We start from the raw sequence: 138,094 nt of genomic DNA on the forward strand, positions 1-138,094 counted from the left end.
ACATCTGAGGTCCAGTGTGGAATCACTTCCCGTGCCCATCTCTGGGAATGGAGTAGGCTGGCCTCTGGGCTCACTCAAATAGAGCCCACCTCTGGGGCTGGGGCTACCTGGACCGTCACCTGCGTCCCCCTCTGCACACCCACCCTGGGCTAGCACAGAGGACTTGCTGCCTCCTGGTGGCCGTGTTCTGACCCTACAGGCCCCCAGAGAGCACAGACTTTGGCTAGGTCCTCAGTCAGGGTGGCTGGGCAAGCCCAGAACAGCTACGACCCACTCTGATCCCCAGGCCCTGTCCGGGACCCCAGCCCCAGAGAATGCAAGAAGCACAAATAATTCCCGGGGCCACCACCTCGAGGCCATGGGTCAAGGAGGAGCCTCTCACAGTCAAGTTGAAAAGACCAAGGGTGTATGCGGAGCTCTGGCAACATTTCCTGAGCGCTTACTCTAGCTCCTACACTTGTCACCCCCCAAGCTAACTCTGGTGACCTCTATCTATCTCACACAAGAGGGGACGGAGGCTCAGAGAAGTTCAGCAACTAGGCTTAGGGGCCGCCGAGCCACCATGTGGCGGTGGGAACATGAACTCAGGTGTGTTCTCCGCTCCCCCGTCTGGAGCAGTTCACTTGTCCTGGCCTCCTGCAACCTTCCCTGGGAGAACAGGCACGCAGGCAAGAAGCTCGGGCTTTAGAGAAGAAGGGGATGTGGGTCAGACAGAGCATTCAGGGAGAAGTACTGCTGTCGGTAGTGGGGAGGGGTTGGGGGGATGGGGAATATCACACTAGAGGGTGTTGGGGAGGAGAGTAGATCTGCCACTATGACGACACAGCCTGGCTTCCCAGAAGCTTCCGGTAGCCTGTGACTTACTTCAGGGAATTTATTAGGGAAAGATTCCTTCTGGTTTATTATTAGTGTGTCCCGCTGAGTACACAGACCAGGAACCTAAACTCAGGATCCCCTGTTCCCCAATCTAAGCGTCTGAGGGCACTTCCCTAGCTCTGGAAGGGAGATGTTACAGGTCTAAGGCAGTCCACACTCTAGGTAGGGCGGGTCTGGGGGCCCACCGCTCTGGGGCGCGTACTACCCCCCCATCCAGCGTCTCATCATCCATTCTTATAGATATAGAAAACTTTCACCTTGTCCCAAGTTTGCCAGAATTTTCAGTGGCTTTTACAGTACTAGAGATTCCTTGCCCACTGGGGATCTTATCTGTCTGAAATAGCTTCCTATGTAGGGACCCAGTGTAGAGTCATGGGAAGAAAAGTCAAGCAGAAAAGTGGCATTTGAATCTCGGCTGCCGTGAGATCTCAGAAGCGTCACTTAGGTTATAAACACTCTTTGTCTCAGGCAGGAAGCAGCACTCCTTTCTGGGAACTGTTGTAGCTTGGGAGCTCATCAGACTTGCTCTCAAGGAATGATGGAGCTTCCAGGTCCACAGGGCAAAATCAAACAGAGTTCTCAGATCCTCTGTCTCGACAGCTGGGCGGGGCTAATTCCCTCCTTTCTCTCTCCTGCTCCAAGATTCTCACACACAACACACATGCACACACACGCACACACACACAAGCATGCAGGCACACACGCCAACAACTCTCAGACTAAGACACCAAGAACGTGGGATGCCTGGGTGGCTCAGTCAGTCAAGCTGCTGCCTTTGGCTCAGGTCATGATCCCAGGATCCTGGGATCGAGTCCCGCATTGGGCTCCTTGCTCAGTGGGGAGCCTGCTTCTCTCTCTGCCTCTGCCTGCCACTCTGCCTGCTTGTGCTTGCGCTCTCTCCCTCTCTCTCTCTGACAAATAAATAAATAAATAAATAAAATATTTAAAAAAAAAAAAAAAGGAAACCAAGAACAGAGAATGCCTATTTCTGGAAAGTCAATTTCGAAATCGTTAGAGGAGGTTCAGGGACAACAAAGTTCACAATCATAGGAGGTGGGGCCCCTCAGAGATTGGGGGGGTCAAAGGTGACCCTTCTGAGTCTTCTTGGTATTGTGGGGGCTCCCGATCCCTGCACCCTGGGAGTGCGTACGTGACAATCACCCAGTGTGCTTAGAAAATACAGGTGTCCCCGCCTCTAAGTAGAGAAGAGTTCATGGGAGAGTCCAACACAGGTGGACTACACCTTCTGGAAAGGCAGATGCAGCCCCAAGGAGGCTGGAGTCAAGAAGAGTTTATTGAAAGCTAGCTTTTTGGGTAGTGGGTTCTTTTACCAACGTCTCCTTATCATCAGATAATGCTCCTCCTGAAAAACATTGCACTTGGGAACAGGGGAGCTCTTGGGGGCCCGGAGCCCCATCACACTGAGGCTCTGTCTTGCTGGGCCGGGCTGGGGAGGTGGTAGAGTCCATGGGAAGGGCAGGCAGGCAGCCAAGGGATGGTGGATCTGGACGAGGGGAGCCAGGCGTGAAGGTCAGGGCAGCCGGGAGGGGTTTCCGCTGGGCTGGAGAATTCCATCTCTGCCAACCCGGATGAGGCAGGTGCCAGACCCAGTTCTTGCTCTCTCTGCAGCTCTGGAGTGGGGGTGGAGCGGTTGGTGTCTCTGTGTCAGCCGGGAGCAGAAATCAATGCATGGACATCTCTGGGACACAGAGAGCGTGGGAGGGCAGGCTCCATCCCGTCAAGGACCCCGCCTGCCTCCGGGGAAACTGAGCTGGATCTCTCGGTCCATTGGTACATCCATCGAGCTTAAAGGAGTCTGTCCCAGGAAGAGCTGGGCCAGGCCCCACTTGCTCCCCCAAAAGGTGAGGCCTCAACAGAGCACACGGACCCACCCACTCCCCCTAGACCCCGCCCTCCTCTCTCTATTCCTTTGGATTTAGAAGAGCACTCCTCCGCACGGACCTAACCAAGACCGTGACCTAGCTGTCTGCCTCGATTTCTCCCACGGTTGGGGTGGGATGCCAGCTCTGCTGTGCGTCTCCCTGAGACTCTGGGAAGGGAAACATTACATCTGGAAGTTAGAAGCTGGTAAAAGAAGCCTTCTGAGAGGTGTGCCTAGAGACGGAGGCCCTCGGAAAAGCGAGTTGAAGAAAGTGACAGGGAAGCCAGGCGCCCACCTCAGCATCTTTAGTCCCCGAGCCCAGATTTGTGCTGTCTGCTGAGGGCCGGCCTCTTGCAAGGGGGCCAGCCCTGCTCTGGGCAGAGGGCCTCACATGCAAAGGGGCATGGCGCAGTGGATCCCTGCTCTGGGCTCAGCCCTGCCATCTTGGTTCACCTTGATCCTGAGGGATGACGGTCACAGTCCCCAGGGGACCACTCTAAAGGCCCATCACCCTCCCGAGCAGGCTAGGAACAGGCTTTGACAAGGAACACAAAAGTGACGCGGTGATCTCATGAGCCCCTATTCAAGACCCTCGCCCTGCTCTCTGCAGAGCTAACCCAGCCCAAAAATGCAAGAAGGGGAGGGATGGGGGCCCGAGCCGCTGTTTCCCTCTCCTCTTCCAGGCCCTTCCTCTGCAGCCTGCTCGCCATGGCGCTTTAACCAAGATGCTGCCAAGAAAACTTTGTGCCAGGATGGAGACCGGGCCTGGGGGTTGGGGAGGGGACTGGGGACCCTCTGGGCTAGCTGCTGCCAGAGGTCCTGGAGCCCCCAGCCTGTCCTGTGGAGAGCCTAAAGCCTCCCAGGAGAGAAATGACTAGCTCTGCTGGGTGGTGGAAGACGTGGGGGAGGGTGCCGGATCTGTCCCCCTTGGGGGCCCATGGCAGCACAATAGCCCCAGGCTGCTGCTCTCTGGCTTAAGTGGTTGCCTGGGCAACAGCTGGGGCCAGTTTCCACCAATCCTCAGCAGAGACTGGGTGGGGGGAGGGAAGTTGGTCAGGAAGGGGGGTGCCATCCCCTTGTGCTGAACCCTATATAAGGAGGAGGGATGTGAGCACCAGTGGTCTGGGCTTCACTGTCTTTCCAGGGAGCTCAGGGGCGGGGCACAAAGATGCTTCGCCTGGGCTCTGCCAAGCCTGGGTCCTGGGCCAGCTTCTGGGCCATCCTGACCTTGGTAGGTCTGGCCACTCGAGCAGGTGAGTGGGCAGTGGGTGGGGTGGGGGGGTGGAGAGGGCCGGGAAGAGAGGCAGGCCCCTTCGGCCCTAGCTGCACCAGGCCGGGAGGGGGCGGTGTCCAGCTCCACGCTTGCCTCCGAGGGAAGAAGGGCTGGGAGGCAGGCCTGGCTCTTGTAGACAAGAAGACCTTTCTAGCGTCCATTGTCCGGGACAGCGGACAGCGGGGCCCAGGCGGCCAGGAGGAATGCGGTCAAGTGACAGCTGGGGGAGGCGGAGCTGGGAAATTAGCAGCCCACCCACCTCCGACCTTCCCCGTCTCCCTCCGTCTCCCTGTCTCTTACACACGGATGCTCTGCTCTTCCACATGGGCGTGTGTGCATGCACGCGCGTGTGTGTTGGGACAGGTGCTCACGGGCTGCTGTCAGACACCTACCTTATCTCCCTCGGAGGCTCCTCACACTGTTCTCTAGGGAAGCTGCTGGCAGCCTTTTCTCTCCCCAAGTTTTCTGTAACGGAGCGCATGTCCCCATCTGACCCTCACGGCGTCCCTGGAAACACAACAGAAGGGCCCAGTCTCAACACACAGGGGCCCTGGGAGGCCCCCTCCAGCACCAGCTCACCCTCGGTGTTTTCTCTGCCCCCCGCCCCAGCCTTCTCAGTGACCCAGCACCGTCAACTCATCCTTTTCAAGGGCCTGTACAGGGCTGGCTCTTGTCCTCTGGCTGGCTCCTTCCTGTCACTTTCTCAGGGAGCCATCCCTGATTTCTGCCCCTCAAGTAGCCCTGTCCTATCACATCCCTTATTCATCATGATCCCAAACTAGGGTGCTTATCTGTGCGCTTGATGCCCATCAAAGGAGCTGGTGGGTGCTTGTCTCGGGAGATGAGAGGAATGGGGGCCACAGTCCTCGCCTGGTGCTCCGGCGTCATGGACACCGGTTCTGGGCATTCTGTCCCACACTGCTTCACGATCTCTTCTCGCCAGGAAGCTACTCCCCGTGCAAGAGCATCCTCTCGGGGGGGCTGCTTAGGGTCAGGCTGACAAGCTTCCCCACGTAGGAAGAGCTTTTGCACACATGCACGCCTCCCCGGGCCCCACGGGCACAGACAGGCAGGCACGCAGCCTCCCCGGGCCCGCGCCCGAGTATGCGCATCTCTTGCTGGTCCCTCCGCACCCCTGGCTGGCACCCCCAATCCAGGGCCTTCCTCAGCCGGGCCGTGTCCCTTCCCGCCGCAGCTCAGAGAGCCGACGGGGGCGGCGAGTCCACGGGCACCTCCATCAACCACTCCCAGACGCTCCTCCAGCGCCTGCAGGAGCTGCTGCGGCAGGGCAACGCCAGCGACGTGGTCCTGCGGGTGCAGGCGGCGGGCACCGATGAGGTCCGGGTCTTCCACACGCACCGCCTGCTGCTGGGCCTGCACAGCGAGCTGTTCCGGGAGCTGCTGAGCAACCAGAGTGAGCTGGTGCTCCAGGAGCCCCGGGACTGTGCCGCCGTCTTCGACAAGTTCATCAGGTGAGCAGGGGTGCAGGGGAGTCTTCCTCCCTTTCTGAGGCCCTGGTTTCTCCGCTCACATCATGTCCATCCCCCCGACTGCATCAGGATGACGGACCCACGACCTTATAACCATCCCTCCTCCCGCTGCCTTCTCCTGAGACACAGCGGGACTCCCTGCCCTCGCCTGCGAGCCCTGGGGCCTCTGATGCTCTCAGAGCTGTTTCCAAACCTGGGCTTAAGCGCTTTTCAAAAATGCAGATTCCCGGACCCCGTTCTGCATCGTTGGCATCAGGTCTGGGGTTGGGCCCGGCAGTGACTTGGTTTTTTAATTAGTTAATGATTAATTTTTTATTTTAATGCTTCCATGTGGCTTTCGTGTCTGGCCAGGTTTCTGAACCTCAGGGCCGGCTGGGGGTAAGGCAGCTCTCTCTCATCCCCTGTTCCCAGCTGGTGGGGGATGTGCCACAGGGGGCACATTCACACTATCGTCAGAGAAAGGAGCCCTGTTTTGATGGTTTATTCATTTATTAAATATTTTTATGTATTTATTTGAGAGAGAGGGAGCAGAGCAGGAGGGAGGGGCAGAGAGAGAAGCAGGATGCCCTCTGAGCAGGGAGCCGGGCATGGGCTCCATCCCCAGACCCTGGGATTGTGACCTGAACCCCAGGCAGATGAGCCACCCAGGTGCCCATGTTTCAATGGTATAGACGAGATGGCTTCAGAATACCAGGCAGTAGGAAGAGGGTTAACACAGAAGGGCACAGGGTCTTCTCTCCACTAGTCAGATCTATGGAAGCAGCCTTCCTTCCACCCCACGGGGTGCCTCTGCTGACATCAGATTGGTTAGAATTTAGTCACATGGCCATGCCCACTCTAAGAGAGGCTGAGAACCATCTCTTATTGCCAGAGGCAAATAGTGGGGCTAAAATGCTGGGGAAAGGGGAGACGTGGGTGTTGGTGCCGCTATGGGCCGCTCTTGGCACACCCCCAGGGAGCGTGTGCCTGTGGGGGCCTGGCAGGAAGCGTGAGTGCCGGGGTGGGGGCAGATGGGGACGGGCAGTGAGTGAGCAAAACCCACACGGACAAGATCCAGTGAGAAAGATGAGCTGGCGCGGGAAGAGGAGGACGTGGAGGGAATTCCCCTGTGTCGATGGCCTGCTTCGGGTCGGGATCAGTTCATTCTCCCCCACCTGTCACAGTGACCCTGTTACCCCCTTTCCCAGATGATTAGCATAAGCTTTGGTGAAGTTAAACAACTTGCCCACTTGCAAGTAGGCTACGGATCTGAGCCGGAGTTGTAAAGCCCACGAGGGCAGGAGCCTCCTTTGTCTGGCAGCCCAAAGCTCGGATCCTAGTAGATGCTCAGTAACATGCTGTTTCCAGTCCCTACGAGAAACGGTCCCTGAGATGAAGACAGGAAGCCTCAGGGCCCACTGCTCCGCATGCATCCCTGACCACAGTGCTCTCCACCCAAGGCCTGGTCCCCTCTGGGTTGTGTGTGTGTGTTGGGGTGGGGGGATGGCACAGCTGACCCTGCCCCATCTCTGCGCGCCCCTCCCGCAGGTACCTCTACTGCGGAGAGCTGACGGTGCTGCTGGCCCAGGCCATTCCCCTGCACAGGCTGGCCACCAAGTACGGCGTGGCCTCCCTGCAGCGCGGCGTGGCCGACTACATGCGCGCGCACCTAGCGGGCGGCGCGGGCCCAGCGGTGGGCTGGTACCACTATGCGGTGAGCACCGGGGATGAAGCCCTGCGCCAGAGCTGCCTGCAGTTCCTGGCTTGGAACCTGTCAGCGGTGGCCGCGAGCGCCGAGTGGGGCGCAGTGAGTCCCGAGCTCCTGGCGCAGCTCCTGCCGCGCTCGGACCTGGTGCTGCAGGACGAGCTGGAGCTGTTCCACGCGCTCGAGGCGTGGCTGGGGCGCACCCGGCCGTCCTCCGCCGTGGCCGAGCGCGCGCTGCGGGCCATCCGCTACCCCATGATCCCCCCGGCGCAGCTGTTCCAGCTCCAGGCGCGCTCCGCCGCCCTGGCGCGCCACGGCGAGGCGGTGGCCGACCTGCTGCTGCAGGCCTACCAGTTCCACGCCGCCTCGCCGCTGCACTTCGCCAAGTTCTTCGACGTCAACGGCAGCGCCTTCCTTCCCCGCAACTACCTCGCGCCCGCCTGGGGCGCCCCGTGGATCATCAACAACCCGGCCCGCGACGACCGCAGCACCAGCTTCCAGACGCAGCTGGGCCCCAGTGGCCACGACGCGGGTCGTCGGGTCACGTGGAACGTGCTCTTCTCCCCGCGCTGGCTGCCCGTCAGCCTGCGGCCTGTCTACGCGGACACGGCCGGCACCGCGCTGCCCGCCGCGCGCCCGGAAGACGGACGGCCGCGCCTGGTGGTCACGCCGGCCAGCAGCGGTGGGGACGCGGCTGGCGTGAGCTTCCAGAAGACGGTGCTGGTAGGGGCGCGGCAGCACGGCCGCCTGCTGGTCCGCCACGCCTACAGCTTCCACCAGAGCAGCGAGGAGGCGGGCGACTTTCTGGCGCAGGCGGACCTGCAGCGGCGCAACTCCGAGTACCTGGTGGAGAACGCCCTGCACCTGCACCTCATCGTCAAGCCCGTCTACCACACCCTCATCCGGACCCCCAAGTAGCCAAGCGGGCGGGGCGGGGACCCTGCCGGAGTGGGAAACAGAGACCTGGCATTGGTGCCTCTGCCCCGGGGTCTGGGGTGTGTGTGTATGTGTGAGATGAATGGACATTCGACCCTGGCCCCCCCTGGGTGGCCAGATGCCGGTGGTCTTGGAGCTGGGGTGGAGGCCAGGGGAGGGGTGGTCGAGCAGGTGCCTGGTTTCAGGAGCTGGTTTCGCAGCTGTCTTGAAGGCAGCGCTCTTGGAATAAAGCGATGCTCAGAGAGCGGAGGGGATGATTGAACCACCCAGCTCCCAGATTAAAACAGCCCCAGGAGGGTCCCACAGGTGTGGAGGTACCTTATCTTTCATTAGCTTTTCCCGAGGGTCCCCCACCCCCACATGGAACTGGGCAGGTAAGAGCAACCTATGGGAAAACTGGAGGACCCCAGGACCCCTTGCCAGAGTTTTCCTACCTTGAAGCCAAGAGGCTTACTTAGCTGGGCAGTTTCTGAGCCCTGACTTCCAGAGGGGACCACCGTCCCACCCCCATTCGGGTAATTAGGCTTTCTATGGTTTGAGCCTCCCGAGGTCTCTGAGCTCTCATGGGAGGGAGCCGAGGCAGGTGTGAAGGCTGGTGGGACAGGGCATGAACGGACCTTGTCGGGCCCACCTTTCCTGGGCACCGTGTAGAGAAGAGCCCCTTTCCCCCAGGTGTTCAGGCATCTGTGTAACCAGCCAGAAGGAGATGGGGTGCCTCTTAATCAGTCTTGGCCGCTCCACATTCCATACAAGGTCTCATTTCCAACAGAACCGTCAAGACCCACATGGGATTTTATTGTTACACTGCCAGGTAACAAAACCAGATTCCCTCCTCTGCCACGGTATGCGCCAAGTGACGGTCCGCTCCTTCCCCAGCCATCCAGGATGGCTTCCTTGCTCCAGCTCTGGGCCCAGGGGCCCCTCCCACAAGCAGCTCCCTTACCCCTCCCCATCTCCAAGGCTGAGTCCGGCCACAGGTCTCTACGGGGTTTTGGCAACAGGGTTCTATCCAGAGCTGGGAGGCCAGGAAGTCCTGTCATTCTGGCCATGCCTCCTGAGTTCGCCTCCCGTCCCCAGTGGCACTGAAAGCATGGAGGTGCTGGGCAGACACCCTCATAATTCCTGGGTCTCAGGATCCCCAGCCTTCTGGGTTCCTGAGCTCCTGCTCGCAGGGGACCCCATCTGCCCAGCCGCCATCTCCCATTTTCGGCTCCACTCCATCCAGGCTTGGGGGCAGGAGGGCTGTTCCATACCCCTCAGGTGTGCCGGAAGCATCCGTCTTTGCCATGGGTGCTTGTGCCGTGAGCCAGGCGTGGCCCCCGGGCAGCCCGTCGGGAAATACCAGCTGCGTTGGAGGGAACAGTGAGGAGTGAGGAGTCCCCAGGACCTGTGACAGGGGAAGGGCAGGGGCAGGGGTTTAGAAATTCCTCATTCCCTCTCTGGTCACCCAGTGGCCTTGAACTCCCTAGGGGCATGACCCCAAGATGCCAGTCCCACAAATATTCTGTGAGAACCTGGTTTCCAGCAATGAGTGGCCCTCGGTGCAGGGAGCTCAGCATGCCTTCTCCCTGGGCTGGCCAAGGCCACCGCCTTTCCCATTCCCTCCCTTGCTGGTACTGACCTGCGCTCTGGCTTGCAGGGAGTTTGACCTTGGCCAAAGGCAGCATGACCTTCCCCAGATGCCGGATACCAGGTGCTGGGTGTCCGCACACTGGCACCTTATGGTCCGAGATGCTCTCCATGGGACGGGGCCCCAGGAGGTGTGTCTTGGGGCGGGAGAGCTGTGTTGGTTGGAGAACAGGGAGGTGAGTCAGAGCTGTATGGTATTGCTACAAGGGTCCGCCCTATATGCCAGCCCCCTTGACCCCCTATGCCAGCCTGGGAGACAGAGGCATGGAGGGGCCCCCAGGCCCCCATCCACAACGAAGGGATGCAGACACCCCATCCCTTGTCTTTTGTCTCACCCCTTGCCCCGTGACCTCAAAGGACCGGGACCGCCGCTTCCTCCTCTTGGCCTCTAGTGACTCCTCCCGTTTCTTGCCCGGGCTTTTCTTCTGGCCACGCATCCAGGGCCCGGCGCCATCGCCACTGTGCCCGACTGACTGGGATGGGGCCTCGCCTGTGCTGCTTGACAGGTTGTCCTCACTGGCAGCGTGCTGCAGCGTGGGGCTGGGTGGCCTCTTGCAGGCCAGAGGGCCGGGCGGCTGTGCATCCTCAGCCTCGCTGGGAGAGTGCGGGGACAGGCTCCTGCGCTCCCCAGCAGGTGCCAGCAGGTGGCGCCCCTCCGGGACCAAAGCCCGAGAGCGCCGCCGAGCAGCCTTCACAGAGATGTACTTCGTACTGGTCAGGATCTCCTTCCTCTCTGGAGCGGGACAGAAGGAGCACCTAACCTGAGCTCCAGACCACATATAATCTCCCCCCTCCCACACCCCTTCTCCAGCCAAGGCAGATCAGAGGGCCTGGGTCCTAATTCCAGCACACCCACTTGCTTGCTATTCAAGAAACTTGGGGCACGTTTTGGACCCTTACCTTCATCTGTGAATGAATGTGGGGTGGCGAAACTAACCCCACAGGGTTGCTGTGAGGATTAATCGAGAAAATGGGCTTAGGGGGTAGGGATCCTGTCTGTATTTGCTCTTAGAATTATTGCTGGGTGGGAAGAGGGGGGGGGCAGGATCCTAACTGTCACGTACGCCCCACTCTGACTTCTGATTGTGCCCTCAGTGCTCCGTGTGTCCTTGAGCAGGAGGTTAATCCCCTCTGGGCACAGGAGCCTCTTTCCAGACTGGGTGGCACCCAAGGCGTGGGTGCAGTCAGCAGGGCAGGAGGGCTGGGTGAGCCGAACGGTTTAGATGATGCTGGGCTCATGCTGACAGGGCTGGCAGGGGGCACACCTTTGCAGGACAAGGGGATCTCTGACAGATTCTCACTGCTGTCGGGGGAAGAGTTGATCCGGCTGCTCGGGCTGACCAGGCTGTCCTGAGTAGGGGCCTACGGGGGAGGTGGTTGAGAAGAGAAAGGCCTTAGACCCAGCAGGGACCCCTCGTGTTCTTCAGCAGAGACAGCGGGACCTCAGGAGTGAGGGTCATTTTGAGACCCTCCATCCCAACCCTTGGGTGTGTACCTTGTGTCCCCGCCACAACCCCACCCCCCAAGTTGTGGAACCCCGGGGTCAGGAGTGCTCAGTACTCACCTCCTGGGTCACCAGACCACCGGTCTGGATGGGGGGCGGGGTGGGCACAGAGGAGCTCTTCACCTGCCAGGCCCGGGGACTGGCTTTGAACACGCGGTTGGCTTCACTGAGGTTGGCAGAGGAGGGTGGGTGGCTATTGACCTGGCTGGTCCCACTGAGGTCCCGGCTCCACCCCAGGGGAGAGCTATTTGTGTGAAGGGAGAACCCAGGCGTCCTGGCTCCAGACTTGTGCCACTACCTCCCTTTCTCGTTCCTGCCCCATCTTCCCCAGGGAACCCGAGTCTGGGTTGGCATCCCTGGGATACAGCCCAGCAAGTGGCGGCTCAAGCTGGCAGGACTGGCCGGAGGTGGTCTCTGGCCTCACCTGTCCATGCCGAGCGGGGGGAGGATGCTGGTCTGCAGGCGCTGAACCTCAGAACTCAGAGTCTTCACACTCTCTGGGTCAGACTCTGGTGTCAGCGCGGTTCCTGCTGGGGTAATTTTGGGCAAGGAGCTGTCCTGGGGAGGGAAGGGGGCGGGGGGGAGGGCAGTTAGAAGACTTGGTCCTGGACCGGACCAGGGCACACAGCACAGGGTGACAGGCACACCAGGTGACCAGGGCTGTAACGGGGCTTAGGAATTTGGAGAGAGCAGTGGGCTTGCGCTCCGGATCACAAGAGATACACTGTGGTCTGCTAGGCATTCCCAGTGGCACTGCTGGATTGTCTGGTCTCCTGGGAGGGCATCTGGGACCATTTAGGATAGCTCAGATAGCCAACCCTGACCTTCAGACTCTGGGTAATGACCAGTGCCAGAGAAGAATGCCCTGGGACGGGCACCTTACTCAGGCAAGGCAAAGCTTTGAGTGGGATAAGAAGGAAGGGGAGCTAACTCCTTGGGGTGCCCAGCCTGGTTCCATCCCCACCCCAGCTACCCGCAGGTTTTGCCTGGGGCATCCATCCCTCCATCAGTACAGGTGCTCCTGCCCAGGCCCAGGCTTGCCTGCACTCCCACCTGCAGGGCCCTGGAGGCCACCCGGTCCATGATGGTGGCCCGCTCCAGGCTGCCCTCCTCCAGCTCCCGCAGGTACACCTCGTACAGCTCCTCCAGGTGCTGCGGGACGGCCAGGTTGTAGTCTGCCGGGGCAGGGGCAGGACTCAGGGCGTGCCCTGGGAGGCTCCGCGGGTGGAGGGGGGCCCTGGGGTCTGGGACGCACGGGGCCTACCTTCGATGATCTGCCGCTGGCCTTGGATGATCTCGTCGCAGAGGCTGCGGTGCTGCTCCAGGCGGCGCACGGCCTCGCGACGGTGGCGGAGGGCGCCGTCCCGAAGCAGCGCGTGCGACTGCATCTCCGTATTCTCCACCTCGAGCTCGTGCACGCGGCACAGCAGGCTGAGCACCTCGCGCTGCTCCTCCGAGCCGATGCGCCGCGGCAGCGTCTCCTCCAGGCGCCGGCCGCGCGCGCGCAGCTCTCGGCAGCGCTGCTCCAGCGCCAGCTGAGGGCGGCTGGGGGTCAGCACCAGGCGAGGGGCGGGTCCTGCACCCCCAAACCCATCCTCCTAGCTGTCCGCGCCCTTCCAGCCCCCGAGCTCCCTCTGGGCTGAAGCCCCGTTCTGGGGCTAACCCTCGAAGCTGTGTCTTGGGCCTTGAAACCAAGTGACCCTTGAAACCAAGGGCTCCTAAGTGACCCCTCTGTGCCCACCTTCTGTGCCACCCTGGCCACAGCCTGCCCCTGCAATCAGCTCTGTGGGTATCTGCCCCACTCCAGCCCACCTGATGTCCTCAGGGCTCATCACCATGCCCTGAAGCCCTGGTCTGGGTGTAGCCTCCAGAGCAGAAGGACAAGATCCCTGGAAAGCCCTAATTAAAATACTGACCACCATTATTTGAATCCTTGGTATGCAAAAGGCTTTGATTTAATCCCCAACATCCCCACGAAGGACCACACCACGACTACTCCCATTTCAGAGATGAGTAAGCAAAGCACAAAGAGGGAATTGAGCGAGGTCACAGAAGGCCTGAGGCCTGAGCTCCCAGGGCTGAGCCCTCCCGCACCGCACCCCCAGCCCCTTCTGAAACCACCCCCCTGCCCCCAGCCCCAGGCACCTTCTGCTTCCGCAGCTTCTTCTGCTCCCCGACCAGGGCGGCAATGCTCTCCCGGGCTGAGGCCACCTCTGGGGGCTCCAGGGTGTCCGGCTGGTCATCGCCCGTGTCGGAGTCCTTCTCGCTGTCGTCCTTGGTGTAGGATTCCTTGCGCTGCTCCTCCCGCCATTTGAGCGCCCTGCGGGACTTCTCGTGCTCCCAGCTGCCGTGAGCCCACCCCAGGGAGACAAGGGAGTCAGACCACAGGGGCACAGTGTGCAGCTACAGCTCCCAAACCCTCTGTCCAGGTCCGGGGTGGGACCTGGATGGCCCTGGGGCAGAGTCTGCTTACCCGGCAATGGTGAGCAGGTGGCGGGATGTGTCGATCTGGACCTCCATGGCGTGGTTCTCCAGCTCCAGCAGGCGTCTCCGCACATCCATCTGCTCCTGGAAAGCGCTGATAAGCTGCTCCCGCAGCTGTCCCATCTCGGCCTGCTCGCTCTGCCCGCTGTGCAGTTGGACCTCGGCTGCCCAGAGGATGGGGGCAGAGGCAATCAGCGGAGGAGGGAGGGTCAGGCCAGGCAAATCTGGGCCTACATGGGGCTCTCCCTTATCTCTGTCTTCCTAAACCACCCAAAAGATCTCCTAGATTACTACTTCCTCCTACACCTTACTTCCACACTGAGTCTTCTGGGTGTGGTCCACGGGTGATCCCCAGGTCCCTTGTATGACCTGGGCATCCACTAGCCCTTACAGAACCTTTATGCCAACTATAAAAGGTGGCCTTTGGACACTTTACTGCCATCTGTGGGAAAACCATCCATAGCAAATACACAAATCTACAAGAGAATGGTACCCGTTCCAGTGATGCTGGGCACAGCCTCACGGCCCTGAGAGTGCCGCCCCCCTCCCCCCCCAGCTAAGCGCTCACATGTCTCTCACTCATGTGATCTCACCGACTCTTAGTCAATGTTAAGTCTCTGAAACAGAGACCACTGTTGTATACAACGCTTGAGAAATAGAAGGTTCAGGGCGGGTGAATGATTAGCCCAAGGCTACCGGCCCAGAAAAAGCCCGAGTCTGGATTTGAACCCGGCACCACCTGACCCCTGAGCAATGTGAGACAGGCTGGGAGGGCTGCCCGAGACGGGCCCCCAGGAGCACGGATCTATGCACACACCTTGGATGTGGCGGATGTCACCCCGCTCCGGCCGGCCCTGGGCCTGGCCCCGCCCACCCTGCTCATCGATCTTGCACTTGAGCCTCTGGATCTCGCCCCGCAGGTCTGCGATGATGCTGGTGTACTGGGCGATGTGGTAGGAGACGTTGAGCAGGTTCTGCTTCACCTGTGGGGAGCACACCGTGGGGGCAGAGCAGGTAGAGTCACCCCAGAGGCTGGGGCCAGCCTGCAGGGTCTTCTTTCTCTTTCTGCTCCTAGTCTTCCTAGATGACAGTCACAGTGCCCCTGGCTTCCAACCCCTAAACCTATCGCACTCCATGCCTCTGCCGGACCCACACTTCTGCTGCTGCTTCTGCTCTTCAACCTTCAGTGGCTCCCTACTGCTCGGGAGAAATGTTCTAATTCCTTTGCCTGGGCCCACCACTATCTCAAATTTCATTTTTTAAAAAAGATTTTATGTATTTTAGAGATAGAGAGAGAGTGCGTGATCGAGGAGAGGAACCCAGGGAGAGGGAGAGAGACTCTTAAGTAGACTCCACGCTGAGCGGGGAGCCCAGGGCGGGGCTCGATCCCACAACCCATGAGATCAGGACCTGAGTTGAAATCAAGAGTCGGATGCTTAACTGACTGAGCCACCCAGGCGCCTCTCTCAATTTTCCTTTCGTCACTGCTCCACCAGGAACATTCCGCTCTGGTTGAGGAGCTGTGCTGTCGTCTCCAGCTGTATCAGATGCCATCTCCTTCCTGCTCTTGAAACCTCTACGCTTATTGCTACCCCCTCCTTCTAGAGTGTCCTTCCCATCTCTCAGAGTCCCACTGTCACACAGCCACACCGACAGTCCCCAAAGAGCTCCACCAGGTCCCACCAGCCCTCCCCCACTTCCCCATTTCCTCGCTGCCTCAGCACCTACTGCTGGCTTCACTTGCCAGAATATTAACAATATTCTGAACTGTCACTATTCAAGGACATGTCTCCTGCTCCCATGAAGTCCTTGGAGGGCTGGAATAACACACAAAGCCCCGGGGACAGTGGCTGGCAAAGGGGGCAGTGTTGCGGGAGGGTTCCTAAGTTCTATCTGGCAAGTGTCTGTTCCCACCCTTGCACGGGTCAAGAGAAGCTTCCTACATCAGGTGAGTAACGCCTTTGCCCAAAGGCATTACATGGGTTTGGAAGCCAGCCGGGGCCACTTCTGGTCTCCGTGCCCATCTGGAAAGTCACTTCACTTCCTTCAGTCTCGCTTTCCTAAACCGCGAGATGGGAGCGTGGGGAGTCTGGCCTCGCTTGAAGAGTGAAGGAGTTGAGAAGGGCCTGGGGCCACAGTGGCCGGCTCCAGAGAGAGTGGAGTGTGGGATGGCAGACTTCAGTCTCAGCCGGGAAAGGACCTCACCCTGGTCTTGATGTTCTTGGCCCGGCCGGCATAGGTCAGGGTATTCCGGGACTCCTCAAAGGCGCTGCTGGCGGGACTGATGTGGGCGATCATCACGGTGCGGCTGTTCCCGCCCAGGGAGTCCTGACGGCGGGGAGGGCGGGCTGCAGTCAGCCAGCGACCACCTCCCCGGGACCCTGCCGCCCCTCCCAGGCTGTGCTCTCTCGCGCGCTCTGTCACATGCACCCTCACAGACGCATTCCCTCTGGTGCTGGTGTCGAGCATCACACGGACTCCCCTGGGTCCAGATATCCCCCCCTCCTTCTGTTCCTTCTTCCCACTTGTGGTTTCTTTTCCAAATTCCCATTTGAATATTTCAAGTATCTGATCCCGGTCAGGGCCTCCGGGCTTTCCCTTTCCCACCTTTCATACCAGAGAACGAGGAAAGGCGGCCGCCGTGACGGCTGGGGACCAGCGTGGGAAGGTGCCCTATGGGCTCCCCCCGTCCCATCCCCTCTGGCATCTCAAGTAACCCCCCGACTCCCCATTTCTGACAGCTGATGGCACTGCTGTTACGGCTGCAGTGAGGGATGGGGGAACGGGGAGCACTGTAGGACGGGTGAATGTGGCCTGCTCCCTGTGAACAGCCCTGGATGCAGGAGAGGCGAGTGGGGAGAAAGCCTCGGCTCCCACGATTAGCAACAGAGCGACTTGAATTCCTTGCTTTTAAAAGTGGCAGCATTTGTGCCACCATCCCCGCCTCCCAGCTTATGGGCACACGGATGGCGGCCCGCTGAGGGTGGGCTCCGGTGACACTGGACCGTAGACTGTCTTCCAGCACTTACTACCATGGGCCCTTGGGAAGCTCAAAAATGGAAACAGTATTTCCCCCATGCCTGGGGTTGCTTCGGGAAGAAAGGAGCGAGTTGGGTGAAGCCCAACCAGGGGTGGACCCCAAATGGCAGACCCTGTGAGCCCTGAGGCTGATGTCCACCGGAACCCCAAATCCAGGTGGCTCATAGTTCCCTCAGCCCTGCAGCCCTGGTGCGAGGGTGGTCAGGTGCAACGCCTTTCCCTCCCTATTGCCCACTCTGGCTGGGTTCACCAGGTAAAATACAGGTTACTCAGTTAAATCTGAATGTCAGATAAACAATGAATGATTTTTTTTTTTTTTTAGTATAAGTATGTCCCAAATGTTGCATGGGATATACTTACACTGAAACAAATTTTGTTGTTTATCTGAAATTCTCATGTAGCTGGGTGGTCTGTACGTGTTTTTAAAGATTTTATTTATTTATTTGAGAGAGAGGGAAGGAGGGAGAGAGCATGAGCGGCGCTGGTGGGGGAGGGACCGAGGGAGAGGGGGAAGCAGGCCCCCCACCCAGCAGGGAGCCCCATGCGGGGCTCGATCCCAGGACCCCGAGGTCATGGCCTGAACCGACTGAGCCACCCGGGCGCCCCTGGTGGCCTGTCTTTTGATCTGCCCCATCTGGCAGGCCCCCCCCCCCCCCTGGTGAGGGCGGCGCGGGGCTACCTTCAGCAGCCGGGTGAGCTTGCTGTCGCGGTAGTTGATGTACTTGTTGCTGCTCTTGTCGCTCAGCGCGTTGATGCAGTTGCCCAGGGCCAGCAGGGAGCGGTTGATGTGGGCGCCCTCCTTCATGCGCTGCCCGCGGTTCTGCGTCTGGGGAGGGGAGCGGAGGCAGAAGCGGCCTTGTGGGGCAGGGGACAGGCTTCACCACCGCCCGGGGCCGCGAGCCCTTCCCCCTCCCTCCGGGCTCTGCAACGTGGGGGTGACCCAGGGCCGAGGCTCGTCCTCCTCCTGGGGTCATCCAGGGCGTTGGAGAAGGCGAGAGAACCGGAAGGCCTCTGAAGAGAGTGGCGGACTGCTTCTGAGGAGGGCTGAGAGCCTGGCCCTTGTCTCCCCCAGGGGCTGGCCCCGCGGTGCCAAGAATGACGTGGAAGAAGGTTGAGGCCTCCCTGGCAGCTGAGAGCTGGCGTGGGCACGGGCATGCGGCTCCACAGCGTGCCCTGGGCTTCAGGGGAAGGAGGGAAGTGCGTGTGTGTGTGTGTGTGTGTGTGTGTCTGTGTGTGTGAGAATATGTGGGAAGTGTTCGGGATGCGGGGGAAGAGAGAAAGAATGTGAGGGAAAGAATATGAGGAAAGTGTGTGTGTGAGAGAGAGAGAGAGAGAATGTGAGGCAATGAGTGTGGTGCGTGTGTGGAAGAAAGAATGTGTGCGTGTGTGAGTGTGTAGGTGTAGGGGGAAGGGTGTGGGAGCGCACTAGCGTGCACGTGTGAGTGTGCTGGGCTCCTCTCCTTCCCTTGGGCCTGCGGGGACACTGGCAAGGGTGAGGAGGCTCTGCTCAGAGCTGCCTGGGCCTGGGCCTCCAAAGCTGGGGCCTCAGGGACAGCCCTCTCCCTGGCTGCTCCGCTGTGTCCCTCTAAGAAGCCTCAGGCCCTCCCCGGGGAGAGGGGGTGCTTCGTGAACACCCCCTGCCCCATTGAATCCCAGTCTCACAGGCTGGAACATGAAACCCTGTTAATTCTCTCTGGCCACTGGCCTGTCCCCTGGATTTGTTAGCAGTGACATCACCCGGCCTCATCCCTTGGGGGACCGTGAAACCTCCCAATTTGCCTAAAGGAGGGGGACCTGGGCCTACACATTGGGGCTGAGGCCAGAGAGCCAGGGGAGCAGGGCTTAGTGTCAGGGACAAATGCTTTGAGAGATGGTGATGGGCCTTCCTCTCTCCTCGACGGGGTAGGCAGGGCGCCCCCCAGAGTCAGGGGCATCTGTGTCCCCCATCCCAGCTCCTCATCTGGGCCCAGTCACTCTCACCTGCCTGGCCTTCCTCCAGGGCAGCCCGTCTCCTTCCCCGAGAAACACTCCTCACCCCACGCCCTTCCCAGAGAGCTGCGATACCCACCCCCTCTTCCCGTCATGCTCCTCTGGGACACTCCTCAGTCCCTGACCCAGGGGGGCCCCCTCACCCCCACCCTGCCGAGGATGGCCTCCCCCGTGATCTCCTGCGGACGCGGGGAGGTCAGCATCCCTGCGCTCTCCCCGCCCCCCAGAAACCCTTCTCCCCAGTGCTGGGGGAGCTGACCTCACCTGGGAGGCGCGCTCAGAGCCAGCCAGGTCGATCATGAACAGGCGGCCCTGCCGCACCTCCTGCAGGATGTTCTTGACCCGGCTGCGCTGGCGCACGGCCACCTGGAGCACGGCGTGGGAGCGGGAGGACGTCCGGTTGGCAGCCGTGGGCTCCTGGGTCCTCTGCCGGTTGCCCTTCATCAGCAGCTGCATGATCTGGGTGGGGGGGGTGGGTGGGAAGGACGCCTCTCTTGGGGATCCATGGGGTTGACCCCACATCCCGCATCTTGGAGGTTGGGAAGGGGCCCGGGTGGGGTGAGGGGCAGTCTGGAGGCCGGTTGCCTCATTCGTCCCCCCAAGATGAGCGCAGCCAGGGGCACGGAGGCAGGTGAGAGCCCCCTGCTTGGATACGGGACTCTCTGTGTCTGCCCCAGCTCCAGCCCCAGGCGAGCAGGCAGCGGCTCCCTGCCTGCTGTCCTCTGTCCTCTCCTGCCCCACAGGAGTGAACGGCCCTCCCCACCGCCCCGCTGGCTGTGCAAGACTTGCCTCTTTGGCGTTGATGGTGGAGACCTCGGTGATTCCAGCCACCTGGATCACCCCTTTGGAGTCCTCCCTCAGCTCTAGGTACCCCAGGGCGGGGTTCAGCAGGTCCCGGATCATCTCATTGTAGATCTGATGGTGCCAGTGGGGGAGGGGCGGGGGACAGGTGTGACGGGGAGACTAAGGGCAGGAGGTCCAGACAGGGACCAGATTCCCCATCCCTCCCAAGCAAGACGGGGACAGGAGCTCCCACATCCTGAGCCCCAGTCTGGGAGCTCCAGACTCCTCTTAGGGACACTCTGGTTAAGGAGAAAGACCCCCTCCTTTCTATTGGGCGGGGGTAACAGGGCTTCAGCATCCACAGGGAAACACTGGGCTGCCAGAACTTGGGATACAGAAAGCTTCAGAACCAAGTGGATTCCCTTTGCAGGAGGGCTGGGCACTGGGCAGAAGATAGGGACCTGACGGATGGCCAGCCCTGCTTGTTGCTAGGCAACCCTTACGCTACACCGCCCCCGACAAGGGCATCTTGCTGGCTGAGTCAATGCCGTGCTGGCTGCAGCAGTGTGGCTAGCAGCAACGCCTCACTGCCCTTCCTGAGCTGTCACCCAGGAGATTATCAGCTCCCGGACGGAGCGGGGGCAGCCAGGAGCCAGGTGGCACGGAGCCCACTGGCTCTTCTGCCTCTTCCGGCCTCTGCACACTCCTACCGCTGATGCCTCCTTGCTGCCTGGCAGGAGCGCTCCCACGGGGTGGGCGCTGGGGGCCAAGGCTGGGGATCAAAGGCTGGCAGGTTCAGGCCTGTGCACGCATGCAGGACTCACCTGTACCCATGCCCACAGCGTGCCTGGAGGTGGCGGGGCAGGGCAGACACAGCTTTCAGGAAGGGGCCTTTGAGGATAGCTAGGCGCTGAGCCATTTGGGAGGGTGGCCGAGGTCTTTGCTCAGGGTCAAGGGTACTTTGAAGTATGGCAAAATAGGCAGAGCTTGGCTTTCAAGGTCTGGGGTCCTGAGTTTGAATCCCTGCCCCTCACTTACTGTGTGATGTTGGCCTAGTGTAACCTCTCTGAGCCTCAGATTTTTGCAGAGTGGGACCAACAACGTGTGTGCGGCTGTCCCAGGGGCTTCTTGCCTACGCTGCGGTCAGGGGAGGCTCACCTCCAGGTAGGACATGGACACCTCATACTCCATGTCGTTGCTGGTCTCCTCAATGGCACGGAAGAGGTCATTGAGGGTCCGAACGTAGATGCCAGGCTCGTGGTCTGTGCCCAGCATGGTGTAGGTTTTCCCACAGCCTGGGGCAGAACACGGTGGGGGGTGAGCAGGGTGGGGGCGAGAATCCCGGCTTTGCTGGACAGGAGCTCCGGGCACACCTAGGTCTAGCCTCAAGGCTGGGTACCTCCCAAATGGCCAAGGAGGGAGGGGGCAGGGAGGATGGCGTTCTTGGCTGGTGATGGGGCCGCTGGGGCCAGAGGACCCTGCGGGCGTTGGGATCAGATACACGCTTGATTCTGGCCTCAGCTGGGGCCAGAGCAGTTCTCTCTGATGGAGGGTCAGGGGCCTGTTGCTCCAGGAGGACAAATGGGGCATACTGTCCCATCCCATGGTCTTGGCCCCTCCGTCACCTGTGGGGCCATAAGCGAAGACAGTGGCATTGTAGCCAGAGATGACGCCATCGATGAGGCTCTTGGTAGTGGCCTGATAGACCGTCTCCTGCCGGGAAAAGTAGACCCATCAGGGGCCTCAGGTACACGTGGGGCAGAGCACACATGCCCACCGGCCGTCCTGGCCCCCAGCATAAGCAGCTTCTGTTTCTGGGACTCTCAGCCCAAGGAGTAGGGGCAAGGAATGGGGGCTGGGAGGTCTCTGCTTTCGCCCCATGGGGGACACCAGCCTAAAAAGAGCTCAGGACACCTGAGACACTTGCCCCCACAACTGGCTCCCAGCCCCCCCCCCGAGGACGCATCACATCTGCTCCTAGGAGCACCCCCCAGATGGGGAAGACAGGGGTCCCTGGGAGGGTGTCAGCTTCCCCGAGACTCCTCCCCACACCAGATGGGCTTCGCGTGCCCTCCTCCAGCTCCCATGGGGGCCAGCCTGGGGGTGTTCCACACGGATAGCATCTGCCCACTGACTCGGGTGTGCCCGTGCAAGAGGCTGGGTGTAAGCCATATAGGCACATTTGCATGCATGAGGATGTGGTAGAGGGGAAAGCCAGCGAGCTCGCGGTGGAGGGAGGGCTGAGAGTCAGTGGCAGGGTCCCCTGAGGGCTGTCTCCTCAGGGTGGGGTTCAAAGGTTGGAGAGGGGCTCCTGCATGTCCCTAGGGCCAGGCCCTCCCCCACCTGGGTGGCAGTGAAGTCAAAGGCCACGTCAAACAGGTAGGACTTCTCCCGGGAACGGTGTGCCCGCAGGACGTCGTCGGGGTCCTCCATCGGGTCCATGAGAACCACCATCTGCAAAAGTCCCCGAGCGGGGGGGCGTCTGGCAGTCACCACGGGGCCAGAGGCCCACACCGATGTCAACTCTGGCCTCAGCTCTCCTCACCCAGGACATGGGGCAAGCTAAGCAGCCGCAGGCCCCAGAGCCTCAGGCCCAGCCCTACCCCGTCAGCTCCGCAGGGGTGTCTGATCTGGGGGCTTGGCTCTGGACACCCCACAGGGAAGCCTCCCTATCGACTGACAATGCCCTACAGGAGCCAAGAGTGCCAGGGACCCCAGGCCACAGACCTGGGGGGGGGGGGTCCCAGACCTGGGGGGGGGCCCTCCCTCTAAAGGCAACACCATGCCCTGTGCACCTCTACCAGAGGGGCAGGAACAGTACCAATGACTTGCATTTATGACGCATTTACTGTGTGTCAGGACCTGCTGTAAGCACTTTCGACACATGGACTCACTTAACCCCCACTCCAAGGCCAGGTGGTAAGGCCCATAATTGTTCCCACTTGACAGGTGAAGAGATCGAGGCCCAAAGAAGTCACTTGTTCGAGCTCACATACCAGCAAGCAGGGGGACTGGGACTGAAAACCTGGGACCTGGGTTCAAAGTCTGTAGCCCCTGGTCTCCCTCACCCCCGCACCCCAGCCTCCGCCAGTGGGTAGACCCAGGGGTGGAGCAGAGAGCCACTGACTGAGGGCTGGCAGGGGCGAGGAAAGTGGGCTGCGCTCGGGGCGACTTATCAAGGCCCCTGCAGCCTTGAGCCTGAGCTGTGGATGGAAGGAGGGGCCAGGGGTCGGAAGGTAGGATGACGGAACAGGTTGGCCATCCTGGATTCCCCTCCCTGCGGGGTGGGGGCCTCTGGCTCCGTGTGCTTGTGTGTGGGGCTGGAAGGAGACGCAGAGCACTTCCCCAGGCTCCTCCTGTGCTCCGAGGATGATCGAGGGACCCATTTTCCAGAACAAACTCGAAGCCTGCTCCACGTCCAGCTCCATTCTGCCCCTCCCTTGGCCTCAGGGGTCCTGGGTGTGCTGAGCCTGGTCCCGGACTGAGGGAAGGTACAGAGGAAGGAGGCTGGGCCTTGGCCCGAGGTTCTTGGCCTGGGGAAGTTGTGGGGAGAGACAGTGCCCAGATGGATGAAAAGGCCAGAAGGTGTTCAAAGATGCGCGGGAGGGCTAGAGTCGGGGGGATTTAGGACAAGGTGGGAGAGCTAAGTCAGGGCAAGGCACGCCTGACCCATTGTACTCTTGTTAGCAGAGTGGCCTTGTATGACCCCTTTAGCCTGCCTGGGCCTGGGTCTCCTCCTTCGCAGGATGGGACAGGAGTATTGTCTGCCCGCGGGCTATGAAGAGCCCGTGAGATAACGTGTGTGGTGTGTGTGGGCACAACACCGGGCATATATTAAATGCCCAAGGGTCTTCATTCACAGGGAAGTGAGGAGGGACAGCGGCAGTGATGCGGGTGACAGGCCACCCCACCCCCTGGAGGGAGCCACCAGGATGCCACAGGCTCTGTGCCTGCCCAAGTCCCCTCGGGAGCTGAGCCTCCAGGTCGGGTCCCTGTTCTCCGCCCCAGCCATCCCATCAGGATGCCCGCCGAGAGGCAGCTCTGTGTTGGGGAGCACCTGGGCTCATGCTGGACAGCGAGGGCAAATCAAATCTCAGCTGTGCTCCAGGGCCGGACGGTGGTCGCAGCCATCGTGATGGCCTCATGGTGCCCTCCACTCCCAGAGGGAGCGCAGGGGGTAAGGACAGAGGGAGTGGGTGTCTTCACACCCAGACCCTCCTCCAGATACGTGATAATGATAGCTCATCTTCACAGGAATTCATTATCCCCAGTTGGGGACACCGAGGCCTGAAGTCACATAGCTAAGAAACAGTGGGGCCGGGAGTCCAGGCGGTCTGGGTCCTGGGCTCTCTGTGCACCACTGTGAACCTGCTGTCACTCATACCCTCTGCTCTCTCTGCTCCCTCTGGGGCCGTGCGTGGTGGGTGTGGCAGTAGGAGGGTGTGCCCCCACCCAGGTGTGGCGTCAGCACCCACTGTGTGCATTGTCCCTACCTAATCTGACTCTGGAGATGAGATGCTGACCCAAGAGGCAAACTGAGTCCTAGAAGAGGGCCAGGCATTGAGGAGGATGTGCTGTCCCAGCGTCACCCCAGGTGGCACAGACAGCGACTGAGGAGCAGGGGCCAGGGACAGCCCTGTAAAGGGCTTGAGTACAGACAAGGCATGGGGGCAGTCACCCTGAGGGACAGAGGGGACTGACGGACGGCGAGGCAGCAGGAGGCCAGGCTGGAGCCCAGCCCGGCTCTGTGGGGTGGGAGATCCACAGTGGATCCCTCTGATGCACCCCTTTCAAGCAAGAGGTACACCCCTTGGACAGGGTCCCAGTCTGGGACTCCCACCGACTCCTCTCGGCGCTTGGTGTGTGCCGATGTCTAGCCCCCTCCTTCATGACTTGCATATGTGCAGTAGGTGCACACTCGTGCTCGCTGCATGTAGAGGGGTCTAAGAGCCTCGGGGGTCCCAGCAGAGCCCACTCCAGGGATTCTCATAGAAAAGGGAAGAGAGAAGGGGTAAGGCCTCGCCCCAGGAGGCCTGGCCCCAGGAGTTTCACCCGGAAGTCTCGTCCAACCTGGTAATTTAGGTAAACCGGTTAGGGGGCACAGCTCCAGATGGCTGGGTAGGGGCTTTGTGCAGGGAAAGAATAAGGCCACCCACTGGGCCCCCTCACTGCTTGCCAGAGGCTGGGTGGCCGTGGTGAGCTGAGTGCAGGGCATCTAGGCCTGCCGCTGTCAGCTGGCATGCCCACCTATCCCCGCCACTGCCTCAGGGCTGCAGCCCCAGTGCCCTATCAGCCTCCTCCAGGATCCAGTTCCTGTCTCTGGCCCTAAAGCCAGCAGCATAAGCCCTGATTAAGTTTCAGACCCCAACGAAGATAACGCTGCCTCTGAGTCCCCTGGCACGGGTCCCGGTGGGATGCAACAGGAGCCCGACCAGCCGATCCAGCTCTCACCCCTCGGGCGCCAGCGCTCCTGCTGACGCGGGCAGGGCTGGCAGCTGGGGGGGCCCTCTGGGGACCTTGGGTGCAGGGGAGGGTGAGCAGCCACACCAATGCTCATCACCCCGGATCACCTTCAAACAACCTCCATGCCCTGCCAAGTTCATGGCACCCTGGACATTGGGCTCCTTTGATATCCGGGCTCCTGAATCAGTACACTGTCCGCACAGCTGCCGTGACCCCTCTTAAAGAGGTCTTTGTCTGGGTCTCCATCTGCCTGGGTCCCCAGCCCACGCCCCACCTCCCGAGCATCACCCCCATCCCTGTCCACCCTACCATACAATGAGGGCCTTGTGCCCCTCGGCCAGGTGAACTGGAGCTGAGCCAGGGAGGGTTGGGTGGAGGGGGCTCTGGGCTGCCACCCCAGAGAGCAGCAGAGGGCGTGCAGGGCAGGGGAAGCTTCTAGGTACGAGCCAGTAAGCGAGGCCCAGGGAGAGAGAAAGTGAGATGAAGTTTCCCCACATCTGACTCTGCAGGAAGCACTATAGGAAGGTTTTCTGGAGGAGGCGGTGCCAGCACCAAGTCTTAAAGGATCATATCAGCAGGGGTTGGCAGACAGATGTGAGGTGAGGGGAACATTCTAGAGAAAAGTGTGAGCAAGGCCGGGGGTGAGAGGCAGGTGGTGGGCAGCAGTTCTCAGCTCAGAATCTCCGGGGAGGGGGCGGATCTTGTGAAAATGCAGGGTTGGGAGGAGAGCTCAGGGACTTTCCCTCCTGTTCTCACCCCCGGAATCTCCAGAGCACGGGCCCAAGACGGCCATAGGGGTGAGCTGTCTGGGCCCCCTCTGGGAGCACATGCTGTCCCCGGCCCCTGTGTAGCCTCCAATGCACCCCCTAAATGTCATCCTGGCCGGCGCCCCGCGTGCGCCCGGGGAATGTTTCCGAATAAAGCGGCCTTTGGGGGAGCTCTGTGTGTACCAGGCGCCTTGCTAAGTGCTTTGCACACATTTCCCCCAGACACTCCAAGATCCCTCCACTGTAATGAGAATCGCACCATTAATGCCCCAAAACTGCACAGCCAAGCAGAGAGCGGGCCAGACTGAGAGCTGTCTGCTCCCAGAACCCAGGCTCCCATCACCCAGGCGGCCACCCCTGCCTCCCGAGCAGATGAGCGAACCAAAAGCAGCCTGGCTGGGCCAATGTGCACCTGGTATGGGGTGAACCGTGTCCTCCCCAAATTCAAATGTTGAGGTCCTAACCCCCCAGAACCTCAAAGTATGACTTTATTTGGAAGCAGGGTCATTGCTGAGATACCGAAGGTAAGACGAGGTCACACTGGAGTGGCGTCGGCCCTAAATGTGGAATGACCCCGGTGTCCTTCTGGAAAGGTGATGCGTGGATACAGACACGCATCAAGGGAAGAGGACCTGAAGAGCCATAGGGCCCAGAGAACCAACTGCAAGCCAAGGAGAGATCCTGGATGGACCCTTCCCTCAGGACCCTCGGAAGGAGCTGACCCTCCAGACTTCTGGCCTCCAGGATGGTCGAAAAATCTATGTCTGTGGTTAAAGTCGCCAAGTCTGTGGTATTTGGTTATGTCAGCCTCGCAAACCCTACAATACCCAAGGCAGGAGCACCTGCTGGGGGAGGGGCTTGTCGGCACCCGAGGGGGCGGGGCCTCGAGAGGCCACTCCCCCAGCCCCCAGGTGGTGGACTCAGCACGGGGGTGGGGGGGGCTCTCTTTCACAGTCCCAGCATCATAAATGTTCACGCCCCCGCATGCTGGCCACCTGCCCCTGGGAGGCTTCAGCAGGGACTGGGGGAGGGGATCCAGTGGGGACTGGATCGCACCCTATACACAGGGGCCTCCCCAGGCTGGCCGGCGGGCAGGGGGCAGGGCCAGGACCAGGGAAGGTGGGCTCTGCCCCCAAGGGCCAGGCCTCCTGACTCAGCAGAGCGCCCCCCCCCCCCCACCGCCTCCCTCTCAGACCGGTTCTTCATTCAGTGCAGATTTTGATGTTTCCATAGTTCCAGACTTTAAGCCCGGAAACCCGAGATCTGAGATCTGAGATCCAGAGGGATGTAGGGTGCCTCAGGGGGGGAGGGCATCTGTAAACTCTATGCCCCTGACGGACAGGCTCCTCCCCAGCATCTCCTAGGTGAGAAATACCCCGAACAAAGCCTAACCGTTCTTCCTGCTACATGCCACAGCCGTGTAAGCTGCTGGCGCTCTGATCAGCTTTGCACTTTCCACTGGCTTCTTCCTGGCTTGCAAAGGTCGAGACCTTTGAGGCCAGGGTGGCTCAGTCTTGGCACTACTGGCACTCCGGGCTGGATCACTGTGAGGGGACCTGTCCTGTGCACGGCAGGCGGCTTAGCAGTGTCACCGGCCATCAGAGGCCAGTGACATGCCTCGCTCCCCGGTATGGCATTGCCAGATGCCCTCTGGAGGACAAAATCGCCCCCAGTTGACACCCTCCAACCCAGATCATTCCTCCTGGAGCCTCCAGGGATGGCAGGGAAGATCTCCAAGGAAAGGGGTGCCCCAAGTTGGGTTTAGGGTCAACAATGCTGTGTGACCTTGAGGAAACTGCATCTCTTCTCTGGGTCCCACGTTCTTCCCAGTTGGAAGTCAGGGAGGGTCAACAGGGCCATTGCCTTGAAAAAAGAAATCACACCAACCCTGCCAGCCTACTCAGGAAGCGCCAGTGGAGAATGAGTATCTGGAAAGGCCCAGGTCTCAGAAATTCCATCTCCGGTCCAGGGAGCCTGCAGGAGCCCCTTTATCCTCAGGGTGGAAATGAGGCAGAGCCCGATGAAAGCCTAACTCCAGGTGGGGGTCACCCCTGTGAGGCTGCTTCCGGGGTTTTGTTTGCTTTTTCTTTAAGAAGGAGAATTTGTTGCCGGTCATATCTCTAACTGTAAATGTGCTCGCCCACGAGTGCTCAAGAATTGGAGACTCTGATCCCAAGAAAGGTGTCCCCTTCAGGCTCACTGGAAAGGACCAGATGGGAGCCTGCTGAGCTCATAAAGCCACCAAGGCCCAGCAGACTGCTTAGCACAGAGCTGTACCTGGCCAGGCCCCTACAGGCCTCCAGGACTCCGAGGGCTCTGAGGCCCAGCAGGAGGGGAGGCATGGCCTCGAGGTTGCAGATGGGGCTGTGTCTCTGCAGACACCTTCATCGGAGACCCCCAAGGAGTGTGGGAGAGGCCGACTCCCAGCACCACGCAGATTCACCAAATGAGCATCTCTGGGGGAATTGGGGCCACACAGATCTGCCTTTTGAACTAGAACCTGCCTCGCACCCACCCAATCACGAGGTTTGGGGATCCTTACGTTATGACAGCCATATTCACAGTAGCCAAGAAGTAGGGACCCCCACCCCATTGAAAACATGCTGCTCAGTGACTGGAGTCAAACATGAAGGACCATGGAGTGCGAAATTCCATTTATAGGAAGTATCCAGAATGGGAGAAAGTGGATAAGTGGTGGGCCGGGGCAGGGAAGGGTGCGGGGGTGCTAGGGAAGGGCTGGGCAGGGGGCAGCCCACGGCAGGGAGCCCTTGGATCCCTTCCCTGTCACTTCCTGCCAGGCTCAGCTTTTCGGGGGCGATGGGCTGGCCAAGAAGCCTCCAGAGGGTGGGTGCGTGGGGAAGCGGGGTGAAGGTGAGTTGCCCCCCACCATCCCCCCCGGGGTACTCATGTCTGACGCTCGGCACCTGTCACCCCACCCTATGCTTTCTTTCTCTTTCATGGGAGCTGTGTGTGTGGCTGGGTTTCTCCCTCTCACTAGCTCCAGAAAGCCTCCCAACAGCCCTTGGGCAGAGTTCTTCTTACCCTGTCTTCTGTTGAGAACAAAGAGGCTGGAGGTCTGCCAGGGCCTGGGGACCCCAGGCACAGCTCCTCAGACAGGACCCCAGGAGCCCAGGGGCGACAGTGGGACTTGGAGCAGACAATGTCTAACTATGGGATTATGCATGTTGTCAGGTGACTTAAATCCTGTAGGTAAACAGCCTGGAAAGCTGGGAGGAGGGTCAGCAGGCAGTGGGCCGGGTTGGGGGCGGGGCGTGGGAGGGAGGAATGGAGCTGCTTCTACTCGGGAACTTCTAGACACCCTCCCCTCCCCCCCCCCCCCCCGCAGCCTCTGGGCCTGCACCTGCCCTCCCTTTGTGGTCATGGATGGCGTCCCCGAGGGGTCTGATGTCAGGTGCAGTCCCACCTCAGGCGCTGGCCACAGGCTTCCCAGAACACACGGGTGGGGAGGTGACCATTTCACCCCCTGACTCAGGAGAGAGGAAGCAGGAGGTGGGCCGAGTGTCACTCACCTCTAGGCTCGAAGCCATCCTGTACCTCAGTCCTTAAATAAACTAACATCTATTAAGCCCCTACTATATGCCAGGCACTTGGAAGCACTGAGCCTACATTAGCCTCCAAAAACTGCCAAAAAAAGATCGTCTGATTTTGGTCCTGGATTGAGAGGGGGGCTTCAGACCACAAGTCCACCAAGGCACCCAGACCACCCCCTTTACAAACGTGTGCCCTCCAACTTCCCCAGAATCCAGGCACATCGGCCTCTGTTTCTGGGGGACACTTGGCCTTTCTCACTCCCAGGCCTGCGACGATGCCAGCAGGGGAAAAGTAACCCACCCAACCGAGACAAGAGGCAGAGCCCAGAGCTGGAGGCCAGAAGAAACTGGGTTGGGAGGCTTTCTGTGGCACTGAGCCACCCGGGCCACGACGGCCACGAGGAAGGGGGCGAAGGAAAGAAGTGCGGACAGAGCAACTCTTGGTTCCAACCCCGTCTGCTTTAGAAGATGCTGATCGCTGTGAGGCCACTTGGACCCTCCTGTGTCTGTCCCAGGAAGAGACTCCAAGGCCGTGGTGTCCTGGGATACTCTTTAAGTCACCGCGCTGGCCCTCCAGGCTCCAGACCTCAGGAGGAAGGAGCAGCGCTAACCCACCAGCTGGCCCGTCAGCGAGGCTAACAGCCTGTATCCTCCACCTCCATCAGGGCCGGGGGTGCATGCCAGGAGGGCCAGGTTTGCAGACAAACCACGGGGGGTTGCTGGTGAAGGACAGAGGTCTAGGGGTGGCAGACAGGTCAGAATGGGATTCGAGGGAAGTAGGCTGTCCGTTCTGCTTCTTGGGCTCCTGTGTCTCACCTCCTACTGGCGAGGGCCTTCTCTGTCAGCTGACAGATGGGGGTGTTAGGAGGTTCCCAGCCTGCCAACTGCTGTGGCTGCTCCAAAAATGTGGGCCAGAACAGCCATCTTTGAACCCACTGGGGACAGAAGGCACTCGAGGCCACAAGCCCAGCACTGTCCCACAGGCTATGCTGGTAGCCCTGAGCCCACGCCGCTCAGACAACCCGCCCTGCCACTCTCAACGGACAAAGAAGCAGCCCTGTTAGGACTGCCCAGTCCAGAACCTTCTCAGAGACACAGCTGGGCCAGATCAGCCCAGACCCTCCCTCTCCACTTGTAGGGACAGAAAGGAGCCACTGTTTGGCATGTGTGGGCTCCCAGTGGGCTGTACCCCAGACCAGAGCATTTCTATCAACATCAGTTAATACCTCTCAGCCCCCGCGACGGCCGGGAGCCAGGAGCAGCGGAGGAAGAGAGCCATCATTGTCCCCGCCCTGAGGACCTGATATTCTTGGGGACAAACTGGACAGATGGGGAGTGGTCCTTGCCTGGAAGGCTTCTGGCTCATCAGGCTGGCCCCTCTTGTCGGCCAACGCAGCAGCTCTGGGGAGCTTTCAGTCACTAGCTGATGATGTCCACTTACAACTATTAAACTCCTACCGTGTGCCGGGCACTGGGAAAGCGCTGAGCACACATGAGCCCGCAAAGACGCTCTTGAGAGGGCATTACGGTTGCCACCCCCACTTATGGGCAAGGCGGCTGAGGCTCCAAGAAACAACCCGTCCAAGGCCACCCAGTTAGCAGCACAACCCACCCTGTGTGATGTCAGGTGTGTTTGCCCCTACTCCTGCCCAGCCTACCCGGACAGCTAGGGTCCTCACAGTCACCCCTGGCTTTCTCCGAGGTCTCTGAGGAAGGCTCCCCCTTCCTGAGAGTGAGTGGAGGGGGGCGCCCGGACGGCTCAGTCGGTTACAAGTCCGACTCTTGGTTTAGCTCGGATCATGATCTCGGGGTCCTGGGATTGAGCCTCACGTGGGCTCCCTGCTCAGCGCAGGGTCTGCTTGTCCCTCTCCCTCTCTTTCTCTCTCTCTCTTTTTCTCAAATAAAAGAATCTTAAAAAATAAAAAAAAAAAAAAAAGAGAGAGAAAGTGGAAGGCTGACACCAGTAGGCTCTGTGGTGCCCAGGAGAGCTGAGGGAAGAGGCTGGAGGAGGCACCTGTCCCTCAGGGAGCCCAGGGGCAGGTGGGCGGGCTGCCTCCAGCTCACTTCTCACCGCCCCTGGGCTTCCTGAGTCCAGCCCTCGAGCCCCAGACCTGGGCCCAGCAGGTGCTCCTGCGTGCCCTTCACTGCATGGGGCACTGCCCCTGGACTTCTCGGACTCACTGGCATACCTTGCCATCTTGATGAGCCCCGACACTCAGGAGAAGCCAACAGCAGCAGCCACCGAGCTGTCCCTGCCACTGTGCCCACCTGCACCCCAGCACCTGCGTCCTCACTGCTGACCCTGACAGTCATCCTGGCCATGGTCCAAGCGTGTGCAGTCTGGCCCCTGCCATGTCCCCCGCCTCACCTCACACCTCTCGGCCCTCTCCCTCCTGCTGGATCCACCCAGGCCTCTTGCACCTGCCAGGCCCTTTGGTTGAAGGGTCTCCCTCCGTGAGCCCCCAAAGTACCCATCTCCTCTCTTGCTTTACCTCAAGCGCCACCTCCTAAGGCAACCCTCCCTGACCTGTGCTGACTCAACCCCTCTCAGCGCCACACTGCAGCCCTTGCTGGGGTTAATGCTTTGATTAGTGCTTTGTCTCCTGTGCGATCAGGAAGGTACCAGAGGCGAGGGTGGGGTCTCTTCTGCTCACTGTGGTCTCCAGATCCATGTGCTGGGGACACTTGGTACGTATTTGCCCCCTGCACAGATGGGGGCGAGACTCGCCCTGCCCACCACATCACGGTGACTCTAGGACCAACAGAGCAAACGGACACCCTGAGACTTTACAAAACACCAGCAGTCTTTGCAAAATCTGAACCGGAGTTAGGCTCTAGCTCTAGACCTCGGAGATATGCGCTCCGTGGGCAGCAGACATGCTCCATGTGTAGCTGACCTGCTAAGTGGGGGCACATCCTGTCACAGGTACATGGAAGGTATGTGGCACTTTAAGGGCTGGACTGGAGAGCTCAGGGCCCACCCATGCAAGGGAAGCTTTCGGCTCTCCTTGGATCAATCTGGGAAGGCTTCTGGGAAGAAGAACCCTGGCTTCCTTGACAATGTCATCAGCGACACAACAGAGCTCGGTGGATGGAGGGAAGGTGATGCTGCAAGCCACGGGGACCCTTCCTGCCCCCACCCCCTAAGCAGATGCCCACCCTGCCACGTGTGAGCACAGCTCTGTGCCCCCTGTGGCTCCCGGCCACAGCCCCATGTACCTGCTCGTCCACTTTATGGGCTATGAGGGTGGCTCCTTCCTCCAGCTCTGCCACGCTGATGGGCCGGACCCGGAGTGCCACCTGGAAGGGAAGGCCACACACTGAGATTAGAAGACAAGGGCCAGGATGGTCAGACAGAAGCATGAGAGGACCCCAGCATTCTCCTGGGCAAGGCTCCTGGGTTCTCCCCTGTGTGACCATCCCAGGCATCCTTGGTCTTAAGGAAAACTCAGCAGTTCAAGGCCACCACCCAGGTGGAGGGGAGCAGGTCCACGGCATACGGGCTCCCTCTGAGTGTATGAATTTCCCCAAGGAGCTGGGCCTCTGGGAGAGTCTCAGGGGAGAGAGTGGTCTGCTTCTCCAGCCTGCATCAGTCACACGTCCAAATTAAGCACTTGCAGCTCCCCAGGGCTTTGAACTTGGAGACTTGGCCCTGGAACAGCTTGTGTGTGCATCTGTGAGTGATGCACGGCTCCTGAAGCTGCAGGCCTGGCTGGAGGCAGGACGGGGCTGCACCTTGACTTCCTAACAACCCTTGACTGCATTCCTACCTGGCACAGGTAGAGGAGAGGTGCTCCCGCCTCTCTCCATTCTCCAGCTGGTAAGAGCTGGTGGGTCTTCATCCTGGGCATAGGTCTCCCCAAAGAACAAGGGAGTGCATTTCTTTTGCAGACCAAGGGGAAATGCCTGCTGGAAGTATGGGCATCACTGATGGACCCTCATACCAGGTAAGAACATCGCTCTCTGAGGGACCTCTGCGGACTGTCAGATCATCTTTACCGGCCTCCTGGGCCCAACCCCACAGGTGGGAGAGAGAGGACCTGCCATCCCTGTCCTGTGCTGGGACAAGCATGGAGCCCAGTGTGGGGCTTGAACTCACGACTGTGAGATCAAGACAAAGGGCTGAGATCGAGAGTCAGATCCTTCACTGATTGAGCCACCCAGGCGTCCCCAGGGGGTCTGTCTTCAGTCTCTACTTGCCCCAGAGAACCCCACTCACACCCCTTCATCTGTCCCAGCCCCCAGAGCTCAGGGAGGGGCTGCACCTTGGTTGTTTCCAACACTTCTCTGGAATAACGGGCAGCATCTGTGTTGAAACCCAGTAACCAGCTGTTCTCAACCCCATGCCAGCAACTCTGGCTCCCTGGGCTCCTGTCTGCCCATCTGTGATTCCCAATCCCTTTAAACTCTCAACCCCACAGCGCCAGGGTAGCTCTGGCTCTCCCTGCCACCCTGGCTTTTCTAGATCAGAGAGCAGTCTCACCCCAGAGACCCATCTACACAGCTTTAGGGATGGGAGGGGGTCCCCTGGTGGGAAGGTTTAAGGGGGGGAGTGAGGTTGAAGCTAGGCTGACTTTTCAGCACGATGGCCAGGATACCTTCCTTCTTGACATCCAGAACTGGGGGAAAGTTGCTCTGGACAGTCCCATCCCTGACCTTAGTCGGGGTGAGGAGACAGGACTGCTGTGACCGTGGCCAACTCAGAGGCTGGGTTTCTGGGGTGGGGGGTTGCTATGAATGGGGGCGGGGAGGAGGTTGTCGGGGTCTCACCATGAGCTGCTGGTCCTTGGAGTCCCCGCTGTCCTTCATGCTTGCGGCGGATGGAGGGGCTCAGGTCGCGACAGCGGGCATGGCCGAGCCGCACCCCCACGGCCGCCGTGGGGTCCCTCGCAGCCTTCCTGCGCCGCCGCCGCCGCCGCGCTGCCTGACAACCCGAAACCAACAACGCGCCCCGGCCAAGGGCGCTGACCCGGAGGCGGGGCAAGGGGAGGGCCCCGACGGCGCCTCCCGCCTCTGCGCCCCCGCCCCTCCCGCGCTGTAGGCGAGAGTCGGCGGCCTCTGCCCGGGAGGCGCCCGAGCTTTCCCGGGCGGCTGCCCGCCTGTGCGTCCCTTCGGCCCTTGGCGTGACCCTGCGTCCGCCCGGAGCCGCCGCGTCCGTTTGGGAGCTTCTGGGCGCCTCCCCGCGCCCCCCACCACCCCCGCGGCTCGCGCCCAGCGCCCCTCTCCCATTGACCTCCAGGGGGCGCCCGGCCGGCTGCGCGGGCCGTGCTCCGGGTCCTGGCCGCTTGCACCTGCCGCTCGCCTGCCCGCCTGCCCGTCTGTCTGGGCGCCTCCGGGCAGCGACTGGCTGCCCGGTGTTTCCAAGGGCACAACGTGCATCGTGGCTGTGGCTGTGGCCGGGGTGTCTGGCGCCGTGTCTTCAGCCACTGTCCAAGGGCAGAGGGGTATCGAGGTGTCTCTGCCCAGTCTGCCCACTGGAGAGTTGCCGGGGAGCACCTGCGTATGGCACGGGGTGTTTCACAAAGAGCCCGCCTCAGTGGACACCACTAGTTCGAATTTACATGCAACTTGCTGAACCACGGAGAGCTGGTGTTTCCGGTCCCTGCTCCGGGGCTTGGTTTCCCCGTGGTGGTGGAGGAGCTCCTCCTGGTCCTGAGGGTCCGTCTTCTTCATCTTCTCCTGCACCCCACCCCCACACCAGGGAAGCTGAGCGAGGCAGCCCCCCTGCAAAGACTGTGTGAGGGAAGCACACGGGGGATCTTCTTCCCGTGGAAGGAGCTGGGTAAGGAAGAGCCGTTCGTTCATTCCCCCAGGGCTGTCTCAGACAGCCTGGCACACATCCAGGGGCAGAGCACAGTGCCAGGCGGCTCCCTGGGACTGGCTTCCCCGGCTGCCCCTGAGGAGCTAGTGTTAGGTGTACTTACTAATAAACAGTGGCAGGAAGCTACCCGTGCCCTTCAATTGGATACATAGATAAACCAAGGGAGGCTTGGTGGAAACCAGATACTCCTGTGTTGGGCTGGTGGGTGGGTGGTTCCCTTAAAGTTTTGTCCTGTTCTCTGGCCCAGGTTGCCCCCGAGGCTGCACACCCAGGCTGCCTGGTTTGCAAATGGGGATGCTGCTGGGAGAATCAGGTCAAGTCTGAAGAAGCGTGATGTGGCTGGCTGGAAACCACCCTCCAGGCTTGCATACCAGACCCTGAATCGCATACCACACCCTGATCAGCCACAGGAGACCCCTGGTCATTCGGCCTCTCCTTTTTTCTTTCTTTTCTGTTCCCCCACGTGCATGAATCCCACCCAGGATGGCTCACGGAGGTGAACACCAGAGAAGATTCTGAGCTTCTGGACACAGCCCATCTTTACTTAAGAGACTTGTCACAACGTTGTCTCTGTTCTCAAACTGAGTCTTCCGCTTGCCTTCTGTGTTTCTGTCGACGACACCGCTGAGCCACCATTCGCGACCCCTCCCCCCCTTCCCCTCTGCCCAGATCCTGGGGGCTTTGCTTCTGCAGGTGTTTCTCTTCTCCATCCACATGCCCGGCGCCTGCTTCTACTTCTCCTCCCCTGAGCAGCACGCGGCCGCTTGCTCTGCCCCTGCCCGCTGTCTTCCCCGCCCTAACGGATGAGCAGACCCAACTACCTCGCTCTCCACGCCTCCTCGCGCCTCCTCCCGGTCTCATCGCCCTGATCTGCTCCGCACACGCAGGCTCCCGCCATCATCGTTCTAAAAGACAGTTTGGCGCCATTACCTCCCTTGAGATCCCACCGTGGCTCCCCGAGGCCTTTCACGCGGACCGTGCCCCTTAGCCTGGAGTCCTGGCCTTCTCCGGCTCATCTTTGGCCCCTGCCCTCGTCCTGCCCCTGTTCTGGCCGCGCTCTATCATGGGCAGCCTTCTGGGTGGGCTGCTCCCTTCCGTCACGCCTGGCTTTTGGCTTTGTTCTTGTGTGTCTGTCCTGGAGGTCTGTCCTTCACTTACTCGTGTGGCGGGCAGCACAGATAAATGGCTTCTTCAAAACTCCTCTTACATGTCTTTCCCCCCTTTTCTGACTTCTTGAGATCTTTAGTCACATACCTGAAGCTTCTAGTGGGCAAAAGCTCCCCTCTGAGGCGGCCACGGCTCCTCTCTCAAATGTCATCATCCATGACCACTATTGTCACAAAGCAATGGTATTTTCAATCAGGGATCTGTGACGTTCTCCTCCTCCTCCCTCCATAGTCACCTGCAGCTAGAACCAATGCTTTCGATGAGCCCTGAGTGCTTTTCAAGCCCTGTGACCTTCTGGGGCCTCAGGGACCTAAATCCGCCCCTGCTTTTGAGGGGCTGTGGCTACTTCTAGCTCAGGAGTGGAAATGAAAGGCCCCTGGGACACAAGACATCCACCGAGGACTTTCCCTTCCTGCTGTCATCCCTCTGAGCACCCTGGACTTCCCAGAAGATGTCTCTCTGTGCAACCGTGTTTCTCTATTTCCCTGTGGATTTGTCCGCTCTTGTCTCTCCCGTGGATGTCCAGGCTCCCGGAGGGCAGAGTCGGCGTCTGCTTGCTCATCACTCTGGGGTCGGTACCCGGCTCAGGGCTGGGTGCAGACCTCAGAGCTCAGCCCTTTCTGCCTGTCAGTGAGCTCCCTAGAGACCTGCCCTGTCCACCATGATGTTTCCATCCCGTAGGCCCTTAGCATGTGGAGGTGCCGGCTCCTGGGTCTCTGGTTCTGGAAGTCAGGGAAGAGCCATGGGGGGTGCTGGTCTGACCCTGGGGGGTGACCTGTAGTCAAGTTTGCCTCACCCGACGGTCCTGCTGAGAGTACCCCCTACCACTTAGGTCAGTCCAAAATGTGCCCAGACATTGCCAAACGTCCTGTCGGGGACAAAATCGCCCCCAGTTGAAACCACAGCTCTCCGGGCATCTCTGGGGCCCGTGTCCTCACACACTGAGGCGCCTGTCACAAGAGACAATACAGAGTGAGACACCTGGGGTGTCGGCGCCCTCTGCTCAGATGGCAAGGCCAGGCAGGGGGCAGAAACTCAGCCGGCCCACTCCTCTTCCTGGGACTCAGGCATTGCCCCCTCTCTCTGTGCCTCACGTGGCGCATCGGTGACTTGGGGACTGAAGATGGGGCCGCTGCAAAGGTCAGGCACTGGATAAATAGGTCCCACGATGAGTATTTTTTTTAAATAGAGATTTTATTTATTTGACACAGAGAGTGAGCGAGTGAGAGAGAGAGAACACAAGCAGGGGTAGTGGGAGAGGGAGAAAGAAACAGGCTTGCTGAGCAGGGAGCCAATGTGCGGCTCGATCCCAGGATGCTGGGACCATGACCTGAGCCGGAGGCAGATTAACCAACTGAGCCACCAAGGCCCCTCCCCCCCCACGTATTAAAGTCTGGCCACAGTGGCAACTTCATATTGTTTTTCATTTGGTCACAAAGGGTGGCTGACCCTGGGTCCCTCTCCAGTAAGATTCTAAACTCAGGCAAGGTTTTAAAGGGTATTTTGGGTCCCCGTTAGGACTATTTGACACCCACAGAATGGATGGTGGTTGGGGGACTTTGGGTGCACAGCTGGCTCTGAGGAGACCTCTTGGCTTTGGACGTTTCTGATAATGGTCACTGAGTGCTCTGCTGTACCACGGTCCCTGCTGTCACTACGGGCCCTGCATGTGCCTGCCAGGGGCGGTGGAGACTGCGTGTCTGAGCTCCTGTCTCTACTCTGCCCTGCGCTAGCTCTGTGACCCAGGCCAGTCTCCCCACTTCTCCTGGAATCTGATTGTTCCTCTGGAGAGTAGGGGCAATCAAAGACCAAGCCTTCCAGGGATTCTGCACAAAGAATTAGATGAGAGAACACAGAAAGCTCTCGGCACAGGACGTACAATGAGCACTCGCTGGTAGCACTGTTATTAATTTAATTTTGTAAGAATTAAGAGAGTGGAAAGCTTGCAGGCAAACAGCTATAATCGAACTCGCTCGTGCATCTCCTCCCCGAGGTAAACATGCCAGGGCAGGGGGGTTGGTGGGGGGGGGGTTTGCCCAGAAACATTTTAGAAGCGGACGGACCATGTTTCTGAGTTTTTCTGAGTTGTAGGAGAGGGGAGGTTCAGAAAGGGAGAAGGAGAAGCCCCTCTCCCCGCTCACGGGTCTTTCTGAGGCTTCGCCAGGGCTGAGGCAAGCCCACTTGGAAAAGGTCTGCAGGCTTCACAGGAAAATGATTGCCCGAAAAGCCCTGCGGGGAGCTGAACTGGAGGGAACAGGCAGGGCCTGGCTGAAAGGCAGGGTGTGCTCCACTGGCTGAGAAGGGGTCCCCAGCTCCGCCAGGAGCCCTGCCCTTTCCCGCCCTCCAACAGGTCCCGTGGGACTGGGCTCAGCGGGTCAACGGGGTCCTATCCTTTGTGGGACTTCGGGTCGTGTCAGGGCCCCCTGCTCCCCCAGCCCGCCCTCTGTTGATGCTTTAAGGGAGGCGCTCAGTGCCCACTTGGGAAGCCAGCGCTGTGCCAGGAAACGAAGGTGCAGAGCGAGTGGGGCTGCGGGCAAGGCTGGCCTGACCCTTCTAGGCCAGAGTCCCGGCACGCTTGTCTTCTTCCTCCCCTTGGTCCTCTCCTTCCATCTCCTCATCTGCCTCCAGATCCCGATGGGTCTGCAGAAACAGTGCAGAATCACTGAGGCCAAAACAGCTGCTGGGTGCTCAGGAGACTGCTACCAGCTCCGTGGCCTCGAGGGCCTAGTGGGTGCTCCAAGCTGGCGGGTGCAGAGGGCGGGCAAGGTCTAGGGCACCTGACAGACTCGGGTACAAGTCCTATGTCTGTTGCTGTGCTTCCTGGGTGACCTCGGGAAGTCTCTTTGGTCCCCTGACCTGTAAAATGGACATGATTCCTCGCAGGGCTGTGACCCGGAATAGAAACAACAGGAGTAAGGACCCCGCATCTCTTTCTCAGCCCTGACCCCAGCATTTCTGGCCAACCACAGAAAACTTAAGAGAAAGGCAGGCCGAAGTGGGGTTGTCCTGCGCCCCGCACTCCCTGCGGAGGCCCAGCTTCTCCAAGAGGGGGTGTTCGAGCAGCGGGATGAGCCCCATTTGGGACCCCCAGCACCAAGCCCGCTGTCTGCTGGGTACATTGCTCCGTGGAGGGTGGCCACTGTCAGCGCTGCCTGCTGGAGGGCAGGATGGGCCGGAATCTGGGACTCCAGTCCCACCTCTGCAGTAAGCGGCGGGAGGGCTGTGCCCCGCCTTGCCACGCAGTGTGAGGATAAGGCCTCTCGTAGCCAAATGCTTCCAGACGCAAAAGGAGCGGCAGACATCAGAGCCGGGCCCAGCCCCAGCGCAGGGAGACAGAGTGGGAAGAGCTCGTGACATGGGACCAGTTTGTCCTCTCCAAGCATTTACCTGTCTTCTGCCACCTGCCTGCTCCAGCGACACCCAGGAGGCCACCACCCATCTCTCGAAAGCGGGGCAGTCCACCTGGAGACTTAAGACTTCTCAGGAGGAAGAGAGTCACTCCCCCATTTCCCGGATGGACAGGTTAAGGTCCACTTGCTGAGGCCACTTGCCTGAGGTCACCCAGGAGGTCAGCCAGTAGGAGGAACCCAGGCCTGGGGCTCCCCCCCAAACCCCTCCCACCCAGTGCCCCTGCTTGGGGTCCTACAGGCTTTGGCTTCTTCTTGATGGCTTCCACCTCCTTCTTCTTCAGCTCCGTGAAGATGATGTCGAAGAACTCCTCCTCGGCCTTGGTGACCAGTTCCTCCAGGTTGAGGGTGGTCTCCTCCTCTCTCTGGTCATCGTCCTTGCCCTCCGCCTTGCCCTTCTCCTTCAGCCGCATCTCCCGGTGCCTGGCCTCCAGAATCTTCTCCCGCCGGGTCTCCCGCTCAAATATCTGGGGCACATAGGGACAGGGAGGCCCTTGGGAGGAGGGCAGCAGCCAGCAGCCAGCTCTCAGCATGGGGTCAAGCTGAGTTCTCTTGGCTCAGTGCAGCCCCAAAGGCGTCTGTTCTCAGCTCTAAGGGCAAGAGAGGAGGGCTGGACATTGAGGTCGGGAGGCAGGAGCAGAGCTGCCAAGTCGCCCAGTTCCAAGGGGTTTCCAGAATAAAGATGGCAGCGTGAAGAACGCCCTTACAGCTGTGCACTGTGGGGCCCTGGGCCCAAGGAAGCACCTGCTTGGGGGCGGGCCCACGGTTCCAGCAGAGCCTGGGGGCTGGCCCCAGGCCTGAGCACCAAGCCTCCAGTTCCCCGGTGTGCCCATGGTGCTGGGGAGATGCCGCCGGGGTCCCTCAGGGGGCGCGGGGGGTGCAGTGACAGATCTCAGCCTCCCAACCCCTTTCCCCAGGATCCTCGCCTTCCCTGTGTCTTCTCTAAGGGCATCTCTGACCCTTTGACAGGGTCTGTTGCAAAGAGATGTCATCTGTGAAGCCAGACAAACTGACCTATCAAACCACTTTGACAGCGACAAGCCCAGAGGGGTGAGGTCACTCACCCCGGGCTGATGTGTGGGCAGGTCACGGTGAGTTCAGACATCCTGACCCCACTTACCTGCTCATGTGGGGGACACCACGCCGCCTCCCCAAAGGTCCATGCATTTCCCGGAAGGTGGGGGGGGGGGGCTGATGTTTGACTCTGGCTAGCCTGCTCTGCCGCGGGCTGGGTCTGTGCAGGATACTTACGGAAGAAGCTATGTTCTTCTCATTCCTCTGCAGAGTGCACAGCCCACTGGAGACCTCCAGCAGCGTGGTGGTCCCTAGCTGAGAACCGCAGGCGATGAAGCACCCGTTGTCCTGCACCCGGAGGCAGAACAGGGCCTCGTCACACACCTGTTGGAAGGTCCCAGCAGACCCGGTTGGGAAGGAGAGATTCAATGACGTCTGACGCCCAGGGATGGGGGCGCTTCACCAAGCTCTGTGTTCAAACACCTTTGGTGACTCCCCTGACTCGCAAAATGAAGGTCACGCTCTGAGATGGGTTGTCAGAACCCTTTGCCCCCTTCGCTCACTGTCCACCCCAGCCCCCACCCTCCACCCTCCACCCTCCACCCCTTCCGTCCAGCCCCACGGCCATCCTGCCGTGTCCCAAACCCCGTGCCCTTCCATGGTCTAAGCCAGCAGGGCTCGGCTCCAGCTATGCAAATATAACATCAGCTTGGGTTGGAAGGGTCTCCTGCCAGGAGCCCATGCCCGGGCTGCCTGAGGTGTACATCTGACGGGAGACCAGGCCTTCTACTCTCTTCTTTCTAAATTTCCCCCAGGTGATTCTACTGAGCCACCAGACCCCAAAGGCCTCCATGCATGGGGAGTGGGATATACATGACCTTCAGGCTGAGGGCAGGGTCACAATGCTTGAACACAAAGTCCCAGATGTCCAGGGTCCCATCCATTTTGGTGGTGAAGAAGACTGCTGGCCTCACTGGGCTCCAGGCACCGTCGGTGAGGTAAGACATGTGGTACCTGGGGGGACCCGGGGGTGTCACTGGTCAAGGACTACTGTGGTTGGGGGGCACAGAGAGGCTGCTGAGCAATGGCTCTGCTCATCCAGGCTCCCTGGACTCCAGGGACTCATCGCTGGGCAGGAAGTTCTTTCTTCTGTCTGACGTCTAGCCATGCCAACCTGCTCACCAGCAGTTCACAGTCTGCATTTTAAAGGTTACGGTCCTGGGGGGCCTGGGGCGCTCAGCTGGTTAAGCATCTGATTCTTGATTCAGCTCAGGTCATGATCTCAGGGTTCTGGTGTCAAACCCCATGTTGGACTCTGTGTTTAGCAGGGAGTCTGCTTGTCTCCTCTCCCTCCACCCCTCCCATGATTGCATGCTCTTTCTCTTTCCAATCAATCAATTAATCAATCAATCTTGAAAAAAAGTCTCCAGTCCTGCCAAGGGGCTGGCCACTGGTATTTCCCCACTGGAACAGGTGCATGCCGCTGGATCTAGGCCCAGTCTTCCAGCCATGGGACTCACAGAAAGGAGTCAGAGGAAGAGTGTGTGCAGAGAAGTTCCTAATATTGACATAGGATGAGTGCTATACTTCCTACTATACTATACTTCCTTTCTGCTATGAGGAAGAAATACAAAATGTCAACTCAAAATGAGTTAAAGACTTAAACACAAGACCCGAATCCATAAAATTCCTGCAAGGAAACATGGGAAAATCTCCTTGATATTGGCTTTGACAACCATTTCTTGGATATAAATCCAGAAGCACAAGCAACAAGAGCAAAAATAGACAAGTGGGATACATCGATGTAAAAGCTTCTATACAACAAAGTTGAAAAATGAAAAAATAACTTAGGAATGGGAGAAAACATTTGCAAATCACATATGTGATAAAGAGTTAATATCCAAAATATATAAGGAACTCATACCAAAAAATTTCATAGGGAGTAACTCGATTAAAAAATGGGCAATGGGCTTGAACAGGTACTTCTCCAAAGAAGAGATCGAGATGACCAATAGGTTCATGAAAAGGTGCTCACCATCACTCATCATCAGGGAAGCACAAATCAAAAGCACAAAGAGATTAAAAAAAAGAAAAACCAAACCACACACATGAGGAGATAGCTCCCCATGCCTGTTTGAATGGCCGTCATCAAAAAGACAAGAAACAGTGTTGGTGAGGACGCAGAGAAAAGTCTATCTTCGTGCACGGTTGGTGGGAATGCAAACGGATGCAACCACTGTGGAAAACAGCATAGAGGGGCCTCAAAAAATTAAAAATAGTACTAGCCAACAATCCAGCACCCCCACTTCTGGGTATTTATCCAAAGAAATTAAAATCAGCATCTCAAAGAGATACCCACACCCTCATGTTCATTGCACCATTATTCACAACAGCCAAGAGATGGAAACAACCTAAGTGTCCACCAGATGGTGGATGAATAAAGGGAATGTGGTCTATAGATTCAACGGGATGTTATTCAGCCCGAAAAAAGGAGATCCTGCCATTTGCAGCAACGTGGAAGGACCCAGAGAACATTATCCTAAGAGAGATGAGCCAGACCAGAAAGACAAATACTTTATGATCTCACTTCTATGTGGAATCATGAAAGTCAAACTCAGCAGCAAGAGAGTAGAGCTCTGGTTGCCAGGGGCTGGGGTGTGGGGGGAGGAGGAAAACAGGAAGGTGATGGTCAAAGGGTACAAACTTTCATTTATGTGGGATACATAAGTCCTGGAGATCTAGTGTGTGATCTAGTAATGCCTCTAGCTAACCACACTGTAGCAAATAGTAACATTTGCTAACAGGGTAGAACCCATGTTAACTGTTCTTACCACCCCCCCCATAAGAATAATTATAATAAAGGGGGCAGGAGAGAGGTGATGGGTATGGTTATGGCTCTGATGGTGGTCATGGTTGCACTTGTGTAACTTATCCCGATTCATGGAGCCTGTGTGCATTCAGTACAACCTTTTCCATGTCGATGACACCTCCATAGAATGGTTGAATATATATGTATATATATATTCAACAATTATATATGTTTTATATACATATTAGATATATATATATATATATATATATATATATATATATATGATGAAAAAGTCAGAACCTGGGTAGGTGGTGTTGAGCTCTAACTCCCCATGGGACCTGGAACAAAGTGTTACCCTCTGCACCCTCTGGAGAATAGAGAGATTGGCCCAGACGTCTGCTCCAAAAGCAGAGGTAGCCAGAATCATAAAGCCCCTGAGGAAATCCTTATCATGCCCATTCCTTGGTCAAATGCAAGATCCCATAAAACAGCCTTGGAGTCCAGAGTTAATAATAATAATAATAACAACTCCTCCCAGGAGATCCTGATGCCCCCAGATTTGGAAACCCCTGGAAGAGAAGATGCCCATCCAGGTCCACAGTGGCACCAACACTGCAGGACCTGTGACCACGTGAGCTGGAATGGAACCCCAGATCCACACACGTGAAGGTTGAGAAAGCACATGTTCCCCCACCTCAGGCCTCTGCTCTGGTCTCTTGGCTCTGCCTGCATTGTAACATCCCCATGGATGTGGCTCTCCCCGGCTCCCCCAGGGCCAGTGGGACCATGCAGGGGGGCTCAGTCTCCGGCATCCCCTTGGCCTCTCCTCTGGGCAGACTGGGCAATTCCACAAGCGTCTCTGATCCAACGCCAGAGCTCACAGCTCTGTCCCTCTCTGCTCCTATGTGCTCACCCTCCCAGGAGAGGAAACCCACGAAGCTGTCCTGCTGAGTGGTCCGGATTCTTTTTTTGTTGTTGTTGTTTTTTAAGATTTTATTTATTTATTTATTTGACAGAGAGAGAGATCACAAGTAGATGGAGAGGCAGGCAGAGAGAGAGAGAGAGAGAAAGGGAAGCAGACTCCCTGCTGAGCAGAGAGCCTGATGTGGGACTTGATCCCAGGACCCTGAGATCATGACCTGAGCTGAAGGCAGTGGCTTAATCCACTGAGCCACCTAGGCGCCCCAAGGTCCGGATTCTTAATCCAAGCTTCCTGGATTCAAATCCCACCTCTGCTCCTCACCAGCTGAGGGACCAGGAACAAGTGGCTCTACTTCCCCATGCCTTTGTCCCCTGACACAGACCACAAAGGATAAGAGGAGCTGTGCTACCTACTTGTGGGATTGTCTTGAGATCCTGAAAAAGAACCCAAGGCTGTTATTCTTACCAGCCCAGGCTGCTGGAACCACATTCCTCCATAAAGTGGCCGGATTAGGCCGCTCCCAGCACAAGCTCTGGTGTGTGTGGAGGGGCGGTCTCTCCATGTTATGGGTGGGCATACGGAGGCTCAGAGCATTCCTGGGCTGGACCCCTCTGTCCCCTCCCACCCTCCCTCTTACTTGGTCCACATGATGGATGACTCCCGGCTGTCCTCTGACCAGATGCGGGCGGTCCAGTCACCGACGGTCAGGAAGTTCTTCGGGTAGAATGGGTTTCTCTGGAGGGCATAGATGGGGCCATGGTGGCCTGAGAAGGTGCACACAATCTTCTCGGCTGATGTCTTGGCCTTGCGGTTGCAGGAGATGACAATGCCCTGCTCGGTGCCCACCATGAACTTGGTTGGCTGTGGGGGGGGGGGTGACACAGGAGCAGAAGGCGCCATGAAATGTCAGCTTGGGGCTTCATTGTCATGGGGAGCAGCCTCCTGGGATCTGAGCGGAGGGGGCTGAAGGTGCTGGGAGGGCCTTTGGTTTAAGCCTCAGCTCAGGCTGTTCCGCAGCCCCTGCTAAGGAGCTGTCCCCCCCCACTTCCCAGCTTCATCAGACCCCCACTACCGTGAGACCTCGCGTCAGGGCGCCCCATCTTAATGAAGCATTCTCTACTCTTCTGGTCCCGGGGAGACTCATCAAGTCACGTGATGAGCACCTCTTCACGGAGCACCATTGTGTCCATGAGGCATTTTGCTATACAGAGTCTAGAAAGCCCCCTCACCCAGGCTCCAGCCACTCCCTGCAGAACTGGGCAGAACTGCTCCTGGCACCTTTATTCACAGAGGTGAAGAGGTCAAAGCAACTCAAGTATCCCAACCCCAGTGACCCTGGATGGACGCATGGGGTGTGCTCTGTACACAGTGGAAGATTGTTTGGCTTTAAAAAGGAAGGAAGTTCATGGTTTTACACAGGAAAAACAGGGGGCGCCTGGGTGGCTCAGTAGGTTAAGTGTCCAACTCTTGATTTTGCCTCAGGTCATGATCTCAGGGTCATGAGGTCGATCAGCTTCTGCATGGGCCTCCATGCTCAGTGGGAAATCTGCTTGAGATTCTCTCTCTCCCTCTCCCTTAGCTCCTTCCTCCACTCGTGTGCACGTGCACTTTCTCTCTCCTCTCAGATGAATAAATAAATAAATATCTTAATAATACATTATATGTTCATAAAAAAATACAATAAAAAAATCTTTAAAAAGAAAAGAAAAGAAACAACTGGACTCCAGGTTGGGGGTCAAAGGATAGTGAAGAGACACAGCTTGAAAGGCCCAGAAGCGTGAGTAATGAAGGAAACCTCCAGACTCCTGCAAGCCAGTCATGGGGAGAAGTGCCGGATCCCTAAACCGCAGGGGAGTCATGGGGAGAAGTGCCCGGATCTGATGGACCACCATGCCACTAGCCTCAGGCTTCTTGGTGGGGTTGGCCTGGCGAGCCTGGGCCTGGAGTCAGAGCCCTGGGTTTGAGCCCGGGTGGCTCCATGTTCTAGAGTGCGTGACTTCCCCACTAAGACTCATCTGTTTATCTGGAAAGCAGGGATAATAACGTTACCTCACAAGACCGTCGTGTGTGAGGATGCAGGCTCATCACGCAAGACAGTTACTAACGTCCGGCACACGCCTGTGCTCAGCTGCAAGCCTGGGAGCGCTGGAGACTAGTGGTGGCACGGTCACCACATCCGGCACTTACTCTAGACACCCCCTGGTTTCAGCACAGAAGGCGTTTCTGTGTCCTCTCTGCTGTGACTACCATGCCCAGTGGTGGGGGTCTGTTAACTTGTCTTCCATCTCATCTCACCAGCTGGTTCCCCAGCCTTGGGTGAGCACTCCCAGGGCAGGGGTGAGGCCAGAGCACCTCCACGCCCCAAGCGCCTGGGAATGATGTCACATGACCTGAGAGCAAACAAGGGATAATCCCCAGCGGTAGCCAGGCCTGGGCTTCAGCAAGACATAAACTAGGAACCAGCCCAAGGCAGAGAGTCATCTGGGAAAGTTGTTTTCCTTGCTTTGGCGGTGGTGTGGGGGGGAGGGGGGTGTCTTCGTTTGCTGCTTCCAGAAGCTTCTATCCTCTGACACATTCACATTACTGCTCAGTTTCGGTATTTCTTTACCATCCCTTCCCGTCGCTAGTACTGGAATCACGCCTGTGCTCTGGTTTTCCGAGGAGCCTTCTCTGGCCTCATTTGCTTCCCCAATATCTCTTCCTTCCCTTCAGAAAGTGAAGCGACCCACACGAGGCAGGGCCAGAGCGTGGCCTCTCCTTGTTGGTCCTGGGCAGGGCTCTTCCCACAGAGTGAGGCCTTTCTGGAATCCTGTCCTCTGCAAAAACTTGCCTTCTGCTCAGAGAGGGCCACTAGCCAGTGACTTTTTGTGTGAACGAGAGGGCTTGGCGTCTTTCCGCAAGAAGCTCTGCTGCCCCCTGCTGGAGAGTCCTTGAAAAGACCACGTAGGTCCAGGATGACCACCGGAGGGAGGGACGGCCCTCCATGGAGCGGCAAAGAGCGCAGGGTAGGTAGTCCTGGCCTGCCCCGCCCTTGGCTCTGGCTGCCCCAGCGATGGAAAGCCGGGGAAGGAAGAGCTGGGACACTCACCAAAGTGGACTCGAACTCCAGGGAGATGGCCCCCAAGGCGTTCTCCAACCTCTCCTTTCTGGTAATGTCCAGGATTACCACCTCGGTGGGTTCGCTCATTTTTCGGATATCCCACCACATGACCTGGAGGAGGACAGGGCAACTGTGAGAACAGAGGCGCCTCGATTCTCCTGGCTTTTGCCTTCCCTACCTCCCCCACCCCCTGCCACTTTCCCAGGGTCCACCCCTGGGACCAAAGGGGTGAGTGTTAAGAGGTGCCCAGCAACCTGCAGGACAAACATGCTTTGGAGAACCACCACTCCGGCCCACGGTCTTAAGCTTGGCTCACGATCAGGGTCACAGGCAAGCTTCGTAAAATCTAGAAACTGGGGCCTCACTCCAGACCTTACTGCATCAAAATCACCAAATGTGGGTTCTGGGATCTGAACTCTCAAAGTCTCCCCACAATATGGTAATACATAGCAGTGTTGTAAATGCCCGCATGTTTTGATCCAGAAATCCTACTGTATGCTATAGGTGTGCCTTCACACGTGTGCAAAGACCTATATACAAGCACACACTTTATTACATTATTCTTAGAATGACAACATGTTGAAATCCATTTAAATAAATTATGGCATAGCCATGCAGTTCTTTTTTTTTTTTTTTTTTTTTTAAGTTGGCTCCATGCCCAGTGTGGAACCCCACACAGGGCTCAAACTCATGACCCTGAGATCAAGACTTAAGCTGAGATCAAGAGTCAGACACTTAACTGACTGAGCCACCCAGGCACCCCCCTAATGGAGTTCTTAATGGGCACGGGGCAGTGTTTTATGAAGTATAAAACCATCTTCAAGATAGACTAAATGAAAAATATCAAGTGCAGGTATTTACCTACGTGTAAGGTGTGCAGGAAGAAAGTGAAGAAGATGGATGTATTTGCTCCTGTATAGAGAGACTATCCCTGAAGGCAGCCATAAGAAGCTGAGGCAAGTGGGTGCCTATGGGAAGGGGGGCTGGGAGGCTTGTGGGAAGATGTGGGAGGAAGGTGTTTCCCTCTCTGCCCTTTTGTACCTTTTGAATTTTGTCCCATGCGCATGCATTACTTACTCTTTAATTTTAAAATAAAATGCAAAAGGAAACATTCCCCCTGGGATTTTGAAGGGGAACCAGGGAAGTGTCATTGCTCCCCACAACCCTGCCCCCCACAGTGGCCGGCCAGTACCTGCCCATCTGTGGATGCCGAGAAGAACTCAGTTCCTGTCTTTGATTGCAGCCAGATGGAGCCATACACAGGATCTCGATGGCTGAACTCAATGGTGGACAGCTCTGCCACCAAGCTGCCCTTACGGGTGTCCCAACAGGCTGGAGGGGGGTGCGGAATGAGGGGAAGGTGAACAGAAGCCCAAACTCCCTTTCCGGCTACAGGGAGAGGTGATGGAGGAATGCTGCTTCTCTTGGTTTGGCAGGAATGTGGTTTTTCAGAATCAGGGTTTGGTCCCAACCTGCCCGAGTTTCTTACCGACCCTTGAAGTTCACACACAATCTCTATGGGAAGACTCCCATAGTGTGAAGTGCAAGCTTCACTCATTTCTGTTGAGCCCCTACTATGTGTTGAGCACCACACTAGACCCTCGGGAAGCCTCTGGGATAAGATGGTTCCTGTTCCTGAGAGGCAGGAAGGGGGATGGTGCAAGCACAGCTCATGCTGGGATCAGTCTGGTGAGGGACACATGGGGGTGGTCAGGGCAAGCTTCCTGGAAAGAGTGAGAAGGACTACGGACTGAGGAGGAGCCTAGGATGAGACAATATATACAGCCAGAGAGAAGAGTGTCTCCACCCCCAGAGAAAGGCTCCTGAAAGTAAGAACATTGAGGCAAATCTCTCCTGCTGCATACACTCCTTCCCTTTTATCTTCCACACCTTGGCTGCCCCTGCTGGGAGATGGGAATGCAACTCACAGAACCTTTACTCACATCCATTACTGGGGCTTCACCTCTGCTGCTTTACTTTTGAAACTTATCTAGTTTCTGTCTTGACAGATTGTGTTTTCATTTTACCATGAGTGTGCAGCAAGGACCCACTCTATTACCCAGAGCTATTTCTAGGAAATCAACAAAAACACGATCCATGTTTTGATTTATGGAATTGAACTCCATAAACTTCCCCTGGAGCGGCCTGGCCCAGATATGGGCTTTTTTTAGATAAGCTTGCTTGGTCTGGGCAGAGCAGTGCTCAAGGGTAGGTCCCCCTGCAGCACCTCCCACAGGCAGCAGAGCCCCCAAACCCCAGGCTGTTCTGAGCTGGTGGGATGAGCCCTGAAAGGGGTTATGAATAATGAGCGAGGCAAGGCTCCTGAATAAATCATGCACAGTGGCTCCGTTTGTTTTCTAGAGCCCTGGCATCAGGTAATTTGGCAGGAGACTTGTGGGATCCCATGACTGATCCTGGGGAGGAAGCAGCAGGCCTGAGGGGGCAGGAGTCAGAGGCCTCAGAAGAGTGTCTAAGAAGTTTCCCTGCCATCCAGCTCCCACTCTGGGAGGAAGAAGGGGAAGGAAGAGAACGTGTAAAGGTAGGAGGGTAGGGAGCACTTTTTAGGGCCAAGGTCAAGTCAGGCCTGGGATGCAGCCACAGAGGCTGAGGGCCAGAGGCTGCTGTCTGGGGGCCAGAGGTGGAGGGCAGGCAGGCAGGCGGGACCCATGTGGGAAGCATCCTTCCAAGCTTCCCAGGGATCCAAAAACCAGTTTTCTGGGTGTACCATCAGCAAAATCAGCAGCCTAAGGTCCTCTGAAAATCTCTTCCTCCATAAAAGCAATGAGAAAACTGGCAGAAATTATAGGTCAACTTTTTCAGAACAAATTAGCCGAAAGTTTGCAGCCATCCAGAGAGTGTTCAGAAGAAAGCTGAATGTTAGTAAGGACAGTGAGTTTTGGGGCAATTTTTTTTTTAAGATTTTTTATTTTATTTATTTGTCATAGAGAGAGAAGCGAGAGCAAGCACAGGCAGACAGAGTGGCAGGCAGAGGCAGAGGGAGAAGCAGGTTCCCTGCCAAGCAAGGAGCCCGATGTGGGACTCGATCCCAGGATGCTGGGATCATGACCTGAGCCGAAGGCAGCCACTTAACCAACTGAGCCACCCAGGCGTCCCCAAGTTTTGGGGCAATTTTACTTGCCCAAGTTAAGACCCCAACTCTCCAAGTCCCACGGGGCAGCCTCAAAAAAATAAAAAGAACATTCCATCTCCCTGGTAAAAATCTGCAACTGGGCAGCCACAAGAGGGTAATGCAGCCAGAGCTCATTCAGAGCCTCCCGTCCAAAGAACCGCGACTGCCTGACCTGCCTGGTGGTTCTCCTGCAAGTTGTCTGTATTCGGCTTGACTTGGAGCTTGATGAGTGAAAAAAATGTCTTATTATGGAGGCAGCAATTGAAAACGGTGATAATTACAGGCAACTGAGTAACTTTGCAGCTTCCTGAAGGTGGGCCAACAGGAAACTAATCACTAATCACCTTAAAAGGTAAGCATGGAGAACAAGATGTCCAGAGGCGCTTTGAAAAGCTCCAGCATATTCTTGGAGATCTGGAAGGCCACCTGCCTGGGCAGGGCTGCATGCATGCCCAGAGCTGAGCATATGCTCAGGGAAGAACAAGGGAGGTCCTCAGCCTCTGCCTCTGGCTGACCCCGAGGCTCTGCACAGAGGCTCAGGCAGGGATGGCAGCTGCCTGGCTGAGTGTCACAGACATGCTCAAACAGGCACACAGGGGCTCTCAGCAAAGACTGGTTGGCTGCAGGTGCTTGAGGATAGAGTACAGACTTCACAAAACTGGTCCAGAAAATTCACTGAAGCAATGAACTACCACAACAAACAGCAAGGAAAACAAACCCCTGGGCAGGTATAGGGTCTGATTTCCAAAGTTGTCACTTTATATCCTGTAAAGAGAGTAATTTCCAGCAAAAAAATTACAAGATATACAAAGAAATGAGAAAATATGGCCTATACACAGGGGAAAAGGCAATAAATAGAGACTGAGCCCAAGGAAGACCACTGTTGGACTTATTGGACAAAGACTTTACATCATTGATTTTAAGGATGTTCAAAGAACTACAGGAAATTGTATCTAAAGAATTAAAGTATGGGAATGATATCTCGCTCAAGATAAAATATCAATAAGGAGATAGAGATGATGATGATGGTGGTGGTGGTGGTGGTGGTGGTGATAGGGAGAGAGCATGAGCAGGAGAGGGGTCGGGGGACAGGGAGAGAGAGAATCTCAAGCATAACTCACACTCAGCAGGAGCCTGATGTGGGGCCCAATCCCATGACCCTGAGATCATGACCTGAATTGGAATCAAGAGTCAGACGCTTAACTGACTGAGCCACCCAGGCACGCCAACAGATAGGAATTCTTTTTAAAAGGAAGAACAAAATAGAAATTCTGTGGAGTTGAAAAATATGTTCACTGAAATGACAATTCAGCGGAGGGGCTCAGCAACATACGTGAGCTGGCAGAAGACCCCCCCCCCCCGAGCTGGAGGGAGGTCGTTTGCGATGACCCATCTGAGAAACAGAAAGAAAGAGGAACGGATCTACCAAAACTGATTCGAGAAGACCTAGAAAGTGTGGAGCAATCCAGAACAAATGAAGAAGATGCATCAGAGGGGCGCGTGGGTGGCTCAGTCAGCCGAGCTTCTGACTCTTGATTTCGCCTCAGGTCATGATCTCAGGGATGTGAGATGAGGCCCCGCATCAGGTTCCACGCTCAGTGCAGAGTCTGCTTGGGATTCTCTCTTCCTCTCGCTCTGCCCCTACCCCAGCTTGTACTCTCTAATCCAACCATCAATGAATGAATTAATTAAGAAAGAGATTGCATTAGCAATGAAAAGGTTTTTTTAAATTTTATTTATTTATTTGACAGAGATCACAAGTAGGTGGAGAGGCAGGCAGAGAGAGAGAGAGAGAGGAGGAAGCAGGCTCCCCGCTGAGCAGAGAGCCCAATGCGAGGCTCGATCCCAGGACCCTGGAATCATGACCTGAGCCGAAGGCAGAGGGTTTTGTTTTGTTTTGTTTTGTTTTTTAAAGATTTTATTTATTTATTTGACAGATAGAGATCACAAGTAGGCTGAGAGGCAGGCAGAGAGAGAGAGAGAGAGGTGGAAGCAGGCTCCCTGCTGAGCAGAGAGCCCGATGTGGGGCTCTATCCCAGGACCCTGGGATCATGACCGGAGCCGAAGGCAGAGGCTTTAACCCACTGAGCCACCCCAGTGCCCCGAAGGCAGAGGTTTTAACTCACTAAGCCACCCGGGCACCTCTTCATTAGCAATTTTTAACTTCCCCTAAGGAAGGACCAGATGCCCTCATTGGTGAATTCTACTGAACATTTAAAGAATTCGTACCAGATGTTCCTGATCATCAAAGGAGGAGGGAACGTGTCACCACTCATTGTGCATGGCGGGAATCACTCACACCCAATCCCATACAGGTGTCTCTGCCTGCCTTTCCTGAGATGGAGCTCCTCACAGGTCTCATTATCCCTCTGCCCCCTAGCTACTCTATCCCAGCTGGGGCAAGTGGGTGGTGAATGCTCCTTGTCTTTATACTTGACCTATAATTTTCTTAAAACTTTTTATTCTGAATTGGTTTCAGACCTCCTTTTGGAGTTTTGAATAATCGTAATTAAAATCGGAGTTTTAATAGTCGTAAAACTATTACAACGGGAGACCCAGCTGAGCTATCAGCAACCCCCAACTCGCCCGGATGTCTGGAGCCCATCCGCTGTGGGAAGTCCCCACCTCCCTTTGCGCCCCAAGGGAGGTCCAGCAGGCGTGTGGGCCCTGGTGGACAGCAGCGGGGGCTGAGCCCCTCCTTACCAAGCTGCCCGTTGTAGCAGCCTCCCAGAAGCACGTGGGAATCTTTGGGGTTGTACTCCAAGGTGACAAGAGGAGAAGATGGCTTTAGGACAATTTCAGGCCTGTTGGGGTTTTCTATAAAACAAACACACAAGAAATGGTCCCATTCGGGGACCATGGTCTAGAAAACGAAGGACAGGGTCAAAGAGTTTAACCCTTCTAGAAGTGAGAGGTGGCGAGGGACAGCCTGGAAACCCCACGCCCCCGCCCCCGTCTTCCTCCAGGTTGCAACCTCTAGGCCCCGGTGACCAGAATCTGGAACTCTTGACCCTAAGGGCTCTTCTGGTGGTTTTCTCTTTGGTAATCAGTAGTGTGGTGTGTGTGTGTGTGTGTGTGTGTGTGTGTGTGTGTGTGTCCATTTTGTGGGTTTGGTAGGAAACCAGGTTTGACCACAAGGTTTTTACATAAAAACAATTCTCCCTGACTTCTCCAAACCAGTTTCTTTGTCTGTATAAGGGGATTAATGGTGGAGTCCAGCCCCCAGGGTGACTGTAAGCCTTTGTTGGGTTGTTCCAAGAGCGTTGTGTGCTCGGTTCTGAGCTTGACGCCTACACGCCTACACTTTCACACTGGTGACAGTGAAAGGACGTCTGACCATGCATAGCCCCCCAACACCGGCTCCCAGCCAAGCTCACGCTCTTAGAGAGAGACAACGGATCTGTGCTTCCAAGTGGACACACTGCTCCTCCTGGCCATAGGTGAAGGACAGATGCCAGGAAAGGTGGCACAGAGGGGAGTCTGTCTGAATTGGGCTTTGCTGGGGTCTGGTCTTGAATGCCCTGATCAAGGATCTGGAAATGAAGGGAGTTTCCTGTTTCTGCTATGGCTCTGGTTTGGCTGCGTCTGAACCCAGACAGGGAAGGGATGGGTGGCTTCCTGGGGTCCTTGTTCCCTTCCTATGAGGGACCAGCCCTGTGAGAGTCCCTGGTCTGCAGTTTCTATCTTCCACTCCTGTGCTTTTCTGACCTCTCCCCTGCCCCCACCTCCACCAGCTTTCCTGGCCACCTGGACTCCTCCGCTTCTCACCCAGGTCCCAGATGTATGATTCGTGGCTCATGCCCTCAGGCGCCCGCTGAAAATTCAAGCAAGAATATGCCACTGCCAACTTCTTGTTGCCATCAGGGTGCCAGGAGAGGTGTGTGGCTGACCGCTTGATCTCTTGGGGGTCCCTTTACAGGAGAGGAAGAGGAAGAATGGAGGTTGAAGCCTTCCCACACCTCTTTACCTCTTACTTACTCAATTACTTCTTTATGAAAAAAAATTTTTTTTTTTTTTTTGAAAGAGAGAGCATGAGAGCAGGGGACAGGAGAGAGGGAGAGAATCCCAAGCAGGGTCCATGCCCAGTGCCAAGCCCAACACGGGGCTTGATCTCACAACCCCAAGATCTTGACCTGAGCCAAAACAAGAGTCAAATGTTCAACCAACTGAGCCACCCAGACGCTCCACAGAGAAATTTATTTTAAGAACAAAGTTTAGAGGACTCTCTTAATCAAAAATCCACCCTTGCCAGCCATAAACAGAAGGCAATTATAAATACTAAACCCATGGAAATAAAAAATACTAAATTCTAGTCTGATATTTTCATTTGCTGGAAGTTTTGAGCCTGATCAAGGATCCTGAAATGAAGGGAGTTTCCTGCTTCTGATATGGCTCTGGTTTCCCATCACTATTGAAATAAAAAGGGAAGCAGAATCCAGCAATCCTTGGTATATGCCCAAAAGAGTTGCAAAGTTTTGTCCACACAAAACATTGCACATGAATATTTTCAGCAGCTTTGCTCATAATCGCCCTGACTTGGAACGAACCAAGTTGAAGCTTGAAGGATGTCCAACCAAGACATCCTTCAGCAGGTGAATGGATAAATAAGCCAGGGTCTATCCAGACAAGGGAATATTAATCAGCATGAAAAAGAAATGAGCTATTGAGCCATGGAAAGACAGGGTGGAAATGCAATGCACATCACTAAGTGAAGGAAAGCAGTCTGTGAAAGGCCACAAAACTGTATGATTCCAGCTATGTGACATTCTAGAACACATAGAGACAGTAAAGAGGTCAAGCGTTGGCCAAAGTTTTGGGGGTAGGGAGGGATGGGTAGGTGGAACACAGGGATTTGAGGGCAGTAAAACCATTCTCTATGATACATTTGTCAAGACCTATGGAGGGTACAGCACAAGGAGTGAACCCTAAGGCAAATGGTGGATTTGGGGGTATTACAGGCTGACTGTTGTGCCCCCCAGATTCATAGGCTGAAACCTCTCCAGTGTGATGGTATTGGGGGGTGGCTGTGGGAGGTAATTCAATCCTGAGCCATTCAGAATGGGATTAGCCCCTGATAAAGGGAGTCCGGAGAGCTCCCTCACCCCTTCCGCCATGTGAGTTCTCAGTGAGAACATGGCCGCCTGTGAACCAGGAAGTGGGTCTTCACCTGGCGCAGAGCCTGTCCACCCTGATCTGGGATTTCCGGCCTCAGAACTGTGAGAAAGTAGCTTCTATTGTTTGTAAGCCTCCCAGGTTATGGTGCTGTATCAGAACAGTGGTTCATGATGGTGACAAAGGCCCCACTCTGGGCCGGGGTGTTGATGGCAGGGAGGCTGTGGGGGTGCAGGGAGGAGAGGGCATGTGGGAACACAGCACTCTCTGTGCTTTCTAATCAGTTTTGCTGTGGACCTGAAACTGCTCTGAAAAATAAAATCTTAATTAAAAAAAGGGGGGGGGCAGGAAGCAGAATGAGTAAGAAGTAGAAAAGGTCCCAACTGAGACTTTGTCCTTGAAGAAATCAGAAGGAACAAAGGAACATGGAAAGCCAAGTGACTTTCTCACTCCCTGATTCCTCTACTTCACTTCCCTCCTCCCTAGGAGCACTGTTAGAGTGAGAGGAGTGCAGGCTGGGACCCAGAAGACCAGAGCCCCATCCTTGGTTGGGTCACCCACCCACGTGCGTCGTGGGCACCATCCCCTCCCTGGGGTCCGTCCCCTCATCTGGCAAACGTAGAGGTTGGGATGAGATGATGTCTAACCCATCATCCTGCTAAGGTGTCCCTATGGAAGGTCAGACCCCAGGAAGCTGGGACAGCCCCCGCCCCGCCCTGGACCCTCTCCTCGCAGCCCTTGGTCCACTTCACACATCACGACTCTGTCCTGGATCACAAAAGTGTCCTTCCTAGTTGAGCTGGGACAGGGTCTAGTAATTCCCAGGACCTTCAGAGGGTCCCGGTTGCACAATGAATCCCTCAGAATTGGCATTTGTGGCTGGCCACTTCCAAAATCGCAGGAGTGTGTGTGTATTTTTTTTTTTTTTTTAAGAAAAAATAGTGCTACCCTACATATTGTTCTGTACCTTGTTTTCTCTGGTTTGGCTTAACAAAGTAAATCTTGTCATGGAAGGGGCTGCCTCCTTCATTCTGATGGCTGCATGGTATTCCACTGTGTAGGTCTACCAGAATTGCTAGAAGCAGTCTGCTACCGATGGATTTAGTTTGGTTCTGGTCTTTGCCTATAGCCCATGCCCCGCTTCAGTGAATGTCCACACACACAGTGATTCCACACACACGTATCTATAGGACAAAGTCCTGTTGTCAAACTGCTATCCTTGGGGGTTATTACCAGGTGCACTCCCATGAGTGTGGGATGAGGGTCCTGTTTGCTCACAGTGCTGCTGCATCACGAATGTCCTGTACTTTGAGCTCATTCGGCCCTGCCTGAGTCAACTAGACTTGCACTCAGCTTTGCAAATTCCCTTAGTCTTTCCCTTGAGTCTGTCTTCCTTTTCCATCAACCAGACCTTACCCCCAAGGTAAGGACCTGTCGGCTGCTGCATGTTCTATGGCTCTGCTTCTTACCAAGATCGGAGCACAGATGGCATTGTACCCACAGCATGGAGTGATCGGCAAGGAGTGACCTTTGGAAACACCCACCCGTAGGGGTGACAGAGATCAGCCAGACATCTGCCTAGCTGGAGAGGTACCTGAAAACATTGATGGTTTTAGCTGAAGGGGCCTCCTCTGTCACCTCCATTTCATCCTCATCATCAAAATACTCCTGGTAGATGTCAATGGCATTATTCTGCTTGATGCAGTGCTCCATGATCTGAGGAGGACATGTCGGGAGTTCTTAGCAGGAAAGGGAGGTCCCTGCAGCCTAACCAGGACTGGGATGGAGTCTGGGAGGGACAAGACATATCCAGTGGTTTTTCCTATTCTTCCTGCCCACCCATACCTTCTCCATGGGGCCACCATCACCTCCAAGGGGGTGAAAATTGGTTTTGGGGGGTAAAATAATATTACTTTCTATGTTGAACGCACAGATATACATAGAGTACATAAACAATGTACGTATAGTATTAAAACTTCAGGGGGAGGCAATTAGGAAAAAAATGTCTAAAAAGGCTCATTGGGGACAACAATGAAAAAAAAAAAAAAGTGAAGAAACACTGCTCCAGGCAAACAGAATTGGTAATCGCTTCATAGACAACACCCATGTTCTGGTTCTGCAACCCAGAAGGCCCTCACCATTTTCCCAGATGCCCAGCAAGGAAAAGCCGAGCTCAAGGGCTTCCTCTTTCAGGAAGCCTTCCCTGATCCCTTCAGCAGGAAGTCGAATCTCCTGCCTTACGGAGCAAAATAGCAAGTCATCCCTCATCTTACAACATGTCCTCTACCTTACAGGGCGCTATCTCTGTATTTGTCATTGACCTCTAGGGGATTATAAACTCTTTGGGGGCAGGATGTATGGAAATTTTTGCGATTTTTTTTTTTTTTTTTTTTTTTTTTTTTTGCAGTTCATTCTTGCCATCTCTGCTGGCCTGGCAGAGGCTAGAAGCTCAATCCACATGTGCTGAGTGAATGAATGATCCCTATTGGCAGGTGGCCGCTGGGTGGGGTTCTTTGGGGTCCTTTTTGCTCAAGGGGAGCTCTTGTCACACTCCTCCTACAGCCTGTCCAGCCCTCGCACCCTCCCGCCTTCCCCTTTGGTTTGCTGTTGTGGATGGGTCTGCCTGATCCCAGATAGAAGGTTCTTGAAGGTAGTCAGTGCTCTTGCCCTGAGTAACCACAGGAGCTGAGCACAGCGCCAGGCACGCCCAGCCGGGGTGGTGGCTGGAGCTGCAGGAAGCCTCACCGAACCCAGCTGCATGATGGCGTTGATGTAGTTCTCATCCTTCTCCACCTTCTTCCGGAACCGGATCGTCTGCTCCAGCTCCAGGGGGTTCACATCCTTGGGCCAGCCCCCCTCAACGTGGTTAATCCCCCGGGTCTCCATCTCAAACCGCTCCGTGTTGGCCTGAACAGAGAGGCACGGGTGAGAGCATACTTGCCCCAGGTGTTAACACGAGGCCATGACCGCCAACCAGCATCCCAGGCCCCCCGTCCCCTGGAGACGATCCCCTGGCCAAAGCCGCAATATGGTCTGGTTCCAGCAAGGAACTTTCTGGTCCTCAGATGGTCACAGGTGGCGACGGAAGTGCTGCCCTACAGAGCTAGCAGCTTTGCGATGCCGCTGCCATGGGTAATCCAGTTCTGACTTGATCTAAACCCTAACGGACCAGAGGGGCCCACCATTTGTTCTGTGAGATCCCAGAGGAAAAGAAGTGAGTGAGCCTGCTGCGCCTTACCTTGTACTATGCCACGGGCACCGAAAGATGGAAATGATGGAGAGGGAGGGATTGCTCTGCATGTTCTCTGTGGAGGGGAGGACCGTAGGGACAGTCATAGTTTACCCCTTAAACTTGCCACTTTGCCTCCTTTCTGTCCCCACCCCGATTTAAAATTGTGGTTAAATACATATAAAATTTATCACTTTAGCCGTTTAAAAATGTACAGTTCTGTGGCACTAAGGAACTTCCCAATGTTGTGCCACCATCACTGGCATCTAGTTCCAGAACTTTCTCATCAACCCAAATGGAGACCCCAAACCTGGGAAGCAGCCACTCTCCTTCTTTCCTTTCTAGGCCAGGGCTCACAAAAGCAACTAGTCTTCATGGGGGTGGAGACCCGAAGGCCATCCTGTCTATTTGGCTACTCCGAGGACAATGCCCCCGGTCCCCATGATAGCAGTGAGCCCTGGGAGAGCAAGGAACCCAGTGCGTTTGGGCCGGGAGGAACTGGAGCTGCCCATGAATTGTGTTTGGCCAAATCAAGTGTGATATTCCCTGGGTTGATCTGGGACATGACCAAGTGGCTTCTCTCCCTCAAACTCGTTTTCTCTCAGCAGCGCCTAACACAATCGAGGTGTCTCACCCTCCCCTTTAGACAGGCAGGGAGCTCGAACTGCACCATGGCCCTCCACTCTCCTATCATGGGGGCCCTTCTGACTAGAACTTTCCATAGCACCCTTTCCTGTTCACAAGCGGAGCACGTGCCTGGAGATCCAAATCCCCACTCCCTAGGTTGACCTCTCCCAGGTGTGCCACATGCCCCAGACGACTCTAGCAAGGGTCCCAGGGGTGAGGCCAGAGCCCACAGGAGAGACAGCATCCTGAGTCACATTCGCCTGGCCTGGGGAAGGGCTGGTGCGGGGTCTTTTCCTGCCCCGGACACCGTGGTGGGTCACGATGTCCTTCTGTCCTCACCCTTCCAGCACCCTCCCTGGGCTACTCTCACTGGCTCCTAGTCACCGGGATGGAGCCACGCCATCCCACCCTGGCCGGCCACATTTCCACCGGCCGAGGCCCTGGGGCTGGGTCCCACCTCATGCTCTGACATGCTGGTGGAGCACTGGACGCCCACGTCCACCGGGTTCCGCTCCACAAACTGTTCGGCCAGCTCGGGGTTGGGTGGGATGTCGATGTTCAGCTCGGCCTGGCGGTCGGAGAAGTTGCATTGCTTCCCGAACTCGCTTCGCTTCTTGACGTACACGTACACGATCTCCATGGTCCCGGCGGCTGTGGGGTGGGGGTGGGGGGCAGAGGGTGGTGTTGCGGTAAGGGGCCCCACCTGGCTGCTTCCCCTCACCAGGGTTAGTTCCAGATTCTCAGTCTGATTGAGAGGAGGGGTCCTAGGGGATTTGTTGAGGAGCCACATCCGCATTTTTAAAAAAAACCCATCTATCGAGTAATGACTACGTACTTTATATCTGGTTCTGTTCTTGCATTTGTCCTGAGGTGGACAATAGCATCACCATCTGACTTGGTGGAATCTCATACTTAGAGACACTGAGTGTCCTGCCTGGGACCATATGGCTCATAAGGGGTCCAGCTGCTCTGCCTGACTCCACAGCCCTTACTTACCCAACAGTACTGTTTACTGAACTAATACAGTTATTGGGAGGCAGGAAGAAATATTAAGGCGATCATGTTGGACTAAATTCCTTGCCACATGTTGGACATGTCTATACAGCCTACAAATCTGAGAGCCCCAGGCCTCTCTGGAAATGCCCACCCAACCACCTGATTGTCCACAACTGCCTTCCTAGAGTTCTAAGCTGGGCTGGACACTGACTTTAAGTTCCGGTCCTGCTACTTTTCCCAGCTGCTTGACTGTGGCTGGGCCACTCAGTCACTCCCACACCTGATGGCTCTCAGGCTGCTTGGCCACGGGAACGCAAGGATCAGACACACAGAAAAGTTTCCTCACAAAGGCTAACTGGGAGTTGTAGAAATGCAGTGAGCAGTTCCCACAGATGGCTCTTCTCTTCACTGACCCCTGTTACACCAGGACACTCTGTGGGGTCTGAGAGCTTGGTGACTTCCATGGCTGGCCAGCTGATGAGGTCTGTCTATAAGACTGTACTATGGAGGTGAGCAGAGTCGCCCTTTGCTGGACACTCCTAACTCTCAGAAAGTGGGTCTTTGATGGCTAATTCCCCAGGACTCAGACGGTGGGTCCGTGAGGCTCATGGGCCTGCCCAGAACCCTTGGATGAGTGGGTGGGAGCTGTGGGGAGGACATCTGGACAGGAGCCTTGCCATACTTGAATTTACAACCAAAGGTCTTTGGTGACCCAGAGTTTAGGTTCTTGCCTGTGAACAGATGTTGCTACCTTTGAACTGGAAGGGGACCTGGTGGGAACATACTTGGAGGACATGGGTCCTGCTTTAAGTAAAACCCACAGACAAATGTCCAAACTTAGGAAACAGATGAAAAATGCAATAGAGATGATAGAGTGCCTCATTTTACCAAGCAATGTTGTGCTGGAGTTTTTGCCCAAGAATGCCCTCTGGGGCACCCAACTTGAGTCTATTAAAAAAAAAAAAAAGAAATCTAGGGGTGTCTGGGTGGCTCAGTCATTTGGGCATCTGCCTTTGGCTCAGGTCAAGATCTCAGGGTCCTAGGATCGAGCATCGGGCTCCCTGCTCAGCGGAGAGCCTGCTTCTCCCTCTCCTCCTCCCCCTGCTTGTGCTGTTTCTCTCTCTGTCAAATAAATAAATAAAAATCTCCCAAAAAATCTTTAAAAAAAAAAAAGGAAATCTAATTACATAGACTTTTCTAGGAATTCATAGGTTTTGTGAATGCCAGACTTAATGCCTTGTATTTGTTCCTATAGTTTCCATTCTCTCACTAACTCATTCAGCAAACATTTACTTAAAACTGAAAAATCAAGAAGGCGTGGTACTGGTGTAAGGATGGACATGACATCCTTGGACATCCATGGATACTCCGTCAATGGAATGGCATTGAGAGTTCAGAAATAAACCTTTATATTTATGACCAACTGATTTTTGGAAGAGGTACTAAGGCAGATCAATGGAGAAATGATGGTCTCTTCAACAAAGGGTGCTGGGCCTGCTGGGCGTTCATGTGGGTCAGAATGACCATGGCCCCCTACCTCACACCCTACACACAAATTAACGCAAAATGCATCATGGACGTTAATGTAAGAACTAAGACTATAAAACTAAGGGGGACGAATACAGAAGGAAATCTTCGTGACCCTGATAGGGCAGATTCCTTAGATATGGCACCAGAAGCATGGCCCATAAGAGCAAAAACAATAGTAAGTTGGACTTCATTCGAATTAAACACTCTGCAACGCAAAAGATAACATTAGAGCACCTGGGTGGCTCTGTTGGTTAAGCGTCTGACTCTTGTTTTGGCCCAGATCACGATATCTGGGTGATGAGATTAAGTCTTGTGTTGGGCTGCACACTGGGTGTGGAGACCCCATAAAATTCTGTCTCTGCCCCTCCTACCCCCAACTCACAAACACTTATGAGCAATCTTTCTCTTAAAAACAAAATAAAATCCAAACGAAACAAAACAAAAGGGTGCCTGGGTGGCTCAGTCGTTTAGCATTTAGCGACAGCCTTCCACTCAGGTCATGATCCCCCAGTCCTGGGATCAAGGCCCATACCCGGCTCCCTGCTCAGTGGGAAGCCTGCCTCTCCCTCTCCCATTCCCCCTGCTTGTGTTCCTTCTCTCCCTGTCCCTCTGTCAAATAAATAAATAAAATCTTAAAAGAAAAAAGTTAACTATCTTAAAAAAAAAAAAGAAAACAAAAACAAAAAACCAAGAAAACAAATGAACAACAACAAAAAAACTCGTAACATTAAGAAAATGAAAAGACAAGCCACAGACTTGGAGAAAATATCTGCAAATCGTGTCTGATAAAAGACTTCCATCCAGAATATACAGACACCTGCGGGTCCCCGGTGTTGTGAAGAGCAGTTTGCAGGTTCCCTCACTGCATGCCCCCCAGAGCCCCCCACATACAGTTCTCATTCTGCGTATGAAGAAACCAATGCCCAGAGACCTCAAACGCCTTGTTCAAGGTCACAGTTCTTAAGCTGAGGCAGAGCCAGTGCCCAGGGCCATCTGGATCTAAAGCGGTGATTCTTAACCTTGGCTCTAGGTTTAGAAACTCCTGGAAGGCTTTATAAAATCACAAGGCCTAGGTTAAACTGCGGATGATTGAAATCGGGGTCTCTCCACAGGATTTTCCAAACTCCCCAGGTAATCCCAGTGTGCAGCCCAAGGTGAGAACCACCGATTTACAGTGATGGTTCTTAATCTCTCAGCTGGCCTGTCTCAAACCTGGCATGTTCCTTTGCAAAATGAAGACACCCAGGCCCCCTTGCAAATGCTGACCCTGTGTCTGGGACAGGACCTGGCAATTTGCGTTTTTCACAATCCCCCCCCCAGATTGAATATTACGATCAGACACATGTCTCATCTGCCTCCCCTCCCCTCCCAGTCTGCAGGGAACTAGACCACTGGGTCCTGGCTGCTGGCCCCTGGGATACAGGGCCAAGAACTGTGGGATAGCCCAGAAGCACGTGCCTGGGGTGGCCTTGGCCTTGGAGCAGCTGAGGCAGGGGCGAGAGGGTGAGGGTGGGAGGGTTAACTTCTAGGTCCCTTTGCATCCGCATACATTGTTCCTTAAAGACAGCGCCGCCCAAGCCTGGGAACAGCTGGACCTGAGACAGACTGGCAGAGAACAGAATTTGTCGCTCTTTCTCGAGGTTTGGAAACTCTCCTGTACCAAGAGAGGTAGAAGCGACGGCTTGGACAGCAGAGTGTAGGAGCAGAAACACGACGTGCAGGAGGTGACCCTAACGGGTTCGTTCTACATGGGCAAGCGTTGAGGGGCCACGGGGCTGCTTCGGGGTCCCCAGAGTCACGGGCTGCCTGGTGCTCCCTCTGCGAAAAGACGGTTGCTGAAAAAGCCAGCTCTTTGGAGACACAAGGAGGCTTACGAGCGGGAGGAAACTCCAGAGGCACAAAAATAACCTCTTTTGCCCAGATCATATTTTAAACAGCTTTGCTTTCCTTCTTGGTGCCTCCCAAGGCCAAGCCAGGAGCGAGAACAGAGGCATTGTTTTCTATCTGGAGGCAGACAGAAGGGACATTTAAAGCCTGGCCCGGTGACGGGAAGACAGCTCATTCAGGGATCCAGAGCAGGCTCTTTCTCACAAGCTGGCAGGGCCTGAAGATGAATAGCAGGGTCAGCACGGGGGTCTCAGGAGGTCTCTCCTGCTTGGTGGGACAAGGGCCCGTGGCTGGGCGTCCCCAGGCGGTGCTGTCTGTCTGCAAAGCGGGCTTCCGAGGGGGGCGGGGACAGCCCTGCTGCCAGTTTGGGGCCGTTGGGGGAGGGGGCCCCCACCCGTGGGAACCTAGAGACCCAGGGATAGGCAGGACCCCGCGGGGAGTCTCAAACACAAGAACACACAGGGCTGGCGAACATCAAAGCGACAACTGTCTCCCACGTCCCAGGGCTGTCGGATTGGAACCTTCATCAATGATAAAAACTCCTCTTGTGCGATGATAATGAGCAAAGTGATTCCTGGAAAGAACCTCCCTGACTTAAGAGAAAGTGGGCTTTGGGTGCCTGGGTGGCTCAGTTGTTAAGTTTCTGCCTTTGACTCAGGTCGTGACCCCAGGATCCTGGGATCGAGCCCCGCATCAGGCTTCCTGCTTGGTGGGAAGCTTGCGTCTCTCCCTCTCCCACTCCCTCTGCTTGTGTTCCCTTTCTCACTGTCTCTCTGTCAAATAAATAAAATCTTTAAAAAAAAAAAAAAAAAGAGAGAGAGAAAGTGGGCTTTCCAAGCTTGGGTTGGGGCTAAGAGAGGGGTGGCAGTTTTCGAGCTTAGTAGGGAGAGAGGAGGGGGGCTGCTTTCCCTCCGTGCGGGACCCCATCTAACATAAACACAAAAGCATTTTCCTCTTCCTCGTGGTCCCTAGGGCAGCCCCTAGTTTTTGTGCCAGGGACTGACGGCCTCTGTCTGGCACCTGGCCTGGCAGAGGAATGCAGGTGAGGCACTTCCCTCTTTTTTTCTTTTTAAAAGATTTTTATTTATTTATTTGACAGAGACCACAAGTAGAGAGGCAGGCAGAGAGAGAGGAGGAAGCAGGCTCCCCACTGAGTAGAGAGCCCGACCTGGGGCTCGATCTCAGGACCCTGAGATCATGACCTGAGCTGAAGGCAGAGGCTCTAACTCACTGAACCACCCAGGTGTCCCTCCTTCCCTCTTTCTTATGTCCTTGTGCACCTTCTAGAATGTGGGGTCCTAAGGGACTTACTTGTCTTCAAATGAGGCAGATCTCCCTAGGAATCCAACCCGCCCCCTACCATGGCATCCCACAAGGACAACACAAGGCACACTAGGGTCGACCTGAGCTGAGCTTCAAGCACATGGAGGATAGGGACAGGCAGAGGTGCGAGAAGGTCCCCAGGACTGAAGCGTGCTGCCTTGAGGTTCACCAGCTCTCCCCACTACAACGCTGTCTCCTTGAGGACAGACTACGGAGTTTCCCCTCACCCCTGTCCCCATCTCCCGGTGCAGGAAGGAGCCCAGCACTCCCTCTGTCCCATGCTGAGTACTAGCCCTGTCCCCCAGGGCTCTCCCCTAGAACTCTCTCCCTCTTCCATTTCTGATCAGAAAAACAAAGCACAGCTATGCATAGATGTGACGGGGGAAGTACACAGGGTCTGAAAGCCAAGAACACACTTCTGTGATTCCAGAGATTGTGATAAACTTTGATCGTGTTGCCAGAAGGTGAAGGTAAACGTGTGACCTTGAGCATGGTATCTCAGTGGGCGTAGGAATGTCCCCCTCGGGTTAGGGAGTAAATAAAGCCATGCATTTAGGGGAACTGCGACCTAGTCCGTGATCAATAATTATGGATTCCCTCCCCCCCCCTTTATCAGAAAGCCCACCTCCCCCCCACTCCAGCCCAGATTGCACAAGCCAGCCAGCCAGCTGTGAACCCTTTAGAGACCTTCTGTCCCTCCAGGAGACTGGTGAATCAGGAGCAGACTAACTGGGAGTTCGGGGTGTAGGAGTCTAGGTGACCAGAACCTGCAGTGTCCTGTGGCTCGAGAGAGTGCTGAGGGCAGCCAGAGGGATGGAGTGGGGACACTTGACACCCACCTCCCGGGAGGAGCTGTCCCCAAAGGCTGCCCCCACGAGGAGCTTCTTGGGGCTCTCCGTTTCACTCTCCTCCCCTCTCCAGCCCCGTGCCCTTACCGTAGGTCCTCTCCTGTCGCCTCCAGGCCACAAGGGAAACACCGGAACCGCAGCGTCGGCCCCAGCGCTTCTCAAACGGCTCAGCCCCGCGGAGTTTACCTGTTGCCTAGCAGCCCTGACTGGGCCGGGACGCGGGGCGGGGCGGAGGGCGAGCACGTGACCGCCCATCCGGCAGCATCTTGTGGAGGTCTCCAGAGTCAGGAGGAAAATGAACCAAGTGAGGCAAACACCGATGGTAGTAAACGTTTGTGGGATCTCTGCCAAGGTGCTTGTCCAAATCTCCAAAAATGCATTGGGCGAGAGCCTGAGAACATGCACATTACTGTAGTCAGCGCTGCGAAATCCTGCGCCCTGAGGGGTGATGCCAGGCTCTGCTATTATTTGTCTGTGATCTGGCAGGTTGTCTTACTGCCCCTTCCTTCGGGTTCCTTGTTCACTCAATGGGAATTATGTCTGCACCCAGACACAAGCCGGCCCCCTACTTCCCACCACAGGGAAGCAGGCTAACCAAGTTCAGGGATGGGCACTGGAGATCTGGACTGGAGTAGGCAGGGGACGTGTCAGCCAAAAAGTGGACCTGGGGGTTGGGACTGGTCCTGAAAAATGGTGATGAGTTGCAGGGGAAGGAGTGAGGGAGAGGACTCCAGACTGGGGGGAGGGCCTGGCGTGTGCGAGGGAGGGGTGGTTGCGATGGAAAAAGACGTTTTGGGGAGGTGGATGCATCATGGTGGCAGGAGGTGACAGTCCCTGTGGGGGAGAAGATGAGATAGGAATTGGAAAAGGTCAGCTGAGACCAGTTTGGTGTGTGTGTGTTGGGGGGTGTCCCAAAAGGCAGGCTAAGGCACCTGGAGCGCTTCCTGTGGGTTTTGGGGGGGCTGTGAAATTACAGGAAAAAAGCAAATGTTCCCCCACTCTGGTTCCCCAACTTCTTCACAAATGCATCTTCTCTTCTACCCATCTGCCTTTAACTGGGCAGGTGCAACAAAATTCCCAAGATGGCACTTAGCCCAACCATACTAACAAGCCCCAAAGTGACAGCCACCAACACCTCTCCGCCCCCCACTTGGATCCTGCTCCCACCAGTGCTTCCAGGTAAAGGGCTCTCTGGGGTGGGCGCTGAGGGTGGTGATGGGGGCGGGGGTCAGGAAGATCTGCAAGCCCCACTGAACTGGCTCTGTACAGTCAGAGGCAAATTAGACCCAAACAAAGCATCCAGAAGAAACAGATCGGCTTCCCAGCGGAGCACTGGCTGGTCGGGACTGGAAACACACACATCCTCCTCCTCTGGCCCGAGCCCTGGAAGGCTAAGCCCCTGCACACACACATGAGTCCCCGGGTGGGGAAGTAGGGTAGTGAGTAGGGAAGAACAGGGAAATGGGAAAAGTTGAAGGAATTCTCCAGTTACCTTTCTCATTTTCTTGCAATGATATGCTCCAGGTTCCCCACCCCCACCTGCACTCAGAAGACCTGTGTGCTTGCAAGGGCCTTGGGAAGCTCTGTTCTCTGGCAAAACAGCCATCACCCTTGGGCAGGCCCATCTCAGCTGCCCTGGGAAGCCAGCATGAGGTCATATAATTAGGAGTATGCCCAGGCATCCGGATAAAAACAATTTTTAGTGTCTCTCTGATCTCTGCCCAATCCCAGGGGAACTGGCTACTGAGATTCTTTGCTGAGAGCAGCCCCTGCCCTGGCCACCCCCAGGCCAGTCCACGATCCACCGCACTGCTGTCCATCCCCCCACAATTCTTCTTCCAATTTTTTTTCTCTATTGCGGTAAAATACACATAACACAAAATGGATCGTTGTAACCATATTTAAGAGTGCAGGTCAGAGGCCCAAGGTACACTCACACTGCTGTGCCATCACGACCATCCATCTCCAGAACTCTTCCATCTTGCATAACTGAAACTCTATACCCATTAAACCCTAACTCTCATTTCCCCTCCCCCAGCTCCTGGCGCCCATAATCCTACTTTCTGCCTCTATGATTTTGACTACTCTTAGCACTTCATATAAGGAGAATCGCACATTATCTTTTTGTGCCTGGCTTATTCCACTTAGCAAAATGTCTTCCAGGTTCATTCATGGGGCAGCCTGTGTCAGAATTTTCTTCCTTTTTAAGACTGAGTAATATTCCATTGCCTGTCCGAGGACATTTTTGTTTATCCACTCATCCACCAATGGACACTAGGATTGCTGCCACTTTTTACGACTGTGAATAATGGTGCTGGGAACGTGAATGTACAAACATCTCTTTGAGACTGGCTTTCGATTCTTTGGGGAAGTAGAATTGCTGGATTCTATGGTCATTCTATTGACTTAATAGAATTTCTTGAGTTTTCATGTTTTGAAGAGCCACCATACTGCTTTCTATAGCAGCCGCCCCATTTTACATCCCTACTGACAGAGCACAAGGGCTCAGATTTCTCCACATCCTTTCCAGCACTTGTTCTTTCCTGTTTTGGGATAGTGGCTCTCTCTCTCTCTCTTTTTTTTTTTTTTTCTCAAGATTTTATTTATTTATTTGGCAGAGAGAGAGCTCACAAAGGCAGAGAGGCAGGCAAAGAGAGAGGAGGAAGCAGGCTCCCCACCGAGCAGAGAGCCCGAGGTGGGGCTCGATCTCAGGACCCTGGGATCACGACCTGAGCCGAAGGCAGAGGCTTTAACCCACTGAGCCACCCAGGTGCCCCTGGGGTAGTGGCTCTCTTAATGGGTGTGAAGCCATGTTTCAATTCATCGTAGCTTTGATTTGCATTTCCCCAGCGATGAGTGATGGTGAACATCTTGTGCTTGTTGGCCTCCTGTATGTCTTCTTTGGAGACATGTCTACTCAAGGCCTTGGTCCAGTTTTGAATCAAGTTTTATTTTGTGGTTGAGTTCTCTATCGATTCTGGATATTAATTCCTTATCAGATACATGATTTGCAAATATTGTCTCCAGTTTTGTGAGTTGTCTTTTTGCTCTGTCGATAGTGTCTTTTGGTGTCGCCGATTTAAACGTTTTTGTGAATCCAACTTGTCTACTTTTTCTTTCATTGTCTGCCATTGGGGTCATGCTCCAGAAATTATAGCCAAATCCCATGTTGTGAAGCTTTTACCCTATGCTTTCTTCTAACGGTTTCATAGCTTTAGGTCCTACATTAAGGTCTTTGTCCATTTCAAGTTAATTTTTGTATTTGCTGTTAGGTAAGGGACCGACATAATTTCCATGTGGATGTCCAGTTTTTCCAGTGCCATTTGTTGAAAAGACTGCCCTTTCGGGGCACCTGGGCGGCTCAGTGGGTTAAAGCCTCTGCCTTCGGCTCAGATCATGATCCTGGGGTCCTGGGATCCAGCCCCGCATCGGGCTCTCTGCTCAGCAGGGAGCCTGCTTCCCTCCCTCTCTCTCTGCCTACTTGTGAGCTCTCTCTGCCAAATAAATAAATAAAATCTTAAAAAAAAAAAAAAAAAAGAAAGAAAGAAAAAGACTGCCCTTTCCCCCATTGAATGGTCCTGACCCCATTGTTGAAAATCATTTGACCACACATGTGAGGGTTTATTTCGGGACTCTGTTTTACTCCATCAGACTCATGTCTTGACATCATGCCAACATCACTCTTTTAATTATTGCGGCTTTGTAGTAAGTTTTGAAACAGGAAGTGTGAGTCTGCCAGGTGTGTTTTTCAAGATTCTTTTGCCTATTTTGGGCTCAAGGAGATTCCGTACAGATTTTAGGATTGGTTTTTCTGTTTATACTGCAAAAAATGTTATTTTTCAATAGGGGTTGTGTTGAATCTGTAGATCACGTTGGGTAGTACTGACACCTTAATGATATTAAGTCTTCCAATCCATGAACATGGATATCTTTCCATGTATCTATTTCTCTCAGTTCTTTCAGCAGTGTTCTGTAGATTTCATTGTACAAGACTTTCATTTCTTTGATTAACTCCTAAGGAGGTTTTTTTTAGATTTGATTATAAATATAATTATTTTTTAAATTTCCTTTTCAGACTGTTCACTGTTAGTTTTGATTTACAGACAAGTTTTAAAGATGGTACAAAGAGCTCCCACATACCCCTGCTGCGGCTGGAATGTTTATACCCTCCTCAAATGTATATGTTGATATCCTAATGCTCAACGTTGATAGTGTGCAGAGGTGGGGCCTTTGGGAGGTGATTAGTGATGAGGATGAAGCGGTCATGAATGGGATTAGTGCTCTTACAAAAGAGACCCCACAGAACTCCCTAGTCCCTTCCACTATGTGAGAACACAGAGAAGAGGCACCATCTATGAACCCGGGAAGCTTTGTCTATTTGTAAACTCCATGAAGTCAAGGGCCACAACTGCCTTAGATGTTCCCATAGCCCCAGAATTTAGAGATGGTGATGTCCTAGGCCAGGGGCCAGCAAACTACACACTACTATAAGAAATAGTAGGGTGCCTGAGTGGCTCAGTCGGTTAAACATCTGCCTTCAGCTCAGATCATGATCCCGGGGTCCTGGGATGGAGTCCCATATGGGGGGGGGGGTGTCCGCTCAGTGGGGAACCTGCTTCTCCCTGTCCCTCTGCTGCTCCTCTTGCTTGTTCTTTCTCTCTCTCTGTCAAATAAATAAATAAAATCATTAAAAAATTAGTAAATATTTTAGGCTGCAGGTGGAGAAGAAAATCAAAGACATGTTGTAGCTGCTTCCATGGTAAAGGAGAAAACTATTCCCACACATTTGTTTTGTTTTTTTTTTTTTTAAGATTTTATTTATTTATTTGACAGAGAGAGATGACAAGCAGGCAGAGAGGCAGGCAGAGAGAGAGGAGGAAGCAGGCTCCCTGCTGAGCAGAGAGCCCGACCTGGGGCTCGATCCCAGGACCCTGGGATCATGACCTGAGCAGAAGACAGCGGCTTAACCCACTGAGCCACCCAGGCTTCCCATTCCCACACATTTGATTAACAAAATTAAAAATATTATATCAAGTTGAATTTTTCTGTCATACAAGTCTATTAATGAGAGGGATGGAATTCTTTGAAGGGGAGACAACACTTGGTTTTACTGAGGTTCAGAGTTAGTATTCTCTACTGTCAAAATCTGTTGCAAATATTTTATTATTATTTTTTAAAGTAGAATCTATACTCACTGGCTATTGAGGCAGCAGGTCAGATGGGGCTCACAGGTGGTGGTCGTTTGCTGCCTTCTGTGCTAAGCCAACCATGCACTTTTGAAGGGGAAAATAGAAATCTGAAAGGGAGAAGAAAGGAAATGCCCCCGGTCTGGGTATTGTCTGTCGTGGGGACACCAGGTGCCTCAAGTGTTGCTGTGTCAGCAGTTTATAGCCAAGAGGCAGGGATATTGCCTCTGTGGCTTGGAAATACGAGACCGTGAAGCTCTGGAAGAGAAAAAATGCACCACACAGCCTTGTTTAGGAAGACTGGAGATGGTCCAGCTTTGGAACAGGGATCACTCTGTTACCCACCCCCGTGGCTGAGGGAGCCCCGAATGACAGCCTCAAACACAGGCCCTTGTTCCTGGCCGAAGCTCTGCTTCTTCCACATGGGGGCCTGGTGGAGTTCACTACTTCTCCTCTGGGAGCAGGTTCCTGGGTCTGGGGTTGGGGCTGCTCAGAGAGGTTTAGAAATGGTAAAGCCAACAGGTGGATGTCTGCCTGCTTGGCAGACAGGCCTATTCTCCCCACTTCTTTCCTTGGGTGAGAGGTTGTGGCTCCCAGGACAGAAATGCAGGTCGCGGAATGACATACGTGAGGAGCCAAACTGCCCTTGAGCTTGTGCATGCTCTCACGTGGCCTGCTTCCTGCTTCCTGCAGGGCCGCCTTCCACTCAGGTCTTCCTGCGGATCCCAGAGACGACGAATGCCCCCAAAGTTGAGTACTGAACTGCAGTTACCTTTGAACAAATAAGATTGGGCGGGGGTAGGGGAGGCAGCTGGGTGGCTCAGGCATCCATCTATCTGGCTGTTGATTTTGGCTGGGCTCATAAGATCAAGTTCGTCAGGCTCTGCTCAGCAGGGAGTCTGCCTAAGATTCTCTCTCCTTTTCCCCTCTGCCACTTCTCCCCTCTAAAATAAATAAATACATCTTTTTTTGTTTGTTTTAAGATTTTCTTTATTTACTTGAGAGAAAGAGTAAGAGAGAGCATGAGAGGGGAGAAGGTCAGAGGGAGAAGCAGACTCCCCATGGAGCTGGGAGCATGACATGGGACCCAATCCCGGGACTCTGGGACCATGACCTGAGCCAAAGGCAGTTGTTTAACCAACTGAGCCAGCCAGTCACCCTAAACAGATAAAACTACAAGAAAACACCAGATTGGTTTCTCCATGACTCCAAGCCTTTTTCCTCGCTGCTCTCGGTCTCCTAAGACGAGGGAGGAAGGCACCTGTCCTACTAGATGGGGTGAGGGGAAGCATCCCTACTTCAGGAACGCCCCAGTTCCAATGCTCAGCTTTGAGGGATGAGCAGTTCTGAGCCCAGCATGTTCCACTGTGCACAGTCCTCTGGGTCATGCCTCAAGTGCTCCCAAAGGACGCATCAGCTGCTCCCTCCAGGAAGTTCCTCAAAATGCAGTCAATTCCAGGAGCCGAGGCTGTGGCAGGCACGGAGGCGCTAACAGGGCATTGCGCCACAGGCACAGAGTTGGAGTCTGCCCTGCACGAAGGGTGCAGAGCATCTCAGGTGCCCCTGCCCAGAGAGGCACCCCATGGAGACAGAGTTCAGGTACAGAGCGCAGCTGGGGAGCCAGCAGCTGGGGGACATGGCCAGCCATGTGACTGTGCCCCAACCCCACCGAACTGTCCAGGGGCACCTGGCCTGGGCTCTGGGTTAGACACCTGGGCTCTGCCACTTGCTCCAAGTCCCAACTTTTAGTCCCTACCCTGAGATCACCAAGATCTGCGGAGAAGCCATCTTTCTGACCCGTGACCCCACCGGCGGGGAGCGTGCGGCACCCTCATTATCGCCGCCGTGGAGGAAGTCCGACAGAGCGCACATTTTAGTACAAGTGGTTTATTTCTCCCCAGGCGAGGGCACACATGTATCAAGCGGAGGCAAGCCCACCTGGTCCTTCAGGAACCACCCGAAGGAGTCTAGTTTAGTTTACATGCATTAAAAACAACTCTACGGTCGCCAGCAACAAAATGTTAAGAAGCAACGTCATGGCGTTGCGGGCTTCCTATCTGCATGCGATGGGGTCATACACGGACACATTTATGGTACATGGTACTTCTAAGTTAGTGCGGGTGAGGTAAGAGTCCGGGCGGTCCTGGGCCCTGTTGGGTCACAGAGGCTTGGCTGGGCGCTGAGAGCCACTGCTGTCAGCATTCTGATTCAAAAACGGAAGTGGAACCCTTGTCCCCAGCAGGGTCACCCCATGTCCCTGGCTCTGGGTGTGCAAGACCGTGGGGGCATCAGTGTTGTGCACTCTGAGTTGACAGGAGATGAAAGCACCAGAGACCCTAACCCTGGACCCTCAGCAGGTAGGAGGGCGGGTCATTATTTCCTCCTGGCCAACAGACGCCTTCTCACGGAGCAGGTACAGCTTATGGGGGCCCGGGACAAAGGGCTGGCTACAGGGCTGGGGGAGGGGAAGAGGCCTGCCTCAGGTCAAGACACGACCATCCCACCTTGCTAAAACGTTTAAGACAGAACTGCTTGAAGACCAAAGGGAGGGGCAGCTCACCTGGGCAGTCCCCAGAACGGGGTGGGGGGGGTGTGCGGGGGTCCCTCTTAGCTTCTTTTGTGTCTTACAGGGCCTCCCTCCTTAAATGGGATGAACCCACCTCCCCACCAAGCAGCAGCTTGGGACAGCCGGTCTCCGGGATCAGTACTTGGACAATCCTCCCTTCCTCCAGACCCTCAAAGAACTGAGGCCAGCAACACCTGCCAAAGAATGGTATTCAATCCAGGGGGAAGGAACGCACCCCAGACCTCTGGTAAAAACTGGATGTGCTAGGAGTTTCAATTCTTTGGATAATCACAATATTTAAAACACTTGGGGTGGGGGGAAGAGTTAGTGTCGCTTTCAAAGTGTCTATTAATGCCTGAGACTGTCCCTATCCGTAGTGAACCAACTCACAGCATCTGGAATTCCATTCTGGAATGGAGGAGAGGCCGTGGAGGGTGGCAGAAGAGAGGGTGGGTGGGCTGTGGCAACTGTCACTCACCTTCCCAAGGGGTCTCCCTGCGGAAAGCCTGCCGGGGATGCGGCTGTGGCCACCCCCCAGCCCTGGGGCCACCCCCTGCACGGCTCTCCAATACCCTCGGCACAGCCGAGCACCCCAGGGGGCATTGCCTGCGTGGACAGGAGGGAAGAAGAGGAAGAGGCCGGCCCTGGGGTCACGGGTCTTCTGTCTGCCAGGGCCTTGGGTCAGGCATCTCAGCCGAGCTCAGGCGGATTCTCCCTGAATCGCTGACGCGCCGAGGCAGCCTGCCCATCCCGTGGTCCTGCCCCTGGCCTCCAGACGCCTTTGGTTTCTATTAAAGAAACGCAGCTTGTGCCGGGATTTGTTAAAAACCAAAACGGATCAAGGAGGCAGGAACCTCTGCAGAAAAGTGCATTAGGCTGGAAAGTCATTGCCGTAGTGTCTCAGGTGCTCATCTGCCACGGACAGGTAGGTGGCCCTCATGCTGGGAGAATACTGTGGGAGAGAGGGGGAGGGGCACGGTCAGAACAGGGTCGCATTCGGTACAGTCAGAGCAGACACTGTGCTCGCAAAGGTGCGGGCACTTCTTGGGGAGTGGGAGAGGGAGCCAGTCTTTGTCATAGGCATTTTGGGGGGACACTAGAGTGGCTTGAGCAGGCTTCATTGTTGGTGATGCCTCCAGTCCTGGGATCACCAAGGACATGGGGCTCCCAGCCTTAAATGCAAGGCGCACACACAGATCAGCCACCCTCCCCCTGCTGGGACAGCCACAACCACTTCAGGGCATGGGACAGTGTGAGGGTGCACCAGTGCACTGGGTAGTCCGCCTAGTGAACAGGCTGACGGGCACAGGTTCCTAGAATCAGAGACCCCCGTTCAAATCTCAGTTATGCGGCTTATCCATCCTATGACCTTGGCTAAGGCTCTCCCACCGCTGTGAGCCTCAGTTTCCCCAGCCGGCAGAGGGACCAGAAAGCCCTCAGCAGTTCCCGTGGGAGGATGGATACCATCAGACCGGCGAGACCCCTCGCACGGCGGTTCTCACGCTTGGCTGTGTTACAAACTTGGCTGCATCTAAAAAAACACCCTGATTCCCGGGCCATACCCACCAGTAATTTTTTTTTATTGACGTAAAACCCACATCACATAAAACTCAGCATTTCAAAGTGCCACCAGCACTTTTTTTTTTTTTTTTTTAAGCTCTCCCAAATGCAGCCAAGTTGGAGAATCAGTGACCTAATGGAAAGTTCTCAACAGATGTTAGCTAGCTGCTGCTCCGAAGCGGGGAGATAGGGCTCCCCACATTACCTCATCTCACATCCTAGACCCTGCTTCTGCATTTCTTTCTTTTTTTAAAGATTGTATTTATTTGACGGAGAGCGCAAGTAAGGGGGAAACAGGCTCCCTGGAGCCTGGTGCAGAGCTCGATCCCGGCACCCTGGGATCATGACCTGAGCTGAAGGCAGACGCTTAACCCACTGAGCCACCCAGGCGTCCCTGCTTCTGAATTTTGAACGGGCTCCAGATGCTTTGGGTCTGCTGACTCGGAGTAGCAGGGTTAGTCCAGCAGGAAGGGCCAGGAGATACTCATGGGGAAGTATTGGGGGTTCAGGTCCAGATTGTTCACAGCAGAGAAGGGAGCACATGCTCCCAGCTGGCAGAAGCCCTTTAACCCAGCGGTTGGTAAGCAGGGGTGACATTTGGCAATGTCTGAAGGCATTTTTGTCTATCCCAACGGGGGAATAGAGAGACTTAACTGGTATCAAGAAGGTAGAGGCCAGGGATGCAGGTAAACATCCCACAGTGCCCAGGACAGCCCTGTCCTCCAGAAGCACCAAGCCCATCAATAGTGTGGAGGGAGAGGAAGCCTATGCCAGACCCAGACCCAGACCCAGACCCGAGGTTCTCCGCGGAGCTTCCCAGACCTGCAGCCTCAGCTTGACGGGGCCCCAGCCCATATTTCCCGAGTCAGAAGTGGGGGGGTGTAGCAGGAGCCTGGGTTGCAACAAGGCCTCTGGGTGATTCTGGTGCACACCCAAGGGTGAGCATCTCCTTGAAGCACTATTGCCCAAACCTCCTCGAGGCTCCACTGGCTGCTTGATAACACTCAGAACTTTCCAGGCACCTTCCCGGGATTGTCTGCCCTAGTGAGCCTGGAGTGAAGTCCTAGCATTGGTATTTTAAACAGTTGCCTGGCTCATTCGTGTCCGTCAAGTCTAGGACACGGTGCCTGAGAGGACACGAGGCGTTCCTCAAAGGGAGAGCTGAGGGAAGGCATGTTTCCAGCCAGCGGAACGGGCCGTCCATTCTGACTGCCTGGCTTGCCATCATCCTCCAGAGCGAAATCCCCATTGGTCCCCGAGATGGAGCTGGAAGAGGAAGGGACCCAACCAGACGTCACACTTGCCCAGTACAGAGCAGGTGCCGGGGGAGGGCAGGGGGCGGACGGCCGTGCTGTCCACTGGGGTGGATGCCCACATTCTCATGCTGGGGGTTCCTTGGTCAGCAGCATCTGCTGATGCCTCTTTGAGCCCCTTGCATGGCAGGAGGTGGGGGAGGGGTCCGCCCTGGGGCCAGTAGGGCCGCCAATTCCCCGAAAGCAGTGAGAGTCTGCGGGCAGGTGACTCTAGGGAGAAAAGTGACCTCTGTCCTCCAGCCTCGAAAATAAGGCCAGTTCTTGTTGATCTCTAGGAACGGCAGGGAGAGTGGCCTGGATCTTTCAAAACAGAAGGTAATCCAAAAATCGTTTTTATTTGGCATCGCGGTGCACAGAGTCATTCATTACTCACAGCAGATCTCCCCCAGTGATGTTTTGCTCGGATGATTATTACAATCACTGTGCATTAATGGGTCTACAGCAGCTGTGGGGAGGAAAAGGAACCCAGGAGGCTTCCGGGTGGAGAAAGCCAGGCTGGGATTTAAGAGGTGCCTACTCGGAGCTGTGGGCTCTGACCGGCCCCCTCATCCCCTTCTGAGAACCTCAGGAAGCGAGGGCTATGCCTGAGTCTAGGGCTGTGCATAGAAAGAAAGCATGTGGGGTGCCCTGGGCACAAAGAACAAGATGGGGTCATGGTGGAAAAGATGGGGGACCGGTCAGAGCAGGGTCTCTCAACCACGGTGCTGGGGACATTTGGGGCTGAGTCATTCTTTGTGCTATGGCTGTCCTGTGTGCCCTACGATGCTGAGCGGTTCCCCGGCCCTGGCCCACTACACACCCGTACCACCTGCCCGTGGACTACAGACAGGCCAAGTGTCACCTGGGGGCAAAAGTGCCTTTGTGTGAGAATCCTCCTCAAAGGTGTGGCTGAAATGCCACCTGCAGCACAGGACCTCCTGCGACTGCACAGTGCAGCAGGGACTCCTCCTCCCTCCTCCCAAAAGCCCTGATTGCAGGAGCCGGCTTTCCTGGGCCTCCCCCTCCCCCAGCGACAGGTTGCACACTTGCCGGAGACAGACGCTAGATGTCCTCCTCTTTCCCACGAGCGCCGTGTTTGGGGCTGCTTCACCGCATGTGCCTGCCTGGTTCTCGGGATCCAGGCACGTGTCGGCAGCCCCGTGTCCCAGAGTCCAGTGCTTCTAGTTCGGCAGCAGGACGGCCCCTCCCAGACCTGCCTTGTCCTTCCCTGATAGACACCTGGTTCCAGGACTCTGTTGCAGACTTCGACCTTATTTTCCACTCCCGCTAACGCCCATTTCTTATAAATCCCACAGCTTGTGGGGAAGGTGGTGAAAGATACAGTAAGGAGCTCCTCTTTGAGCACCTGCGGGCCCTCCTCCCCCATTTATAGTGACCGGGATTCCAACGCTCACCATCACCCTGAGGTGTGCCCCGTTCCATCCCCACTCCACAGGCAGGAAAACTGAGGCACACAGAGAAGAATTGCTTGTCCAAGGTCACAGAGGTCTTAAACCAAGATCTGGGTGTGAACCCAGGCATTTGGCACGGGAGTCTGAACCCCAAAGTCTACTGTCTCTACTGGTAGTCATGTCCTTTGGGAGAGGACAGAGCCTTTTCTCTTGAACGTGACCCCCTCACGCCACCGCACCGGCTCCTGCCCCAAGCAGGGACTCGGTTCCTTGGCTGGAGATGGGTGTGGGCGTGCGTGTAGGGACGTCCCTACCAACAGCAGAGCTGAGGGGCTGGAGGAAGGCTGGTGTCCCAGCCACCATGCGGGCTCTGGCCGCAGCCCGGGGCAAAGACTCTGGCCGCAGCCCGGGGCAAAGACCCAACAATATCCCCGGAGCAAAAAGGGGACGCTCTCTTTTCTTAGATTAGTTCTATCTCTTCTAGATTATTTTGTTTAGCAAACTTATCACTGTAAATGACTTCTTGGTTCCTCTGAGATGTATATAAACCTTTTCAAAGGCTAAATCTGGCTCTTGCCAGCTTTACAATCCAGGAATGTTTCCTTAGGGTCTGGGAGGCATCTCATTGGAGGAGGACCGTCCGTCACTGTGGCAATTAGGGACACTGACGGCCACCCTAGTTAGCACGTACTTAGGATGGCCTGGTGGACAAAGGTGCTGTGGAGTCTTGCTTGGGGACAAGCGTGCCCTGGGGTGAGGCCATCTGGCCACATGGGGGGGAGCTTTCTCTCTCTGCAATGTCTTTAGCGGCCTGTCTGTGACCTGCGTGGCCATCTGGTCCAGGAACTAAATTCTTCCGTTTTTCCCCCACCTCTGTGGGGGGGATTCCCTGGACTGGCAGAAGTCTAATCTTTACTCATTTCTCCTCAAGGGCCACAGCTGTGATTTTGCCCGGAGAGCCCAGGTTACCGTGGGAGGAGGGGAGCCTCTTCCGATGAGGGGCACGTTCTCGTAGCGTGGGTTCCCGCCGAAGAGCATGGCCTGGTTCCTGCAGGAGTGGAGGGGAGCGCTCAGCAGGGGAGGGCATGGGGATGGGGGCGGGGTGCTCGCGTTTGGACAGGAAGGACCCGTGGGTGCGCACGTGCGAGGAGGGGGATGCCAACGGACCACGGAGGGTGCGTGGGCAGGAGAGCTCGGGGAGGCCCAGGGGAGAAGCAGCGGCCGCGGTGCCAGGGGCCAGCAGCAGCACGGCCTGGAGAGATGCAGCTCCTGGGCCCTGTGATCCGCCCTGAGGGTCTGCGGGGAAAGGCCTGGTATCTACTGAGGGCTATTCCTCAGGCAGAAGTGCCGGGGTGGGCCCTGGGGCAGCAGTGGGGGGCCGCTGCTGGCCTCTGATGCCTTCCTCCCCACATGGCTCTCTGAAACCCCACGTGCGGTCCTCGGATCTAGCTCCCTGAGGGCGGGGCCCCAGCCGCGATGTGCGGGGGCAGGAAGGGGGTCCCGGGGAGCCCGTGACGTACATGTACTCTGAGACCGGGGCGTTGGAGATGGTCTGAGCCGGGGGCTGCAGGCTGGTCTGGCTGCCCAGGCCGCTGCTGTAGCTGCAAAAGCTGCGGAGCTGCCCCCGGGGCGGGTTGTGAGCTGCCATGCGTCGGGCCTGGGGGTTGAACGGGTCGTCACTGTCGATATCATCGTAGTCTCTGTCCCTAGAATAACACACAGGACACAGCCGGCTGTGAGGGCGGAGGCTCAGAGGCAGTGGGATCCTGGCCGGCTTCCCAATCTCTGCTGCCAGAACTCTGTGGCTACATGTGTTTGCATCAGCTTCCTGTACAGAGATCACCAGTTCCCAGCTTCATGCCCACCTCCTCCAGGTAGCCCCCCGTGTTGACCCCGTCACACCGACCTTCCCTTCTCTGCTTCCTTTTGTCCGATCTATCCACATGCACTGAAATACCATCTCATCTCTACCTCCTCAATGCGAACGAAGATGCCCTGCTCACAGGGTTACAATCTATCCCTCTTGGTATTCTGGGGGCACCCAGAGCCCTCATCATCTCATACCACAATGTCCTGCAGAGGAAGACAGGACAAGCAAAGGATGCCAGGCTGTGGTATGACACTGTCACCATCCTCTGTCAGCGTCGCTCCTGCCCTGGCCCCTTGGAGCCTCCTTCTGGGAGTCTATCTGGACTCTCAGGGAAGCTTCTGCAGCGATCCAGCCAGCCTGCTGGGGCTGAATGCTAGGCCCCCTCCTGCCATTGTCCCAGATTACCAGCTCCGGGCTCGGTCTCAGAGCAGATCTTCCTGCCTGTTCCCCCAGGAAGCCCCGGGCAGCCCACCTGGTAGTGAAGTGTTTCCAGGCCCTCGGTCCCGCACAGATCATGGTGGAGAAGGCCAGGGCAGCCAGGAGGGAGAAGAGGGCCAGGTACAGCAAGCCTTCGATGCCATCGTAGCAGATGCCATTAAGGGCGTCCAGGTAGTCCTATAGGAGGAGGGAGAGGGACAGGTAGCCAGAAAGCAGGTCAGGCCACAGCCTGGGGTCTGAGCGGGTCTCTGAGAGCCCGTCTCCCCAAGCCTGTGCTTCAATTGTCTATCTTTCCCCCTCCTGAGCACTCTGTACAGCCCACGCAGGGCCCACATTCTGGGGCCCAAAGAAGGGACTTCTTGGGTTCACTCCATAAGCAGATGCTAACCATCTACTGTGTGCCAAGCATGCTAGAGTCAGCTCTGAGCGAGACAGACACAGCTGCGGGGCTGGGGAGCCAGGAGCCAGGGGACATTTAATCTCAGACCAGCATGGTGAGAAGGAAGGGCTTGTGCCTTAAGCCGACGGGGGAAGGGGACAAGAGGGGCACATTCAGGAGAGAAGAAAGGCCAGCGGGAGACAGGGCAGAATGGGACCGGGTCACGCTAAGCCTTGCAGGCACGTGAGGACTTCGCATTTGATCAGAAGGTGATGGGGTGTGACGGAAGGGAGGTGACCCAACCGGCTTTTACAAACACCGCTGTGGTTGCTGTGAATGAAAGGTCATGGGAGGTTCAGGGGGCAAGAGAAGGGGGGGCAGCCAGGAGGCCACGGCTGTCACCCGGGGAAGGGGGGGGTGGTCCTTGGATCATGGTGGAAGTGGGTTAGGGAGAGCAGGGTCAGATTCAGGATACGTCTGAGAGTCTGGATGCTACAACTTGCTAAGGGATCCGATGTGGGTGTCTAGGAGGGAGAGAGGGTACATGTTCTCGGCTCTAGTCAGGGTGCCAGGGTCCAACCCCAAGCCCTTGACTTGAGGGCTCTGGAACCTTCCCTGAGCTACTTTATAGATCTATGGATATCTACCTATCGATCCATGCATCCATCCATCCACCCCCACACAGTTTCCTGACCTATAAAACTGTCCATGAAATAACACGTGTTTTACGACATTAACTGGGACAACTAATGATACGGTGGATACAACCGGCACAGAACAAGGGTGAGCACTTGTCTTCACACGGCAGCCAGGAGCATCCTATGAGCCTTCATGCTAAATCCATACGGGATGGGAGAAGTGTCCACACGCACTGGCTTACTGCCGAAGGGAGGAGGGGGATGCACATACGCCCAGAGCGTTCCTTGCATTCGAGGCTGTCTGGCATTCCAAGTTCTTGGAGAGGTGACCCCGGCAAGGAGAGGGCGGGGGGGGGGGGGATGTCCACTCTCAGCCAGGGAGATGGACGGGTTGACCAGGTGGCTGGGAGTCTGGAGCCTGAAGAAGGGCCTCCCTTATGTAGGTCAGGATCCCCCAACGTTCTAGAGTTAACCTGATCCAACCCTCCTAACCCATCCCTTGGTACCTTTCAAGGACTCTCCCTGTCTTGGCTACTTGGGAGAATCAAGAAGCCAGACACCCCTCCTGCCTTCCTATTGTTCGGCTTCTGTGCCATGCAGGGGCCTGCGGGGAGCCCCGACAATCACTCCCCCGGCCCCTACTGGCTGGTCTCTGGGAACAGAACATGTGGCCTGCCGGGGTACCCTGTCCCACCTGCCACCCGGGCCCGCCCCAGCACCTTGTGCAGCCCTCGGCAGTCCAGCATGGCTGTCAGCTGGTGGAGGCCGGACTCGGAGGAGTTCAGCAGGAGCTGGATTCCCAGCAGGTCCTTCTGAAGCAGACAGACATGCAGAGAGGCAGACAATGAGCAGCAGGGGCGGGCTTGTGGCGAAAACCGCGGGCAGCCGGGTGGGCAAAGGGGCCAGGGAGGGGCCTCCTCAGCCCGGCTCCGTGAAGCCTGGGGGCTGAGGACGGGGAGGTGCAGGCAGCGGGAGGGTTGTCGAGGTCCAGCGGGGGTGTCCCTGCTCCCAGCACAGACGCCGCGGGAGGCAGCCGCCTTACCTCGGCCGTGGGGAAGACAGGCACGGCGAACTGCAGCAGGCCGGCCACCTGGCTCTGCATGGTGGTGAGCGAGCGCTGGAAGACGGTCAGCGCCTGGCCAGGAGAGACCGAGAGATAGCAGCCCTGCCCTGAGGCTCCGCTTCCCTCCCCAGCAGCCCTGCTCCCGCTGCCTGCCCCACCCTGCACCCCTCGGGCTTCCTGCCACTCCCAGTGTGGTCCCCGGACCAGCAGCCCTGGCTTCACAAGGAAGGGAAAAGCCCCCAGCCATCTACAGGTGCTGGGCTTCGGGTCCAGAGGGGGCGGTGGGCAGAGTGGGATACCTGCTGGAAGGGGCTGCTTCCGCTCTGACCGCAGTAGAGGTAGTAACGGGTCACCTCTGCAAGGCGAAGACGGGGGATCAGGCGGGAGCTCACGAGGGACCAGGCCCTCACTCCCCTCAGTGGCCCAGCCAGGCCCCGAACGCCCCAAGGAGGGCCCTTCTAACAATCGCCCCAGAGGTCCAGCTGGAGCAAAAGTGTCGGGGGGCTGGGGGTGGGGAGGAGTTCGGGGACAACAGGGCGGAGAGGTCCGGCCGGCCGGGGGCCTGGTCTGAGTTTCCAGAGCGGCTCGGACAGGAGAGGCCCCGAGGTTCGTTACCTGTGCGGACCTGGCCCTCTGTGATGTTCAGGAGGAAGGTGTCGGGATCGGAACAGAAGTCACCAGTGCCCTGAGCCAGGGGAAACAAGGAGGGACGGAAGAAAGTTCTGATACCAGAGCCCTGCTGGAACCGGTGCCCTCAGGCCCAGCTGCTCAGACCCCTCTGCTCCGTCTTCCCTGGGCTCAAGTCCCGGTCCCTTTCTAGCTCTGTCAGTTTGGGAAAGTCGCTTACTCTTCCTGTGTCCCAGCTGCCTGAACTCGGACAGAAAACACTACCTACCTCATAAATTCACTGATGTAAAAAACACGGAGGCCAGGTTCCCGGCGTCAGCTCATACTCTATCTCTGAATGCTGCTTCTGGGACGGACCCCAGGGCCCTTGCACCTCCGCCAGGCATGTGGGGGCGTGACTGCACCGTGGCCTTCGTTCATTTTGGTTTTATTTTTGGCTTTGCTGTTATCAAGCCTCACATGCTTTGGGGTGCCTATCTATGAAGCATCCCCGGGACCCTCTTCCTAAAGAATTATGTCAGGGATGCCTGGGTGGCTCCGTGGGTTAATAAGCATCTGCCTCTGGCTCAGGTCATGATCTCAGGGTCCTGGGATCGAGCCCCGCATCGGGCTCTCTGCTCAGTGGGGAGCCTGCTTCTCCCTGTGCCTGCTGTTCCTCCAACACCGAAAAACCAATAACAACAACATTGAAAGAATTACGTTGGCCCCGAATCCATCTCTGAGCTGTGGGTACGGGTCCTGCTCAGGATAAGATGGAGGACTGGGAGGAGTGGGGGGCTGGGAGTTAGGGGGACACAGACTCCAGGCTCTCCCACCGGTGAGCTGGAAGGCTTAGACCCCATAGTGTGGCCTGGAGAAGTGACCGTTAAGGGGCTATGGGCTGTGTGGGAGCAGGAACCCTCCCCCCGGGATTGGTGGGAACAAGGACCCATCCCCTGAGCCAGGCCCCTCTCAGGTCCAGCCTGGGGGTACAGTGGGGCCCCCGGGGAAAGGAGGGCTTCCATCTTTCCGAACAGCCAGGAGAAGCTCTGGCGCTCCAACCCGTTTCTAGGAGTTCCCTGAGTCGGGGACCCCTCCCCAGGGCCCTGCACTGCTGGAGCTCTGTCCTCCTTTGGGAGCAGTGACATCAGGCTCCATGCTGGAGCGTCACGAATTCATTCTGAGTCGGTCGGCATTTATTTAGCACCTACTGGATACCATGTGCCTTTCCAGGGATGAGATCCAGGGGCGAGCTGTATCGTGGTACTTATTATGGTCTAGAACATGTGTCTGGGGGGCTGGAAATAAGATCCCCCTCCAGACTGAGAGCTCCCCAGAGTCACTTCTGTATACGCATGCACACACACACACACACACACACGCACACACACGACCACATGCTCGGGACCCTGGGAGAATTGCTCTATATGCAAATCACGACCATACATGCATCAGACTGATTCATTACCATAAATCAGAGCCACAGGACCCGCAGGCCTACTCCTGTCACGGGAAGGGCGAAGAGGGAGGAGCCAGCCCTGAGCGGGGCTGATGGGAGGCCTTGGGGAATAATAAAGACGGAGGCCGCCATCTTGGCCTGGGTCCCAAAGTGTTTGGGATCTGTCCGAGAGGCTCCCCTGGGGACGTGGCCTCCTACTCCCGTCAGGCCAGGTCGGCCCTTCAGACCCTGCAGTGAGGACTCAACTTTCTCTCCCTGTCCACGTAGCCCAAGGCCCCTATGTGCTTTACTCACACAGCAGGGCTGGGGATGAGGGAAGGGGCAGGGGGCACGGAGCACAGGCAGAGACGCCCAGGATCCAACCCAGCGGAGGCAGCTCCGGAGAACAGGGGACGATCTGGAGGTGTCCCCCCACGCCCCTCACGTAACAACATAGACGCGTGGCCAACAATGAGGTTACAGCTCCCTGGCCATTTCCTGCATGCCTCCCGGGGGTTCACCGACCCACCCGATCCCTCTGGGGCGAGTGCTATGCTTCTCCCCATTTCACACTCGAGAAAACTGAGGTCTGGAGGGCTCCAGATCTTTCCTAGGACCCCCCCACTGGGAAGGGGCAAAGAGGGGAGACACAGACCAGACAGGAGGTCCCAGAGGCCACCCTCCTACTCCCTCACCCTGACTCAGTCCGGTGGGCCCGGCCTCCCCCTTGGTGGCTGGCTTTGCAGGGAACTGCCTAGCTGTCCCAGTGTGTCTGGATGGCCCCCTACCCCCCATCCCCAGCCTCCACGGCCCCCTTCTTTCTTCTCTGGCGCTTTCTCTCCTCTCTGCCCTCAGCCCCTCACCCTCTCAGGGTGGGCGGGCGGGGAGGCGGCAGGCTAGGGTGGCCAAAGCCCAGAGCGCAGCTCCCCAGACTCCCACTGGGAGCTGATTCCCAGGGGTGGAGCGCCTTCCTCGAGGAGGTCCTCTTTCCGGGACTGGAAGGGATGGTTTGGGAGGGGCTCAGCGTCGGTCCTCAAAGGGGCCCCACAGCGCTCAAAGAGAGCAGGCCTCCCAGGGCAGGGACAGCAGGACCACACAAAAGCTTCCACAACAGCCTGACCCGGCCTGCCTCCCGCCTGCCTCCTGCCCTCACCCCACTTCCCATTAGAATGCAGCGCGGCCGGCAGCCCTCTCAAAGGCGCATTCAGCTCCCTCACAGCCCTCTCTCACACAGGCCTGACTCAACAATTAGGGATACGGAGCCTTCCTCGCCAGCGTACTGGCAGCCCAGGGCGCCCAGCTGGGAGATTCAATGGCCTCTGGTCCCCCTGAACACTGCAGCCAGGGGTGAGGGAGAAGCCCCCTCCGGGAGGAAGCTGGATTCCCGAGGGCAGCTCAAGGCGGCAAGCTGGAGGCCTCCCCTGCTTCCAGAAGGCAGAGGCTGCGCGAGGGGCAGGAGAGCCCCCCCCCCCCCGGAGAGCTGGCCTCGTGCAGGCTTCCCTGTGCGTCCCCAAAGGAGAGGCGGCCGGCCAGGCAGCTGAGCGTGTGGCTTGGACCAGCCGCCGTTCCCTTGGACTGGGTACCCGCTCAGCTGCTGGTGACCCCAGGATCCTCTGCGGCACAACCTGGGCCCTCCTGTCCTGCCCTTCCCTGCATCTTGCGGGGGGGCCCCAGCCCTTGGGCTGTAGGCTCATGCCTGGCTAGTCCTCCCTTGCACCCAAAGCGGACACCACGCAGTGGGCAGAGGGAAGAAGAGAGGAGACCCCCAGCCTGTCTCCCTCCAGGACAAACTCTGCCCGAAGCTGCTGGGAGCCAGGCGGCACCAGGGTGGGCCCCGTGGAGGCAGACTGCCCCAGCCTAGAGTGACCGGCCAGCCCCAAGTCCCAGGGCAAGGTGTGACTTCAGGGAGAGGGCTTCAGGGAGCGTCTTCGTTCGTTCTTTACGCCCAGGTAACTAAGGCGGCACAGATGCAGGCCATGGGCTGACTTTGTGGCCCCTGAATCAGGCAGGGGTTCCCCGAAATCCCCTGGTAAATCCTGCCTGCTCCCCCCGACTCACACACTCACACACACACTCACACACATGCAGCTTGGGCCTCCCTGGTATCCATTCACACGCGAACATCGTGTCCTGGTGTCTGTGTCCTTAGACACCCAGCGCGGCCGAGAGCCACAGAGCCAGAGTCCGCTGAATCCAAGACCCGTGTGTGGCTCCACCTGAGCGCCAGGTCGCTCAACGACCAAACATACCTACATAGGGAGCATCCCCCGCCCTGCGTGTGCGTGTTTTAAAAACATTCTGGGGTCTCACTGCCAGAAACATGAATACCATTGTGTTTCAGGCCGTGTGTGCGAGTCCGAGGCAAGGGGACGGAAGACAAGCTAAACACCACGTTCCACGTTCCCAGTGCCCGGGGAAGGTGGCCCAGGAGGGTGCTTCGGGAGCCCGAGGCTTCGCCAGCCTGGGGATGAGACCCCGCCCGTCCCCATCAGACCGGGTGAGTTCTTCATGCGCACAGAGTCACCTGGTCATCCAAGCCTGGCGTCACAAGCCGGGGCTAAGAATGGGCCAATGGGGTGGGAAAGGGATCAGGGATCAGGCTTCTCATCTTGGCCTTGTCCCTAAATACCCCATGATCTTGGGTAAGCCTCTTCCTTGCTCTGGGCCTCTGTCCCCGTAGGAAGGGCAAGGGGACTGGTGAGGCTGATCCAAGCCCTCTCGGTTCTGAGAGTCTAGGTTAGGAACAGAGACCGGAAGCTGGCCCTGCCCTGGGGACTCTGGACAGGACACCTCAACATGCCTCCAGACAAACGGTCCTGGTCGGACCACCCCCCCACCCCCACCCCCACCCTCGACTCACCACAGCGGCTGCGCTGTCGGCAGCGAGAGATGTCCAGCTGAGGAACAGGCCCAGCGCCGCACAGCACAGTGTCCTGGGAGAGAGGCACAGCCAGTGGGATCTAGGCGCAGGCTGGCAGGTGGGAACCCCGTGAGGGCCGTCACCCCACCACCTTCTAGTGACCTTCCTCTGAGCCACCAGCCTGTCCCCCCCACGGCCCCCGAGACTCTAGTGGTCCCTAATTATCTGCTGCTGACTGCGGGCTGAGAGGTACGGAGCCCAGTGCCTGGAGCATTGGTCCCTTGGCCGAAAAGCCACAGCTGTGAGAGCACAGGCTATGAGGAAGGCTTGATCAGAAACCCTGGAGGCTCTCACGCTTGGGTCCCATTCCTTCAGCGGCTCAGCAGCCAGGCCCAGCGACGTGTAGGACACATGGAGGCAAAGCCCGGTCCTTGCCAGGTGTCCAGATGCTGCATCAGCGGCTGCCGTCTCCCTCCGATGCTGGCCGAGGAGGGCTCGGAGGGCGGCTTCCGGCCACAGCCCCCACCACACGCTCAGAGCTTGGCCAGGCCCCCAGCTCTCTCTCACGGTGACACTGTCACCCCCCGGCTGTCCAGCCCACATGCAGGGATACTCACGAGACCAGAAGACACCTGGAGCGCCTGGCCAGTCCCAGGCAGGCGACGAGGCAGATGACCAGGTCCAGGATGAAGAGCAGGAGGTAGGAGAGCCATCTGGGTGAATGGGGAGAGACGGTCAGGGGTGGGGGGTACGTCATCGCACCAGTACCCAGCAGGGCCCAGCGGGGGATGCCTGAACAGCAGGCCCCAGGCCAGCTTGACTCTTCACTGTGACGTGCTGTCCCAAGCCAGCAACCGAGCGGGAGACGAGGCTGCACACCCTGCCCCGGACGGGAAGGACCAGGACGCATGGCAGACGGGCTCTTCGGGGACTCCCAGCGCTGCACCAACTGTGCCTGAACGAAGGGGTCACGCTCCCCACCCAGGCCGAGCATCTAAACCAGCACTGCCGGCCAGAACTTCCTGCAGTGACGGGCACGTTCTGATCTCTGCGCTGCCCAGTGCACCTGGCCCTGCCCACACATGGCTCGGGGGAGTGGAGACGTGGCCCGGGCAATGGAAGAGACGTGTGTCTCATCCGAGCTGCTTCTAATTCATTTACAAGCCAGTGCCACGTGTGCTAGTGGCCACACGCTGGGCGGAATGGGCCTACGAGGTCTCTGCAGCCTCCCACGGGTACCACTCCGGACCCTCCTGCTGCTTTCAGAACACTCACCGGCATCAGATCAGGCCTGACATTTATGTCCATGGATCTAAGAAAGCCCCAAAGATGTCCAGGTCCATGGTGAAGGCTCAGCCTGGCCTCCCTCAGGCCTCCTGTCTCGCCCTCCCAGCTGCCTGGGACCCACTGCTTAGGACACACAGGCTTGTCTCAGCAACATCTGTGCCAGGTACGGGGTGCCCAGACGCGGGGTCGGGCTCATTCCCAGACCACCAGGGAGCTCAGGTAGGGCGAGGGAGCCCCAGGGAAATCCCTCACTCCTTGACTCCTTGGGCCTGACTGCCCGCCCCCCGCCCCCTACCCCCCACCCCCAAGCTGCACTGACGGGGAAAGACCGTCACACACCAGCGGGCAGACCCTGACAAGCTGCCTCTCCCTCCCTTGGGCCTCAGTTTCCAAATCTTTACTGCTGGAGCCTTCTCAGGGCTGGGTGGAAAGCTGAATGTTCACTAAGTTCAAAGGTTAATAAGGCATGCCACCAGGGGATCTCAAAGTCCCCGCTTTCCTGCTTCTCCAAAGCACCGGCTGAGGAATCCACAGGGCTTAAAGTCCAAAGGCATTGATGTGGTCCCAAGCAAAGCCCCGAGAGTTCCTTTCTCTTCTACACGGGATCCCCAGAGAGGGCCTTACCAGTGAGCACCAGGCTCACCTAGCAGCCACCGCCTAGCAGCCTGTGGTTGCACAGGAGGCAGCGGGGACAGACAGAAGGGATGGCTCCAAGCCCCTGGAGACGGAAGCCTTTGGATCATTATGATTTCTCTTACTGCAAGAGCCAGTTAAATTCAGGGACCCCTCCTCTCCAGCAATGCTTCACTAACAGGATCAGGAGGGTGAGAAGGAGTTTGGGAGGGTGGGTGGGAACAGCGCCAGCTATACAAAAGGACGAGGGTCCCAGAGGGAGGGAGCATGCGGAGGCCCCCTGGCAGCCAAGCCAGGTTCTTCCCGTCTTTGTGAGTGGAAGCTGAGTGCCAAGAAAGGGCGCTAACCGAGACCCCCCTTCCACCAAGGAGCCAGTTTTCCTAGAATGGGAGTCAGGGCAGGAAGGGGCCTCAGAAACTACGACCCCATTTCGCAGATTGGAAAACAGACAGAGGCCCGTGGGAGGAGAGCCCAGCCCAGGAATTCTGGACTTTCCCCCTCCTCTGTGAGTCTTCCTGCAGGAGACATGGCCAACCACCAGGGACCTCTCAAAATTCCGGTTTCATGTTTCAAACCTAAAGGTTTCTTCCTGCCTTTCTCCCTGCTGGGCACACCAGCAGGAAATCAGGTTAGGATTGCCTCTCACTCACTCTCCACGATCATGTTTCCGTGTTTTCTCCACATCTACACCCCGTGCTGTAAGGAGTTCCTGAAAACAGCTCTGCGAGGCGGATGTGTTTTCCCAGAGGAGCCCAGAGATGACCTGGGATGTGTTTCTAAGGAACAGGAGCTGCACAGGCCCTGATTCCCGGGGCTCTCACGGATCCGGCCTACGCAGGCGCCTTGGTCACACCCCTTTTGAACCTCTCAGAGAAGCTTGGCTTTTTTGAGTGCCTCCAATACTTAGCTGGGTCTTGTATAAAAGTGCCAAAAAAAAAAAAAAAAAAAAATTACGAGCTTAGCTGGATGGCTCTGCTCTAGAGTCTTCTGGAAAGCAAAGCTGGGGAGTCTGTTCGGACGAGCCCCTCAGGCTGATGAGCTCGAGGAATGAGGCCCCTCTCTGTCCTGGGACAACAGGGGAGAGAAGGAGCCGGCCAACAGCGGAGGGAGGAAGGCACAGAACACCATTGGTTGTCAGGGGCCACTGGTGCTAATGTCCTCAGACTGGGCCTTTTCTGCCCCAGCCTGACCAAGGGAGCTGGGACGGGGGTCAGAGGGCACCCCTTGGTCACCCACACTGAAAACAGCTGATGCGCTCTGTCACCACCCTGCCGCCCATTTTTAATGGAATCACCTTAAAAATAAGTCCCTTTTGATATGTAAACTGACTTATTCCAACTCTTACAGTGTCTCATGCCCACGGGGGGCCCTTAAAAATACACAGTCCCACTCCAGGGCCGCTCATGGAGAAAAGCAGGGCCAACGTGGGCACCCACTTTCCACCTGTCCCTGAGCCCCGAGACTAAGCTTTCACACGCTCAGAGGAAGAATGGCCTTCAGGTCACAGGACTCATCAGATGCCACTTTTTTAGGTCACGAGTCACAGCCCATCCTCGGAATCAGGAGTTTCTGTGGCTGGGGAGAAAGGCCATTTTGAACGTGAGCAAAAAAAAAAGAAAAAAGGGGAAAAGTCTGGTGGGAAACCGGGTCCGTGATAGCTGAGGCGTGCAGGGGCTGGGTGGGGTGTGGGACCGAGGAGTGGGGAGCGCCCGCCTGAGCTGGGGACTGACTTCACTCGCTTCCCTTGCCAAAGTCCGGCTTGATCCTACCCAGGGGGAAAGGGAGAGAGCTCTGGACAAGTTGGGGTCCCACTAGAAGCATTTCCTCTGTGTCCTTCTTAGTCAGCCCGGGGTGGGGTTTCCTCATAAAGGAGAAATGAATCCAGAAAACCAGAGTAAATTGTGCAACAGGGCGGGTAAAGGCTCTGACCTTTGCTAAATGGCCTGAAGGGGAACCAATGCATTTGGGGAAGGGGCAGGTCTGAAGAGCTGATACTTCAGGACTCATCTACCCCTTCCTCGCCAGGGCCCCCCTCCCTCCGTGCAAGGCGTTGGGCCCTGGCGGCAGAGAGATGTGCACTTGGGGGGTATAAGTCTCCCTTTGGCCAGGAGTCCCCGAAAGCGCAGATGGCCGCCTCCTTCCTTGGCTTTCCCCAGAGCGACCTTCAGTAGATGTCACCCACGGAAGGAGGCAGCCGGTCGCTGGTCAGCGGGCCTGTGTCCAGCGCCCTCACCTGGGATGGGGTCTGGGAACTGGGAGGGCAGGAGAAACGTACACGGACTCCCAAAGCTTACGGACGTATGAGTTTGTACTTCTGAGTACGGTGAAGGTGGCGCGGTGCCCCTCTGCCTCCCACCCCTCGGGCTTCTCTGTGTACAAGAAGCTAGGTTTGCTAAGAAGTTGCCATCAAGGGAGGCTCCGTGCAGACCCCCTGCACCCGTGGCCGAGCCTGCAGATGTAGGGAAACCTGCCCCACAAACCCCGTAAACCACTGGCATCTTACCCGGTACGAGCCACGAAGGATGCTGCTTCCAGGGGTCCCTGGAGGCCATCTTCAGCCTCTCACACGGGATCTTGGCACACCGCCCCCCGTCTGCCCCTTTCTGGGTCTCTGGGACCGGCCTGCCCAAGGAGGCGGTTCTGGACGCCCACCGCTCAGCACACACACTCCTCTGGTCCCAGGATTGGCTCACTAAGGCCCTGCCTGGGCCCCAAGACTCAGGCTGGGATGAAGGAAGCCGCCCTTGGGCTCTCACCTGTAGTACTCCACGTAGCCAGTCTGGTCGGCCAGCTCAGTCAGCTCTGTGGTGACCTCCCTCCACACGGGCAGCCCCGAGAGCTGGACCAGGATGTTGGCCGCCATCTGCTGCACAAACTTCAGCGTCTGGATATAATCGCTCCGGGCGGCAAAGATCTCACTAAGCCGGGCCAGGTGCTGCTCGAGGTCCACCTTCATCTTCTGGGTGGTTCCGGACACCTGCGGAGGGGCCAGGGTTGTGAATCTGGCCTCCAGGGGGAGGAGGCGTGCAAGCCACAGGAGGACAGAGAGGCCCTCCCGTACCCCAGCCCTCACATGCCTGCACCAGGGTTGGGGGGCAGGCCTGATCTGGTCTAAACCAGGACCGGGGCTCCTAGATGGGGAAACAGACAGGAGAATCTGTTTTACTTCCTTGAAGAGGATTCCCTTAAAACTCGAAACACCTTGGATTGGAAATTCTTTTTCAGACCAAGGGATAGAACGCTGAATGGAAAAGTTCCTCTGTTGCTACCTGACCTTCTGTTTCCACAGTGGGATTTCTAAACACTTCCCAAGAGAAAGGCTCTGTTGTGGGCCCAGCAACAGCTCCCGGCCTCCGGAGCCTGCGTGAAGCCAGAACAATGACACTTTGAAATGACGCAGACGGACGGATCCTGCCTTGGAAGAGCCTGGACATGTGGCAGGAGGAGGTCGGCCCCTGCTCTGGGGACTCGGACCCCGCCTCCGCCCCCACCCCACTCTGTCCTGCCAGGTGGATGGACAGGCTCCCTCCTTTGGCTGGGCTGCAAGGGCCGGGAGCTGGGAGCTCCAGAAGGAAGGAAGCGACTTTCTTTCCAAAGGTACAGAGGGAAGGACAAAGGTGGTGACTGGCTTTGGCTTTCCAACCAGGAGCCCAAGGACAGCCTGGTCCTGGAGAGGTGCTTCCAAACAATCCAGATGCAGGGTCCCTGCCGGACCCAGGGACACAGCCTGGGAACCCCCAGCTCGCCCTTCCAATCCAAGCCTGCTCTGAGCCTCTGTGTCGGCCGCAAGCAGAAGAAAGGCTCTGTTGCCGAAACTGTCACACTGAACCAACAGGTACCACCGGCTGGAACGCTACGTGTGCACTAATCCTCCCCTGGGGCTGGAAGGAAGGTAAAATGTCACCGAGGGGCGTCATCCCACAGGCAGCCCTGAGAGGCCTCGGGAGATGACACTCCTGGTGACCAACTCCGCTGCTGGTGCGTTAGGGAGACTCGAGGCAACTCTGTGGCCTTTCACATCTGTGCTCCTCTGCGGGTGCCCGGTTCCAGACAAGAGAATGGCCCTCTTTGTTCCGTTTGGCTTTGTTTTTTCAATGTCAGCAGCCTGTTCCATTTCCAGGCTTGCTCTCCGTTCTTACACGCTGGGTAAGGCCTAAGAGATACTCCGGGTTGGGCTGTTTCTAGCTTCATGCGGAAGAAAAAAGTCCTAACAACAATCACCCCAATCAACCCTCCTTTCCGTTCAATGAGATCAACATACAAGTGCTTTAGAACCATTGATCCGAAAGGCACCGTCACTAAGTGCTGAGATCGGGGTCTTTTTATGTTCCTGTATTATATATGAGGAACTTTGGAGCAAAGGGCTGCTAACGATGTTTTTCTACAAGACGACTTCTCCTTCCCTAGCTCATGATTTTAACTTCTTCATTTCTTCAATCTCTCCTTGAAAAAAAACCAAAGCCAGTAACCATCTGCCTGGCCCTCTTTTTCGCTCCTGATGTCCTCTCAAAGGAAACAAAGGAACAAACAAACAAAAATTAAAACCACAACGCCGACCTATGGATGGCCCCCTGTTCCCCACTCCACCGCTGGTCCTCAGAGGATTCGTCGGAGCCCCCAAGAGACAGGGTGGCCCCAGAGATGCGGCAGAGACTCCCCCGGGGAAGAGCTCTGTGCTCAAGAGGGACAGCTCAGCGACTCAGGCTAGTGGGGGAGTAGGGCAAGCAAGCAGGTGCGGGAGCCCTCGGCCCCCCAGGATGGAGGAGTCGTCCTCCAGGTGCGGCCCCTGGACCGGCAGGAGGGTGACCAGGAGCAAATTCCCAGCCCTGTCCCAGACTTCCAGAACCAGAAACTTCGGGGAGGGCCCAGCGACCTGTGTTAATCAAGCATTCCGGGGAATTGGGATACATGCTCAAGTCTGAAAACCTCCAGGTGGGGAGGAAGCTTCTCTATTTTCTGAGGTTTTCTAGAAGGGCAGCCATACTTGGGGACAGAGGCGTGGATCCTCTGCCAGTGTGGGGAGGGACCCCATCTCAGATCCTGAAGGGAACGGTGAAGACCAGAACAGCCGGGTTCAGGTTCTTGGTCCAGAACACACTAGCTTCCAGTCCTGCAACATGAATGCTACCTCACCATGCCCTATTCCTCACCCACGTCTGCCCACAGGCTTGCTGCTGGCTCTCCTATGAGAGCCCAGAGGAGCCACACTGGCCACTGGAACGTGTGGCTCAGAGCTGAGTCAGCCAAGCTCCTGGGGACCTTTAAGCTAAGACCCTGAGCAGTAAGAGGTATGCCTGGTCCCCTATGTGAGTCACTCGCCAGAGCTCAGGCCCCGCCCACTGAAGGAGGGGAGGTGGATGGAGGGCACTGGGCCAGAGAAAGGACCCACCTGGCACTCCCCAATGACCCTTTCTGACCACCCCAAATCAAAGCATGCAGCTGATCCAGAAGCCTGCCAGGCATCCCCGAGCCTTGAACAGCGGCAGGGCCCTCAGGGTGCAAGGGTGCAGGTGTGGGGCTTCTGGTCCAGGAGGGGGAGCTCTGAAGGGTCCCCCTCACTCTGACCTGTCCTTCCAGTCCTGCCCTCCCCCTGCCCGACTAACCCAAACCTCCTGTCTTCTTCAGGGTGATTAGAGGAACACACATAATGACAGTTATTATAATAAGGACACGCATTGTCATAGTGACCCCCACTTGGGGGGACTTTGTAGATTACCAGGCACTTTCACTCACATTATCTCATTGAACACCACTTCTCTGGTGTTTGGCCTTCACCCCTCAGATCTGGGGAGCCCTCCAAAGGCTGCTGCCTCCCTTGCAGCCCTCGGGACCCAGAGTGTCAGGTGCCCTCCCTGAGGCCCAAACCAACTTCACAGGTCCCACCCAGCAGGGGCCCAGAGCTCCATCTCTCCACTGGGAGAAAATACCTTGCTCACCCAGGAGAGGCAGGCCATGGCCCTCACCGGGATGGAGGCAGCTCCCAGCTGGCTCGACCGTCTCAAAACCCTGGGGATCCTGCGACTTTCAGACATGGTGCAGAGACCATGAAGGGCTTGATAGCCAGGGACACACAGACCTCTTCCCTTTGGTAACATGGAGTTTGGAGACGTGGGTCTTGCCTTAGAATGTCCAGACCTGGCTCGGAGCCCTCACTCAGACCTCGGGGTGGACAGGCCATCCTGGGGATTCATTCTAGCTATTTCCCTGTCCATTCTCATCTCACAGGATAGGACACAAACAACTCAAACTTTCCCGTGAGGATGGCTCTGGGGTTCTCTCTCCTTAGTCCTTAGGAGAGACAAGGGCCATTCCTTACAGTGGGCATGAGTCAAGCAGTGCAGGTCATGGCTCTGGGGCCTCCCCAGGCAGGGGACTCCCCTTTCGGGGCAGGGTTTCTCCTCTTAGTGGGTCTGGTGCTGGTGGGTGGAGGGAGAGCAGGAGGTAGAGCCCAGAGGCCAGAGCCCCTTCCCTTTCAGGGCAGAGGTAGGGCAGAGGGGACCCTGAAGGTGAGGTCCCCCCATGCCTCCAGGGCTGGTCGGGCCATACTCAGCCTCGAGGCTGCCCTCAGCTCCCTATCCCAGCTGTCCCTGCCTTGCCCCACAGAGCTGCCTCCGCCCAGTGTCTGGACGACTCAGTCTCCCAGCAATGGGTACCAGCAGGCACGTGCTGCAGGACAGGAGGGCCCTGGTCTGGCCTGTGACCGATCGCTACCCAGGAGGTCTCTCCCTGAGGCCAGAGCCCCATCAGCAGCCTTCCTGGGTCCGGAGGAGCAGCTGGACTGTCTCTTTAAGGTGTGCCCCCCACCCCCACCCCAGGGCTGCTGATGGATTAAGGCCTTAGAAGAGCTTAGGGAGAAGGAGGGGGCAATAGGGGGAATCCTCTTCCAGAATCCTCTTCTAGCAAGTACCAGGGCAATGTCCAAATGCTCTGGCTGGGGCTGGATTTTGTGCTTGCGGCTGCCCGATGACATAAACTGCCCATGTGCTGAGGTCACTGCCCCCTCCCGGCTGCGGCAGGGGACCTGGTCCAGAGGGGATGGAGAACAGAGTGGATGTCCAAGGACCGGCTTCCCTGAAAACCACCTTTTGCCTTTTCCTCTGGAGCCCAGCTCCTGCGGGCATGGGGTCTACCTGGAAACCAGCCCAAAACGCCTGCCCCTTATGATGAAGGGGACAAGCACCTGGGGTCTAAGAGGCCAAGGTCGATGTTTGAGAAAACCCCAACCCCCACCTTGGTCTCTCACTCAGGCCAGATGCCCAGCAGAGTGGCTCCTGCCCTAAAAGGCCAACACCCCCTCTGGCCAGCCGGCACAGTCCGCCACCCTGAGCCTCCAGCCGGAAGCCAGAGCCCCCACGACACCTCGATGCACCACCCCTTGGGCTGTTTCCCTTGGATTTGAAAAGACTCACACCTTGACCTTGTCTGGACCCCATGATACTCCACATGTAGCAGCTGAAGCAAACAGAGCACAGCGTGAGGGTGATTTCCCACATTTGGTCTGCCCTTGGACAAACGGGGGAAGGCTCGGCCTTCCCGAAGTCCACAGGGCTGGATTCCATGGCTGCCTCCGGGACCCCCCAGAACCCAGTCGGCCTTTCTCCTTTGGTCCTCACCCCTGTCCTCACCACCCCTCCCCGCCTGAAGAGCAGAAATCGCCTGTTTACTCCCAGCAGGACCAATGGTAGCCCCAAGGGGAGTCCCACCCCCCACACCCCACCCCCGGGGGCCAAGCTGGCTGGGATGTGACTGGGGCCCTTGTTCTGAGCACACTGACCTCACGGGCTGCACCCGGCTCGGCCCGGCGCCGCCCGTGCGCCTTACCAGTTCATCTATCCCGGAGAAGGTGTGGTTCGCGTTGTCCAAGGAGTAGATCAGCTGGTACACCCCGTCGTTGGTCTCGCTGTTTCCATAGAAACCAACGCCCACCGCGGCACTACAGGCAAGACCCCAAGGTTAGAAGTGACAGCAGAAGAGAAAGTTGTTGTTTTTTAAATACGTATTTTTTAGAGCAGATGTTATTTCATCCTATTATTTTGTTTTATTTTAATTTCAGTAGGCTCCATGCCCAGTGTGGAGCCCCAGGCAGGCCTTGAACTTACAGCCCCGAGATCAAGACCTGAGCTGAGATGAAGAATTGGATGCTTAACTCGCAGAGAGACCCAGGGGTCCCTAGAGCAGTCTCAGATTCACAGCACAGCTGAGTAGGGGTCTAGGGATCTCCCACACAGCCCCTGCCGCCCTAAGAGCCACCTCCGTTCCCACCACTCCTCACCACCTTTGTACACGCATACGCCTACACTGACACGTCACTATCCCCCTGAGTCCATTGTTCCCGCTAAGGACCACCCTTGCTCTGGTTCGTTCTGTGGGTCTGGGCCAATGTATGGCACCCATTAACCATTCGAGTATCCTACAGAGTAGCTTCCCTGCCCTAAAAACTCGTGCTCCACCTACCCACCCCTCCCTCCCCGCAACCCCCCCGATCCTTCTATGGTCTCCATAGTTCTGCCTTTTCTAGAATGTCCTATGGCTGCAGTCCTAGCATGGAGCCTCTTCAGACTGGCGTCTTCCATTGAATGATACGCATTCAAGGTCCCTCCATGTCTTTCCATGGCTAAGGAGCTCCTTTCTCTTCAGCGCTGAAAGTTACTGCGCTCTGTGGACAGACCACAGTGTACGTACCCATTTGTCTGTTGAGGGCATCTTGGTTGCTTCCAAGTTTCGGTGATTATGGATAAAGCTGCTATAAACATCCGTGGAAAGTGGGGTTTTGCCTAAGGAGCTCTTTCCTAGGGGTGTGGGAGGTGACCCAGGGGGAGGGGTGAAGGTTCACGGCCATCTTGTCCCTGGCCTGGCTGACTACCTCTATGGCATATTTCCTGTGGGCCGGGAATACTTCTACTGTCTTTAAACCCAGCAGCTCCAAAGGTAGCAAAGACCGCTGGTCAGGCCTTTGGGATTCTGTTGCGGTAGGCCTGGGACGTGCACCTTCAACAGCTCCCCTGGGGACTGTCATGGGGGAGGCTCAGGGACCACCGAGGTCTCTCCTAAAACCTCCAGAAGCTGGGGGCCTCCCCTATTCTCTACCCTTCCCCTCTGCTTCCTCACAGCACCCACAAGATGGCTGGCCAGCTGATAGAAAGTTCCTTCCTCCATGGAGCTGAAGCCCATCTCCTGTCTCTTGACTGTCCTTGGGAGCAGCCCGAAATAAGCCTCCAATTCTGTAGGATGCCCCTTAGACATCAGAATGTGGCTCCCCATTCCCCTTCCCTCCCGCTCTCCAAGTGAGATGCGTGTCCTCCATCCAGACCCCGGTCTCCGTCATCACGGTCCACCAGGTTCAAACGCTCCTCCAACTGGTCACTGTCACTCCGGCCGAGGCCTCCACAGCCAGGTGTCTATCCAGCTCGGAGGACTGGGCGGCTAAGCCCCGGCACCCCCTCTCCGCCCCGCTGACCCCGTGGTCTACAACACCCCTGGGTTTCCTCGCCAGAACTGCCGCCAAGCCCAGCCTCTCCTCCTTCCTATAGCACGGCACTAATTTTTGTTTTAAGCAAAAGCAGAACTTTTAAAATCTATCCCTGTGAAACTGCATCGAGTTGGTATCCGTCCAACATTCCAGCCTGGACAAATCATCTCGAATCTCGCCTACATCATCCGCTGTATTTCATCCGACGTGCGCCACCGGGGACGGGGGAGGGGGTGGGGGGGCGCACATCTGGAGGTTCACTAAGCCGCCTGCTGACTCTTCATCCAGAACACTAACTTCGGGGGCGGGGGGTGGGGAGACGAATGCACACGTGCACACACTTACATTGTCTTCTTTTTCTGTTCACGAGGAGGAGTCTAGGATGCAACCTAGAGATTTTAGAGAAATCTCCTCCCAGGATGGGCTCGGCCCCAAGCACAGCATTTCTCAGGAAGGGGTCCGTGGACCACGGGACAGAGTCACCCCAAGTGCCTGTTGTCAAGTGTAGATAAGGGGCACTGCCCCCCGCGCCCATGGCAGCCGTGTGCTCCGAGCCTGTGCACAGAGGCTCCTCTGTTGTGTGTAACGCAGACGTGTGCACATGCGCTGGCGACAGTCTGGTGTCCTGCGAGTCTTCTGTGCATTCAACCAGAACGCAAGTGCAACTCGTTCTGACTCCACTGAACCGCACCCCTGTCCGGTCGGTGTCTCTCCCCAGCACCCACCGGACCACACGTCCAGCCGAGATGCTCGAATGTGAGATGCGCTGGAGTTCTAGGAGCTTCTAGTTGGTGACTTTATTATTTTGAAAAAAATTTTGTTATGCTTGAAAAATGCCTCTTGTTGACTCCTTGTGTTTATAACTATCTCTATAACCTCCTCTAGTTCTGTGTCCTGATCTAGTGTTTTCTGAGGATTCAGCGTCAACACAAAGCCTTTCCATCCCTTGCCTTGTTTTTGAGCCTGGAGGTAGTCTCATTTTCTACCTTCCCCTAGTCTGGGTTTATTGGAGCTGGCCCAGGAGGGCACCTGGTCTTTCGAGATCGGAAGTCGCCCTGGCTGTTTAATGAGGACCTCGCAGCTCCCTCCGGGCGTCATCGGTCCTGCCTGGGCCACAGAGACCATTCTGTTTGAGGGAAAAGACAGAATATCTTTCCCAGGGATAAAATTCTGTCTCTCACACAGAGGGGCACGAGGAGCTCTCCTCCTATACCATTGACTGTCTGGGGAACCTGCTCTTGGGACTTTCTTCTATGGAATGAATCTCCCCTCTTCTCCAGGATCCTTACTGTCAGGGTCCAACAAGTCCTCCCGATCCCCACACCCCCCAATCTCTCCTGGTCTCCCTCTACTTCCGCCTTTTCTACTCCCTTTCCCTGACTCTCCCCCCAGCTCATTCTGAACTGAGCACAACTCCAGCGAAGATGACTGGTGCCTACTCCACTTACGGCTGATCCCCAAGACCCCACGTAGTAGCCCCACCCCAGCCCCCTCACCTGCTCTCTCTGCTCTAGCCACACTAGCTTCTTTCAGTTCCTTAAAACGTCCTCTGCTCCCTCCTGCCACAGGGCCTTTGCACACACTCCTCTTTCTTCTGCCTGAAGTATCTCCTCCTACCCTGCCCCCACCTTTGCCTGGTCATCCTATGGATCTTGGAGCCTTTGACCCAGGAATGCCCGACTCAAGTACACCATTGCCTTTATGCTGGTTCTTTTCCTCCAAACGTACTCCTTAGTTTGAAATTACTCAAATCAAATGTGTGATTCTCCGCCTCTCCCAATACACCACGAACCACAGAAGGCAGAATTAGTGCCTGGGCTTCCCGCGGACTCGCGCTTGCCTGGTGCAAACAGCCTGCAGAATTTTGGAGAATGAATCATGCCACATGTGTTCCTTCTGTTCTGAGTTTTCCTCAAATGGCCGGTAATTATTACTTACTGGAACTGGCCCTCCAAAGTCATTCTTACTGTTCCAAAGTATTCTTCTGTCATTTACAGTGTTTTTGAAAAAAAAAAAATCTGAGTTCACACGGAGAGGGCTTGCCGTGTCGAAGGCACTCCTGGCTGCTTTGCTGTCTCCCGTCTCTCCCTGCCCACCCCCCGTGGGAGGCTTTTATTCCATTTACTTCTGGAAGCTCCTCTCTGCTGGAGTCAGACTTGTCTTTGAACTCCTGACTAGAACTCCTTCCTTTCTGTTTATGATTTAGGACCCGGCGGCCTGTCCACCCCCCGCCCCCCAGCCAGCCCTAGCGCTCAGCGCTTTGGCACAACCGCGATGCTGCTTCCGGCTCCTTCCTATCTTGGCTTAGGTGACCCTTATGCAGCAGGCAGGACCAGGACGGGAGCACGCGCTAATGGAGAAGAAACCACAGGAGCAAAGTGAGGCTAACAGCCCAGGCGTCTTCACTCCCAGCACCGCTGCGCCCCGCCTGCCCCCCCCCCCGCCCCCACCGTCCTGCTGCCCAGACAGAGGGCCAAGTCCCGCTGTGGGATTTTGGATGCAACAGACACTTAGCAAGGAGGTCTCTACCCCTCGAGAGGGACCACCCCCAGGAGCATCTCACGGCAGGACCTGAGGCTTTTGGAAAAACCTCTGTGGACAGGAGAACAAGAACAACACAACTTCCTGAAAACAGAGCCAGCAAGCGTGCGGATCCTGTCTGGGCAACATGGGCTCTCACGTGGGGTTAGGAACCCTCATGCGCTGTCCAGAGCAAAGAAGGCCCACAGGATGGCACTAAGAACTACTGATCTCTTGAGACGAATGGACTTGATGGAGACTGTAGTCGAATTTTCTCTGGCCTCACAGAGCAGCCGGGAAGGTCCCAGGAAGCAAATGGCCGACATCCCCCTCTGTCCAGGAAGGCTGTCCTGGTCTCCGAGGCTTGCCCCCCGCCAGGCTGACCAGCAGTGCACCAGGGCAGAGGCACACTGGGAGACCCCTGTCGCCACCCCACCCATCTGACTCCTGCTACTGGGCGGGGAAAGGGACAGCTTTCACCCTGGGAAAGCCTCTGCCATCACAGTACCCAGTGCTTGGGCAGGAGAATGTGGCCAGACAGCAGAGGAGCCCCTATGGTTGGAGGCTGGAGGGCTGGAGGCAGAGAGGAAGGGGTGTCAAAGACCAGGCTGACCACCAGGAAGACCCTGGCGGTCAGGCCCATTGTATTCCCGATTTCCCCCAATTGTGGGCACCAGAGAACCTCCCCCCCACAAGTCACACACCAAGCCCAGTGTATAGGGACACTCACCAGCAGATGAGCCCGGCCACCACCGCCGTCCAGGTGACACAGCAGGAGTCCCGCCGCTTGGTCTGCACGGCCTCGTCCTGCCTGCAGCAGCACACGCAGACCACGTAAGTCGCGAGGATGACGAGGTTGAGGCCCAGGCAGATGGCGGCCACCAGTCCCAGGAACAGCAGTGACTGAAGAGGAGAGGCCCGGGGTCAGAACTCGGTCCCACGGTGGGGTTCGAGAAGCACCCTGTGCTGGGGCCCCGAGCTCCCCCTGGGGCTGTGGGTAGCCTCCATCCCCTCCTCTGCCCTTCCTGCCTCCTCCACCTCTTGAACACACCATGCCTGGCGCTCAGGCTGGGCAGGGGCGCCGGGGCAGAAGGCGCCTCCATGCGGACAGGGTGGGTGGGCAGAGGCCAGGAGAAGAGTGGATGCGGTCTGGGCTGCTGAGGCAGAGGTGAGGGAGAAGGAGCAGCTCAAGGCTGGGCCCCGGCTGGTGGTTTAGGATCCGGACCAGGCCCTGACTGATGAGTTCCTCTGAGCCGTTCAAGAGACCGGGCAGGAACTGCCAGCCGGCAGCTGTGGGGGGTGAGCTGCGTGGCTGCGGGACAGACAAGGGGAGGGACGTCTATGAGGGTCTTGGGGCCGCGGCCTCCTGGAGGACACCAGGTCTGGGCAGGATGTTTTGGAAGCTGAGAGGAACCTGAGACAGGGCCAGGAAGGGAAGCCTGGCGCACCCGCTTCCTCCGAGCCTTGTTCTAGATGCTGGGGTCCCTCCAGAGCAACAAGAAGGCAGCTCTGGGCTGGAAGGCTGGGTGGGGGGTGGGGCAGAGTCAGAACATGTACCATGGGGTCCCTTTCACTGAAGCCGGAGAGGGAGCGCTGTCCCCCACAGGCCAGGAGAAGCAGCCAAGCCCCCGATTCTGGAGAGGGCAAGAGGGGCTGCCTCAGGCCAGCAGAGCACCTCGGGGCCCTGCGAGGCGAGCTGCTGTCTGTCAAGAGGCCCGGAGGCACCCCCTTCCTTGCCCTCTAGTCTCTCGATGCAGCCAGATGGACACCAGATGGCACCAGGGTTGGTGGCCGCCAGCCAGGGCTGGACCTGGCCGTCAGTCAGCCTCACCCTGCTCCCCACGTGCCCGCCTGTGATTCCAGCTCCACAGCCCCTGGTACTCTAGTCTGGGCTTCTGGGGTGGGAGCCTGTTTTGGGGAACCCGGTGCTGGTGGTAGTGAGGCAGAGTCGTTAGATGCTAGGACTTCCTGTGCCAGACCACGCACGCACAGAGGAGACAGTGATGAAAAGAGAGGCTGGGGTCTGCAGTCCTCAGGCCAGGGTCATTTTCGGGGGGTGAGGGGGGTGCGGGGCGGAGCCTCACCGGGGTGAGGCACCTGCTGGGTCTCCCCTGTCCTGTCCCAGGTCTGTGAGGGCTCGGGTTGGTTTTCAGAGCCCTGATTCAACCTATTCCTCCTGTCGCCCGAACCTGTAGGCTTCTGAGCCTCACCCACAAATGGCCCAAGTGGCAGGGACAGCCCGGAAGAAGGCAGGAGAGGTGGCTCATTTGGGAGCCAGGATGGTGGAGGTGTGTGGCGTGGCTTCACCTTCCTCCATCAGCAGCGTGGCTGCCCCCAGTGGACCTGAACACATGAGCCCAGCAGAAATGTCCCTGATGTCCTCATGGCGTGGCGGGGCCGGGGTTCTCGGCCTGGAGCACTGGGCTTGTCCCGTGACCGGGGCAGGAGGCCGCCCACCCTGTTGAGAAGGTGGAAAGGAGTCGCCACCTTCCTGCCCCCACGCCCCCTCACCGGAGTGCCCTGGAGTCCCAGACCAAGGTGAAGACCAAGGAGGACAAAGAGACGGGTGACAGGCGCTCGCTATGCAAAGTGAAGTTCACCGACCCGGCATGGTGCGCCATCTCTCAGAATGCAGAACCTTTAGAAATGCAGGGTCTCAAGCCTTGTTCCGGGCCCAGAAGGATGTCTAGAGATGATCCCAGGAGGTCGGTGTCCTGCAAGTCTGGGGGGCGCTGAGGAGCGTCCACATTCTTTCTCAAACCTTTTCTATAAGCTTAAGCTTTTCTCCAAAGACTCGCTTAGCAGAGCCCCACTCTCCAGGGCCTCCTCTGACTGAGGAGGGGATAGACATGCCAGGCTGTGTCCTGGCCACCCTTGTGCAGGCCCCCGAGACCCCTCTGCTAAAACCCAGAGTCCCCCTAACTAATAGGCCAATCACTACGCAATGCCCCTACCCCACAAGCCAGCAAGGCCACGCCTGGTCTTTTACTTTACAGAAAAGAGGCCGGTGTCCCCCCCAGGATATGCCCGTGAATGTCCCCAGCAGCTCAATACCCTGGTAACAGCCCCAGAGCAGAGAGGACACAAGTGTCCACTGACAAGAGAACAGACACATACAATGCACTGTCGTCAGAAGCAGGAATACCAGGCAGCCACGGGAAGAAAGCCACGGCCACAGACGGCGGCGCGGGTGATCTCACAGACGGGAGGGTGAGGGAGACAAGCCAAACGGCAGTCAGAGGAGCCCACCTACGGTGAGTGACAGGTGCACACAGGAAACACCTCTGCGAAGGGACAGACCGTGAGGGGCTCCTGGGGGGTCGGGAATACTCCGTCAGGATGGTTTCTTATGCACGTACTCAGGCAGACACTTAAAACTGCACTTTCTGGGGTGCCTGGGTAGCTCCGTCGGTTAAGCGTCTGCCTTCGGCTCAGGTCATGATCTTGGAGTCTTGGGATCAAGTCCCACGTCATGCTCCCTGCTCAGTGAGGAGTCTGCTTCTCCCTCTCCCTCTGCCTGTCCCCTGTGCTCTCTCTGTCTCAAATAAATAAAATCTTTTAAAAAAAATTTAAAAATAAAAAAAATAAAAGAGTGTGCACTTTTCTACAAGTTGCTCCTAATGAAAAAAAAAGAAAGGCAACAAAACCCCAGACGGACCTTTTGTATACGCTGGAGAGTGGTTTGTGTCCAGAACTCCTCCCAGCTACCCTGGACGTCCAGCTGGTCTGGACAGTCCCAGTCTTTCCCCAAACAGGAAAATCTAGGACTATGCCATGTGTCCACACCCGGCGAGGAAGCACCGCCAAGAAGGCTGGTGCTGTCAGTCCCCCCAGAGCTCGGCCAGCTGCCCCCCTCCGTCTGTGTGGCGGCTCCCCTACTTTGTGCTCTCAGAGACCCCTCGGCCCCCTGCCAGCCCAGCCCCGAGGGCGCAGCCTCCCCACCCGCGCAGCGGGCCTCAAGCAGGTGCAAGTCCCGCCCGGGAGAGGCCGGGCCTGGGAAGCCCAACAGGGGTTTTTGGTTAGCAGTTCACCTCTGGATCTCTCTCCAGCACCGGTGCTGGGTGACAAGGGGGGCAGGTTTGGGGGGCAGGGAAGGAAAGGAGGAAGTTGGGGCGCGGAGAGGAGGAGGAAGGAGTTAGGAGGGCGGAGGGAACAGTAGCCCAAATAGCAGAACCCCCCCAACCCCCTTCCACCACCGTGGTGGCACCTGCCAACCTCTAATAGGCAATTATTTTCCTGCCCCTAATTAACACTGCAGGTCCCTGTGTGCATGGCTGGTGGGAGTGGGGGAGAGCAAACCTCTCTTCCCAAGGGAGCTGGGAGCTCTGTTCACAGGTCCCCTGCTCTGACAGAGCCGAGAAAGCAGCTGACCACCTCAGGGCCCGGCAGCCACCCCTCCCCGCCCTGCCCGACACCGAGCCACCACCGTGCCCACAGCCCACAACAAGGCCTGGGCTCCAGCCTCCGTCCTCAGCCAAGTGACTTCAATTAGTTCTGGTTTTCCACTTTGTAATGGGAAACCCAGAGCAAGAAACCAGGACCCAGGCTGGAATGGGTATGCATGCTGGGAACGCTGACCAGGACCCAGGCTGGGACGGATATGCACGCTGGGAACGCTCACCACGAGGGGGTTCTGCACTAGGCGCGGGAGGGGGTCTGCAGTGGGAGACCCCACCCCCACCCAAGGGGTCAGGAGACAGCTACAGAGTGGGCTGGCCTGGGGCGAGAGCCCAGGGAGGGGAGCTGGAAGCACTTGGGAGGAAAGGGTTAAGCCCTCCCAGTGACCCCCCAGCAGGGGAGGGGGGCCCAGCGTGATTGTCCGATGACCATGACTCAGTGTGGAGGCTAGATGAATGAGGCTTCCTCATCCAACTTGGGCTCCTCGGCTGGGCTCCCAGCCTGGCCTTTCCTCCTGAGACCTGCCCCCAAGGAAAGGGGGTGGGGGGGAGCCCCATGGTTCTGGGGCTAGCCCCATCCTGTCCCCTCCCCTGGCCTGAAGACACACTCGGGACTCTGGGGAGCCTAGGAGCTGAGCCACCCAGTTACCACATGAAAATACACGTCTAAATGTAACAAGTTAAAAATGTCTTCTCTATCTCGCCACGCGTGTCCCCAAAGAATGGCTGGTCTACAGAAGCCGGAAAGGAGCTGGGGAACAGGAAACCCTGTGTGGCTCCGGCACTTCGGCAGAGGCAGCTGCTAACATCTGCATGGTGTTTTGGAGTTTATGTACATTCGTTCCTCAGCGCCTGGTCTTTCCGCCGTGGCGGGGAGCAGGGTGGTGCGGGCAGCTGGAGGTGGGAACTCCAGTGGCTTGTTCGGGGAGAGCCATGGCTGGGTGCAGGGCCAGAGGTCCTCGCTGTGGACACCTGACCAGCCTGGGGCCAGTCACAAGCGTTAGACCCCCTAACTTACTGGGTCCTTTCCTACTCTCCTTGATGGGGGTGGTTCTCTCCATTTCTGTGCCTCCCCCATCCAAGGAGAGAGACTCACACTGGGTGGTCCGGGCTGCTTCCCCTCTGTACACGCAAGCTAGAGCTGGGGGTATAGGGTCAAGTCCACTGGTGGGGGTGGGGGTGGGTGGGTGGTGAAAGGATCAAACATTGGCGGGCTTCCACTGCTCCCCAAGAGTGAAGACAGTGAGTGGGAACCCCTGCTTCTGCAGGAACTTTCTGGGAGCTGAATTCGCTCAGGATATTCTGGGTCACCAGGCAAGCTACTCGTCTGTCATATCCACTCTTGTAGGACCCCCTTTTTCTTCCAAATCCCTGCACAGCTGGTCCCTCCTGAGTTTTCCTCAGGGACTGCACCTGCCCCTTTCCATTCCCACTGAGTCTTTGGTGAGCGCGCACACACACATCCCCACAAGCCGGTGTTGTTCATTTGGACACTTGGGGCATGGGTTAGTTCTTCTCTGATCAGTGTCTGTAGAAGGAAATCTCTTCCCTCTGCATCGCCCGATACAAAGTACTGTCGCTGGACACATTACTGAACCCCAAGGGCAGCCCATTTAATGGTTTATATCACAGGTCCTACCACGAGCTCTGGGACCCTCTAGGTACTAAGCCCTAGTACTTGCAGATGATTGAAGTGGGACTCAGAGAAGTATGGACACGTGCCATGACACACAGTAAGTGATAAAACGGGGATTCCAACCCAAGACAGCCCGAGAGCAGAGCCCCAGCCCCACCTACTCAGCTGCCAGAGCCTTGGGCAGCCTTGGTTATCACGTGACCCCCACGTCTGGCACAACATTTGGCCTCCATCATGTTTGCTAAGTACTCAGATGCCTGACAGCAGAAGGTGCCCCATCCACGATGTTAACTGGCCTGCCAACTGGGAGGAAGGGAGCTTCCAAAAGGGACCCATGGTCAGACAACAGGAGGACTTAACCAAGCAGGAGCCCCCTTAACTAACACCCAGAGCCATGGTCCGGCTGCCCAGGAACATGGACCCAAAGGAAGGGCATGCCTTCTGGAGTCATCTGGTGCCCAGCACAGTGAGCCAGAGGCTACCCCCTGAGAGGAGAGAGGCAGGGACTGTGAGCAGGGGCCCCTCTGGCTCAGCTGCCACCTCTCCAGGGCACTGAGTGGGTGGGGGAGGTGCAGTTCCCCCCACTCCCGCTCCACCACAGCTGCTGGCGGGACAGGTGCTGTCTCTGGGGCCACCGGGGTCGGGGAGTGCCCTACCACCACCCCTCGGGCATCTGGAGGTTTTCTTGACCCAGCCAGTTTAGATTTCCTCCCGTGGAGAGAAGAAAATTATGGTTGGAGACCTTCCCTGCCCCCCAGTACAGGATCTGGGGGCAGGGTTGGGGACACATCAACAGACAGGGGCACGCACACACATGCGTGTGCACACACACACACCAACAACACAGCTGTCTCAGAAATCATATCCGCCTCTTTTCATGCATTCATTGGGAGAGGAAGATTCCCTGGAGCTATCCCCAGGCGGCCGCATTCTCAGGGAACGCTGACTTCCAGGGGCAGAGCGCTGGGAGCGGGAGGGGCAGACCCAGAGGAGGAGAGAGCCAGGCTAACCCACCCCACTGCCTCTCAGACTGCAGGAAGGGGTCCCCGATTCTCTCCTCTTTCCGGAAGGGCAGGCACCTAGTGCCTGGGGCCTGAGGTTGACAGGGACACTAGGGGCTATTATTAGACTCCCCAGCCCAGTGCACTGCATGCCCTGCCCAGTCAGGATCCTGGGCCCTGCAGAAGGGCTGGTCGGGGAAGGCTAACAGCTGACTCCCGGCTCAGCCTCCCCCTCAGCCTCCCGGGACTCAGCAGAGGCCCGGCTCTGCCCCAACCTGCCCCACACGGGCAGATCATGTCCGAGAACCTGACACTCTGCAGGCAGAGGCCACCAGGGGTCAAAGTCCCAACATGGACAGGTAGCTCTCAACAAACAGGTCCCGTTCTGGGCTTTTCAGCCTGAATCTTTGACCCAACGGTGGACTGACTCAGGGGCTGGAGCAGGCTTGGCTAGACCTCAGAAGGCTGGGAGAATCTTAAGCTCCGCAGGGCTGGGAGGTCGGGGGAGCCCCTCCCCAGTGGGAGTAGAGACACAGCGGAGGGAAGGGGCAGAGGGAAGGGCCCAAGGAGCAAGGGAACCAGGGCCGAAGTGCAAGTATGAGGGGAGTGGCCGGCCAAGAAGCCAAGACCCCAGCAATCCAGGGCCTTGTTCTGTGTTGTACGTACTGAGCAGGAGGGTTGAAGCCGGGGTAGGATCGCGCTGACCGGGGACACGTCCCTTCCCCCAGATCTCCACATGTGGCTGCGGGCTCTGGGCGCACCAGAGGTTGGTCACCCCCGCCCCCCACGCAGCCGCCTCCCCCAGCCCTGCAGCCGTCCAGGAGAGGCCCAGGCAAAGGGGCTGCCAGCGGCTCCCACCCTGCGGGCAGGGGCTGGGGAGGAGGGGGGCTGCACAGTCGAACTCAGGAGAGACCAGTCAGTTTCTGCTCAAACTTCTCCCAGGCCGCGGGCACCCGGAAAGAGAGCGCCCGTCCGGGAACCGCAGACGGAAGAAAAGCCGGAGGCACCTCCTGGCATCCCCGCAGCTCGCTCGAAGGAGTTACGCGGGTACCGGCACAAAAGCCCCCCTCCCCCGGCGCTCGGCCCCCACGCCCCGCACGCAGCCCCCGCGCCCTTCCTCCTCCCCATTCCCCATCGCTGGCAGAACTCCCATCTCTGCAGCTTTCCCGGCCCACGAGGTTCCCAGACGGGAGCGCCGTGGCCAAGAGCCCCGGAGGAGAAAGGGAGAGGGGTGACGAGACTACGGGGCAGGGTGGGAGGTGGGCCGGGAGGGGGTGGGGACGGGGTGGTGCGGGAACTTGGGGCGCCGGCCGTGGCCCGGGTCTAGCGGCGCGCACTCACCTCCCGGTAACTCTCATCGCGGGGGTTGAAGGTGCTGTCCACCGGCTGCAGGCGCAGGCCCAGGTGCGGGACGCTGTGCAGCCACGCAACCCACCAGGGCGCGACGTACTCCACGCGCGCAGCCGGCATGGCTCGGCCCGAGTGCTCCCGCCTGCTGCTGCCGCCGCCGCCACTCGGCCCGGGACGCGCGCCCCGCCCATCCCCGCCCCGCCCCGCCTCGGCTCAGGCCCCGCCCCCCCCCGGGCCAGACCCCAGTCCTGGGCACGCCCTCGGGCTGCTGCGGCTGGTGCTCGGGAACCAGCAGGCTTTTCCTGCTCGGCATTCTGTCTTGGCCCCGCGGGCGAAAGAGATGCAAGAAGTGAAAACTTCCCCCAACGCCCCTGTTTCTTCTTAGCGGTCTCTAAGTCCCCGGGCTTCTCGTGACTAATTATCAAATCAGGATATAGATTGTCAATGCGTGCTGCGAGCAGGGCAGTCCTGGCGAGGCGAGGTGGTCCTTCTTAGAGTTTCCAGGGCGGGTAGTGAGTTCACAGTTTGGGGGCGGCAGGGAGCAACAGTCTGCCCCTGGGTCACTAGTTCTAAATTCACTCTCGTTTATCGAGCATCCGACTGTGTAAACCACGTGTACTCAGAGCAGTGAGTGGTTCTGTCCTGTGAGCGCCCAGCCTATCTGCCCAAACAACTAACAGATGCGGCTTTGGAAGCCCTGGGGACTGAGAAAAGTAGCTTGATTGTGCCTGGTAGGCGGCACCGGGCAGGCCTCCCGGAGGGACCGTGGAGCTGACCAGAGGGGAGGGGAGGAGAGCCCTGGGAGCGCCCGGAAAGGCTGGACATCTCGGGGAGACACAGGACTGTCCACAGCACACGTTCACCAGGCACCTATGTGCCAGGCACGGAACAGAGCAGAGGTGTGGCGCCTCAGCGGGCGGCTGGTAATAGCACACACAGAAAGATGCAAACTGCTGTCTTCGAGGGGCGTTGGAGAAAAACATGAGCAGAGCGGGGTCTGTGGATCAGGTTGCGCTCAGGTTGATCTGGTCAAGCCTTGTGAACACCTGGCTGGGGTACGCTGAGCGCTCACAGAGGCCCCAGGCGTGCAAAGGCTGGGTTGGGGAACTGCAGACTGCACCGTGGGATGGGAGGGCAGGGCGGGGCTGGCAGGTGGAGGTGGTGCTTGAGGCAAGGACAAGGTCAAGGTGAAGGGCCACCTGACGTTTAGGTGGGAGTGGAGGAGTTAGGGGTCCTGCTGGATCAGGCTGGAGTTGGACGCAATCTGGGGGTGGTCACAAGAGGGGGCAGAGACATGGGGGAGAAAGGGGACTCCAGAGGAACCCCCGAGTTTCCAGCTTGGGGATCTGGGCAAGGTGCCCTGAAAATGTGGTTGTTGGAGGGGAGCAGACCACAGACGTCCCTACCATGACCGCTGTCAGAGGTCCCTGGGGCCAGGAGAGGGAGTCCGGTCCTGCGGCCGGGATCCCCGGGTCTGACTGCGGCCATCTCATCTGTGCATGCCCAAAGCTCAGGCGCCCAGTGGGGCGCTGAAGGCCGGAGACACCTCCTTTTCTCCTATGGGTTTTCATTAATTCAACTATCTTTGGCTGAGCATCTTCTCCGTTCTAGGGAAAATGGGACCAGTAAAACCCCCACGTTCCTGTCTGCATGGGGTCTAGAGTTTATTAGGGGAGGAGAGGCAGCTTTTACCCGCCCCAATGATGAGCCGCAAACCCGGCTGGGTGCTTTCACGAGTTTCCTGGTGGTAGAGGGTGAGGACAAGCTTCTCGGGGCGTCCTGGGTGGGGGTTCTGAGCAGAGAGACAGTACATTATGAGCTCGGACCGCAATCCAGCTGGGGTTGTAGGGCGTAAAAGGAGAATCAAGGAAGTAGAGCACCATGGCTGGGGAGCAAACTGCAGGCCGGAAAAGCAGAGCAGAGGCTGACTGGTCCCAGGTCTGGGGCGGTGTAAGAGGGAAATTTCTGGGAGAGGAAACATTGACTGCATTGGTATTTATACAACTGTAAATGTTTGTCAAAATTCACAGAACTGGACACCAAGGAGGGTGAATTTCACTCTAAGTTTTGCCAATAAGCCTTGCTTTATTTTTTTTTTTAAGATTTTATTTATTTTAGAAAGAGAGAGAAAGCTGGGAGGGGCAGAGGGAGCGAGAGAGAAGCTCAAGCAGACACTGTGCTGACAACGGACCTTGATGTGGGGCTCGATCTCACGACCCTGAGATCATGACCTGAGCCGAAACCAAGAGTCAGATGCTTAACTGACTGAGCTACCCATGTGCCCCTCAATCAGTCTTACTTTCAAATAAATACCTTTATTTAAAAAAAAAAAAAAAAAAGGAGGAGGGGCGCCTGGGTGGCTCAGTGGGTTAAAGCCTCTGCCTTCGACTTGGGTCATGATCCCAGAGTCCTGGGATGGAGCCTCAGCCCCACATCGGGCTCCCCTCAGCAGGAAGCCTGCTTCCCACCTCTCTCTCTGTCTGCCTCTCTGCCTACTTGTGATCCCTGTCTGTCAAATAAATAAATAAAATCTTAAAAAAAAAAAAGTAAAAAATTAAAAATAAAAAAAAGGAGTGGGGGTGGGGGGTGGTACGCAAGGGCCATTTTGCCCAAGGCCTGTTAAGGATTGTGGTGTTTGAGGCGAGCCTGCTGCCTGCCCAGGAAAATGTACCTGAATGTCCTGGGGCCCTCGGCAGGTGGGCTCTGACAACTGACGTGAGGACACAGGCTCTGACAACTGACGTGAGGACACAGCCCGGCAGTGCTGTGATGGGCCCTGCTTGGTGCCACATGCACAGTTCCCCCTCCTGGTCCCTCTACAGCGACAGCACAGGAGGCTCCAGCTGCTGATCCCGCCTCCTGAACACCGGAAGTCTGGGGATTTGGCATTCCTCTAGATTAGAGTCTCGACAGTGATTCTAAGTGCTCCGGGGAGAGAAGGGAGGGCAAGATACCAGAGATCCCAAGTGGGAGGGCCTGCCTCCGGGAAGCGTCCTGTCACGCTGGGGATTGACCTGGTGGTTGGGGGGCCAGGGTTCAGCCCCAGAGGGAGGGGGTGAGGCAGGGGCAGGCCTGCTGACAGGCTTGAAGACAAACTAGGGAGGCACACCCTCAGGGCCAGCACAGCAGCCATCTGGGGGCAGCAGTGAACAGCAGAACCTGCCTGCCAGTCTGCACCCAGACAGTGACCCTTCTAGCTTCTTCCTCAGAGGCCTGCTAAGGGGACTCCAGTTTCCAGCTTGGGGATCTGGGTGAGGTGCCCCCAAAATGTGGTTGTTGGAGGGGAGCAGGCGAGCAAAGCAGCAGAACAGGAACAGGAGACCAGCGCCCAGGGACTCTTACGGGAGTTGAAGTGAGAAGAGCCCTCCAGCCCATTCCAAACCAGCAACTGCGGCCCCCACCTCGCCACTCAGCCAGTGATCGGTTTTATTACAAACTGGTAAGTGGACATCAGCAACCCAAAGCAGTGGTTGACCCAGGCCACCCGAGGGCTCAACATGTACCTAGGACTCCTACCAACTTAATCAGACTCTGCCATCAGCCTAGGCCACCAGGGCCGGGGTTGAGAACCGTGGCCTGAAAGGGTGTCTTCTCCAGGCATGGAAGCCAAATGTCCACAGGGTTTGTCTCCTAGGAGCAGGGGCCTGTCTCTGCACAAGATGCCAGGGCCAAGGGGGTCCAGTGGCAAGCCCTCCCTCTTCCTGGGAAACCTGTGAAGTCCTGGGCTGGTCACCGAGCGCCTGAGGACCCCTTCTGGAGGAAACCCATGCCTCTCGCGACTGGATTCAAACTCCCTTACAATTTCTATAGGAAAAAACTTAACTAAATGAATTCAGGCACTAGGCTTCTGGGCATTTTATCAAGTGAACCATTTCTAGACCCGCACTGGAGACTGCTCACTTGTAGGATGTCGCCACCTTGCGGTCTGTCCTGATATGATCCCATGCAGCTCAAAATTGCCCAGTGCCAGAAACGCCACTGAACTTTCTCTTTGTGTATTCACTGTTCGGCTAGACCGCTGCAGCATCAGTGGGATTATGGGTTACGTGCTGTGACTGTGCGGCAACTCACGCCATGTGGGGAAAGCAATCTGGCCGACCCCGCTCAGCCTCCTAAGAACTGGCCCTGCACATACGAGCCCAACACAAGTTGTACCGGCCACGCTGTATAGAGGCAGCTTTCTCTGCTTAAACCGTGTGCATCACAGGACACTTGTCCAACCCCTTTAGCTGTCCTCGGAGGGGAGAAGAGGATCCTAGGAGGCTGAATGCCCAGCCGCCACATAGGACACCTGCTGGCCATGGGGCACCAATGCCCACCATGAGAGCTGACCTTGTGGTCTCTTTGTTCAGCACTGTCCCATCCCTGCTTGATTTTCCCATGGTGACTCTACAGGCAGAGGCGTGCAGTTCTTCCCAGGGGCTAGGACCAGTGCATGGTGCTCAACAGTGAGGAAATTTCTCAAGATCATGTTGGCTGACAAGTAGTAGAAGCTGGATCCCCAAGGAGTCAGGGCTGGCTGGGACCTGAGCCCTCACAGGCATGTTGGAGCAGTGAGCTGCACTCACACCCCCTGCCTACCCCTGTGAACTCAACATCCACCCCACTGTCTTGAGGTCTAGGGTCAGCTCTCTGCAAGAACCCTGGCTTCTCCCCCTAACCTTCAGCTGCATTTACTGGGTCTCTCAGTCCCAGGATCCTGTTTCCCGCTCCCTCTCCCCCTGGAGAGCGTGGCCCATTTTGCTAGACAGACACTCATCTGCTCTTAGCAGTAATCTCCTCACACCCTACAGGTTCTGAAGCTCCACTTTACCTCAAGCAGCACTTAGGAAACAAAGTGTCTTAGTCTGCTACTCCTGCATCCAGGAATCCTTCCCCCTGGTGGATCTGAAAGCAGTGTTTGGAGGACCGGATGGCTCAGCCTGTTGCAATTTCCAAGAAGCTAATCAACTCCACCCCATAACTACCATTTTCATTATTAGGAAGCTCACTTTACCTAAATTACTTTTAAATCCCACGAGGGCATACTGGCTTCCTTCCACAAATATCTGCCTCTTCTGTGTGTTTCCATCTATTTATTTTCAAAGTTAAGCTAAAAAAAGGATGGTTTTATTTGTCCACTGAGATCACAGCCAAAGATCAGGGATGAAAGTAGCAACCGGGATTCCCATCGGGATCCCACCGGAAGTGCCGGCCACGTGGCACTTCCCTTCCTGCCCTTAAAGACAAAGGACATTTTAAGAATTTTTAAAACTTTAATACAGTTCAAATCAGTGGATCAGGTTCACTTCAGCTCCTTCACCGCCAAACCTAGAGGAGAAGAGATATAAAATTGAGTCACCCAGGACATACATTTACTCATGTTTGTCTGGACTTTGTACTTACACTAAAGAGTTAACAAACCCAGAAATTAAGCATACCATGGTAGTTTTGCTTAAAATATTAAGTTAATCGGGGGTGTGAGATCAAGCCCCATGTCAGGTTCTGTACTGAGCGTGGAACCTGCTTAAGATTCTCTCTCTCTGCACCTCTCGCAAGCCCTCTCTCTAAATCTAAAGAAATAAAAATAAGAAAATACTAAGTCAGTGTTGGGGGCGCCTGGGTGGCGCAGTCAGTTAGGCATCCAACTCTTGGGTTTCAGCTCAAGTTGTGATCTCAGGATCGCGAGACTGAGCCCCACATGTGGCAACAAGCTCAGGAGTCTGCTCAGGACTCGCTCTCCCTCTGCCCCCCCAACCCCCCGCATGCTCTCTCTTAAAATAAATAAATCTTAAAAAAATAAAAACAAACAAAAACTTTAAAAATTAAGTTAGTGTTTGATAATTAAAAACAAAAACACTGTCAGAAAGCAGTCCATGTCTCAGCCTTCATGAAGAGATCTCGGAAGTCCCTACGATGTCAAGCCGCACCGGCCAACTGTCCAGTGTGAAGGGGCGGCCTGAGCCCGCTCTGCGCTCCGGGCCATCCCTCCCCTCCCCCCAGGATGGGCCTCAGTCTCACCTAGGCTCACAGCCTATTTAGTTTTTCAACCTGCAAAACTGGGGATCGGTTGACAGCACCCACCTCGCAGGATTGTCGGGAGAAGGAAGAGTTACCCAGAGTTAAGTGTTCGCTGTTACTATTCTGTGTTAGAAAAGCACAGACGGGAGTGAAACCAACTGTTCTCGGGCCAGGGAAACTACTTCTGGAACGGGATGAACTCAGAGAATCACACCAATAACTCCTTCCACCACCAACAGCAAGAACAGATACTTTGACAAGCCACAAGACGCACTTTCCTAAGTCTGGGGACAACGCCAAGAAAGGAGACAGCGACACAGGAGCCCTCCACATTTCGGGTCGGCCCCTCGGGAGCCCAGGCTCGCTCACCTGGAGGCAGGGACTGCTTCAGTTTCTCTGCCTTCTCCTTGTCCGTGATGACCAGCGTGTAAAGGTATCTGCTGCACCGAACTTTGAACTTCACATTGTCCTTATTTTTCTTGATCTTGACAGCTACCAGAGACCGGAATCAAGAATTAAATGGTATCACAGAAGAGACATCACACAGTTCACCTGCTGTTTATGCAGCAAAGAGGCACTTTTGGCAACCACGCTCAGGGTTCTGCTCCCCTCCCTGGACCGTCCCCTCTGCAGAAACAGAAAGCCAGAGGCCCTCTAGGACTTCAATATTTAAAGCAGCATCAGAAACCTACACTTCCCTTTTATCAGTATGTCAGAGCCTAGGGCTTAATTTTACCTGCTGTATCTGACACATGGAACGCATGTGAGAACATTCGGTAACCACCTCCCCTCTCCTGGGAATCAGTTCTGGGGCCCCGGGGCGATGGTAACTACTTCCTTCAGGATCCTCCATCTAGCCCCAGGGTTATGTGCTAAAGCTTTTCCTGAAGTTTACGAACCCCATTTTCCAGGTTCTTTCCTACTTCCAAAGCCCGTCTCAGGACCACAGCTCAGACAACAGAGCCCCAGATGTTAACTCGAGCTCAGTGGTGCGAGGTCTGAGGTTTTGCTGTCGGCAGACACGTGTTAGTGCGTTTCCATGGAGGACATTTCATGTATCCATCAAAACTCTACATTCTAAGTTTAAAACCAGCTCAGACACTCTCGAGAGCTCCTTATCATGAGCGCACTTTAGTGCCCATCCCGACCCAGTGGCCGGGGGCCACACACAGGTTTGCACATGGTCAGCCCGCGCATCTGACCAGACGGCTGGGCACACAGGCCCTCAGCCCCACAGAAGCAGCACAGGATTCACTTGGACTTACAACCCACGACTCCATCCATCTCTGCCAGTCCGGTAGGTGCTGAAGAAATGAGGCGTATCACGAGAAGCGGCACCTGAGCCTGCCTAGGGCAATGGCTGCCTTAGCCTATGTTTTAGGAGATTTGGCAAACTAGGTCTTCATTCAAACAACCTACTTTGCTATCTTAATATTCCTCTTGAAATCTAAGTACGCTGCATCGTTCCTAGCAGCTGCCCTGCGCCTCTGACAATCTCAAGGTAAGACGCGAGGAGCTCTTTAAGAAAAAACGTTCATTCAACGCTGTCCTACTGTGCGGTCCCTCCATGTAAGGGCACCCAGCCCCAAGAACCGAAAGTAGCGAGAGGGTCCGTACACCACTGCTCAGGGCAAGGGGATCTGAAACAGCCAAAGGGGAGAAAGCCCCTAAGTGACCACTGCCGGACGCACAGATCAACTGCGGCAGCCCCCACGGAGGGTCCCTGAGCCTCAGAAAGGAAATCCTGACAGACGCTACTGAATGTCACCGCACGGATGAAGCCCGGAGATACTGTCTAAACCAAGCCAGCCAGGCCACAGGGACAGATGCTGCTGCTGTCACCCACAGGAGGTTTCTAGAGCAGTCACATCAGTAAAGCAACAGAACGGTGGAAGCCAGGGATGGGAGGGAGAATGGTGTGTTGTGTTTCTTGGGTGTAGTTTTGGTTTTGCAAGATCACAAGATCAAAAAAAGCCCAGTGAACGTCTCCAGTGCCAGCAAACCGTACACTTAAAAATAGTAAGGTTTTGCTATGCATATTTATAATTAAAAATATTTTTTAAAGTTTACCCAGTAAGTCCTAAACACACTGTGTCCAGGGGACCACACTGTAAAACCAGGCTCCTGCATTCCCAAGTAAACTGATCTGAGGGGACTGGGTACCATTTTTTCATGATACTAAGGATTCCAAAGGATCCTCTGATGTGACCCTTGCACCAACCCCGTGGGACAGATGCTATTACCCCCGCCCCCGGCCCCACCTTCAAGAGAGAAAAGACAGTGTTGTGTTTAATCTGTTGAGGCTGGCCACCCGCTGTAAGGGCTAGGATTTGAACCAGGCTGTAACCTCACATTCCCTGGCCTGAATGAGGACGGTCACCCTCACATCTCTTTACAGCATGACAGTACACCAACAGTGCCACCAGCGGTCCCCAGAACGCCAGAAAGGGTAGACCTTCCTCCTTGTTCCCACAGGTGGCCACCACTTCCAACAGTCCCAGAGGATCAAAGGTGACAGCGACACGCACAGGACCCACTAGAACGCTCTCCCCAAGCTCCCACCATCTTTTCATTCTTCCACTGACGGAGTGTGAGAGTCGGGGCCACCTCAGTCCGTCAGCAGACACGGCTCTGCTTTCACGAATGATCGGATACTCTCCTGAGGACACATCTCTGAGTGGAAAAGGGAGCTTTAAGGAGTATTTGATGAGGCAGAAAAATGAGGACCCTGGACTACCTCCCCAGTACGGACTCAAGATCTACCCTGTAGAAAGCACGAGCCCCCACACCTCCCTCAACCGTAGTAACACGGTGCCAGCAGGACTCCCTCCCCCATGGGGCACACCAGCGAGTACTCTCGGGGACCAGGGACCAGTACTTCACCCAGTGAAAGCTTTGTTGTCGGAGGCTTCTGGCACATCGTTCCCTTCTTGTTTACAGACCCAGGAAACTAACTCCTTCCTACACGTGAGAGGCAGACCGCTTCCTACAGCTAACCGTGCGGGGCAGGGACTGAGGCAGCAGTGGGCCCAGAACCCGACAGGGGGCACCAAGGTCAGGGTTCCGAGACCCACACTTCCAGACTTCCACCTGGTAAGGACTCTGCTCAGACACATACTCTCCTGAACTAAGGATAGTTTTCAAAATGCTCACAGCCAGCCCAAGGGAACACACTGCCCCCAAAAGTCTTATCTTTGGGTAAATGGGATAAAGTCCCTGCTCCCAGGCAGCCAGGATCGGCTGACAGCCCCAGGACCAACACTCCAGGTCTTGGTGAGATCAGGGGAGGGACCAGGGGAAGATCTAGAGAAGGATCAGGAGAGGGACCTGGGGAAGGTCTAGAGAAGGACCAGGGGAAGGACCTGGGGAAGGTCTAGAGAAGGATCAGGAGAGGGACCTGGGGAAAGTCTAGAGAAGGACCAGGGGAAGGACCAGCGGAAGGTCTAGAGAAGGATCAGGAGGGACCTGGGGAAGGTCTAGAGAAGGACCAGGGGAAGGTCTAGAGAAGGATCTGGGGAGGGACCTGGGGAAGGTCAAGAGAAGAATCAGGGGAAGGTCTAGAGAAGGACCAAGGGAAGGACCTGGGGAAGGTCTAGAGAAGGACCAGGGGAAGGTCTAGAGAAGGATCCAGGAAGGGACCTGGGGAAGGTCTAGAGAAGAATCAAGGGAAGATCTAGGGAAGGACCAGGGGAAGGTCCAGAGAAGGATCAGGGGAAGGACCAGGGGAAGGTCTAGAGAAGGATCAGGGGAGGGACCTGGGGAAGGTCTAGAGAAGGATCAGGGGAGGGACCTGGGGAAGGTCTAGAGAAGGACCAGGGGAGGGACCAGGGGAAGGTCTAGAGAAGGATCAGGGAGGAACCAGGAGAAGGTCTAGAGAAGGACCTGGGGAAGGTCTAGAGAAGGACCAGGGGAGGGACCAGGGGAAGATCTAGAGAAGGATCAGGAGAGGGACCTGGGGAAGGTCCAGAGAAGGACCAGGGGAGGGACCTGGGGAAGGTCTAGAGAAGGATCCGGGGAGGGACCTGGGGAAGGTCTAGAGAAGAATCTGGGGAAGGTCTAGAGAAGAATCAGGGGAAGGTCTAGAGAAGGACCAAGGGAAGGACCTGGGGAAGGTCTAGAGAAGGACCAGGGGAAGGTCTAGAGAAGGATCCAGGAAGGGACCTGGGGAAGGTCTAGAGAAGAATCAAGGGAAGATCTAGGGAAGGACCAGGGGAACGTCCAGAGAAGGATCAGGGGAGGGACCTGGGGAAGGTCTAGAGAAGGACCAGGGGAGGGACCAGGGGAAGGTCTAGAGAAGGACCAGGGGAAGATTCAGAGAAGGCTCAGGGAGGGACCGCTCCAGGGGCATGCGACCGTCGTCACCGACCCTTGCAGTCCAGGTCCACCACTTACACTTGGCGTCCTTTCGCCGGGCCGTGAGCAGGAAGTCCTTGATCTCCTCGATTTTGCGAGGCTGCAACGCAATGAACAGGCCCGTGAGCTGCACTGACACGCTCTTTACGGTCGTGACTTGACCCCCGCCACCAGCGCCTCACGCCCAGAAAACCGGGACACCCGCAAAGGCGGCCCCGCCCCCGCTGCCCTCCCCCGAGAAAGCCCCAGCAGGGGTCATACTCACCATGGCTACGGAGGGAGCAGGGGAGCGCGCGGCCGGCACCTGCGGAGAAGACCGATGTTAGCGTCAGCGGGGCGCGGGCAGTGGCGACGACCCCCGCTTCTCCTCCCCACCCTCCCCCCGAAATGCCCACTCCTTCGCACTCCATCCTCCCCTCCCGCACCCTCGGTCCACACCCAAGGTCCCCAGATCTCACCCAATCGTGGATTACCCCGGATTACCACTCAGTGCCCCATTCACCGCGCGAAACACTCACAGCAAGCGTAAGGAGGAGGCCGGAAAAGAGCGAGACTTCCGTTTCCGCTCAGTTAAACCCTCCCCAGAAGGAAGCTGGGTACGGTGTCTGCAAAGGGTCAAGAATTACATAAGCGTTCGTCCTTCCCATTGCAGCCCTCTGCCCCCTCCTGGCCGAGATTAATAGTGCGGATCAAGAATAAAACCGGCCGCCTTCCTCCTCCGTCCGCTTTCTTTTCCTTTCCCACGCCCAACCCCCACCTCGGCTTTGCTGAGCTTCATCTCCGATCCAGTTTAAAGACCGAACACTTATTACCTACCGTTTTCTTTAGATGTGTGCATTGAGTATCTGCGCAGAGATACTCCTCCTATGCACCTGTTAGAACCTCTTTGTGGGGGTTTCTCACACGTCCTTCTGGTCCCCTTTTCCGCGGACATCTAATCTGGCATGAGTAAGGCCCTCGTTTCCAGTTACTGGGGCTTTTCCACTTGCCCCTCCAATTCCTTTAAAAACCGGTGCACATAAGGGTAAATTCATACTTCCAGCAACTGACATTTAAGGAGCACTTATATGGGGCATCCCCTGTGCTAAGCATTTTACCCCTGGGACCTCGGATCTTTAGGCGCACTTGGGAGAGATCGGTCTGGTGGGTACCCCAGTTTTAATCGGAGCCAGGGGGAGGGGAGCTGAGAATGAAGACTGTGCTTGCAGGGAGAGCGGAAGTCGGGATTTGAACCCAGCGGGCGGGGCAGGTGGCCCCTGTTTTCCGAGGAGGCCCGTGAAGGCCCCGATTCCTTGGTCCCTGTGGTTCCTCCCAGCTCCACCCTGTGCCTGACATTGCTTACTCTCGGCAGACTCCAGGACACCTGAGGTTATCGATTTTATTTTTATCGTCCACTTTTATTCTATTTTCAACCTCTCTACAAATGTCTACATTTTATTATATTTCTTCCCCCCAAATTTAATAACTGCACAACAGAAAGTAGTTGCCATGTGTTTATTATCACAGAACAGCCTACCTGAAGAGACAGAGTGCGGCGCCATGAACTTCACTGTGAACTCACTCCCCCCATCCTTCCTTCCCTTCGAGCAGCCCAGCTTCCTAGGAGTACTGGGGATTGAGGGAGGGATGATCTGGCGGTCCTTGCCTCTGGGAGATCCCACGGTGCTCCAACTGTGCAGGGAGCCTTTTAAAAGAAGCCAAACCGCGTGTGCTAACTACAGATGGATCTGGGTATTAACAGAAGGAAATGTTAACTGGTAGGAGCCTGAAGGTCGGGGTCCCATCTGGGAATCATGGGAGCCTTAGCTCTGACCTGAGAAAAACATCCCGAAGTTCCTCAGTCTGACTTTGTCAGTCCTCCATCCCAGGCTGATGACTCTCTGGTCTTTGGTCCACCACTGCTCAGCCACAAGCAGCCACCCTTTCAGCCCAACCCACTGACACTTCTTGGCTGCATGTCCTTCCTTGCCTGCACTGTCCCCCTCCACTACTAAGTCCCGCCCAGTTTCCACCTCCCCCTGGGGCAGGACCCTTCACCTCTGACTCCTGTCACTGGTCACTTGTGCAGCCGTTACGTGTACAGACCTCCCGATAAACTGTGTGACAGTGTGAAACTTTTGAGACATTTGTACCAACTTTTCTTTGAAGACAAGAATGGGGCTCAGCATTCTTTGGATAACTCTAGAAATTCAATATTTCTATCTAGCTGTCACAGGTACTCCCTGCTGACATTATAGGGTTCTCAAACTGGACGCTCCATCTGAGATCACTCACTAAATGAAGGGTGGATGGACCAAGGGCTGGAGAGGGGGAAGGGTGGATGAATTAATTTGCACAAAGCACATAATAGGTCCACCAAAGAGTTGTTAAATGAATGCTTGGTGCTTCTTCCCTCTATAGGACCTACAAGACAGGGAGGGACAAGGGACGGGGGAGGGACTACAACTTCCTTTTGGCAGCAATCCCAGAGAGACAGCTGTTCACCCTCTTGAGTTGTATAATAAGAGAACACAGACATGTACTAACAAAACACAAAGGCAAATTTGCTCAAGTACTAAAAATTCTCTCCAACTCCCCAAGAGGCACAAATAGTAAAATAAACCGCAGTCTCTGAAAGGTGAAGCAAGGAACCTAGAGGGACATCTGCCATGCTTCATGGACAGGTGAGCCCCAGATATCGTGGTGTGGCCAAAGCCTGCATCTCTGAGGGGGAGCCCGGGGCTGCACTAGACAGAGCCTTCCCCGATGGTGCTGATACACACACAACACAGGAAGCCCTCCCTGTAGGAGATGAAGGCCCCCAGACTTGAAAGCCAGGCTCCCATGGTCCAGCCATAGCACGGCTTCTGGAAATAGACCGTTGTGGCAGGTAGGGTCTGGGGGTGGGGGTGGGGAGAAGAGGTCGGAGGGGGCATGGAACAAGGAAGGTTAAGCTCTCTGGTGGTCGCGTCCCAGTCTTACCTGTATCCTTGGGGACCCAGACATTCTCCCATTCCAGATGCACACCTTGGGCTCGGGGGCCTTTCAGACCTGCGGGAAGTCAGTAAGCTGGACCCACTTGGAGCGGAAGTCAGCGTGTCGGCCGTGAAAGGCTGGTGGGTTTGGGCGTTGCATCCAACACACATCCGGAGAACCCAGGGTGGTAGTAAGGGGTAAGATGGTGAGCAAGGTCCTCGGGGGCCCTCGTGGGGCTTCGGTGGGGGAGCTCGTGGTCTGCATGAGAATGGGGGGTAGAGGAGCGGCTCCCCAAGCTGCTCTGTGCGTCTGCCGGGCACCCTGGACTTGCTCACTGTAGGCATCAGGGCACAATGGCCCGTGGCCGGTTCCAGTCTTGCCTCCTTCACTTACTTGCTTCTAATGCGATGCGTGTGGGGTTATGCTACCTCTCTGCTTCCTCACGGGGCTGCTGGGAAGCCTCCAAGGGATAAGGGAAGAAGCTAACTGCCCCGTGTTCCTGACTTGCCCCAGGAGGTCTGGAAACAGCCCCCTGCCCTGGGTGTAGTGCCCAACAGTGGACAGAAGGGGGCGCCAAGGCCCCGACTGGAAAGCAAAGGTGCAGCCCCTTGCTTGCCGCCTTCTGAAATCCCAGGCTGCCAGGACCTATATAAATGACAAGTAATATTTGTATGGTATTTAATACCTGATGGGGTGCTTTCATATCAACTATCTCATTTAATAATCTCCAAGCGGCCCCCAGGAGGCCCGTGCTTTTGGTTGCCGGCCGGACTGGCCTTCAAGCCACCTTGGGTGGGGGGTTGTATTAAACCCTGCTGGTTTTCAGCGGGGATCAGTCTTCAGTCCCTCTGGCTGAACACGGTTACCTGGAAAAAGGATGCGGAGGGATGGAAGGAGCCTGGGGTGGGCATTGGGACTGGTGGTTTTTGGGGGGACCCAAGATGGTGAGACTAAAGGAATGTGGGTATCTCCCCTCCTCTAGCCACTCCCTCACAGTCGGAGAGAACCTCAGGGCCTGGGCTAAAAGCCACAAAGCACGACTGGTCAAATTGGAACAGGGTTTCTCAAACTGGGTGCTACTGACCTTTGGGGCTGGGCGGAGGGCTGCTCTGTATGCTGTAGGATGGTTACAGTCCCTGACCACCCCCCGCCCCAGCGGCCAGACCTCCACGATCCTGACAAACAAGCACATCTCCAGATATCACCAAATGTCCCCTCACTTCTTGTTGAGGACCGCTGGCCGAGAATGACAAGACTAGCAGAATATTCTTTATTATAATGGGCGTCTGGTCCGTCTGGGCCTGTGGCCAGGTCACTTCTGGGCACAGGCCACTGTCTTTGCACCCCACAGTCATTTCTCATTTTGGAGGCTAGCCCTCTGTCTGGGTTGCTCCAAGGACTGGTCCCTCCTCCCTCTGCTGCTTCTGCTCCCGGCTCTGGTCTGCAGCGGGTGAGGTGTGGGCAGGTGGTCACACTCCGAAGCTAAGGACCAGGATTCTCCTCCTCAGTGGGCTGGAGGCCTGGTGTAGGGGGTGGGTGAGGTGGGAGAAAAGGCTCCACCCCCTACCTCCCCACCACCTTAAGAGGCAAATAGCCCCCTGCCCTGAGAGCTCAGTGATGACATGGAGTCCAGCCATCTTCAGCGAGCCGGCTGTCAGCCAGGCACCGTGTGTGCTGGGCGCTATCCTGTCAGCACCACCTTGTGGCGCTCCAGCTTTGTGCCAGGCCCTGCACACGTGTGACGACACAGAAACCAGATCCTGTCTGTCTCTGTCCCCATCTCAAGCAACTCCCAGACTCGCAGGGGAGGCAGTGGCGAGTCACAGCTGTGTCTGCAGTAAGTGGGACCAGGTGGGGGCCGTGAGGGCCTGATCCAGGCTGGGGATGGGGCAGGCCTGGGGAAGCCCTCCAAGAGGAAGTACCACGATGCTGATTCCCAAAGGAGGAACCCCACGCTGCACCCTCGGAGCAGCCTGCCAGAATGTGCAAACAAAGGCAGATGTGTTCCGGGGTGGCTGGAAGGAAGAAGCAATCAGACTTGGGGGGCATCAATCCAGGAGGTCTTCTTGGAGGAAGCCTTGTGATATAGCATGGGAAGAAAACTGTTTCAGGGCACCTGTGTGGCTCAGTCAGTTAAGCGTCCAACTCTTGATATCAGTTCAGGTTTTGATCTCGGGGTAGTTCTCTGTTCAGGAGGGGTTTTATTCGCTCCTTCCAAGTTCTGGGCCTTCTGCCCATTGTGCATAGCCTGTGCAACCATCTGTGGCTGCCCTGCTTTGGAGAAACCAGAAGACACGAGGAACAGAACGTGCTTAGCCCGGCAGCTGGCTCTGGAACTGGTCATCGAATGTGAGTCCCAGGCAGGAGTGGCCGGCGTGTTTGCAGAGCCACAGCCTGGGGGAGAGGGGCAGACATCCTTCCCCCCCAGAGCTGGGCGAGGCGGGCTAAGGAAGAGCATCCCACCTGGGCTTCTCCAGCAGGGGGAGGGGGGAACGACTGATGACACCTCATCACCTCCCCTGCTCCCTTCCACTGGCCCCTCTCGGTCCATGAGCTGCTTGACGGTGTCCCCTCTGCTACCATAAAAAGGATAGATTAGACACCGTGCTCTGGTGAGGAAGACAATCTCGGGCGGGGGGAATCCATCTCGAGCATAGAGGATGAGCTCCTCTCCTATCTGTCAGTGTGTGCCAGGGTGAGGGGACGTTAGAGGAAGAAAGAGGAAGGGCACGGTCCCTTCAAAGTAAGGGACAGGGGCCAACCTATCGGCTTGTATATATCTCGCATTATGCAGTGGGAGAGAAAAGATCAATAGAGCTGTCAGCGGTTCAGTGCATTCCCACGGCAGATGTCCCCATCTCGGGATGCTCCAGACGGATGCTCCAAATTAAAAACCCGGGGAGGGGGGCGAGGGGCTGGAGGGGTGGGAGATAAACACCCTGACAGACCAGAGGGAAGGAAGGGACACCACGGAGGACCTGGGGAAATTAAAGTCCATAAATCCTGAGGCCCAGGGAGCATCCCGGGTGTGAGTGACAGGAGACCCTTATCTCCTGGAGCCCTGGGTCTAGGGCCCCTTCTGCCAGGTGGGGGTCCTGGGGGGGGCAGGCGTTTCGTATTAGCGGCATTAATGGAGCCCGGGGTGGGGGAGAGGGAGGGGGAAGCCGAGTGATTCTGTTGATACCCCCATATCCTGGGGTGGGGCGGTGTGGGGGTCCTTTGGGTCGGGGGCAGGCCTGTGGATTGCCAGAACTGCACACGGGCAGGGGCGGCGCTTTGCTCCCTAACTGCTCCCTCCCGTGAAGCTCTGGCTTCCCCCGCAGCATCACCTCACCTCTCTGTCCCTGTCTGTCTGCCTGCTCGTCTCTTTCTCTGGATCTTGCTGTCTGCGAGTCTGTGCTCTGCCTGCTGGGTGCCTGCTCTCCCCTCAGCCCCAGAGATGGTTGCCGTGTGCCCTCCCCTCCTCCGTGGCCTGGGGGCTGCTTCAGCCCCTCCTTCCAGCCCTCAGTTGGCAAGCTTGTGGGGGAGCCTGAGGATGTCCGCACGTCCTTCCCAGAGCTGGCCAGCTGCTCTGGGGACTTCTGGAAGAACAGGAGCTAGTGGGCGAGGTGCCTGCACCCCTGCCTGTCCCCACCCACACTTGCTCCCCCGCCACCCCTCCCCCCCACCAAGACTCACCTGCCCAGGGAGGGCTGACAGAAAAGAAAAACCCAGAGTCAGGCCCACATGGGGTGTGGGGTGTGGGAAGCAGACCGGTGCTGGCTCCGGGAGAGGGCTGCTTCCCACGCCGGCCTCCCCCCCACCCCACACCTTTGCATCCTTCTAGGTCCTGACAGGAAACAGGTGCAGCATGACTGGTGATTGGAGGATAATTTTAATAGAGGAACTGGTTTGGAAAGTGTGGGCAGGTGCATGAAACCAGGAGGGAGACGGGCGGGAGGGGGTGTCACCTTACTAGAGATGGGGCTGTGTGGAGGGAGGGGCTGTGTGACCGACAGGCTCAGACCTTCAGCCAAGCTTGGCCCAAGAAAGAGCTCAACCTGCAGCAACCCCTCGGACAGAGCTGGAGAATGAGTCTCTCGATCTCCCTCTCCGTCCTCCCCTTGGTCCTCCCTCTTCCCTCCCTCTTTCCAGTCTCCTGCCAGGCCACCCTTTTGGCTGAACCCCGCAAGGTCATGGTGGTCCATGGGGCATGGTGGTCCATGGTGCTCCTTGGGGCACAGAGCAGGGTGGAGGTAAGGACTTAGAGACAGTGCAAGATATCCCGTCCGCTACTCCTCCCCAGAGATCAACCTGCACCCTGGGGTGGCCATATGACCTAACGTGGCCTTGTCACCATCTGTCATCTGGGGCTCTCTCTCCTATCCTGTCACCAAAACAGCCCCCACATTCCCTGATCTCCCAAACCCAGGCCAGGTCTCCAGGTTAATGTGCCCGTCAGCAGGCACGGACCTGCAGTGACTGCCCTCCAGCCGGCGCACAGGTGAGCCCGCCCGCGTGCCTCCCGCGCACAGGTGCACCTGCGAGCATGCTCAGCCACGCTTGCGAGCGTGCACAGCCACTCAGCCAGCCGCCTGCGCTTCCAGAGAAACAGGCCCGAAGCTTCCCAGCGTTACATCACCCGGGACAAGTTCTATCAATTAAACTGGTGACCGCGTTTCCAGAAGCAATTACCGGGGCGCCGCAATGCCTCCCAAGGTGAGGAGATTGCAGACAGCGCTCAAGGCCACCGCGCGGCGGGAAGTGGGGGCTCTGGGTCTGTGGGCTGCCTGTGTCTGAGGCACCACGTGTGTGTGCGCATGGCACCTGTCTTGGAGCACGTGAGCTCTAAGTGAGGGCGAGAGTCCCCCAGAGGAAGCCAGAGTCGGGGGTGGGGGAAGGGGAGACACCAGGATTTCAGCCATGGAGGCCAGCAGCCCCACAGGCAGGATGGGAAGTGGGTCACTATCCCATGTCCTCCCTGGGTCCCTCTCTGGGGTGTGTGAGCAGGGAAAACAGTCTGTACAAAGCCAGGCCTGATCTCAGGGGCTGGAGGAAGTGGCCTGTCCTCGTGAGCAAGGAGGAGACAACAGGCAGGGGTCCCGTAATGAGAAAGCTTTGCTACGATCTTCTCCCCAGAGGCTCCTGGCAGCCACACACTCCCTGTCACTGGGATCCCAGCATCTTTGGAGAAGGAAAGATAGAAGCAGAAAAGGTCTTGACTGACCTCCTTCCTGGCTGAGTCTCTGGGAAGAGGTTTCTGCCCACATCCTCTGCAGAAGCGACTCTGCTTCCTCTCTCCTCCCCAACCCCACAGCTCTCTGAGCACCTGGGGAAGGGACACGTTGTTCCTTCACTCTGTCATTCCTTCCCTTAGATGTAGCCCATAGCCTCTGGAAAGAGGTAGCTTCAGGGGCTGAGGGACAGAAGGCAATAGAAGGTGGGGTGGAGTGGAGGTGGAGGGGGGTTGGAGGCTGGCTGGTCATGTTCCAGCTCCTGTACACTCTTTCCCATCTTCCCATTGAGAACTTCCCTCTGGGCCCTTGCCCGACAGGCTGATCTATTAATGGAGCAAGACCGGTGCAGTTGGCTTGTTAATTACAGCGGCTGACATCTTCAGCCCAGACCTCCCAGGAGAGGGTCAGGGTGGCCGCAGTCCATGGTCATCATGGTCCAACCCTTGGATTTAGCCTTCTAAGAGCAGGGTTCTGGGTGGGATTGGAAGAGCCTGGCTGTGTGTGGGTTACTGGAAAGGAACCTTCATTGTGGCTTCAGGTAGACCAGGCAGCAAAAGCTACCACAGTGTGGATTACCTACTGTGTGCCAGGAGCCATACCAGCTGGTCCAGGAAGATCAACTCCTATCTTCCTTGCAACAACTCTCCATGCAGCAAAATTCCAATCCCCATTTTACTGATGGAGCCTCTGAAGTGCAGAGAGGTTCGGCTACTCGCCCAAGGTCACACAGCTAGTAATGAGAGGACCAAAGAATGTCTCATTGCTTGGGCTTGGGGGGGTCCCTTGTGGAAAGCCTTTTTGCCTCTCTCTCCAGGGACCACGTGGGTCACAGATTATTGAAGAAGGGCCAAAACTGAGACAATTCATTTATTCTGCAAATATTTATCGAGCATCTCATTGGCCCTGGAACTGGTGTTCTAGAGAGGCGCAAACACGTTTTTTGCCCTCCAGCCTGGGAGATGGCCTTGCTGCCCTTTGTCCTTCTCAGAGCCAGCCCCAGGGCTCCTGCTGAGGAGGTGTGGGTAGCTGTGCTCTGCTCCCCATGACTACGTGACTGTACCCTGTGGCTTCAGACAATTGGACTACCTGGGGACCATCCTGGGGTTGGAAACAAAATCTAGACGCTCTAGTCTATGGTGGATTGGTTTGGGATTTTGTGCAAATGATCAGGCAAATGGCTCTTTGGGGGGAAGACTTTCTGCCCCTGGTACTGTGAGGTCCCCTCCACATGATTTTACCTTTTCCTGAAACTGCTTTGAATTGGTTCCCACTTTTAGAAACTGAATGGTCCTTAAGATAGAAGTCCTGGTTAGGACCTGTGATCCATGTACTGCTGGGTCACAGAACACTAGGGCTGGGATCCTGCCTGGGGGACCTCAGCAGGTGACCAGGATCTCAGCAGGCAGAGAAGAGAGGCAGGAGGCTAGGGAGTGGAAGGAGAATCCAGCACAGGGACGGACATACAAGGATGGGGAGAGACTAAAGACATGCCCAGGGACCTTCTGACAGGTAGGCTGGCAGGTGTTTAAAAATCTGGCTTACTGACCCCCCCCCCCAAAAAAAAATCTTAATCCCTAGAACTTGCCAATTCCTATGGTGTAAATACTCCCACCATGACTGATTTCAAGCTGTCTGTGTGATGTGGAATTTTGAATGTGTGGCAGCAGCTTTCATGAGCTGGGGCAGGCCAGTTCCAGCAGGACACACATGAGGTCATGGGCCATTGCCCAAATTGGGGGCACCTGTGGGTGGGTGGGTGGGAGGAGAGGAAGGAGGGGAGGACTGAGATGTGATTGGGAAGGATTTGGAATGTCTCATTCGGGAGTCTGAGCTTCTACATGAAGTGCAGAAGCCCAGGTTCTCATGACTGTGGTCGTGACTGTGACTGTGACTGTGGGTGACTGTGGGTGACTGTGGGTATGTGGGAATCAGCAGCTGGACGCTGTTCATTGTCCTCTGACCTGACCTTTCTTTAAAATGGTCCCCTGAGCAGCCCCTAGGGAGTCTGAGCCTGGTATTAGGCCTGGAGAGGGGACGCAGAATGTGAGGTGTATTATTTTCTGATAAACAAAGAGAAGAGGAGCTTTAACTATCCCCTAGCCAGCCGCAGCTTGGGGCCATCCCTCATCTTAATGAGCCTATCCAAATCTGGTTCACTAATGAGAGATTTAATGGTCACAGACTGACAGGCGAGACAGAGAGGGGAGACGGGAAGGTCGTTCTGAAAATGAGTGTGTAGCTAAGCGCCACCCCTCTGCCTTCCCACCTGCCCACCCACAGTGTCAACCCAGGGTCCGGGAAAGCTGGGAAGCAGGGACTAGTTTGACCTCACCTAGAAACAGGGCTCCTGGCTGGGCCGGTGGGTCAGCACCTTGGACAGGGGACAGCTTTGTTCTAGGCTACCATCGGGAATGTCCTTCATGCTCCTTCTGCTCCCCGTTTTTCCAAGACTCAGGTGACCGGTCATCTCTCTTTGGACACCTTGTATGCTGTCCCACGTGGGTTAGGGTTAGGGCCCAGAGTGTCTGGATGGCAAACTTTGCACATTGTCCTAGCACCGCCAGCAAGATGCTAAAGTGCTACATTTCCTTGGCTGTTTTCCCCTCCGGTTTGTAAGCAACTTGAGTGCAGGGTATGTATTATCCTCTCCATCTCCTGAATACTGACCACATGCCCAGCACTGTAAGCCATGAGAGAGTTTCTTGAGAAATGAATGAATGGATGGACCAGTGAATAAATGAAGAAGAAGAAGAAGGGGAAATAGAAGAAGAAGAAGAGAAAGGGGAAAAAATGCATGAATAAAGTGTTTGGAAAATCAATCAATGGTTCTAGAATCATGACCAGGCTATTGAAGGGGTGGGTAAGGATTTGGATGCAAAAGAAATATCCTGTCCCCTAGGTTGCCTACACAAGACAGGGAAATTAGAATGGAGATTTCCAGAAATCCCCATACCCACTCCCCCTTTCTTCCATCATATAGGGCTATCCAGAATAAAAACTACACATTCCAGCATTCTTTGCAATTAGCTGCAGTGTGACTACATTGTAGCCAATGTGACTACATTGTAGCCAATGCAGTGTAAGGACAACTGGCGAAAAGGCTGAGAGCATGCCTTTCTCCTGCTCTTTTCCTTCTGTTCCTCCTTCCTGTTGGTTGAATTATGGGGGTGATGGCTGGAGTTGGAGCAACCTTCTTGGACTTGAAAGCCAGCCAGCTTGAAACAACATATCAGAAGAAGGCTAAGTCTTTCGAGGACTGTGCAGAAGAGGCCTTCTAGACCAGATCTGGGCTGCTAACAACCCAACTGCAATGGGAGAAAGAAATAAAGCTCTTTTTCCTGTTACTTTAAGTTTTAATGATCAGCTGAACCTAATCCTAAGTAATATATGTACCACTGTGAAAGAGAGATTCAAACATAAAAATAGAGAGCAAACCAGCACAATGCAAACAGTGGAAGCTAGTATTGAGCAGGCTGCCTGAGGTTAATTCATGGTAACATCTAAGCTAGGTCTTACAGGGGGATGGAAGCATGTGAGAAGTAGTATGGTGTGGTAATTGTTAGAATGGTGACAGGGCTCCTAAATCCTGGGCTCCTCCTCTCTCCCAGTCTGGAGGACCTGCTTGCACCTTGTCCTGTGCTCGGCATCCTGGCAGAAGGAAGACAGCTGGCCAAGGCTGCTGGGTCAAGCAGCCAGGAATCCTTGCTGGGGTTTGGGATATAGGGAGGACTGGAGACCAGTGAGTTGTGACTCTGGTCTGCAACAAAGAGCATTGGGCAGGGAGTCAGATTGGGTTCTCCACTTCCTCTCCCATGTGGGAAGGCTTTCTACCAGTCATGGCTGGCTGGTGGGTTGTTTGTGGGGCAGTCCCTCAGGCTAGGACTAGGGAGGCCTGCAGATGTGAGGCTGGCTCAGGGTGAGGCATCTTTCCCTGGCCTGATTCTGGGAATCTGTAGAGCTTGGAGAGCAAGCTCTGATGGTAGGTGTGCAAGACAGAATTCTAAAATGACTCCACTGACCCTACTATTATATAATCCTCTCCCTGGAGTGTGGCTGGGACCTATGGCTTGCTTATAACCCATAGAATATGGCAAAGGTGAAAGGAATTTTGTGGTTGTAATGAAGGTCTCTAAACCGCTAACTTTAAGCTTATTAAAATGGAGATTATCCTGGGTGGGCCTGCCGTAATCAGGGGAACTCCTTAAGAACCAGTCTGAGAATCAGGAGTCCTCTCTCTTGCTGGCTTTGTGTAAGCAAACTGTCAGGGTTCTACAGCTGTAAGACCGTGAATTTTGCTACGAATTACATGTGCCCGAAAGAGGACTCGGCCTCAGAGGACATCCCAGTCCCAGCCAACCCCTTGAGTGCAGCCTGGTAAGACCCCGAGCAGAGTCTCCAGCTAAACCATGACCAGACTCCTGACCCACGGGAACTGTGAGACAATACATGTGTGTTGCTCTAAGCCACTGAGTTTGTGGCAAATTGTTACACAGCCATAAGAAATTCATACAGAGGGTCAGACATGCCTGGCTGGACCCTGCTTTGCATCCAGCCCCATGGCCCGCCTCTCTCAAGCTAGGAGATGAGGCTGGAATCACTGCTCATGGTAACATGACAATGAGAGAGAAAATTAAAATCCAAGAAGGAGCGATTCACAAACTGTAATCTCGGCAAACAGTGGCACTTAGATTTCCCGTTATTGATCCCCTCAGTGGATATTCTCCAATCTCGTAATTACAGAAGGACTTTTTCAATTTGGGCTGAATCGCCTCCCCTCCACCCCCTCCACCCCTCCGTGATTTCTTTAAACTCACCATAAAGCAGAGTAGATTGTATGCACAGTAGATTGTATGCGGAGTCTAAATAAACGGTACTAATCACTGTAATTGAAATCCGATCCCAGCAGCGGGAAGGCTCCTCTGAGTGGCGGGCTTCCTCTTATCTCCCTGGAGCAGAGAGCAAATCCTGCCTTTGGCTGGCTGCCGGCTCAGGGACATTTGCTTCTAGGGCTGACCCCCTGTGAATTCCCGTGTGCCCTGTGGTTGCTGGGAGATGCAGACCAGTGCTGGGACACCCCCCTCTCCCAAAGCTAAGCTAAGCTTGTTTATCTCCCTTCATCCAGGCACAGTCCTTCTGGGAGTGCACACTAGGTCCCTTATTCCCAGCTCTTGTTGGCCACTGGACAGTTCTCCCTGGCTCACCCACGGGTTCTCGACGAGGAGTGGCCGGCTCTGTCCCCCTCCTCCAGGAGCAGTGGGCAGTGACTGCAGACATTTCTGGGTATCCCACCTTGGGAGGATATCTCATATCTAGTGGGTAGAACCAGGGATGCTGCTAAGTACCCAGCAGGGTCCAGTATGGCTCCCATCACCAGTAGTGATCTGGCCCCAAGTATCAGTAAGTAGTGTGGGGGTCGGGGGACCTTGCACAGACTGCAGTCTTGCTTGAACTCATCTATTTCTGCGGAACAGAAAGGACATTAGTGGCCAGAGGTGAGAGATTTGGAGCCAACAGACTTGGATGGGCACACATCCTCGGAGTCTTCATGCCCGGGGACATGTGCCCCGTGCCCTCCAGAGTACACATGCATATGGTTTCTGCACCATTTCTCATCTCCTACAAAACCTTAGTGTTCAGGAAATAGTGACTCATAATGACACAGGTCCAGACAATGGTTACCTTTGAGGAAGGCAGTGATGGAAAAGGTCAAGAGGAGCCTCCTGGGCTCCTGGGGGTAAGGGCTGGTTCGCAGAACTGTCTGCTTTGCAAAAATGTGCCATGCTCTGCGTGTCTTATGCAAAGTATGCGTGTATTTTATGATTCAACAGAAGGATCAAAAAGATCTGGTTTCTGTTCATTCTGGCCCACCCTGCCCTTGATTTTAACCACACCCAGAGAGAGACTTTGTCTCACTTATTTCTACATCCTCTGTATCTTTTGTCTGGAACCTTTAATCCCTCCGAGACAGCTCTTCCTTTGTAAGGAGGTGATAATAATGATATTTGCTGCATACGGTTTTAAAATATTTTTTCCGCAATAAGTTTAATAATGCCTATAAAGTGTCTACTTAGCACAGTGCCTGGCCCCCAGGGGCTTGACCTGTGTTATTATTAGCAGCTTAGTTCAAGTTTGTTGAATGACTGAATAACCTAGCCGGAGGCATTCCCACACGTGAGCTCGCTCCCACCCTGGCTGACCCACACCCTGGTTCCCCAGGCCAATGTCACCCTCGCTTGGCCCCTGTGTGCGGGAGCCCTCAGCCGCCTGACCTGGTCCCTCCATCCAGAGCCCCTCCCTACCTGCCCGCTAAGCGTGTGTTAAGGAGCGATTGTCCCACTGAAGTAATTACCGCTGCAAGCGCTGGGGAGACATTTACCGCTCACTAAAAAATATTTTTCCCTAGCAAGCCCATTAAACCCCGGCATTTAACCAGGAACCACAAATCTCAGCCCCAGGGAGATCCTGCCGCTCCGTAACCCGGGAGCGTGGGGAGCTCTTGCCGTCACTGTTTTTGCTTCTCATTGCTCTCTTTTCCAGTTTTCAGCAGGAAAAGATGAGTCCCAGGCTGAGAGACTGACACCCCCCCCTTGCCCCCCGTGGCCCCGGAGAAGCCTGAGCATCCTGGGCTTCGAGGACATCTAACTGGCGGCTGTAGAGACATCAAGGTTCCTTCCCTCCAGGCACGTGGCTGGTGCTCAGGGAGTGCTTGCTTGTACACGGAGGAAACACTCCGTTCGGAGAGATGCTAAGGTGCGTGATGCCCTCGTGCCCCCCTTCAGGAGAGAGGGCCACCAGGAGGTCCCCTCTTCTCTTCTGTTGGGGTCTCCATGACTCCAAGACTTGGCCGTGACGATTGGAACTGTGCAACTGAGACGGGAGGAGATCTGCCCAGGAGGTAGGGCTCGGTGACACCGCTTAGGAGGCGGGACACATTCCACACTTAGAGAAGGGGGCAGCGGCAGGGGTTCCGAGGAGGATGACCAGGACCGGGGCCGAGGGCCTGCAGAGGAGCAGCTGGGGCCTGAGTGAGGGGACCCGTTGCTCGAAGCCTCTCCAGTGTCCCCTGATTTCTTGTCTCCTCCTTTCCACAGACCCTCCCTGTGGCGAGGGATCTGGTTTCTTGATGGAGCGACTGCATGTCCTCCTTTGCCCAGGAAGGGTCTGGTTGATGTCTAGTGTCCCAGCATTATAACTAGTGGCTGTCCCTTTCACTCTAAGCCATGCCCTGGCTTAGACCATAAGGTACACACGAAGGAGACCATGAAGACACCTGGGGACGGCACGGATCTAAGGCAAGGCTGGAGAAGCCGTGACGGAGGGTGTGGCCATGGGCCGGGCCAGTCACAGAGCGCCTCCTTGACCTTCCACCACCGAGGAAGGGCAGAAGTGGAGAGGAAGCGTCTAGAAATTTCCATAGCCCTCAACAAGGTGATTTTATACCTGTTGACTCAGCAGTAACAGGAACTAGGCTTCTTTTCTGGGAGTTACTTAAATGTTATTTTTCTAGCAACTCATTTTTATATTATTTGTACAGAGTAGGAATGGTACGGCCACTTTGGAAAATAGTTAGGCGGTTCCTAAAAACGTTAGGCACATGACCCCTTTGCCTAAAGTTACCATATGATGCGGCAGTTCTAGGTTTATATTTGCCCCAGGGAATTGAAAATATACATCGTTAGCAAATGTTCATTGCAGCATTATTCACAATGGCCTAGAAAGGGAAGCAATCTAAAATGTCCATCAACTGAGGAATTTCTAGATACACAAAATGCGGTCTCTGTGTACTCTGGAATATTCTCCAGCCGTACAAAGGAAGGGAGCCCCAACTACTCCCACAACACGGCTGAAGCTTGAACATCCTTTGCTACACGAGAGAAGTCAGACCCCAACGATGTAGGATCCCAGTTTGGTGCAATGTCCAGAATCAGCAAATGTCTAGAGACAGAAAGCAGGTTTAGTGGGTGCTGGGGGCCGGGGAGTGACCACTAATGAGGAATGGGTTTCCTTCGGAGCGATGAAAACGTTCTGGAATTAGACAGTGGTGAGGGTCATACAGCCTCGCAAAGAGACCATGGACCCCTGAAATGCACGCTTCAAAAGAGCAAACTTCATGGTGTGTGAATTATAGCTTAAAAAAAATTTTTTTTTAGGGCTCCCTGCTCAGCAAGGAGCCTGCTTTTCCCTCTCCCTCTGCCTGCTGCTCCCCCTGCTTGGGATCTCTCACTCTTGCTCTCTCTCAAACAAACAAACAAACAAATAAAATCTTTACAAAATTTCTTCTAAAGTATTGATCCCCCACGGGCTGGCCACTGAAAAGCTCACCCTGTACGACCAGTGGCTGAGAGGTACTGACCTAATTCTCCTTCAAATGAGGACACTGAGCTCCAGCCATGGGGGAGGAGGGACCCAGGTTCATCCCAGTGGGAGTCCCAGTGGGCACCCAGTCCCTGTGTTCCAGTGGGGGGTTCAGCCCATGTCGGCTCTGCTCTGCGATAAGCGGTTCTGGGCATCGGTCGGCTCATCCACAGTGAGGCACAAAGGTGTCCTTGTAGCTCGGCAAGTCTGTCCCGTACATCCCACCCCCGAAACACCTCAAAGCAAACCTCTACAGGAAGAGGCTTTTTCTGGGGAAGGTGTGAGGGGAGGGGCCGTATCTCTCCTGCCTCTTCAGCTGGGAGTTGACCACCCCAGAGACCTGGTTCCCTCCGTCTCACAGAAGTGGAGACCAGGGGCTTGTTGTTTCCCTGCCTGGAGGGGGCTCCACTGGCTCCCCCAATCCAGAGGAGCTTGTGGGCGTGAGAAGGTGTGGGCAGCACCACGGTCAGGGCTCCCTGGCTGCTCAGCACCTGGTCTGCCAGTCCCAGAGCGGGACGGAATCCATCTGGAGCCGGGGTGAATGACACAGCGGTCACGAGGAGCCTTGCTGGAGTTGTGGGCGCCTGCTTCAGGCTCGGCTCTGGGCGAAGGACATTACGAATGCTGTCATAGCTCCCCCAAGCCTCTCGGTGGGTGTTACTATTTCCAGGGTCCCCCGAGAAAACCCAGTTTTCCAGGGAAGCTAAGTGGCTTGTGCGCCTCCCACAGTAACCTTGCAGTGAAGCCCTGAACGCAGGGCGGCTCACCACACCCCTGCACCCGCTGTGCCCTCCTGTGTCTGCGCACTGAGCGGAGGGCTGGGAGCCGGTGGAGGGGAGCAAGTCTGCAGAGGGGGACAGACAGGAAGGGCCGCCCATACGCTGTGGGGTGTCCATGCCCGTGGAGGGTCACTCACGTTTTTCCTGCCACGGCCCCGCCTGGGCAGACCTAGGGGAGGGAAGCCGGCGCCGGTGCTAACACCCCCAGGACCCAGCTGGGACCTGATGGCCGGACAGTCCCTCTGGACTCGAGTCTGCAGCAGCGAGGCTAACACAAAGGAAATTCTGGGAGAATGTCTGGCTGGCAGGCATGCTCTCCTCGCTGCCGAGCTCGAGATCTGCTTACCCGGTGTGTGTTGGGTGGGAACCGGGGTCTTGGTTCAAATGTGGGCAACCAGGAAGGACATAGGAGACCCAGTCCTTTATGGGTTTTCAGGGAAACATGGGGGCCTATGGGGGCCCTACATAGAGAGTTTTCCAAACAAGAACAAACCGAAGCCTATGAAGGCGTGAAGAGCAGCACACTGGGGAAGCTTCTGGAAGAGAGCGTTAGGGCAGGG

The 138,094-nt window shown here is 56.4% G+C and overlaps 5 protein-coding genes across 8 annotated transcripts; 1 reads left to right on the forward strand and 4 right to left on the reverse strand.

Annotated features, from left to right (window-relative positions):
- Positions 1-3,862: 3,862 nt before the first annotated feature.
- On the forward strand, positions 3,863-8,403 carry BTBD17 (BTB domain containing 17). The gene is made up of 3 exons (XM_059148920.1): positions 3,863-4,011; positions 5,227-5,503; positions 7,049-8,403. Exons 1-3 carry the CDS (start codon positions 3,927-3,929, stop codon positions 8,121-8,123), a joined length of 1,437 nt encoding a protein of 478 aa, XP_059004903.1. The 5' UTR covers positions 3,863-3,926; the 3' UTR covers positions 8,124-8,403.
- A 512-nt stretch (positions 8,404-8,915) lies between these two features.
- KIF19 (kinesin family member 19) lies at positions 8,916-34,514 on the reverse strand. Its single transcript, XM_059148919.1, has 20 exons — positions 34,121-34,514; positions 32,570-32,650; positions 21,913-22,023; positions 21,195-21,282; positions 20,728-20,864; positions 19,576-19,701; positions 19,051-19,245; positions 17,477-17,623; positions 15,964-16,086; positions 14,576-14,741; positions 13,748-13,922; positions 13,420-13,618; positions 12,539-12,809; positions 12,328-12,449; positions 11,699-11,832; positions 11,335-11,440; positions 11,036-11,132; positions 10,106-10,503; positions 9,763-9,922; positions 8,916-9,528 (listed from the first exon to the last, which is right to left on the reverse strand). The coding sequence occupies exons 1-20, from the start codon at positions 34,157-34,159 to the stop codon at positions 9,398-9,400; spliced, it is 3,006 nt and encodes a 1,001-aa protein (XP_059004902.1). The 5' UTR covers positions 34,160-34,514; the 3' UTR covers positions 8,916-9,397.
- Positions 34,515-38,233: 3,719 nt separating this feature from the next.
- Positions 38,234-66,466, reverse strand: DNAI2 (dynein axonemal intermediate chain 2). The gene is made up of 13 exons (XM_059149084.1): positions 66,363-66,466; positions 60,149-60,342; positions 58,581-58,742; positions 57,430-57,551; positions 54,492-54,634; positions 53,427-53,540; positions 48,786-48,925; positions 47,582-47,704; positions 45,131-45,354; positions 41,638-41,773; positions 40,997-41,143; positions 39,985-40,212; positions 38,234-38,978 (listed from the first exon to the last, which is right to left on the reverse strand). Exons 2-13 carry the CDS (start codon positions 60,329-60,331, stop codon positions 38,892-38,894), a joined length of 1,809 nt encoding a protein of 602 aa, XP_059005067.1. The 5' UTR covers positions 60,332-60,342; positions 66,363-66,466; the 3' UTR covers positions 38,234-38,891.
- A 7,726-nt stretch (positions 66,467-74,192) lies between these two features.
- Positions 74,193-110,064, reverse strand: TTYH2 (tweety family member 2). Its single transcript, XM_059149055.1, has 14 exons — positions 109,868-110,064; positions 102,223-102,395; positions 97,325-97,436; positions 92,260-92,480; positions 88,201-88,296; positions 87,584-87,656; positions 83,295-83,364; positions 82,979-83,034; positions 82,659-82,751; positions 82,336-82,428; positions 80,634-80,776; positions 79,812-79,997; positions 79,261-79,339; positions 74,193-74,979 (listed from the first exon to the last, which is right to left on the reverse strand). The coding sequence occupies exons 1-14, from the start codon at positions 109,994-109,996 to the stop codon at positions 74,899-74,901; spliced, it is 1,605 nt and encodes a 534-aa protein (XP_059005038.1). The 5' UTR covers positions 109,997-110,064; the 3' UTR covers positions 74,193-74,898.
- A 5,047-nt stretch (positions 110,065-115,111) lies between these two features.
- Positions 115,112-120,822, reverse strand: RPL38 (ribosomal protein L38). Of its 4 annotated transcripts, none has more exons than XM_059149263.1 (5): positions 120,748-120,822; positions 120,495-120,533; positions 120,269-120,329; positions 116,246-116,368; positions 115,112-115,186 (listed from the first exon to the last, which is right to left on the reverse strand). In XM_059149263.1, exons 2-5 carry the CDS (start codon positions 120,495-120,497, stop codon positions 115,161-115,163), a joined length of 213 nt encoding a protein of 70 aa, XP_059005246.1. In that variant the 5' UTR covers positions 120,498-120,533; positions 120,748-120,822; the 3' UTR covers positions 115,112-115,160. The 4 variants fall into 4 exon arrangements, with proteins under 4 accessions (XP_059005246.1, XP_059005247.1, XP_059005249.1 ...); XM_059149264.1 differs by having other exon boundaries at positions 120,713-120,787; XM_059149266.1 differs by having other exon boundaries at positions 120,688-120,774.
- Positions 120,823-138,094: the final 17,272 nt, after the last annotated feature.

Source organism: Mustela lutreola, chromosome 15 (genome assembly GCF_030435805.1).
Source record: "Mustela lutreola isolate mMusLut2 chromosome 15, mMusLut2.pri, whole genome shotgun sequence".
NCBI lineage: Eukaryota > Metazoa > Chordata > Mammalia > Carnivora > Mustelidae > Mustela > Mustela lutreola.

Bases quoted from the DNA above. Each gene is read 5' to 3' on its own strand.
- BTBD17 (XM_059148920.1), top strand. From the start codon at position 3,927: ATGCTTCGCCTGGGCTCTGCCAAGCCTGGGTCCTGGGCCAGCTTCTGG. The intron at 4,012-5,226 runs GTGAGTGGGCAG...TTCCCGCCGCAG, and splicing joins AGGTCTGGCCACTCGAGCAG to CTCAGAGAGCCGACGGGGGC. The intron at 5,504-7,048 runs GTGAGCAGGGGT...CCCCTCCCGCAG, and splicing joins GTCTTCGACAAGTTCATCAG to GTACCTCTACTGCGGAGAGC.
- KIF19 (XM_059148919.1), bottom strand. From the start codon at position 34,159: ATGAAGGACAGCGGGGACTCCAAGGACCAGCAGCTCATG. The intron at 14,742-15,963 runs GTGAGGTCCTTT...TGCTCCCCACAG, and splicing joins CCAAGAACATCAAGACCAGG to GTGAAGCAGAACCTGCTCAA. The intron at 13,923-14,575 runs GTGTGTGCATAG...TCCTCTGGGCAG, and splicing joins TGACATCCGCCACATCCAAG to CCGAGGTCCAACTGCACAGC.
- DNAI2 (XM_059149084.1), bottom strand. From the start codon at position 60,331: ATGGAGATCGTGTACGTGTACGTCAAGAAGCGAAGCGAGTTCGGGAAG. The intron at 48,926-53,426 runs GTAAGGAGGGGC...ACCCCCCTCCAG, and splicing joins CTGCTACAACGGGCAGCTTG to CCTGTTGGGACACCCGTAAG. The intron at 40,213-40,996 runs GTAAGTATCCTG...TATGTGCCCCAG, and splicing joins AGAAGAACATAGCTTCTTCC to ATATTTGAGCGGGAGACCCG.
- TTYH2 (XM_059149055.1), bottom strand. From the start codon at position 109,996: ATGCCGGCTGCGCGCGTGGAGTACGTCGCGCCCTGGTGGGTTGCGTGG. The intron at 97,437-102,222 runs GTGAGTGTCCCT...TCTTGCCTGTAG, and splicing joins GTGGCCGGGCTCATCTGCTG to TGCCGCGGTGGGCGTTGGTT. The intron at 79,340-79,811 runs GTACGTCACGGG...CCACTCCTGCAG, and splicing joins GCCCCGGTCTCAGAGTACAT to GAACCAGGCCATGCTCTTCG.
- RPL38 (XM_059149263.1), bottom strand. The intron at 116,369-120,268 runs GTAAGTGGTGGA...GGTCTCTGGTAG, and splicing joins CCGGCGAAAGGACGCCAAGT to CTGTCAAGATCAAGAAAAAT. The intron at 115,187-116,245 runs GTGAGCGAGCCT...CTTCTCCTCTAG, and splicing joins GAAGCAGTCCCTGCCTCCAG to GTTTGGCGGTGAAGGAGCTG.